At 41.1% G+C, this 121896-nt stretch overlaps 3 protein-coding genes, 1 non-coding gene and 1 pseudogene across 10 annotated transcripts; 2 read left to right on the top strand and 3 right to left on the bottom strand.

The window, feature by feature from the left end:
- Nucleotides 1-5495: 5495 nt before the first annotated feature.
- ZBTB14 (zinc finger and BTB domain containing 14) lies at nucleotides 5496-76696 on the top strand. 6 transcript variants are annotated; one of them, XR_008557590.1, is made up of 5 exons: nucleotides 6823-7249; nucleotides 8116-8197; nucleotides 43411-43462; nucleotides 43816-43901; nucleotides 76638-76696. XR_008557590.1 is itself a non-coding variant. In XM_054723659.1 (4 exons), exons 3-4 carry the CDS (start codon nucleotides 8195-8197, stop codon nucleotides 10734-10736), a joined length of 1350 nt encoding a protein of 449 aa, XP_054579634.1. In that variant the 5' UTR covers nucleotides 5498-5562; nucleotides 7220-7249; nucleotides 8116-8194; the 3' UTR covers nucleotides 10737-13919. The 6 variants fall into 6 exon arrangements, 4 of the variants coding, with proteins under 4 accessions (XP_054579634.1, XP_054579633.1, XP_054579635.1 ...); XR_008557591.1 differs by lacking the exons at nucleotides 6823-7249; nucleotides 8116-8197 and adding an exon at nucleotides 5496-5562; XM_054723659.1 differs by lacking the exons at nucleotides 43411-43462; nucleotides 43816-43901; nucleotides 76638-76696 and adding exons at nucleotides 5498-5562; nucleotides 9390-13919 and having other exon boundaries at nucleotides 7220-7249.
- On the top strand, nucleotides 5505-77495 carry AKAIN1 (A-kinase anchor inhibitor 1). Of its 2 annotated transcripts, XM_054723663.1 has the most exons (4): nucleotides 5505-5562; nucleotides 19477-19609; nucleotides 43411-43462; nucleotides 76638-77495. In XM_054723663.1, exons 2-4 carry the CDS (start codon nucleotides 19505-19507, stop codon nucleotides 76829-76831), a joined length of 351 nt encoding a protein of 116 aa, XP_054579638.1. In that variant the 5' UTR covers nucleotides 5505-5562; nucleotides 19477-19504; the 3' UTR covers nucleotides 76832-77495. The 2 variants fall into 2 exon arrangements, with proteins under 2 accessions (XP_054579638.1, XP_027995044.2); XM_028139243.2 differs by lacking the exons at nucleotides 5505-5562; nucleotides 19477-19609; nucleotides 43411-43462 and adding an exon at nucleotides 46208-46224.
- Nucleotides 8264-8421, bottom strand: LOC129151036 (small nucleolar RNA SNORA23). Its single transcript, XR_008557845.1, has one exon. It is a non-coding gene; the product is annotated as a small nucleolar RNA SNORA23 (small nucleolar RNA).
- LOC103304612 (protein LDOC1-like) lies at nucleotides 35205-36967 on the bottom strand (annotated as a pseudogene).
- On the bottom strand, nucleotides 42455-42938 carry LOC103302894 (cyclin-G1-like). The gene is given in 2 exon segments (XM_054723662.1): nucleotides 42455-42751; nucleotides 42753-42938. Coding segments are annotated over 2 exon segments (483 nt in total).
- Nucleotides 77496-121896: the final 44401 nt, after the last annotated feature.

Here is a 121896-nt window from a genome sequence, read left to right as displayed (position 1 = left end):
TTTTTTTTGAACACTGCTCTAGTCCTGGCTTATAGTATCCTCTGCAGAGGTCAGACTAACATATTAGTCAATATATACCTTCCTGGGATGGGAAATTTGAAATGTAGAGCTCCCTTAGATAAGAAATGTGAACATACCTAACTGCTCTACTTTTTAAATGAATTTATTTTTTACTTGCACATTTGAGTATTCATTTAAATTATTCTAAACACTATTTTTCAAACAATAAAATTTTATAAATAACTTTTTCAAAATAAATATAGTATGGGCATACCTTGGAGATATTGTGGGTTCAGTTCTAGACCACCACAAAAAAGAAAGTGTAGCAATAAAGTGGGTCATAGGGTAAATGGTCTTGCCTTCAATTTGTAAAGGGAAAAAAAAAGCAACATCTATGAAGTGCAATAAGGCAAAGTGCAATAGCTGAGGTATGCCAATATAGAATTTTCCAAAAAGATCTGTTTAGAAATATAAACAGTTTTATTACAATATTGAAGACATATAACGAGAAGCTGATGACATAATTTGTCTGATCATTTCTTTTTCTAGTTACTTAAGTGGTTTAAATATTAGCTCTGAAAAGATCTATGTGTCTTTATGAATTTCTTGGAACTCTTGTTGAATTGTTTCTCTTTTAGCTGGAGATTGAGACTATAACTTCTATTAATAACTGATAAGACAAGTTCAGGAAAATTTATGTTCCCTAATCATAAAGATAGTCATGTAATACTTAGGGTCATCTGTTACTTTTATTATTCAACAGTTTAAATATAGTAGCCCCTAATAAATTAACTGGCTGAAGTTCATGCTTTGCTTATTCATCCCCCCAAAAAACTGAAATATAGGTCCAATTTGCTGGCTAGTTATGCAGACAAATCTACTTGATTCTCAAACTAATTATGAGGAGAGAATGAATCTTATACTTACTTTGCCCTCATCTATAGACTCATTTTTAAAGCATGAATGAAGATAAGGAAGGGCTAATTTCTAAACAGAACTGTGGAATGACCGTGGAAAGATGGAGGATTTCTATAAAGATATCATCTGATGCAATAAAGAATTCTGCTGAGCTGTTCTTATCCATTTAATGTTGATCCCATCCTAGAGAACAAATGTCACCCAAGATCCCATCCTGCAGAAAAATGTCACCTTCTTAGGCCAGTATTTAAGCATTGGAGTCTGAAGAAGGAAGACAATCTCTGACTATACATCAGAAATTGTGTTAATATCTTAAAGGTATCATTTTTTTAAAAATTTATTTCTTTTATTGTCTAAAGTTTTACATATGTCTCCTTTTCCCCCAATTGACCCTCCCGCCCCCCCCCCCCCCCCCCCCCCCGCAACCATTCCCACCCCGGGCAAGCCCCCATGGACCCAGTGTCTGTGTCCATTGGTTATGCTAATATTCATGCATACAAGTCCTTTGGTTGCTCTCTAACGCCATCCCTTCCCCCCCCCCCACTTACCATTTGTCTCTGGATCTATTCTTGTTCATCAAATTATGTTGATCATTATATCCCACATATGAGTGAGATCATATGATATTTATCTTTCTCCAACTGGCTTATTTCACTTAGTATAATGCTCTCCAGTTCCATCCATGCTGTTGCAAATGGTAAAAGTTCCTTCTTTTTTATAGCAGCGCAGTATTCCATTGTGTAGACGTACCACAGTTTTTTAATCCACTCCTGCTGATGGGCTCTTAGGCTGTTTCCAAATCTTAGCTATTGTAAATTGTGCTGCTATGAACATAGGGGTGCATATATCCTTTCTGATTGGTGTTTCTGGTTTCTTGGGATATAGTCCTAGAAGTGGGATCACTGGGTCAAATGGGAGTTCAATTTTTAACCTTAAAGGTATCATTTTATGTATATCTCTCAACACCTTAAATGTCCCAGAAAGGTCCCCTCACCTTCTTGCTGTAAGGCAGTGGTTCTCAACAACGGCTGTACCTTAAAATCACCTGGGGAGCTAGCTGTTGTATCTGCTGATAACTTGGGCCACACCCCAAAGCAATTAATCAGGATCTCTGCGGGTGGGACTCCAGGGCCAGCATCGTTAAAGCTCCCCGGGTGATTACTACGTAGAGCCAAGGTTGACAGGGACTCCTCTCAGGGGTCTACTGGAATCCTGGCCCTCCCAGGAGAACATTACTCCCTGTACCCCTCTCCAGTGTGACTGCTTTTACTCTTTCTGGGAGTGGAGCAAGTGTCCTCCTCCCCTTTCAAAACCTTCCCTCTCCTTTCTCTACAAAATTCCCTAGCTGTGACTCTCAGGTCATTTTACTGTATAACTTATGTTCCACCCCCTCTGTCTCCCCACCTCTGTCACTCCCCCTTATTCTTTGAAGATTACAATTCCAGGAATCCCTTAAACCATGCTAAAATTTGTCCAAAAATGTATAAAATCATTGTTAGAGTGTGTTGGGCATTTCATTTTCAAAAAACAGAAACATAGTATCACAGTAGAAAACAAAAACTCTTACACTGTCATGTCCCATCTAGGTTGATGCTGACTGGCACTGGGGAGGTGTCTTCTTGATATGCCTTTCTTCTACCGTCTTTGCTGTTTCTTCCACACAAAGGGATGCTTCTGCCCAGGACCTTTGTGTTTGCTGTTCTTTTGCCCCTAGAGCAGTGGTCAAACTCATTAGTCAACAGAGCCACAGTTTGCCGACCACTGCCCTAGAGGGCTTCTCTCATCACGATCTTCCCCTGACGGGCCCCATAGCCTCCTTCAGGTCTTTGTTTAAATGCTACCTTCTCAAATGGCTCTATTTCAAACTGCGCAGCCATATTTCCAGTCTTCCTATTTTCTTCCCCTGCTATATTTTTCTCCATTGCACTTATCACTTGACATAATATATATTTAAATTATGTATTTGCTTCTTGTCTGCCTCCCAGGTGAGACTATTTGTATGTTTATTCACTGCTGTACCCACAGTGCCTATATGCCTGGGACAAAATGAATACTCAGAACTATGTATGGAGTTAATCAACCCTATGAGGTAGGTACTATTTTTATCCAGTTATGCAGATTGTTTTAATGTTTCCCTTAGACCTCTCTGTGGTATTAACTTGTAGGCTGTCACTTACCTGTCAGACAATATTTATTTATGGCTAAAGGATGCTGCCCAGTGCTGGGTTAACGCTGGTGACCCGGCAAGGTGCCAGCTGGAGGTCAAGCCCTTTCTTTGTGGTTCCTCACCCCTCTCTCCTCCTTCCTGTGGAGTCGCCCCTTTAATTTAGACTCATCCCCATGATCCTCCTGAAGCAAGACTTGTCCAGGAAGACCTTATGTTTCATGAGCATAAAACACATGAGAAGGAGGTTAATAGATGCAAAACCAAGATGTCAGGAACCTGTCACTTGAGAAATGCGTTCTAGTGCTTGAGAACTCTTCTGAACTGTTTTAATTTAATCAGATTAATCAAATCCCGGGGAGACTTCACCTAGCTATATGCAATAAGGCTGTTTACATAATAGGCAGATAATAAAGATATGCAGGAAGAGTATATAAACCTGTGCAATTATGCGGTATGGGAGAAGGGGGAGCAGCAGCAGGCAGTGAACCATAACTAAGTGCTAGTCATGTCCATACACTGCTAAATGCAATGACAGTTTTATTGCTTGATAACATAACACTATGATAAGTTATCCCACTATATGAACACAAAATATAGCCAGGATTGAAATAAATAGGTTCAGAGGGAACACGACCACAAAGGTACCAACTATGAACATAAATTTTGTCTGTTCTGCTCCTACCACTTAAATCAACCATCTATGCAGGGTGAGCAGGTCATTTAACACCACCCAGCTAATGTTTGAACTAAGCACTTACAGGAGCATTATTTTATTTAATCCGCACAACTGCCCTTATCTTCACCTCAGAGAATACGAAGCTGAGGTTTAGAGAAGTTAAACAAATGTACCCAATATTTGAAGTGCATATGTCTGTTCTATCATTCAATACACCTACTAACCTCCGTGAATATCAAAGAAAATGTGTATAAAAACACCTTGTGGAACATTGAAACTTGTCAGTTAATATTACAAAATCAGCTGAGGCCAAATAGAATTTCTTTAGAATTTAATACAGCAATCATAATATCATTTCGTAAATGTTTACAACGTTTCTGTAACAAGCCTTATCTCGTATTCTTCACGCAAGCCCTGGGGGAAGGTCCTACTCTAATTTTTACATGTTAAATCACACGTGTTTTTCTGAAACGCTGTTAAAATGACTGTGATAAAGCAGCATAAGCTAAGGAGATGCTTCCAGTATTTAGGTGAGCAGAAAACGCGGGAGCCGGGGGCACTTCCCAGGTCTCAATGCCGGGCACAGCCCAGCCACCACCTTGGGGGGGTGGGGGCGGGGGCTAGGGAGGACACATGGTTTCAACAGCAATGGAGCCTTTACTTCGCTGAACTTGGATATAGGAATAGCGCTGCGTTCTTAGAGCCCTCCGAGGGAGCTGCAAATGCAATGCAGTCCAGGCTCAGCACTGCTAGTTGCGCTAGGGCCTCCAGCACCATGGATTTTGCCTTGAGTGTCCGGATAGTTGCTGGAAGGTGGGCGCGGGCTTGGCTGGATACAGAGCTTTAGGGGTGATCGCTTTCTCCCGGGTGACTGCGATAGACCCTTACAACCAATATGAAAGGTCATATTTTTCATTTGTTCTGCAAACGTTTATTGAGCGCCTGCCTACCATTTCCCGATATATACAGAACGCAGTAGCGACGACAGCCAGGACGCAACGCCCGGGCGCGCGCGCCTCGGTGTCTGCCCGTGTGCGCGGAGGGCTAGGGTGCCCTGGGCGTTCGCCCCCTAGCCGAGGGCGAAGCCCGGAGCCGCAGCGCCGGCCTGCGCGCGCCCGAGGGCTGCACTGCCCCACGCACGAGCACACACACACGCACGGGAACGCCGGGTTCCCGCGTCCCCGGCGCTGTCCTGGCGCTGGGAGCCGGCGGGAGCTCGTGTCGGAGCGGAAGGCGGGAGCTCCAGGCGGGGCGGGTGCCCGGGAGCCGCGCTCGTGCATACGCTCCTCTGCTCCCGAAGCCCCGCCCCTGTCCCGCCCTCCCCTTCTCCCGCGCGCGGGCTCCGCGCGCCCCAAGTCGCGCGCGTGCGCGCGCGTGCGCAGGCCAGGGCCCTCCGGGGCGGCCCCGTAGACTCCAACGAAAGCGTCGCAAGGTCCCGGATTAACCCTTTCCGGGCTCGCCAATTTAGAGGCCCGGTCTGGTTCCGTGCCTGCGCAAGCCGGCGGCGCGCCTTCCCCCTAGCCCGCACCGCGCATGCACGGGAAGGGGGGGGTGCCGGTGGGGGTTTTCAAGGCCGGCTAGACATTCTGTGCTCGTGCTGGAGGAGGGCTGCTACCATCAGGGACGTGCACGGTTCCCCCCCACCCCGCCCTCTCCCCAAACTCTAAAAAAAAAAAAAAAAAAATCCAAAACACACTGCCACCCACCGTGCCCCCGCGCCCCGCGTCCATCCCGTCCCCGGCCTGCGTGCAGCGAGCGTGGGGAGCCCACGGCGAGTGTCTGTGGCTGTGCCAGGCTGCAGGTAAGCGCGGGCCGGGGGTGCGGAAGGGGCCCGGACCATCCGCGAGGCGGGCACGGGGGCGGCGGGCGGCTGGCGGGGCGGCCCGGAAGCGCGCTCTCGCCGTGCTCTGGGGCACCAGCCAGCTCCAGGATGTGCGGGCGGCCGGCGGCGGCGCGGTGCGAGCGGGGACGGGCGTGGGCCGGGGCTGGACCAGGCGTTCTGGGGGCTGCGCAGGCGGCGAGCTAGCTGGGACAGCAGCCGGGCGGCCCCGCGCGCGCGCGCTCGCCGAGCCTGGCGGCGGAGTTCATGGCCGTCCTCGCTCGCACCTCCGCAGTGCTCCGCGGTGAGGGCGGAGACGGCCCGAGCCCGGCGCCGAGTGCGGCCCGCCGGGCGCCGCCCCTCTGAGCCGGGGACCCCGCCGCACCTCCCCCCGCTGCCTGCGGAGGGGGCCGGGACCCTCGCGCTCGCACTCCCGGGTGCGCCCGCCGAGCTCGGGAAGCCGGCCGCGCGCCGCCCCCGCCCCCGGCCGCGGGAGGGCGGGGGAGGGCCCGGCGCGAGCCGGCCGGGGAGTGCGCGGGGCGCGAGCTCGGGGCTCGCGGGCGGTACGGGGCGCGGCGCGGCGCGGGGCTGCGGAGACCGGCCACACGCCCGCTCCCGCTCGCCGCTGCCGGGACCGCCGCGGGCTCTGCCTCCCGCGCTCGGAGCCCAGGCCTGCAGCCCGCGCGGGAAGCCCGAGGATGAAAGGGAAGGTGGCCTCTTCACCTCCCGGCTCCCAGGCCAGAGCTTTTGTTGGCGAAGGAATACGAACGGCCTTGTCCAGCCCCCCACCTCCCAGACAGCAAGAAATGAGAGCGTGGCTTGGAGAAACTCGGAAGGCTCCTCGATGGCTCTTGTGCTCTGTTCTCTTTCTCCCCTTCTCGAAGTTGCGAGCTTTGGACAGGGAAGTCGGGCCGCCGCCATTGTCGCGGCTGTTCAGGGGTAGGGCTGCCGCTACTTATGTAAGTTTGGCTTTGCTAGAGCTCCCGCTCCCTGTCCTGTAAGGGCCCTCGGCGCGCCAACGATTTGGAGAATCTTCATAAAAGGGCAGCTTTGTTATGGAGGTGCAGTTAGGGCTACAGGTCTCACCGCCTACACCTACTGGCAATGGGTATCTTCCAGTTTGACTCACCTGAACTTAGCCATTGGAACATCTCAATGGAAAAAAGTGGCCCAGAGAGAGAGAGAGAGAAGGCCAAATAACAGACTAGCCAAAAAAAAAAAAAAAAAGAAAAGGGAGTGGGGGGCGGGCATCAGCACACTGATGTGTATGGCCACTCCTCTCCCTACCTAGCCCATGCCTTTTATCCCACAAGCCAGAGGATAAAGGTAGTGGCAGCAGTAAGAAGTGTGACCTGGTAGGAGTTTGGCCTGGCCACTTTCTTTTGGGGGTGACTACAGACCAGGTTCCATTTAAGGAACAAAGTCAGAAGCATCCCTAGAACTAATTTTGCCCAACCCTCACCCTGGTTGCTGTGTTTGCTTTTGGGAACTTTTTGATAGTTTGCAGGATTTGGGTCTCTTGGTTTGTGTCTTGCACCACAGTTTTTGGGTCAGATTATTGCAGCCCAGTCCCTTGGTCTTACCACATTAAAGTCTGAGTGATCACTGTTCGGTAGAAGAAACTTTTTGTATTTTTCAGGACATTGGTCTGCAGGATGGAGTCCCTCTGGTAAGACTTAAAAGTAAAAAGCTAGACTTCTGCCCTACCTGGTTTGGCTTAGTGAATAGAGCATCGGCCTGCGGACTGAAAGGTCCCGGGTTCGATTCCAGTCAAGGCACATGTCCAGGTTGCAGGCTCAATCCCTAGTAGGAGGTAGCCAATCAAAGATTCTCTCTCATCATTGATGTTTCTCTCTCTCTCTCTCTCTCTCTCTCTCTCTCTCTCTCTCTCTCTGAAATCAATAAAAATATATTTTAAAATAAAAAGCTGGAATTCTTTGAGCTTCTCTGTAGGGATACAGGTGAAAACACCTGGATTTCTCAAATGCAGGCTTAAAGACCAGTGTAGCTTAAATGATGTGTGCTACATTGTACAAAACGTGCAAAGAAGAAACCAGCAACTGTTCCCTTTCCTCCAATGTTAACTGTTGGGTATATAAGCTTCTATAACTTTCTCTGTATTTATAAATGCATATATATACATATACACTATATGAGCCTAGAGAAAAATGTGGAGGGCCACATACCTAGCAGGAAATGGTGGGGGGAAGGGGCACTTTCTGGCTTTTTCTGATATCTGTGTAGCTATCAACATCTATAAATGGTCTTTGTGAGGAGAAATTCTTTAGTGGCTTTCCAACGCATACTCTGCGCACAGCCCCTCCGTGCTGCAGCCCTTACCTGTTCTGCTTCAAGTCTGCTCAGAGCCGGACCTGATGCTGCCAGCCACCCTCCTCTCTGTTCCCAACCTGAAAATGGGTACATGTGCAAGTGGCAGGACAAGAAAGGAAAGTTTATTTTTTAAAAATATTCTTATTTAGAATTTGGGGTAGAGGAAGATTCTATCTTATTCTTGTGTGTCCTTTTCTCTTGTAGGACTGGCACGCCCCTGATCAGTTATTCTGATCTGAAGAATTTAGTGTTTCAAGCATTAAGACAATAGCCTGAGTTGTTCATGGTAACTATAACTTTGGATATTAAATCTTGAATATATGGTTTGGTATTTGCTTTAAGAAATATATACACGTGTGTGTGTGTGTGTGTGTGTGTGTGTGTGTGTGTATAACACACACACACACACATATATACACATAAGAAATATATACACGTGTGTGTGTGTGTGTGTATAACACACACACACACACACACACACACATATAAACTATGTGTTCGCACTTCTCTTTCTCCCCCATTTATACTTGCTGAATGAAAGGCAAACAATATTTTTAAAAGAAAACATAGAATACGTTATAAAAAGGTCATTTTCTATGACATTATGACAGATGTCTTTTGTGCCAGTTTTAAATTCCTTTTGCTTGTAAAATACTTGCAGCACTTGTCAAGTACATCCATCTTGATGACGTTTTTGCCTGGATGGCAGATAGATTGGCATCGAGAGGGAATGAAACTGCTCATTTTGAGGGTCATATTAAACCTTAACCCTCATTCAGAAGTGGCCCAAAACTAGTGTGGAAAAGCTAGAAGACAACACCAAATGGAATATTTTGGCAATGATATCCCTTTCTAGTTCTGCTACAGTGACTTGTCAGTTCTGTCTAGGAAGTAGAACATTGAACACTCTTAGTTATTTTACTGAATCTCTCTGAAATTAGACTATACACAACATACATGACTGATGGATGCTTGCCTCAGAACTGTTTTTCAAACCTTGAAACTGAGTTATTTATCTTTATTAACTCTACTTGTCAGGAAGCACAGGTTTTGGAGCTAGATTGCCTGTATTTAAGTCCCAGCTCTCCACTAAATAACTACAATATTGGGCAGGTTCCCAACATCATCTCTGAAATGGAGATAGTAATACCTATCTCATAGGTTTATTTGATCTTTACATTTGCGAAGAGATGGAAAGCACATAGAACAGTACTTGGCATGTATTATGTGCTCAGTAAAAGTTGGCTATCATTATAACTAGGCAAATACTTAGTAAACTGAAGATAAATAGAAATAACAATTTGGAAATCCCTAAGTTGGGATGTCTTTTCCTACTCATACTCTTGAACCACTCTTAAAGACTTTCTGAAATTGTTAGGTACCAAAAATTGATTAGAAAATGAAAATCTACCTGTATTTTCTGTGTGGAAAAATGTCGTTCATAATTATCCAACTTTCTTTTTAAAAATTTTTTGTAGGAGTTTTTCATCAGTATGTCTGAAACCATTAAATATAATGACGATGATCATAAAACTCTGTTTCTGAAAACACTAAATGAACAGCGCCTGGAAGGGGAATTTTGTGATATTGCTATTGTGGTTGAAGATGTGAAATTCAGAGCACACAGATGTGTTCTTGCCGCCTGCAGCACCTACTTTAAAAAGCTTTTTAAGAAGCTTGAGGTTGATAGCTCTTCAGTAATAGAAATAGATTTCCTTCGTTCTGATATATTTGAAGAGGTCCTGAACTACATGTACACAGCGAAGATTTCTGTGAAAAAAGAAGATGTTAACTTAATGATGTCATCAGGTCAGATTCTTGGTATCCGATTTTTGGATAAACTCTGTTCTCAGAAGCGTGATGTATCTAGTCCTGATGAAAATAATGGTCAGTCAAAAACTAAATATTGCCTCAAAATAAATCGCCCCATTGGAGATGCTGCTGACACTCAGGATGATGATGTGGAGGAAATTGGAGATCAAGATGACAGTCCATCTGATGACACTGTAGAAGGCACACCCCCCAGTCAGGAGGATGGCAAGTCGCCTACAACTACACTCAGGGTTCAGGAAGCGATCTTAAAAGAACTGGGGAGTGAGGAAGTTCGAAAAGTAAATTGCTACGGCCAGGAAGTAGAATCCATGGAGGCCTCGGAATCAAAAGACTTGGGGTCTCAGACCCCTCAAGCCTTAACATTTAATGATGGAATGAGCGAAGTGAAGGATGAACAGACACCAGGCTGGACAACCGCTGCCAGTGACATGAAGTTTGAGTATTTACTTTATGGCCACCATCGGGAGCAGATTGCCTGTCAGGCATGTGGTAAGACATTTTCTGACGAAGGCAGATTAAGGAAGCATGAAAAACTCCACACAGCAGACAGGCCATTTGTTTGCGAAATGTGTACAAAAGGTTTTACCACACAGGCCCACCTGAAAGAACACCTAAAAATCCACACAGGATATAAGCCCTACAGTTGTGAGGTGTGTGGAAAATCATTTATTCGTGCCCCAGACCTAAAGAAGCATGAGAGAGTTCACAGTAATGAAAGGCCGTTTGCATGCCATATGTGTGACAAAGCCTTCAAACACAAGTCCCACCTCAAAGATCATGAACGAAGACACAGAGGGGAAAAGCCTTTTGTGTGTGGCTCATGCACCAAGGCATTTGCCAAGGCGTCTGATCTGAAAAGGCACGAGAACAATATGCACAGTGAAAGGAAGCAGGTTACCCCCAGTGCCATCCAAAGCGAGACAGAACAGTTGCAGGCGGCAGCAATGGCCGCCGAAGCGGAGCAGCAGTTGGAAACAATAGCCTGTAGCTAGAGGTGATGGGACACGAACACTTTGCCTGAGCCGTGGAGACTGAGATTGCATTGTTTGTAATAAATGAACACCAGTCACTGTATTATTATTATTTTTTTTTTGAAAACTTATGGAACATTGTACTCACTGGACTTAAGGCAGTGCCTGGTTAGGTATTTTTAAAATTTTTAAAGGAAATAACGTCCCTTGATTCTGACCAAACAGTTTCACTGTCCTGTCTGGTGTCTAGTATTAATGTTGCCAGTAAGTCTTGCCCCTTCTCTCTTTTTATGGTTTTAAGTTGAGGACTCCTGTGTCCAGTTCAGAAGTGAGAGACTTCTGTCCCAATTTTTAATATCTCTCTGCACTTGCACTGGTGAACGCACTGCACAGAGTGATAATTGAGTAAATTGATTTCCTAATCACAATTATATGTGACTTTCGGTCAAAACAGCATTTTTAATGCAGAAAATACTGGTGGGTGGTTGACCAAGAACACTGCGCAAACATGAAAACGAGGCCTGGAAATGTAGAATGGTCTTAGGTTTGTATTGATTTATTAATTTTCTATCACTGTTTTTTTTCACAGTTTTTGTGGACAAATAATGAATGGTTGCTTTGCTGAAGTGTTTCTTCATCCATTTTGATTGACCATACCTAACCCAAAAGATGTGGTTACAAGTCCCCAAGGCTGAACAAATCCATAGGGATATTGGTGATCTGGTGGCTGAGTTCCTTCATTCCTCTTATTTGGGGCATTACTACTCTGAAATTAAGTGGGGTTAGTGGAGTGGACCAGTGCTGAGAGGATTAGAAAGCAGTGACTAGGAATCTGGCTCTCAGAGACAAGGTTTTCATATATGCAATAATTCCAAGATTTCCTAGATCAAAATACATTTTAGTTGATTTTGAAATTATGACAAGAACAGGTATGCGTCCTCAGATACATTTGTGTAACAGACTGTTATCAAACTTTTGGGTTCTCTGTAGCACATGATTTATCCATAAAGGAGATGCAATATCGTGACTTAAATTAATACATTTAAAATCTTTAAAATGTGTAAATAGTATAGAAGTGTTGGTCTTACGTATTTCAAGGAAAGTAGACAGTTGCACTTTTTTTTTTTGCACATTGAATAAAATAACTTCTATCAGCAAGAAACATCAGTCTGTTGTTAACCAATATTAAAGAGTGTCAGACCAAATGTTTATGTTTTTGAAGTATATTTCATCACTGGCTACAGTTTTAAGTAGAGTTGATTGCCTTTTCATAGCTGTAAGAATTTAAATGCTGTTCCAATTTTGGTGTATGAAAAATTTTTAAACCATTTATTTAGGAATATATTGAAATACCAATAATAGTTTGAATTATGTTCTATAATAAAGCATTAGTCAATTATTTTAGAATGTACAATTTTAGAAAAATGTTGACTTTTAAAATTTATTTTTGGTTGCTAGGTGTTTTTTTTTAAGAGACATTAAAATAATTGTATTTCATAGCTTGTTGCATTAACACCTATAATTACTACTGTGGGAGAAATTTTATTTTTTAAATGGTGTATATGTTACGCCCAAGATTGTAGGATGAAGATGCTACCTTTTAAGAAACATATTTATTGGTAAAATGTTTAATTTAGTTTAAAATTAATTTAATTTCTTAACAGTTGTTTTTTCCATCTTAAAGTAGTGCTGTCACTGTTTATATGCTATTAGTGGAAGGGAAATTGATTGACATTCCTACGCTGTTTTAACCAAAGCAAAAGAAAAATAATTTCACATCTGGTTGATAGCTACTTCAACAAACCATTTTTGGGTCTTCACTTTAGAATATATAAGAAAATATACTTCTATCATTTCTGTTTTCATAGTAATCTTTCACACATCTGGGTTTCTACCAAAGTACATTTTCTACTATCTTCATCATGGTTTTTCAGAGTTGCAAGTTATGTGGTTAATCCTCATTGAAATCACATAATCATAGTGGTACCCAAAAAAAGAAAGCTTAATTTTCAGCCCTTTATTTGTATTATGTAAATATTTATCATTTGTCCTATTTTGCATGAGAAATATATTTGTGTTGCAATTTCTACCGCTGGTACTGGGTTTATATGTGGTTAGGGTGCTTGTCTGCTTGGTGGCAGCAAAGTCATGACATGGCAGCTTTCCTGTCTCCTGGTCATTGAGACTGCCTCTCTCCTCACCCAGCTGGCTTTAGTAGCCTCCTGGATGGTGAAACCATAATGTTAGACAGTTCAAGGGTAACTCTAATCACAGGGGTTTAATTTTGAAATGTCCTTACACTGAATCTATCATGTGAGGGGAAGGAAATTCTAAGCTATCTTTTCCATTATTTAAAAGTCACTTTTTTCTGTTTGAACAAAGAAAATATCTACAAATTTAATTTTACCTTTTATGCCAACTTGCATTGTATTGGCAATGGTTGAGGAAGATAATTTTAGGAAGTCCAAACTTTAGGTCATTTATCTACCAATTAACTTGATCACAAATTTAAAATTGTTAGACATTATAGAGGTCGCCATCAACTGAGCCTGATACTAATAAATTCTTCCTATTTCGTTGAGGGGGGAAAAAGATGGAGATGAAAGGGAATGATGCAAATTTACGTAGTTTTGATTTAATGGATTATGTTATGTAAGGTTATCTGTAACTCAGTCATTGGAAATCCGGAATACATTTTCCAGAGTAATGCTGTTAGTGGTGATTAGTTCCTAGAACAGCTGTAAAAGCCTGTGTACCTGTAACAGAAGTAATGTAAGGGTTATAGTCTTGAGTTCTGAGTCGTAGGAGTTAATGAGCTGAGGCTTCCAGGAAAGAGGTTACAAGCAACTGTCCCTTTCCTCTGCCATTTATTTACCTGTAATATCTACCTTTCCCCATTAGCCAAGCCCACCACCTTCCCACACTCCACAATGTATGAGAGACTAGTAAAACATCAGATTGGAGGCAAGGTAACCATTAACAACCACCACAGTGAGAGATGAGGACCTAAATTTATTCTGATGCTTCCTTCTAATACTTAACTGAAATCAATGAGCACATTCAGTGATGGGGAGCTCCCTACTTCCCTGATGTCCCACGCTCCCAGCTTTAACTGTTCCTTATTCCTTAAATTTTGTCTCCATTTTTGGATGTCCCCTTGTAACTGAACTTCCTTCCCCTTGGATCTATTCAAAATAAACTTAATCCTGCAACTACTTGACAACACTTGCTTTGGACTTGACTAGCACAGTTTGTTCCCTTTCCCAGTCTTGTCTTAAGCAATATTTTTAAACTAGGGGCCCAGTGCACAAATTCGTGCACCTTGAAAGGAACTGTGGGCCACGAGGCTACGGTGGGCACAGGGGTGGGTCTCAGCCCATCCTCTGCACCCCCGCCTGGCCCCTCCAGCCGCGGCCCCTGGTTCCCTGCCTGCCAGCAGCCCCGCTCCCACCGCTGCTGCTCCCATGTGCTGACAGCACCAGCCCCGCTCGCACCCGCTGATGGTGTGGAACGATTGGGGCCGGTGCCAGCAGCAGTGCGAGCAGCAGCTGTTACCCCAATCACCCCTCAGGAGTAGGGGGCAGTGGAGAAGCCCTCAGGGGCAATCAGGGCCGTAGCCACCACTCACACCCGCTGATGGCGCTGAGCAATTGGGGCCAGCACCAGCAGTGGGTGCGAGTGCCCAGCGGGACTGTGGCACGTGGGAGCAAAGAATTTTCAGTAACCACCAGTGGCTCACCCCGATGACCGACCGGTTCCCCGCCTTGGTCAGGCACTCCTACTCACCTGCTTCAGGTGCGCCCCCTGGTGGTCAGTGCACGTCATAGCTACCGGTTGTTCGGTTGTTCTTCAGTTCGGTCTATTTGCATATTAGGGTTTTATATAGATAGATAATTTGCCCATCGCCTGTTATCCATAATTTCTTAAAGGTCACCATACTGATCTTAATGTCCCTGAATGTAATTTTGTTGGATTATGATATTTCAGCAGTTATGTGATTTCATGATCTCCAAGAAATATTCCCAATTACCAGCACTCATGTAGATATTTTCAGTATAATTAGGGGGATGTGTAGGTTAGTGAAAAGACTTATGTAGTCAAATTTGAGTTGGATCCTGGCACTGTTTATTAGTTAATGTCTAAATTTAGACAAATTCTTTACTTCCCTGAGCCTTAGTTTTATGTCTAGAATACTGATTGGGATTTCTACCTCTTGGTCTGCTGTGAAGATTAAATGTGATAACCAGTACAAAATGTTTATCCCAGCACCCAGTGCTTTTTAGGTGCACCATAAACGTTTCCTTCTTAAAGAGCATTCTCTATACAGAAACAGAAGCCAAACTGAAGTTCTCTTGACTTTGACATGTCTGTTTTACAAAGTGACTTTTTTTTTTTTTTTAATTCTCACCCAAGTATATGTTTTCATTGATTTTTAGAGAGACAGAAACATTAATCGGTTGTCTCCCATATGTGCTGTGACCTGGAATTGAACCTGCAACCTAAGTTTGTGCCCTGACCGGGAATTGAACCTGAAACCTTTTGGTGTATAGGATGACGCTTCAGCTAACTGAGCCACCTGGCCAGGGCTCAAGTGGCGTTTTTCAGCGTATACTGAGAAAATATATTTGTTAAACATTACCATTTCCATTTGTTAACATTACCATTCTCATTTTTTCCTCATTGGTATTGAATTGAGAAAGGGGAGTATAATATGAGAGTATCTTTAAAAGAATAGACTCTGGCATCAAGAAAGAACATGGATGCAAAGAAAATTAGACAAGTAAGAAATAACATGGCCCTAGCCAGTTTGGCTCAGTGGATAGAGCATTGGCCTGTGGGCTGAAGGGTCCTGGGTTTGATTGTGGTCAAGGGCACATACCCGGGTTGTGGTCTCAATCCCCAGTAGAAGGTGTGCAGGAAGCAGCCAATCAATGATTCTCATCGGTAATGTTTCTATCTCTCCCTTTCCCTTCCTCTCTGAAATCAATAATATATAATAACATGGTCTTCCAGCAGCTTTGGACAAGGTACCCTATATTAACAGCTTAGAAGGTTTTTTTTGGGGGGGGGCAGATACTTAATGAGCAATATAGGGTATGTTCGGCAGCAGCTGTGAAATGAGAATTGTGAGTGAGCAGGTATTCCCTAACAGCCTCAAACCTAGCATTTGTTGAATATTTACTAAGTATCAGGCACTATTTATACTATTTCTATGTACATTTTGTGACACCTCTGAGGCACACCTTATTACTGATGAAAACCAAGATTCAGAGAAGTTAAAAATCCTGCCAATGTCAAGTTGTTATCCGAGCCAGGAGAGAACAGGTAGATCTTCCTCCAGAGCCTGTGTCCTTAGTTACCATGTCATAATGCCCTCAAACAGGGAAAGGAGCAACTGTGGCCTTGGACACATCCGTACCAACTTCAGTCCACTTAAGGAGGAGGGAGAGCAGCTGCAGGAGAGAAAGGCATTTATGCAAACAATTGCCCCTAAGCTTATATCATTCATTAGTTTCAATATTTTGATTTCTCCAAGACATTTCTCATGCAAGGAACCAAATACTAAACTAACACTGTTTTACCTTCCTTTGCGTCTAGAGGCTCCCCCAAATAATATAGAAAACTGTAGATAAAGTGCCATGGAGGATTGCACAATAACAGCTACGGGTTGGTTTTCTTCACATGTTCCATTATTCAGTGAGCCAGGGGAACCCCAGCAGAGCAAAGACCATCTAGTTTGGTGTCAAAGTTAACTCTGTTTGTAAAAATAGTTATGTGTTAGGAGATCTCCCCCACCTCTCTGAAAAATGCTAGAAAACTTGAATTAAGGTTCTACCTCTACTTCTTTCAAGCTGACACCACTTTGGGATAGTTGCATAATTTTTCTTAATTTCTTCAGCTAAAATGCAAATGGTGATTCCCTGTCCAGTTTACCCCACTCTTGCTTATTATTTCAAAAGATAAACTCATTTCTTGCATAAGTAATAGGAAATTTGGCTTTAAAATGGTTTTTAGGATCAGATATAATTGATTTAAAATATTACCTCAAACAAGACGGAAAAGGTTAGAAGGTAAACAGGTGGGGAACTTAAATTTACACTTTATTCTTGTGCTCACGGGTGTATGTATGAGTGCTATTTCTAAACCCTGGAATGCTTTAGCCATTCTGTGGTATTCTGCAGTTTCCCAGCAATCTTTCAGCAAATATGAAATGGGAGCCCAGAGTGTGGGTCCATGCACTGAAGGGTCTTGGGTTCAATTCCTGGTCAAGGGCAGGTATCTGAGTTGTAGGTGAAATCCTTTGCCAGGGACATGTGAGAGGCAACCAATTAATATGTCTCACATCAATGTTTCTCCCTCTTTTCCTTTTCCCTTCCCTCCCTTCCACTCTCTGGAAATCAATGAGAAAAATATCCTTGGGTGAGGATTAAAAATATATATATATGAAATTGGAAATAGTAACCGGATTGGAAGGCTACTGGATCAGTTGGCCTTGACCGGTATAAACAAGATTATACAGGGTGGAGCAAAAGTAGGTTTACAGTGGAAAATAATACTATAATTAATAAACTTTTTCACGTACTCACAACTATAAACCTACTTTTACCCCACCCTGTATTTAATAATCTATAATAAATGTGGCATGGAAAAAAGGAATGAATTCATTTTAGGGGCTATATAATTAATTATGATCCCAAACTTCTGTGAATTATGAGATCACTGGAATTTTCTCATTTTTTAAGTTTTATTGAGAAATAATTGACATACGTCACTGTAGAAGTTAAAGTGTACAGCACGATGATTTGATTTACCTCTCTATATATAAAAGCCCAGTGACAAGAACGACCAGAATGACCAATGGCTATGACCTGCACTGTGGCAGCCAACCAGCCTGATCTGGGCCCCAGTCGGCTCCCCGCAGCTGGTCCAGTCCCCTATTGGCCCCTAACACCCTGATTGGGGGTGGGGCCAGCTGACCAACCACCTGCGGCCTCTCCCTTGCCGGCTCAGCTCGATGGGCCCCCATCAGGGAGGACCAGCCAGACCCCACCTGGCACGAATTCGTGCACTGGGCCTCTAGTATATTGTGAAATGCTTGCCATTACTTAACATTCATCATCTCATATAGATACAATAAAAAAGGAAAAATAATTCTTGTACTGAGAACTGTTAGGAACACCTATCTTAACAACTTTCCTATATGTTATACAGCAGTGCTAACTAGTCATTATGTCATATATCCCTAGTTTACTTATTGTATAACTAAATTTGTATCTTTTGACCACCTTCCTCCAAGTTTCCCTCCTCTCACCTTGCCTCTGGTAACCACAAATCTGATCCCTTTTTCTAATGTAGCTTTTAAAAGTTAGATTCCACATATTAGTGAGATTATACAGTATTTGTCTTTCTCTGACTTATTTCACTAATCATAATGCCTCCATATTGTCACAAATGGTAGGATTTCCTAATTTTTATGGCTGAATGATATTCCATTGCATATATAGGGATACCGCAGAGATATAATGGATTTGGGTCCTGATTACTGCAATAAAGCTATTACCAGAAAGGGGACCTGCCCTTGGTGGGTCTGCCTAGGGCCAGCCCACAGTGTGTGGGTTCTTGACTTTGTGCAGGAAAGATTTCACAACATGAGTCCAGGTGAATTTTAGAACATTTACTAAAGCTAGTGACACAAGAAAGGGCTGGGGAAATGAGTCTAGGCTGCTCTGCTTTGGCTCCCTAAGAAATCAGAGAAAAAGGGCCTTGGGGACAAGTTCAGGGGGTTTGTGTAGGACGAACTGCTGCTGCCCATTGCTGCCCTGGTTGCAAGCCTCATGGGGTCCCTTAGAGTTTAGGCAATGCATGACTATGGAGGATGAAGGGGTGGAGAGGTATAGTGTGCTCCTGGGACAGAGCACTCTGGGACCTTCAATTTGAGGGGTTTTAAAGGCTGGGCATTTTAGGGGAGGATCTCAATAGAATGTTCATCAGCTTTATGCTGATGTACCAAAATGGGAATTATTCTCTTCATCTTTTCTTGGTTGTGGTTGGCAAATAGCACTAATCGGATCTTTGCTATCTTCTCCCTGAGTTGTGTGAATTAAGCTATTTACCCTCCAGTTGGGGAGAGTTGTAAACCATTTACTTTTAAGTGTCCCTGGTTTAGGATTTACTAGGTGGCTGAGATTGCTTGGCATCTTGATTTTCTAGATGGCTGCAAACTGCTGTTTAACTATATGGTCTCAGTTTCCCAATTCCCTTTGTCCTGGCTTACTGGCCTGCCTCACTAATGATCAGCGATTAGCATCTTTTCATGTATCTGTTGACTATTTGTATATTTTTGGGAAAATGTCTATTTAGGTCCTTTGCCTATTTTTTAATTGGCAAATTATTTGCTTTAAATGAGGGTCTTGTACTACATGGTCTTTAAGTTTAATTCAAGATTCAAGTCTATTGTTTTATAATTATTTAATTAGTTCAGCTAATATGCTCCAGATATTTTTTAATGTAATTGCTTTAAATTCGCTTGCCTCTAACTCCATTTGGGCACCAAAGGTGATCACAAGATCCAAGTTCTTTAATATTTATGAGAGGTAGTAGGAGAGAGGGGTTTGGAAGCCGGTGACCACCTCTCACATTTGTTTCACTTTTAAAAATGAATGGAATGTGCCTACATCCATCCAAACTATCACAGCTCCTAGCAAAATAATTTAAACCACACTTGAAGTAATGCAACTAAAGCTTTCCTGCTTATTTTAAGGACTTTCTCCAACTTTGGAGACACAGCTATGAAAACCGTACCCCAAACAGTGTTCCTGGCTCCCTGCGGTCTTTTCTTGATTCACTGTCTTGCTGTGGTGGAGGAGCACATCCTCAGTCTGAGGAGTGAACAGGTGAACCTTTTGAGATCCAGTTTATCTTCTTACTTATTGATGGTAGGGATTGCTTTCTAGATCAGAAAATAAACTGTGAGGAAGTGGGTGATTTGGTGTTTCTGCACAGCTAGCTAGAGCTTCCTAGCAAACTTTCTGTGGCACCTTGGAAACCATAGCCGGAGATCCGCCAAAGAGATTTAGAGCCTTATCTCCTAATGTGTTTACATTTCAAAAGGGGAAGAGCTACAGAGCCTAGAGCCAGTCATTTACATTCTAAAGGATTGTTAATGACTAGGGAGCAAAAGTTCCAGGGCTTCTCAGGAGGGGGAAGGGGCAGACCTCCAATGTGCAGGGTGACATATGGCTGTCATGCCCCCTGTAGGGCACTGGGATCAGGGAAACTGGTGCAGTTTTTGCTCTAAGTAATAAACAACTTTGATTTCTGCTACAGAACTCTCAGCTCTGCTTTCAGGGTAAAGAATGTGAATAAATATAGATGTTAAAAACATAACCTATCTTTAAACTTTTGAAAATATCTTGAGAAGCCTAAAGCTATTCTGATTTCTGATCCTTTATGTATGTCCTATATATTTTCCTCTCTTTAAAAAAGTTTGAAGAATCTTTTCTTCATGCCCATATGGATATTTCCCAATGTGGATCATTGTACTGGAAACTGGTGGGTGGGTCCTTTCAATCTAGAAACTATGTTCTTCAGTTTGGGGAAGTTTTCTTGAATTATTTCATTTATGATTTCCTCGTGTTTATTTTCTCATTCTCCTGTTTTCCTAGACAAATGCTCTAAATTTGTTGTTACTCCTTTTCCCCCCCATCTCTTTGTCTTCTGAGAGATTCCCTTAACTTGAGATTTAAAAGAAAATTTCTTAATTTGAAATAATTTTAGTTTTATGGAAATGTTGCAAAATGAGTACAGAGAGTTTACATATACACTGAGTAAACTTACCCTAATGTTAGCATCTTATATAACCATAATACAATTATCAAAACTAAGAAATTAACATTGGAACAATTCTATTAACTGAACTACAGACTTAGTTTTTAATTTCACCAGTTTTTACCCCCACTAATGTCCTTTTTCTGTTAAATTCAATCCAGGATATCACATTACAATTATTTGTTATATCTCCTTAATTTCCTCCAACTTGTGATGTAATGCTTATTCTTTTCATATCTCTTATGAGCTTGACACTTTTGGACAGCACCAGTGTGTTATTTTTGATCAATGGGTCTCAATTGAAGTTTGGTAATTTCTTATGATTACATTGAGGTTGTGATTTTTGGCAGAAAAAAAACACTGAAATGATATATCTTTCTCTGTGAATCATATCAGGGGGTTCCTGATGTTGCTATGTCTTTTTTAAATGTTTTTATTGATCATTTTAGTAGGGATAGAAATATCAATGAGAAACATAATTGATCTGCTGCCTCCGGCATGTCCCCTACTAGGGATTGAGCCAGAAACTCAGGCATGTGCCCTGACCGGAAATTGAACCAGTGACCTCTTGGTTCCTGGGTTGACAGTCAACCTCTGAGCCACACTGGCTGGGCTGTTGCTATGTCTTATTATTGGTGATGTTTACTTTGATCGTTTGAGCAATCTAATTTTTGCAATGTTTCTTAATTATAAAGTTACTATTTTTCCTTTTTAATTAACATCTTGGAGGTAGTACTTTGAGAATATATAAACATTCTGTAGATCCTCAAACTTTCAGTCATTGATTTTAGCATCCAACTTTAGTTAAAATTGCCTACAACAGTTATTACTATGGTGTTCTAATAGAGATTTTTCTGTTATCCTCATTCTTTCTAGATGTGTTAATTGAAATTCTTTTATAAGAAAAAGATGGCCCTTCTCCCCCAATTATTTGTTTAATTATTTGTATCAGAACCCATGAATATTTATTTTATTCTGAGATATAAGCCAATGCTATCATTATTTAGTTACTCAAATTGTTCCAGCTTCGTGATACCCTAATTGTAATTTCTAAGAGCTTTTTTTGTTTATTTTTTGAATGCCTTCCACCTGTTTTTATTTTTTTTCCCTTGCATCCTGTTTTTGTTTTATGGTGGCAAATCTGAAGATGGTAATGATAGTTTATTTTTTGATGTTCTCCCTGCATCAATAATCTGTTTTCTTAAAGTTGCTTTTTTCTGTTTGTTTATTTGCTGTGGTCTCTCTCTTTAAAAAAAAAAAAAAAATTGATTTCAGAATGAGAGAGAGAGAAATATCAATATGTCCTTCCACTTATATATGCATTCATTGGTTGATTCTTGTATGTGCCCTGACTGGGGATTGAACCCACAACCTTGACATATTGGAATGATGCTCCTACCAGGCAGGGCACCATGGTCTCTCTCTTTGTGTTAGACTTTCCTCAGATCACAGGCTATATCTCTTTTCTTCTCATTTCCAAAAGCCGATTATAAAAGCTGATGGGAATCCCTGAGCCCATTGGAGGGGCTTCAGTCTTTGGTGATCTGACTGAGATGTTTGTTAGTGATTACCTAAAGTCAGCATCTTTAGATCATTCCTTTTGATATCGTCAGGCATAACAAAAAATATTTTCTAATCTCCTGTTTAGGGGAGAAGGTATAGCTGATAGTATTCTAGGAATTGAAAAGAGAAGAAGGTTGAACAATATCATCATTTAATATGTATGCACTCCCTTTAGTTTCCTTGTTTTCTAAATCCTTGCCTTCATCTACCTGCCATTCTTAACACCTGATTTTTAAAATTTTATTACTTTAAAAAATATTTATTGTTGACAGTATTACAGATGTCCCCCATTTTCCCCCCTTTGCTACCCTCCCCACAACCCCTACCTCACCCAGGCCTTCAACACTATTGTCTGTGTCCATGAGTTATGCATATATGCTCTTTGGTTAATCTCTTCCTGTCCCCACACCCCCATCCTCATCATAGATCTGTAAGTCTGTTCTATGCATCCATGCCTCTGGACCTATTTTGTTCATCAGTTTATTTGTTTATTAGATTCCACATATAAGTGAGATCATGTGATATTTGTCTTTCTTTATTGTGCTTATTTCACTAAGCATAATAATCTCCAGTTCCATCCATGGTTTTGAAAGGTTAAGACCTCCTTCTTTTTACAGCTGCATAGTATTCCATTGTGTAAATGTACCACAGCTTTTTAATGTGCTCATTTACTGATGGACACTTGGGCTATTTCTAGATCTTAGCTATTTTAAATAATGCTGCTATGAACATGGGGGTGCATATATTATTTCTGATTGTTGTTTCTGAATTCTTAGGATATATTCCTAGAAGTGGTATCACTGGGTCAAATGGCAGTTCCATTTTTAATTTTTTGAAGAAACTCCATACTGTTTCCATAGTGGCTGCATCAATTTACAATCCCAACAGTTTACAGGTTCCCTTTTCTCCACATCCTCACCAACACTTATTCTTTGTTGTCTTTTTTATAATAGCCATCCTGACAGGCGTGTGTTGAAATCTTACTGTGGTTTTGATTTTTGTTTCCCTGATGATTACTGATGTCAAGCATCTTTTCATGTCTTTTGGCTATCTGTTTGTCTTCTTGGGAGAAATGCTATTTAGGTCCTCTGTCCATTTATAATTGAATTATTTGTTTTTTATATTGAATTGTATGAGTTCTTTATATATTTTGTATAGTAACCTCTTATCTGATATATTAGTTATAAATATCTTTTCCCATTCAATAGGTTGCCTTTTCCTTTTGGTGATGGTTTTCTTCATGGTGTAAGTGCATTTTAGAAACTGCCAACTTGTTTTCTATAATGGTTGTGCCACTTTAAATTCCCACCAGCATTGTATGAGGATTCTAATTGTTTCTTTTATGTGCTTTTAGCTGTGTATTTTCCTTCCTTGGTAAAGCATCTGTACAGATCTGTTGCTCAGTTTTTTAACTAAGTTGTCTTACTATTTCGTTTTGAGAGTTCTTTATGTATGCCAGATACAAGTTCTTTGTCGTGCCATTTCTCTTCTCTCATTCTAGGACTCCAATCACACATATATTAATTTGCTTGATGTTTCACAGATCCTCTTATTTTCAGTCTTTTTTCCCTTTGGTTTCCTTTTGTGTAGTTCCTATTACTCTGTCCTTCTCAAGTTCACTAATCTATAGTGCCAAATTTGTCAGTAACTTCATCCAGTGCAATGTTCATCTCAGATATTGTCATTTTCAGCTCTAGAAATTTGATTTTTGTTGTTATCACTCTTTTGTTTCCTTATATGCTCACTAGAGGCCCGGTGCACAAAATCCGTGCATGGGGGGCAGGGTGTCCCTCAGCCCAGCCTGCGCCCTATCCAATCTGGGACCCCTTGAGGGATGTCCAACCACCCATTTAGACCCGATCCCACTGGTGAGATCAGGCCTACACGGGCCATAGGACATCCCTCTCACAATCCAGGATTGCTGGCTCCCAAACGCTCGCCTGCCTCTGCCTGATTGCCCCTAACCACTTCTGCCTGCCAGCCTGATCACCCCCTAACCACTCCCCTGCCAGCCTGATCAACGCCTAACTGCTCCCAGGCCGACCTGATTGCCCCTACCTGCCCTCCCCTGCTGTCCTGGTCACCCCTAACTGCCCTCCCCTGCTGGCCTGGTCACCCCTAACTGCCCTCCCCTGCTGGCCTGGTCACCCCTAACTGTCCTCCCCTGCTGGCCCAGGCACCCCTAACTGCCCTCCCCTGCAGGTCTGGTCCTCCCCCAACTGTCCTCTCCTGCAGGCCTGGCCCCCCGCAACTACCCTCCCCTGCTGCCCTGGTCCCCCCCAACTGCCCTCCTCTGCTGGCCCAGTCACCCCTAACTGCCCTCCCTGCTGGCCTGATTGCCCACAACTGTCCTCCCCTGCAGGCTTGGACCACCAACTGCCTTCCCCTGCAGGCCTGGTCACCCCTAACTGCCCTCCCATGCATGCCTGGTCCCCCCCAACTGACCTCCCCTGTAGGCCTGGGTCCCCCCCTAACTGTCCTCCCTTGCTGGCCTGGTCTCCCCCAACTGCCTTCCTCAGCTGGCCTGGTCACCCCCAACTGCCCTCCTCTGCTGGTCTGGTCAACCCTAACTGCCCACAACTGCCCTCCCCTGCAGACCATCTTGTGTCCACATGGGGGCAGCCATCTTGTGTCTTGGAGTGACGGTCACTTTGCATATTACTCTTTTATTAGGATTCTTTCCTCTACCTTCTGGAACATATGGAGAATATTTAAAATAGTTGTTTTAAATGCCCTTGTTTGCTAATTCTATCATCTGTGTCATTTCTAGGTTTCCCTTTATATTTCTGTTTGCTAAAAGTCATATTTCCTGCTTCTTGGTATGCCTAGTAGCTTTTTTTCTTTTTAAAATCAGATTGTAAATTTTATCTTGTTGGATGATTGACTTTTGTATTTCTTAATCGGTTTTGGGCTTTGTTCTGGGATGCAGGTGATTTAGTTGAAAACAGTTTGATGCTCTAGGCTTGATTTAAAGCTTTGTTAGGTGGGTCCAGAGCATCCTTATTCTAAGGCTAATGTGGCCCCTTTAGGAGGCAACTCCTGTGGATTCTCCTAGATGCCCCAAGCAGTAGGAGTTCTTTCTACTCCGGCTACTTGAAATACAAACTACCCTTAGCACCCTGTGAGATCTGAGAGCTGTTCTGCTTGCTTCTTTTTGGTGGTTTTCCCCTACCTTCCATAGTTTCCTCATTCACACGTGTGGATCAATACTCAGCTAAGCACCCGAGGGGATCCTTCTGCAGATGTCCAGAGCTTGCTTTCTGTGCAGCTCTCGCCTTTGTTACTCTGCCCTGTGAATTCCAAATGCCTTGGCTTCCTTTAACCTCAGAGGGATAGCCATGCTCTGTTTAGGTTCTACGTCTCTGCTCTGCCATGGGAAACTAGGCTCCTGGATATTTAGTACTGTGGGTTATAATCCAACTAGTGTCCTGGTGCACAGATTTGTGCACATTGAAAGTAAATTAATTAGAAGAAATATTTTAATACTAGTGGCCCGGTGCACAAAATTCATGCACAGGGGTGGGGGGTGTCCCTCAGCCTGGCCTGCACCCTCTCCAATCTGGGACCCCTCAGGGATAGAGCCTAAACTGGCAGTCGGACATCCCTCTTACAATCCAGGACTGCTGGCTCCTAATCGCTCACCTGCCTGCCTGCCTGATTGCCCCTAACCACTCTGCCTGCCAGCCTGCTTGCCCCCAACTGCCCTCCCGCCAGCCTTCTCGCCCCCAACTGCCCCCCCTGCCAGCTGATCACCTCCAACTGCCCTCCCCTCCTGGCCTGATTGCCCCTAACCGCCTCTGCCTCGGCCCAACCACCATGGCTTTGTCCGGAAGGATGTCCAGAAGGTCTTCCAGAAGGTCTCCCAGTCTAATTAGATTATTACCCTTTTATTAGTATAGATATAGATACTGAACTATTTGAGCTTTTTTTCTCACCCTCAAGTTGTTACAGCTTTAATCATTGCAGGCTTTTTCAGGACAGGTCCAATGTCCCTTTGACAGGCCCCATCTTTTAGTTTTTTTGAGCACTTCTTACTTTCTGGTACTACAAGATGCTCCAGGGTCATCTTTATATTCTCTGCTCTGCCCTATAATTATCCATTCTCCAAGGATCCCTGGTTCCTTTTATTGAAGAATAGTATAAGACACCAAGATCTGGGCACTGATTTATAAAAGCCAATTTATAGAGTTACTGGAGCCTAGATAAAAACTCACAATAATTTCCTGATGCTTTACATACTTTAAGATGCAATGTTAATATGCATTAGAATATTTTAAATAACATTATGGAAATATAAATATTTTAAAATGAGAAGATTGTGCAATTGCAGATGGGTGCACTTAATTATAATTTAATTCAACAATAAGGAGGCTTCCCAAATTCTTGTTACCAATTTTAATCAGTCATGTATTAGTATATGAACAGAGTTGAATTTACATTACAAAATAGACTTTTAAATTAATTGATAATTGAACATTAACAGATTGTATGTAATTTAAAGTAATAAAATTTCTAAATTTTAGTTACATTAAATGAGAGTAATTACAGAAATTATAAAGCAAAGAATGATTCATTTGAAGCAAAAAGATTAACTCCTATACTCCTAAATAATGTGTTTCAAAATTGTTCCACATTTTTCACTTCTCATAATCTTGTTACTGATCTATATTCTTTGATGCTGTTAATGATCTCAAGCCCCATTGTACTATTGTTAGTTAATAATAATTGATTCCACGGTCAAGATGACTTCTAACCTCACACTAGTTGACTACCCTGAGTGCCATAGTTCCTGATGTAGAAAGCATATCAGGAAAACCCAAGCAGAGAGTGATGGGTCATTTGCTCATGTTGTCCAGAGCCTGTTTCAATGGATCTGTGTTTAAATATGTTTACCCCCACCCAACTTCTTTTAACTCAGCCTCACCAAATCTCAAATAATGTTTATGGTCCTACTAAGTTCCTTCATTTCAAGGAAGCATAGCCAATGATTTCAGCACATCATCTTTTTAATACTTCATAGTCATTATAATTAATACTAGTGGCCCGGTGCATGAAATTCATGCACATTAAAAGGGAATTAATTAGAGGAAATATTTTAATATTGCTATTTGCCCTTTCTCTATAATAGAAGTGTCAGAGATGAAAGAAAATTAGTAAAATGTATATGAAAATCTCCCTCCTGTCAGAGTCTGGGGCACACCACGGGACCTAGAGTCAAGCCCCCACCCACCACCCGCATGCACTTTAAAAACACAGGAGACCTAGACCTGGCCGGCCCCACCCCCATTGGGTGAGACCCAGACCTGGCTGGCCCCACCCCCATCAAGCCCCGCTGGGTGGGGGGCACAGCCTCAGGTCCCCCGTCAGGCCCTGCCAGGTAGGGGGCGTGGCCTGAGGTCCCCCACCTGGCCAGGCACCATGAAGCCTCAGGTCCCTGCTGTTCGGTTGTTATGTTACAGCATCCCAGCCAATTTGCATATCCCTCTATTATTAGTATAGATTTTCTCTCTGAATCTTAACTTTAACCTAATGTAGTACTTTATATCTTCTTTTATTACACTTAGTTCCTTGGTTATTATTTGTTTTCCTAACAAGTGAAGTTAGTTAAGGTCTATAATTTATAAAATTGTCCTTTTTATCAACCCCAGCTCATAGGCTTATTATAGGTAATGGAATATACACTGAGTGGCCAGATTATTATGACCTCTGAACACATAATAATCTGGCCACTCAGTGTATATCCTATATAATAAAAGGCTAATATGCAAATTGTCCCCTCGACCAGAAGTGTGACCAGCAGGCAGGCTGGCCAACTGCCCACATCCCCTCCCCCTGGCCAGGCCCACCGGACCCCACCCATGCACAAATTCATGCACCGGGCCACTGAGTGGCCAGATTATTATGCGTTCAGAGATCATAATAATCTGGCCACTCAGTGAATGTTGAGTAGTATTCAAATATAGGGCTACTTATGGTTTAAAAGATACGTAGCTCACAGATTTTGGCAAATATAAACATTAAATTCAATATTTGAGTTAGGAATCATGGTTCTGATTACTCCAATCTTTCCATGTTCTTTTATTAATTGATTTTTTTTTTCTAGAGACAGAGAGGAAGGGAATAAGGGAGTAATAGAGAGAGAAAAAAAAATCCATGAGAGAAACATTGATCAGGAGATTGATTACCTCTCATAAGTGCTTGGAACAGGGATCAAACCCTAAACCTAGGAATATGCCTCGACCAGGAATCAAACCCAAAACCTTTCTGGTGCGTGGGATGGCACTTCAACCAAGCCAGAGTCCCATGTTCTTTTCCCTACAGCATTACTTACTTTCTAAAATTAAATACTAATTTAAAAAATTTGTTTACCTGGTTTTAGTTTACAAGGGCTGACATAACAAAGTACCACAAACTGGCTGACTTAAAAGAACAGAAATATTGCTCTGGCCAGTGGCTCAGTTGGTTAAATCCTCTCTTGCACCAAGAGGTTGTGGTTCGATTCCTGGTTGGGGCAAATGCCTGGGGAGAGCATGTGGAAGGCAGCCTATCAAAGTCTTGCTTCACATCGATGTTTGTCTCTCCCTCTTCTTTTCTTTTTCTCTCTCTTTCTCTCTCTCTCTCTCTCTCAAAAAAAAAATCAATTAAAAACCCCTTAATAATTAAAAAAACACACAGATATATATATTCTCCTGCAGCTTTGGTAGCCTAAGGTCTGAAATTAAGGTGTCAGTAAGGCCATGCACCTCTGAGGTTCTAGGGAAGAATCTGTTCCATGCCCTCTTCTAACTTCTGGTGGTTGCCAGCAGTTCTTAGCATCCTTTGGCTTGCAGCTGCATCACTCTCTGCCTGTGTTGTCACATGCCTTTCTTCCCTGTGTGTCTCCGTTTCTCTTATAAAGACACCAGTCAGTCATATTGTATTTAAGACACACCCTAACCCAGAATGACCTCATATTAATTTAACTATTTAAATCTGCAAAGATCCTGTTTCTATATAAGGTCACATTCTGAGTTTCAGGACGGACATGAATTTTGGGGAGAGACATTATTCAACTGAGTACAGCCCCATTTCTGTTATTACCCACCCCCCCCCCCCCACCACCACCCTTTTGCTTTTCTCCTATCTTCCAGGACTTGAATCAGTTACAAGATAAGCAATGAGCTGGTTGTATTTTACTTGCTTTTGATGACCTTTTACAAATCATTCCTTGGTATGTTTTTCTCAGCATTCATGAACTATAAGAGGATGAATAACTCATGAAGATACATTATTTATTTTAAACATGATCATTAGTCAAGCTTCATATATTTTCTTGGACATTTTGCTTGTCTTCTTTAATTATCCTGTTCTTTTTGAGCTTGCCTGAACTTCAAAGGTCAGTCAATGCATTTTTCATAACTTTGTTGTTTCATTTTTAATAAGCCATTCAAAAATGGAAAATATCTCTATCAACTTATTCTTTTCTACTTTTACAACTGGGGATTGTGAGATTGTGTGGCTTTATTTTTTTGATGCAGATTTTTAAAAAATATATTTTACTGATTTTTATAGAAAGGAAGGGAGAGGAATAGAGGGTTAGAAACATCAATGAGAGAGAAACATTGATCAGCTGCCTCTTGCACGCCCCGCATTGGGGATCGACCCTGTAACCAAGGTACATGCCCTTGGCTGGAATCAAACCTGGGATCCTTCAGTCCGTGAGCTGACGCTCTATCCACTGAGCCAAAACAGATGCAGATATTTATGGTTACCTGACAATGGCTTCAAACAATGAAATCCAGTGAGAAAGAAATATGAGATGTACACAATATTATATCATAATAATGGCAATGCTATTCTTGCATCAAAGCAAAACATAAACAATTGGAAGTGCTTCTTACTAGTATCCCCATTGTTGTAGGCAAAAACAGGCTTCCAGTCTCTTTAGGTAAAGCAAATGACTTACTTGGGGAAATTAAGCAAAAAGAACCACAACTAGTGTGGACAATGGTCTGCAGGGGAGTAAGTACAGATTCAGTTAGGAATCTATTGGCATAATGCCACACCACAGAGTAACAGTAAGCACCAGAGCACCAGCACCTCACATGTCTCTTAAGGGCTCTCATACTATTTATGAGGGCTCCATCCTCATGTCTTAATTACCTTCCCAAAGCCCAGCACATTGGGATTTAGGATTTCAATAAGAATTTCAGAGCGACACAAACATTTAGTCCATAACACCCTCCAAGGCTGAGACTAGGAGAATTCCTCTGTGCTACCAAAGACACAATTCCTGTTGCCATATAGCAGTTCTGCATTATAATGGCCTGTTTGTCTTTCCAGTTGTAAGCTACTTGAGAGTCAGGGTTGTCTTGTTTATAACTATGTCCTTAGTATACAGCATATTACATGATATACAATTGTCTGATGGCTAATACAATAATCACTGTATGTTACAGGGGCCCTTGCTGCCTCTTTTCAGAATTTACTAATGGTTTGGAAAACATAAAGCAACTTTATCAATTTTGTAGGTGCTATAAAATAGGATAAAATCAAAATTCAAGAATTCAAAGATTCAAAAAAAGATTTCAACAGGCTATCAGAACAGGGTGAAACAAAAAGGTAAAGCTCTAGATAGCCCAGCTGGGTGTGGCTCAGCGGTTGAGCCTCAATCCAGGAACCAGGAGGTCACTGGTTTGATTCCCAGTCAGGGCACATGCCTGGGTTGCGGGCTCAATCCCCAGTGTGGGGCATGCAGGAGGCAGACAATCAATGATTCTCCCTCATCATTGATGTTTCTATCTCTCTTTCTACCTTCCTCTCTGAAATCAATTAAAAAAATGTATTAAAAAAATAAAGCTCTAGAGAGAAATTTAAAGTTCTACTTTTAGGTTCATTTGTGTAGTAGTTCTCAAAGTGTGGTCCTGATCAATGTAGGGGAAATATAATTAAAAAATAAAAATTTTTTATTAACCTGAAAAAACTTCTCCATAAAGATAGATGAAAGAAAACAGTTTTATTATGGAATAAACACTAAACCACAAAGTGATGTAGAACACAGGAAAGGCACAAGAGAGCAAATTCAGAAAGAAATCTCACCTATTTAACCAAGCCATGAAACCCATTATATCCATGTTCTCAAGATAAATAATTCTCAAGAAGGACTAATTGCCTTCATATAAAGGAAAAATAAATTTCTCATATCTGTATGACGAAAGGCATGTTTGCAACTTGGAGCCGGGTACCTGCTGAAGTTAGGCTTCTGTACTCCCAGGAAACCAGAGATAGGGGTGCTATTTTCCTTGATGATTACATTTCAAAGTGATGGCTCCAAATCCCATTTCAAAGAGAAATTCTTGAACTGTAAATGAGGCAAGAGGCTTATTTTGCCTTTTAAGAGGGTTGCATACATTTCAAAAGGCAGAGAAAGAGCCTATAATGACAACTTCTTTAAAGTAAGTGCTCTCTTTCTGTTCTTTGCACAAGGGAGAATTAAATATTTTTCTAATTTCTAATCTTTTTACTCTTACACCAAGAGTATCAGTATCACCTAGGAACTTTAGTCATAAATGCAAATCCTCAGATCCCAACCCTAAATGTGGTAGATCAAAAACTCTGGAAGTGAGGCGTGGCAAATTGTGTTATGGGTTTTTTTTTTTTTTTTTTTTTTTAATCCTCACTCTAGGATATGTTTCTTGATTTTAGAGGGAGAGAAACATCAATGTAAGAGAGAAATATGAATCGGTTGCCTCTGGTATGTGCCCCAACTGGGGATCAAACCTGCAATGGAGATATGTGCTCTGACAGGGAATTGAACCTGCAACCTTGTTGGTATATGGAATAATGCTCCAACTGAGCAACCTGACTAGGGCAATCTGTTGTTTTTTTGTTTTGTTTTTTAATAAATTTTCTTCTTGCTTTTTTCTTCAGAAATCTTTTTAAAATATATTTTATTGATTTTTTTTTTACACAGAGGAAGGGAGAGGGATAGAGAGTTAGAAACATCGATGAGAAACATCGATCAGCTGCCTCCTGCACACTCCTTACTGGGTATGTGCCAGCAACCAAGGTACATGCCCTTGACCGGAATCGAACCTGGGACCCTTGAGTCCGCAGGCCGATGTTCTACCCACTGAGCCAAACCAGTTAGGGCTGCAATCTGTTTTTTAATAAGCCCCTCAGGTGATGCTGATGCTCCCTAAAGCTAGAGAATCACTGTAGAGAACTGCTGGCAGCAGGCCACTTAAAAGGATCTGGGGAAGATGAAGGATTTTACTTGAATTAATAGTTATCTGCAGGTTTCGTTATGTAGGTAGCTACCTGCTTTGTTAGGACATTGCCTTCAATTAACTGGCAAGAAATTAAGATGTCCAAAATAAAGATATTTGATATATCTTAGTTTAGCCAAGGCAAATTTTAACAAGTTGCATCACAGAGGGAAATAAAAACAAAAGCATTGTAACAAATTATGCTTATCTGGTTCTACAGTTGCATTCCCTAATTTTAAATATATGAAGAGTTGCCTTTCTAGCAAATCACAAATGCCCAAATCAGGTAAAGCCATACAAAGTCAAGAGGAACGAGAAAATTGTGCATTTTTTTTTCCACATGAACCCTTTAAGTTCACCTGCCTCTCTACTGGGAATAATATATCCTTTATTAGTGCCTCTCAATTTTGCACTTAAATTGGAATCACTTGAGGATAAAAAGATACTCTCAGGGGAGACTCTGATAGCAGCGAGTGAGGAAGGAACAGTGGATTCTTTGGGTACATCCATTCACACAAGCAATCCAGGCACCGAGCCCTGATCTTTCTTGGCACAGGTCACAGCATGTCACGGACCTCAAATAGAAGAGCTTCAGAAACCCAGTTGAAATTCTAGGCACCAACACTGCGATGGGTCATTTGGAGCAGTTTGGAACATCCTCATTTAAGGAATCTGCTTTGAGAAAACAGTTCTTTGTACCTCATATTTGACCCACTATTGAAAGACAGCTCTCGAATAAATTGGTTTCTGTGGCCATTGGGACAAACAGCATTCGTGATGCCAAGTCTTCTTGAGGAAGTCTACCTAAAGCAAGGCTGGTGGTGTTTGATTTCTTAGGAGCTCTGGATATTCCCGTGACTGACTTTCCTCTATGTACTCTGTCCATTGGTCCCATCATGGATGTACTGCAGGTTGGCCAGAAGAACCTGGACATGATGATTAAAGCCATGCAAATGAAAATCCTGGAATTGAAAAGCAAGTATGAGGAGCTCCACCTGAAATACCTAGAGATGAGAAAAATTATAGATTTTCAGGGACTGTACCCCAGGTGATGGAGGAGGCTCAGAAACAAAAGGAGATTGCCAAAGCTGAAATATAGGTCTGAAAGAAAAAGGTCAACTTATTACAGATGTGAACTCACTGAACACATCTTTCTCTGGCCTTTTCAAGGGATATGAGAAGCAGAAAGAGGTGATTAAAGGCTATTCCAAGAATATAGAATCACTGAATTATGAATTCAAACGGAAGGCCAAAGATGCCAAGAATTATAGGCCCACACAGAAGAGAAACTCAATCTAGCAGATGTGGAAATTGCCCAAGTCCATAGGAAAGTTCTAGTGGCCTGTGGCCATCTAGGTGATCCTAACAAAGGGCCAGATGAGGAACCATTCCCTGGAGATCATTCAGCAGAAGACTAAAGACAACAACAAACTAATCATAACCTGTTATGACCTGATTTCACATGTGGAAAATCTGAACCTGGAAGTCATTGACCAGTGACCCTTCTCTCCTGGCTACTATCTGTGTAACTGTCTGTGAGCAAGCCTCCTGTACTTTCTTGTCTTATTTCCCCGCCCCCCTCCGCCCCCCCCGCCCACACCTTTTGGTGGAGATCTAAGTGATCCTCAACAATAAGAGATAGCTACAGAAAATTAAGTGATATTTTGACTTTACAGTTACATTTTTGATGCTCTATTTGACTTATTAAATGTTGATACTTATCTTTCATTAGAAAAATTTTGTATGCTATCAAATATGTGCTCTTGTGAGGTTTACTGGGGGAAAAAAAGTTTTTTTGGTGCTATGTCCTGTAACTTTTTTTTTTTTTTAATACTCACCCAAGGAGTGAGGATATTTTTTTCCACTGATTTTTAGAGAGAGTGGAGAGAGGGCAGATAAGGGGAGACAGACACATTGATTGGTTGCCCCCCACAGGAGCCCTGACTGGGGCAGAGATCAGACCTGCAACCCAGGCGTGTGCCTTTACTGAGAATGAAAATAGAACCAGCAATCCTCCTGTAAGCAGGCCAACGCTCCAACCACTGAGCACGCAGGCCAGGACTGTACATTTTTGTTACTATGGGAAAACATTGCTTTGAAATTAACAGTCAATACACCCAAAATTCAGTTTATTAGTACCTCATATACTACACACACACACACACACACACACACACACACACACACACTGAGTGGCCAGATTATTATGATCTCTGAACGCATAATAATCTGGCCACTCAGTGTATCTGTATCTCAAATGGGTACCAAAAGTATTCTAGACTTTTGCTGGAGATCAACCACCTATTTTCCCTGAGCTTTCTATCAGCCAGTGCAAAGGGGAAAACTGATCAGGTGCACGGTTTATAGTATCTTTGATATCAAATAAATGAGGTACTCAAGAGAAGTACACGGAGTGGCCAGATTATTATGCGTTCAGAGATCATAATAATCTGGCCACTCAGTGTATATATATATATATGAGGTCTCCTTATGAATTCTAGTATGCTAACCAGCAATGGTAAAATAATTGCTATAATGTCATTAGTCACATCTTGCAAAAATATAATTAGAGGTTTTTGCTATGGTCCTTGGGTATATAAATTGTCCACGAAGGTGGCAGTGATGAGTTTTTCTGAATATAAAGATGTCTAACCAAAAATTCAAGAAGACATTTCAGTGAAACTACATTCATTACCAGAATAACAAAATCTAAGGGCTTTCAAGGAAAGGCAGTTATGGATTTTTCTCCTTCGGGGTTTAAAGAACCCCGTTGTTTAAAAGGAAGGTTCAGATCCTCCTTTTTCCTTCCTTTCTTTGGCCTCATAAGAGAATCACAGAATTCTGAAACAAATGATCAAGTAACGCCTTTAATTACAGAAGAAAAACTGAGGCCAAAAAGCAAAGTAATTTACAAGAAATGAGGGAGCTAAATTATTTAATAAAAAGGAATGAAGCTAAGTGCATACAGTTCAAAGAATGTACCATTCCCATTTTTATTTTTTTTACTGTTATATGCATTTTTAAAAACAACATCTTTGCCTGATTTGGCAGCAAACATAAACTGTTCAGGTGGGCTTTTCCTCTGTAAGCTGCATGTGTTTCTGCTATGGGGCAAAGTAAAAAAAGGCCATTGAAAAATCAAATATGCCATTCTTTATACACAAAAGCATTATTTTACCAGATATCAGAATATGCACTTCCAATTTTTTCTCAGAACATAATTGTTTCTGAGGACATATATTTTGTCTTGGTGTTACCAAGTACAGTACTAGGCATATAGTAATGTAAAATGTACTTAAACTTTAAAAGTACTTTTTCCGTGTAGTGTCCAGTGCCTGGTTTTCTCTAAAAGGCACTATCTTTGAGACTCTTGTGTTTTCAGAACAGAAATGTGAAAGTATGTGAAAAATTGGTTCATCGGGTAGAATGTCAAAATTTGGCTGCCAGGCCCTAGCTGGTTTGGCTCAGTGGCTAAGAGCATGGGCCTGTGGACTGAAGGGTCCCGGGTTCGATTCTGGTCTAGGACACATGCCCTCTTTGCGGGCTCGATCCCCAGCGTGGGACCTACAGGAGGCAACCGATGGATGAGTCCCTCTCATCATTGATGTTTCCATCTCTCCCTTACTCTCTGAAATCCATAAAAATATATTTTTACAAATTGGCTGCCAGGAACAGTAATCATGGAAGCTATCTCTGGGCCTGAGCGACCCACATCAGTGTCCACGGGGGTTGGGGGTTGTGTCAAACTCGGGCACTTTCTAGGTTGGCCCTGACTTTGAAAGGCGGTCACAACAGTCTTCAGAGTTGGCAGGGCCGTGATCCGGGCTGGCCCATTAACTTCTAACAGTTTCTCAGCAAGTGGCTGTGCTGCTGGGCAGAGTGCGAAGTAGAGCGGGTGGCAAGCACAGGCAGCAGCCCTGTCTAGCAAGGCTGGGGCCCTGCGGCGGGACTGGAGAGTTCCTGATGAATCAAAGCCAGGCAGGGCCGGTGGTGTTCTACCCATTCCTGCCAGAGGCCCGCTTCAGTGCGTCCACGAAGCCCTCCTCCTGAGCTAGGACGGAGGTCTCCCTCTGGATGCAGGGGACTACCCACTCCTCGGCCGCCCCGGACAGGCGGCGGATTAAAAGTGCCACCTTTAGGGTGTCGCTGGAGAATCTGGCCTCGAAGAATCTCATGTTAAGAAACCGCTTGGATCAAAATCTAGGGAAGCGGGGCGGAGTCGCCTTCCAACCTTTCGGGGAAAAGCCGCGGGTGCGAGCCGGCGGACGCACCTGGGCAGCAGGTGGGCCTTCTCGCAAAGCCTCCGCCGCACCTGCTCCACGAGCTCGGGGTTCTCCCTGCGCAGGGCATGGTTCTGGGTCAGGAGGTCCTGCACCAGGACCGCCGGCGCGTCCATCACGCCGCCGCGCGCCCTGCTCCCCTCGGGCTCCGTCCCTCCCGCGGCGGCGACGGAAGCGCGTGTGGGATCGGGAGCTGGTGCCGGCGGCGGCGCTGTCTCCGCAGACCAGGCCGGGCCTAGGTCCGAGCACCGGCGGGCAGCGTCGCCGGGACTACTGGCCGGAGAAGCAACAGCCAGCAGGCCGGAAGCGGGCGGAGGAATCCGACTTCGTGGCAGCGCTCACGGACTTCCGGCGCCTGCGCGGGGCGGGGCGGGGCCTCCTGCTGCCTCCGGCGCGGGGCGGGCCCGCAGGTGCTTAAAGGGAAAGCAGCGCTTCCCTGGGAGGTTGGGGTTCACTCCGCTCCTCTCCGCGGTCCGGGTAGGCCAGCTGTTTGTGTTCCATATTCCTGACCCTTCACACATTATGCCCAAGCCCTCACAGCTACGAGGAGGCAGTTCCAACGAAGTGCTCCAGAATAGACGGTTCCGTGGGCTTCCAGCCGGACAGCTTGCTGGGTGCCTTACAGAGTCTTAGCTACACCTCCTGTCCGCCCCCTCCCCTTCCCGGCCCTCCTCCAAAGCCCTTGTTTTTGTTTGTTTCCTGAAGACAAAAGTCAGCTCATAGAGTAGATACACTTACTGGGGCTACAACGTCAGTGGGACAGTGGGAGAATGCTTCTTGAGTGCCAGGTCTTTGAAGAGAAACTTAAAATTTTAGGTGGTGGGCAGTTTGTAGATAGGAAAGGACCGTGTCTACATTAATGCCATTTATGTTTATACTAATGAAGGGAACAGATAACATCTGGTTCAATTCAGCCACCATGTACAGAGACTGCATTGAGTCTGTAGATCACTTTGGATAGTCACCTTAACAATATTATGTCTTCAGATCCAGAACGAGGGGTAGCATTCCATTTATGTGGGTCTTTAATTACTTTCAGCAATGTTTTGTAGTTTTCAGTGTACTGTGTGCTTGCTTAAACTTATTCCTAAGTATTTTATGGTTTAGGATACTTTTAAAAAAAATTATTTTTGGCTTGTTGATTGCTGGTATATAGAAATACAATTGATTCCTATACCCTCTAACTTTGCTAAATTGATTAGATATAATATTTTTTTTGTGTGTGTATTCTTTGGAGTTTTCTATATATGAGATCATGTCATCTGCAAGTACACATAGCTTTGCTTTTTTTTTTTAATTGTTGACACTATTACAGATACCCAACATTTTCCCCCACTTTGTCCACCTCCACCTAGTCCCCGCCCACCCCATTACCCTGGCCTTCACTACACTGTTGTCTGTGTCCATAGGCTGTGCATATATGTTCTTTGGCTAATCTCTTCAACTTCCTTTATCCAGTACCCGCCCCCCCCCCAACCTCCCCTCTGAGATCTGTCAGTCTGTTACATGTGTCCATGCCTCTGATTCTATTTTGTTCATCAGTTTATTTTGTTCATTAGATTCTGCATATAAGTGAGATCATATGGTATTTGTCTTCTTCTGACTGGCTTATTTTGCTTAGCATAATAATCTCCAGGTCCATCCATGCTGTCACAAAGGGTAAGAGTTCCTTCTTTTTTATAGCCATGTACTGTAGTATTCCATTGTGTCAATGACCACAGCTTTTATATCCAATCATCTACTGATGGGTACTTGGACTGTTTCCAAATCTTGGCTATAGTACTAGTAAATGCTGCTGCTATGAGCATAGGGGTGCATATATTCTTTCTGATTGGTGTTTCAATATTTTTAGGATATATTCCAAGAAGTGGGATTTCTGGATAAAAAGGCAGTTCCTACAAAAAATGAAGCTAGAAATCAACCACAATAAAAATCTCAAAGACATTCAAACACACACGGAGGCTAAATAGCATGTTAGTAAACAATAAATGGGTTACCAATGAGATCAAGGAAGTAATAAAAAACTTCCTAGAAACAAATGAAAACAAACACACAACAAGCCAAAATCTATGGGACCCAATGAAAGCAGTCCTGAGAGGGAAGTTCAAGAAGCAAGAAAAATCTCAAGTAAGCAATCTAACCCTATACCTAAAAGAACTAGAAGAAGAACAACAGGAAAAGCCCAGAGTAAGTAGAAGGAAGGAAATAATAAAGCTCAGAACAGAAATAAATAACATAGAAATTTAAAAATAATACAAAAATCAATGAAACCAAGAGCTAGTTCTTTGAAAAGATAAACAAGGTTGATGACCCTTTAACTAGACTCAATAAGAAACAAAGAGAGAGGACCCAAATAAATAACATCCGAAATAAAAGAGAAGTAATGATTGACATCACAGAAATACAAAGGATTGTAAGAAAATATTAAAAACAACTATATGCCAAAAAATTGCACAACATGGATGTAACTGACAAATTCCTAGAAACATACAACCTTCCAAAACTGAATCAGAAAATATGAATAGACTGAGAACAACTAATGACATGTAAGCACTAGTAAAAAAAAAACTTCCAGCAAGCAAAAGTCCTGGATTGGATACTTCACAGGTGAGTTTTACCAAACATTCAAAGAAGAACTAACACCTATTCAAAAAATTCAAGACGAGGGAAGACTTCCAGCTCTTTTTATGAGGCCAACATTTTCCTATTTCTAAAACCAGATAAAGACACTACAAAGAAAGAATATTACAAGCCAATATCCCTAATGTACATAGATACTAAAACCCTCAACAAAATATTAGCAAATCAGATCCAGCAATACATTTAAAAGAGCATACACCATGATCAAGTGGGATTTATTCCAGGTTGCAAGGTTGGGACAATATTTGCAAATCAGTAAATGTGATATATCACATAAACAAAATCAATGATAAAAATCACATGATCATCTCAATAGATGCAGAAAAAGCACTCAGTAAAATCCAGCACCCCCATTTATGATAAAATTCTTAGCAAAGTGGGAATAGAGGGATCATACCTCAACATAAAAAAGGCTACCAGTATATATGAAAAACCTATGCCAACATCAGACTCAATGAGCAAAAACTAAAAGTGTTTCCCTTCAGATCAGGAACACAACAAGGAAGTCCTCTTTCACCACTCTTATTCAACATAGTACAGGAAGTTCTAGCCATAGTGATCAGACAAGAAGAAGAAATAAAAGGCAAGCCATTTGTAAAGGAGGAAATAAAACTCATTATTTGCAGATGACATGATATTGTCCATAGAAAACCCTAAAGACTTCCACCAAGAAACTACTAGATCTGCCGAAACCGGTTTGGCTCAGTGGATAGAGCGTCGGTCTGCGGACTGAAAGGTCCCAGGTTCGATTCTGGTCAAGGGCATGTACATTGGCTGCGGGCACATCCCTGGTAGGGTGTGTGCAGGAGGCAGCTGGTCGATGATTCTCTCTCATTGATGTTTCTAGCTCTCTATCCCTCTCCCTTCCTCTCTGTAAAAAATCAATTAAAAAATATATTAAAAAAAAAAGAAGAAACTACTAGATCTAATAATGAATTCTACAAAGTAGCAGGATACACAATCAATATCCAAAAATCAGTGGCATTTTTATACACCAATAATGATCAGAGAAGGTAACTAAGAAAACAATCCCATTTACTATTGCAACAATAACAAAAGAGTAAGGTACCTAGGAATAAATTTAACCCAAAAGGTAAAAGATCTGTATTTGGAAAACTATAGGACATTGAAGAAAAATTGAGTCAGATACAAATAAGTGGAAGCATATATTGTGTTCATGGATTGGAAAAATTAACATAATTAAAATATCCATACTACCCAAAGCAATCTATAGATTCAAAACAATTCTTATTAAAACACCAATGGCTTATTTCACAGATCTGGAATAAATATTCCAAAAATTTATATAAAATCCCCAAAGACCCTGAATAGCCTCAGCAATTTTGAGAAAGAAGAACAAAGTTGCAAGGAATCACAATACTGGCTAACAAACTGTAACACAAGGCCATTATAATCAAAGCAGCTTGGTATTGGCATAAGAACAGGAATATAGATAATTGGAACAGAACAAAGACCCCAGAAATTAAACCACATCTTTAGGGTTAATATTTAACAAAGGAGGCAAGAGCATAGAATGGAATAAAGACAGTCTATTCAATAAATGGTGGGAAAATTGGCCCTAGCTGGTTTGGCTCGGTGGATAGAGCATTGACCTGCAGACTGAAGGGTCCCAGGTTCAATTCCGGCCAAGGGCACATGCCCGGGTTGTGGGCTCAATCCCTAGTGGGGGGCGTGCAGGAGGCAGCCAATCAATGATTCTCTCTCATCATTGATGTTTTGATCTCCCTCTCCCTTCCTCTCTGAAATCAATAAAAATATATTTTAAAAAATCAATAGTGGGAAAATTGGACAGGTCCTTGCAAAAAAATGAAACGACACCACCAATTCACCACACACAAGAATACACTCAAAATGGATAAAGGACTTTATGTTGTGAAACCATAAAAATCCTAGAAGAAAACAGGCAGTAAAATCTCAGACATCTGTTGTAATATTTTTGCCGGTATATTTCCTAGAGCAAGGAAAACAAAGGAAAAATAAACAAATGGAACTACATCAAACTAAAAAGCTTCTACACAGAAAAAACAAACAAACCATCAACAAAATGAAGAGAGAACCCACTGTATGGGAGAACATATTCGTCAGTGATATATCTGATAAGAGGTTAATATTCAGAAATTTTAAGGAATTTATAAAAGTCAACACCAAAAAACCCAAATAATAAATTAAAAAATGGGCAAAGGACCTGAAGAGGACATATTGATGGCCAATATATATGAAAAAAATGCTCAATGGCACTAATCATCAGAGAGATACAAATTAAAATCACAATGAGATATCGCCACACACCTCCCAGAATGGCTACCATTAATAAATCAACAAACAACAGGTGCACTTTTGCTTTATATAAAATTTAAATGTAATTCCCATGTAACAATAAAGTCCACATCTTTGTATAATCTGAAACTTGTATTATGAAGCCATTTTCACTGCTTAAAATAGTGAGCCATATTATGTCTTCAAAATGCATATGTGGCCCTGGCTGGGTGGCTCGGGTAGTTGGAGTGTCCTCCTGTGCACCAAAAGGTCTCAAGTTTGATTCCCAGTCAGGGCACATGCCTAGGTTGCAGCTTTGATCCCGGTCAGGGCGCATACAGGAGGCACTGATCGATGTTTCTCTCTCATATTGAGGTTTCTCTCTCTCTTTCTCTGAAATCAATAAAAACATATCCTTGGGCGAAGATTTAAAAAAAAAAAGTGCATTTGTGAAATGTTGGTTTTGATATAAACCTCATAATTTAAAATTTAAATTTTTAAAAATTTATTTTTATTGTTGAGAGTATTATAGATGCCCTCCATTTCCACCCCCTGCCCCCTACACCCAGTTCCTGTCTCATAAAATTTAAATTAAGTACGTTACCATTTTTAATACCAACTAAATATGGTGACCCAATATAGAATATTGGATCAACGTTAGAAATAAAGATTCACAGTTTATCTCCTCAGACTTGTCATTAACATTTCACATTATGGTCTTGGTTTTGTTTGTATGCCTCAGATGAATTCAAATTTAAACATAATTCCACTATAGCATAATGTTAATTAGGCAGTTTCCCCGAATCTAAGAACATCAATGCTAATCTAGTTGTGATGCAATACATACTTCAGGATTGTGGAGAATGGCTTCAAGAGAAGTGTTTTTGTTCCTGTAATAATACAATTAAGGAACAGTTTCAGAAATTGTTGGAAGGTGGGTTATTCTGTAGTAACCACATTTCAGTTGCCATGCAGTTAGCCCAGAAACAATCCATTTCAACTTCTGAACAGTTGGTTTAGAACACTTGTTTGATGAATATTCAGTTAAACAATTGGATACGAGCTCTTGCCAGGTCAAATCTCTACCACGTATCTTGGAATGTTTCTGAAGACATTCCACACCTTCTGTTAACTCTACACACCTCTGAGCTTGGATCACCAATGCAATGATAGACAATACAAACAGAGAACGCTTAGCTTAAAAAAAAAAAAATGATCCTGCAGTGGCATGCCTTACACTGAGCTTCTAATCTTTCAAAATTAAGGCTATTCCTTTTTTTCCATTGTAAGTTCTCTTGAATGAGTGAATAGATGTGCAGACATTGGAAGGCGGAAGTAGCTTTGCCTTTCCAACACACCTTCTGAAACACAATCTTTTCCATTCTCATCAGACATTTGATAATTTTAGAATAGTAGTTGAAGATATTAAAAGAGATGGTCTAAACAGAAGCTGGCATTTATGAGAACTAATTGAACGTTGTTTTTTATTTGACTCAAAATTCTTTTAGAAAACAAATTAAATCAGGAATATTTCAAAACAGCTACTTCTTTAGGCAAGCAAATGAATAACCATACCTCTATCTGTGAGGAGTTAATCAGAATATATTTGCAATTGCTAAATGCAATTATGACAAAGGACAGTGTGCCTATCAAATAAATGGTTGTTTTTGTTGTCCAGGATCTACCCTTCATCACTTGCTCGCTCTCATTGGGGGATCATTTACAGTGACTCAAACTGTGAGTCAGGAAGTAAGAGTCTCCCTGGTGTCACACTAAAAAGACTTGTGAGACTCATAAGCTACAGGGGCTTGATGAATGGGATTGAAATAGCACTTTAAAATGGATATATTTTTCTTGCAGATATCCTTGGGAGACAGAATGGGCTTTATTTTGACATGGAACCCATTCCAAGGTAATATTGTTGAATATAAAATTTACTGATATAATAACTGTAAATTAAAAAATCATTAATGTGCCTTGATTTTATTGGGAGTAAAATTAATTGCTCTTATTAAAATATAAATAAGCAAAAGCTGAATTAGGAGGATATTGTCCTTTGGCTGAGTAGCAGTAGTGTGTTGGAGCAAATGAAGAGGTGATGGGAGGAAGTGATGACGGAAGGTCAGAGAAGAAGTGAGGATGGGCCTTACAGAGAGTTTTCTCTTCTGTCCTTGACCTGTTGAACTGGTTTTTACTAGTTCATATTACCTCCTATTTCCATAGTAGGCTAATCAAAGGCATTTTTTTCCTTCTACTACTATCTAGGCCTCTGTCTAGCTTGGAAGTCTATGGGAATCCATCTGGATTCCTTCCTTATAAACAGAAAGATGCACTCTGAGGTTGAAGGAGATGTAAGTAATTTATTTCTTTTTAAATGCTGATACATCTAATACCTTGCTACTCAAAATATAGTCTGTGAACAAGCAGCAATTGCAGCATGGGCATCACCTGGGAACTGGTTAGAAATGCAGAATCTCAGGCCCCACCCTGCTCTACTGAACCATAATCTGCATTTTAACAAGATCTCCAGTGGGAGTCACATGCACATTCATGTGTGAGAAGTATTGCTTTACCATATTCTTATAGGGTGTCATCTATTCCCAGGGTATCAGTAATTTCCTGGAATGAGTTTAATTGAGGTTGTGCTCTCTCTTAATTAATCCATTATTACATTTAATCCCAACAACAAACCTTGGAGAAACATTCATCCTTATATTGCAGGTGAGTAACTTAAGAACATACAACTAGTACATGGTGAAGATGTTATACTTGAGTGTGACTGGTTTCCAAGTATTTTTTCTTTTCCTACATTCTATTGCTTTTTCTTGAGCTTAATCATGAATGATTGTTTATACATTAGAAAAATAAAGCTCATTATGAAATACATTGTAAAGGAGAGCCCTATTGAGTGTGTTAAAAGAAGGAGGTCTTTCATTCATTCAAAGATTATTTCAAATAGTGTTTCACACTTATGGTGATAAAGCAAATAAGACAGAGTGAAGCATCATTGGTCCCTGGCTTTTGGTGTAACTTGGGAAAATGAGCAGACTGCATCTTGTTATGCCCACACTTCATCTGTCCATCAATTGATTTGCATCTTGTTGCTGCTGAGGCAGGTCCCATCTGTTCAAGGCTGTGTTGAGCCAGGTGCTAAGAGCAGTACTGATTATGTTATGTTGAGGCTGTTCATATGCCTCCAGGCAAACTGTGGTTCAAGAGCTGTAAAACTATTTGCCATTTCAATCTATCAGATGGCTTGGAACAAAACCAGTTCCAATAAGGCTATTTGAATGCTGTATATTTTCCAAAAGAACGTTGAACTGATGGCCACCAATCAAATTATTAAGAAACACTGTATTTTCAGAATAACTATATTTTCCAGGGAGAAGTGCAAGTGAAGAAACCCTATAAAACACTGGAGATGACTCTGATCACCCCTTGTTCTTGTAAAACTCCATTCAACTTCGAAGATAGAGGATTAAACCTAAAGCAACTGACATCTGCTTTGAGGCTGGAGGGTCCTGTATCACTTTTAGCACCGAGGTTATAACCCAGATGTACTTGTTTCAAGCTGGGTAACATCTAGTTTGGCTGATGTGTAACAGCATTTCTTGGGGGAACTAGATAGTGCTTTAAAATGAGCAAGGATTAGAAGCGTGAAATGAGTGCGGCGTTTTGTCCCAGTATCTTAGAGTAGAACTGAGTGTATACATGGGGGGCATAGTTTTCAGTTGGGTAAAGCTAGGGGAAGCAGTAATGCTTCTTGATGGGTTTCAGGGCTGTTTTCACACTTGAAAGGGATTCTTGACTCATCCTTCCGTAGGGTGTGTGAGGTTGTCTGTGGAGGAGACCAGCCTCACCGAGGTCTCTTTCCAATTCCTGGTGGGGTTTCTCTAAAGTGATGACCTTGAGGGTCTCTAAGCCTAGGAGCTTTTAGAGCCAGATCCGCTGCCTGGGAGCAGGGCCTGATAGCGACGCCCTTCTCATGCCTTCATAGTCACCCTGTCCTTCCCTCCTGCTGGCTTTATAGTAGCACAAGACTGGGACTCTGGGCCCAAGACTGATTAACTTGGAGGTCTCACCCCTCTGTTCAGAGCCAGCCCAACTCGAAGAACTCAGTCAGCCGCCTCGAGAGTAAAGCTTTTTGCGTTAAAAAAAAAAAAAAAAGAAAAGAAAAAAAGAAAGAAAGAAAAAGAAAGGACAAACCCATTCAAAATGTCAGTCCTATATCCACCGGGGCTAGTGACAGCAGGTAATTGGAAGCAATTAGCTGTCCCCCTGCCGGGAAGCCGGGCAATTACCTTTTTCTCTCTTCCTCTTCGGTCCTTCTCCCGTAGAAGCTGTAGAAGTGCTTTGCTCTCTAAACAGCTACGTATGCTGAGCTGGCACAGGAATGAGGGATGGACTGAGTGGGGATTCCGTCTCCTCCTCCCGCCGCGGCTGTGGCCGCCGGCGGAGCAGTGCATTGTGGAGGCTGAGCGCGCCGCAGCGGCTGGAGCTGCAGCCCGGGATCGCGCGGCGGGGAGCTGTCCGAGGTGCTGACCGCCCCGGCCCGCAGCCGGTCCGCGCCCTGCACGCGCAGCTGCACCGGACCCCTCCAAGTCCTGGCCTTCCTGTCTGTCTCTCTTCACCTAGGGGCGTAACGGCTGGAGGAAATCATGGTGTTCGCTCCAGGTACACCCGCACCTTGCTTTTTCACTTGGTGTCCAGGCGGGGAGTGGGGAAGCGAAGGGAGAGAGTAGGGAGGGAAGGCCTTTACCTTAATGCCCATCTGTGCGTTTGGGAGTTACAGTCTGTGAGAGAGGGGCGAGAGAGTGCCCCTGTGTGGAGTCTTCGTCCCTCTCCCCAGTCCTGCTCCATTTATCCTCTAACTATCTCCAGCCATCGTCCCGTCGCTGTTCTTCCTGCTTAGCTCCTCCACATCCCATGCGAGCTCAGGCACCTGGAGAACTGGCACCTTCGCCAGCGGCACAGGCGCCTGCGTGGGCAGGAGGGTGGAGACGGGGGGCAAAGAGTAGTAGTGGGCTTTGGGCTACTTCGGTGGGAATCTCCTTCACTGAACTTCCCGCTCTACAGAAGCGCCAAGTGACCCGGTTCCTCCTGACCTCCCGAGGAGAGAAGTGGGTGAAGCACAGGGGAGCGGGACGCAGGGCAGAAGAGCGACGCTCCTTAAGGAATTAGCCCTGAAACTCTGGCCGGCTGAAGGCTGCAGCACAGAGGCTGCTATTGCGGCGTCGCTGGCCGTTGCAGTGTCTTTTGGAAGCTGGCGGTGGAAGACTTGGGTCTCTTTGCTGCTATCTGTGGCTACAAGTTGGGGAAGTCAGATTTGTCTGCTTTGGGCTGCCTTACCAGCATGTGCGTGTGTGTATGAAGTCGTGGATGTGTGTTTCAGATGAGGTCAGGAGGAGTTAGGGAAAGCTGGGAAAGCTTGGCCCTTGTTAACATACCAAGCCCTCTCTATGGGGTAGATAAAAAGTCTTCCCCCCCCCCCCCCACCTTCTTAAATTCCAGCCTCCATTTCATCAAAGACTGCTGTGGGAAAGGGGGGAGTAGGGGAAAGAGTAGAGGGGCCTGGAACTCTTTAACTGTGTCATAGTTTAATTTGAAAGGTTGGTTTGCATTTGCTGTGGCCATGGACCTCAGAGATCTGGGGAGGAAAGGTATTTTTAAAAGGGAAGAATTGAGTCTGGACTTCAAATATTCCTTAGGAAAACTGAGCAGAGAAAGTTGCAATCCCTCCCCCACAAATTAGGATGTTAGCTGGGAAGGCAGGGATGAGTTTCTGTCAGTTTTGATACCACATCTGTGACTCAGAAGAATGAATAACTTAGAGAAAGGCCCATGAGCGTCTCCCCCCATGTCCCCCCCCCCCCCCAAAAAAAAAAAAAAATAAAGTGAAGAAAGTGTTCTGCATAGTGAAGGACATTCAATCAACCTGGGTTCTGTGAAGCTGGAAAACAACAGCTCTTTGATGAATATGCAAATTACTTAACATTCATAAAGCACTTTCATGCCCTTAACTCATTTGATCTTTATATTGCCCTTTGAAGTAAACAGTATCATCCCTATTTTACTGCCCCCAGGGAGGCTGATTCCAGATAGTTTTGCCAGCCTCAGCTGGCGTTTTCTGACCTCAGATTCCTATACCTCAAAGCCTATCTTCCTGAAAAAATGTCTCATCAGATCCAGGGATAGCTGCTTTTTGGTTCAAGGTCAGATGTAGCCAAGGGGAAGTATCCTTCCATTTCCAAGGTGGGGGATGGGTTGGTGTTGTCCAGAGTTAGGGTTATTGGATGATGCTAACTCGGCATTTTCTAAAAGCATGTGGGTGAAAGATTGTGTAATGAGCAGTGGGAAATTTCTGGAGTTGATTGATTTGGCTTAAAAGTGCCCACTATTTGGATAGGGCTTTACTTTTCCATTTTTCTTCTAAGTTTTGTATTAGTTTTTTTTCCCCCCATGGAAAAAGTATAAGTTATTCATAACTGTCAGAGATGGCATAAATTGACCTGGATAAGATATGTGAAACACTTTTTGAGTAATTACTTCATTATTGAGTTTCTCTTGAAAAATCATAAGCATTTGGGGGCAATAGGAAAAGGATGATACAAATGTCAACTTATTTTCTCATCTACTGATCATATGTCTTCTAACTCATCTAGTGATACTGTTCTGAAAGAAAATCAGAACAATGAATTGTTTTTGAACTCTGCCAGCTTTTCAGCATTACAACCTCTATATCTGGGGATCCAGTTGTTTTGTACTAGTCAAGGAAAATGCCCCCACCTCTTTCTCCAAGTCAGCCTAATGTCCAGGAAGGGAATATGTAGTGCTCACTCCAAAAGGCATAAAATGTGTTTGATAACCCAAGCTGAATAAAACAATAAATTAACAATGAGCTGTTTATAAAATTGAGTCAGTGGATACTGTGCACTTCAAAACCCAGTGTAGCTTTTTGAATTTTAGCACAGGGGAATAAGAACCTTGAGGTCTAGTTCTGGTCTTGCCTCATGGATTGTTTATCCTTTGAATGGTTCTGCTGCCTTTTTGCTTACATTAAAGGCAAAAATAAAAAGTGACAGAGATTCATGGAGCAAGTTTCAGTCCAGAAGTACAATGGGATGAGGACGGAATGGAATAGGACTTTATATAACTCTAGCTAGAATTTACTCTTATCATATGGTATGACATATTCTTACATTCTCTTGTTTAGGTTAGTTTACACATTGTAAGCTATAGGGCTTAAGTTGGGCAGAGTCTTTGGGTGGTTTCTCAGTTTGCACAAGGCAGACAATTCAGTTCTACACTTTCCCCCCTTCTTATACCATTCATAGACTTTGTAATTTTGGAGGGTTTTAATTTTGTGCACACCAATTTTTAAAAACCTTGATGGTGAAGGGTCATGAATGCTAATCATTTAAGGATTCAGTTACTGGGAGCCTATCACTCATTTCTTCTTTCCTGTAAAGGAATTATACAAAATTAATATGAGTTAAATGAGGAATAAAGTATAAATATATTAATTTCTCTATAAGTATGATATATTCCTAAATACCGATTAAAGAAACTAAGCTCGGGCACATGGCTGAGGCAAAAAGATCCCTTTTCCTAAGTCTCTTTTCTACTTCCTTTCCTAAGTCTCTTTTTCTAAGTCTTTTTTTCTACTCCTCCTTCATCCCCTCAGCCCCAATCCCAAGATGAAATCTTTCTTTCTGGAGCAATATGAGAAGATTTAGAAACATACCAACATAGCTAAAGGAAAGCAGACGACACAACCAATATGGAAAAATATTTTGGCTCTGTGCATAACACTAAATTGACCCATGTTACTTAGTCTGTGGCTGTACAAAAGCTTTCATTTGGGATAAACAAAAAGTTCTGGGAGAAGATGTCTGGACTTCCCATTCTGTGCTGTTGGTTTTGTGGGGAATTCATGGGGAATAAAATGGTATAATTGTAAGGAATTAGAAAGCCAGTATCTTGACTTGTAAGATTAAAACAATAGTTCTAGAGAGTGCTATAAAAATATTTAAGAAAATCTTATTTATTATAAGTTATAGTATTATTCATTTATTTATTTATTTATTTATTTATTTATTTATTTATTTATCTTTGCATCCTCACCCGAGGATATTTTTGCATTGATTTTTAGAGACAGTGGAAGAGAGAAGGAAAGACAGAGAGAAATATCAATGTGAGAGAAACACATCTCTTGGTTGCCTCCTGCATGTGTCCTGACAAGGGCCCTGGGCCAGGGAGGAGCCTACAACCTAATCTTTTGAGAAACCTCAATACTGTTTTTAGAATATGGTCTATCTTGGTGAATCTTCCATGTGCACTAAAAAGAGTACGTATTTTGTTCTTTTTGTAAAAAGTTGAGTGCTATTTAAATGTCATTTTGATACATTTGGCTGATAGTGTTGTTCATTTCTTCTATGTCCTAACTCATATTCAGCCTACTTGGTCTACTGATTGCTAAAAAACGGGTACTGAGGTATGGTTAATGTTAATGAATCAGCCCAACTGAGGTATATGCCCTTGACCATAATTCAACCTGGGACCCTTTGGTCTGCAGACCGACACTCTATCCATTGAGCCAAACTAGCTAGGGCAGCTTTTATTTATTTATGTAAACCAATTCTTGAAAAATCAATCAGTAAATTATATAGCAGATTGTCTTAACCCTAAGGTTTACAGTTTTCCTGCCCAATAAGTTCTCTTCTATTGACATAGATTTTTTTACTTTTATTAATTTATTATTTAAAAATTATATACAGTTAAATTGACTCTTTTGGTGTACAGTTCTATGAATTTTAACATATGGATACTACTATTTATTCCCCCTTTGCCCTCTTCTACCTCCTCCACCCCCTTTCCTTCTGGCAATCACCATACTGTTGCCTGCGTCTGTTATTTTTTTCTTAATCCCTTCACTTTTTCACCCAGTGCCCCAACCCCTCTACCCTCTGACAGCTGTCCGTCTATTCTTTGTATCTATGAGTCTGTTTCTATTTTGTTTGATAGCTTATTTTGTTAATTAGATTCGACATATAAGTGATATCATATGGTATTTGTCTTTATCTGAACACTTATTTCATTTAGCAAAATACTCTCCAGGACCATCCATGCTGTTGCAAAAGGTTAGATTTCCTTCTTTTGTACAGCTGAGTAGTATTCCATTGTGTAAATGTACCACAGCCTTTTTAGCTACTCATCTACTGATGGGCACTTGGGCTGCTTCCAAATCTTGGCCATTATAAATAACACGGCAATGAACATAGGGGTGCATATATTCTTTAGAATTAGTGTTTCAGGTTTCTTCTGATACATTCCTACAAGTGGGATCACGGGGCCAAAAGGCAGTTTCATTTTTAACTTTTTGAAGAAACCCCATACTGTTTTCCATAATGGCTACACCAGTCCGCGTTCTTACCAACAGTGCTGGAGGGGTCCCTTTTCCCCACATCCTGCCAACACTTGTTTGTTGATTTATGGATGATAGCTATCCTGACAGGCATGAGGTTTTAATTTGCATTTCTCTCATGATTAGTGATGCTGAGCATATTTTTATATGTCTGTTGGCCATCTGTATGTCCTCTTCAGAGAAGTGTCTATTCAGGTCCTTTGCCCATTATTTAATTGTGTTTTATTTATTTATTTATTTTTTATTTATTTATTTATTTTAGTGTTGAGTTGTGTTAAGTTCTTTATAAATTTTGGAAATTGATCCCTGATCTGATCTATCATTGGAAAATATGTTCTTCCATTCAGTGGGTTGTCTTTTCATTTTGTTGATGATTTCCTTTGCTATGCAAAAAGCTTTTTACTTTGGTATAGTCCCATTTATTTATTTTTTGTTTTGTTTCCCTTGCCTGAGGAGATAAATTCTGAAAAAAAATTTGCTACAAGAAATGTCTGAGATTTTACTGCCTATAATTTCTTCTAGGATTTTTATGCTTTCATGACTTACATTTAAGTCTTTAATCCCCTCTGGCAATTACCAGTCTGCTGGCTGTGTCTAAGAGTCTATTTTAGCTTTGTTTGTTTATTTTCTTCTTTAGATTACACATATAAGTGAGACCCTATGATATTTGTCCCTCTCTGTCTGACTTATTTCACTTAGCATAATGCCCTCTAGGTCTATCCATGCTGTTGCAAATAGAAATATTTCATTCTTTTTTATGGCTGAGTAATATTCCATTATATATATATATATACCATAGGTTTGTCTTTTTTATCTGCTTGTCTTTTGATGAGCACTTGGTTGCTTCCATATTTTGGCTATTGTAAATAATGCTGCAATAAACATAGGGATACACATAATCTTTTGAATTAGTGTTTTGAATTCCTTCAGATAAATCCCAGAAGTGGAATTGCTGGGTCTTAAGGCAGGTCCATTTTTAATCTTTTGAGAAACCTCAATACTGTTTTTAGAATATGGTCTATCTTGGTGAATCTTCCATGTGCACTAAAAAGAGTATGTATTCTGTTCTTTTTTTAAAAAGTTGAATGCTATTTATTTTTCTATTTTTATTTTTTAAAATATATTTTATTGATTTTTACAGAGAGGAAGGGAGAGAGAGATAGAGAGTTAGAAACATCGATGAGAAACATCGATCAGCTGCCTCCTGCACACCTCCTACTGGGGATGTGCCCGCAACCAAGGTACATGCCCTTGACCAGAATCGAACCTGGGACCCTTCAGTCCACAGGCCGACGCTGTATCCACTAAGCCAAACCAGTTAGGGCTTGAGTGCTGTTTAAACGTCATTTTGATACATTTGGCTGATAGCGTTGTTCATTTCTTCTATATCCTAACTCATATTCAGCCTACTTGGTCTACTGATTGCTAAAAGACAGGTACTGAAGCCTCTAGCAAAAATCGTAGCTTTTCCCTTTTGGCTTATTATTTATTTATTTATTTATTTATGTTAATTCTCACCTGAGGACATTTTTTCATTGATTTTTAGGGAGAGTGGAAAATAAAGGGAAAGACAGAGAGAAACATCGATGTTGACTGGTTGCCTTCTACACAAGCCCCAACCAGTGTTGTCTAGTGTTCCTAAGTGCGAGAAGGTTGTGATGTGCCTTATGGAGGAAATTGTTAAGTAAGCTCCATTCAGGCATGAGTTATAGTGCTGTCAGCTTTATGGTTAATGTTAATGAATCAACAACATATATTAAATAAAGAAACAGAAAACCACATAAAACAAGGTTATGTACTTTTCAGTTGACAAAAATGTTGTGACCAGAGGTTTGCAGGAAGTTAAACTTGAATTTTCATTTTTATAGGTGATAAAAGTAAAGCTCAGAATGCCTGACAATTTTATAACCAAGATTTGACATTAGATCCACTTATTTTCTACACACAACATAGTTTTTAAATAAAAGAAAGCATCAAATGATTTACAAACTAGAATTATAGACAAAGAAAAGATAAAATTTATCTCATTTGGAGGAAACCTGTGTATTAATACCTCCTCTTCCAAGTTAGACTATATAAGGGGTTCTTTCAACCATACAGAAATGGGCTCTGTCCTTTTACAGTTTCTGGATCCTTCATCTTCTCCAGGCTGTTGCTCTTAGTGATGGAAAGGGAAAGAATAGACAGTTAGGATTGCCAAAGTTGACCAGGAGAATAAAAAGATCTAACAAATTTACACAGTGCTTTATACTTCTTAAAGCATTTATATGAACTAGGTGCCATATATAAGATATTTTTTGAGTTGAGAATAAATGGCATTGGACTAAGTATAATCTTCCCTCTATACAACTGATGAAAATATTTCAGTTATTCCATAGCAATTCAAATATTAGGCAAACTTGGTTGCTGTAGAAGTATGGGTTTGGGGACAGATAGGCCTGGGATCAAACAGCTCGCCTTTGCCATATCTATAATTATTGGAGTTGGATAATCATCTAGTCTAGTGATTTGCTCATGTAGAAAAGGAAGGTCGTAATAACTATTTTATAGAGTGGTAATGAAGATAAAGATGAAGTATCTGGTCCACAGTAGGCTAAATGGTAGCTATTAATGATGTTACTATTTTAAAAGGGAACAACCAATAATGTGATTTTAATGTACATATGCGCATATATCAGTGGTCGGCAAACTCATTAGTCAACAGAGCCAAATATCAACAGTACAACAATTGAAATTTCTTTTGAGAGCCAAATTTTTTAAACTTAAACTTCTTCTAACGCCACTTCTTCAAAAGAGACTCACCCAGGCTGTGGTATTTTGTAGAAGAGCCACACTCAAGGGGCCAAAGAGCCGCATGTGGCTCGCGAGCCGCAGTTTGCCGACCACTGGCATATATGATTTCAAGATTGGGCCATCCATCTTGGGAGTTATACAGTTGATTCTTTCTGTGGAAGAAGACTGACTTACTGGTTCACTCCAGGGGTGGGCAAAAGTAAGTTTATAGTTGTTCATATGAAAAATAACACAAAGTTAATAAATAGTAATATAAGAATAAACTCTGCTTTGCTACCTCACAACTATAAACCTATTTTTGCCCACCCTTGTATGTTACCTACGTGGAGGTTATGAAATTTTAAAGCAAAATGCTGTGGCAAGCTGAATTTATGATAAAGCAGATGTCTGAGTCCATCCTGCGATGAATAAGTTATGAATCATGGAAAGTTGCTGTTTAAAGGCTAGCAGCTGCATGCTTGAAAGCAGATGGGCATCTCGCTGATCTGAATAATTCTGATCTTGTCTAAATTTAAAAGCTGAATGATTTTCTGGTGAGGGTATAATTCATTATGTTTTTAATACTTAATTTTTAGTTAGGGTAAATTTGAATTTTGGGATTTGAGATATTGTTTCACAATCTCTATACCTTTTATTTTTTCTTGGAGACATAAGTCCGAATTTTGTGACTTATGTCATAGCCACACACACATCCTCAGATACTATTCTTGGAACATTATCTTTGGTCCTCCGTGAACCTTCTCAGGAAGAAAGCTTTTTTCTTCTTATAAAGAAACAACCACATAGTTACTAACTAGAGATTAGGAGAGGGGTTCAGTTTTTCTTCAAAAGTTTTCCTCACTTGCTATGTGATTTTGAATTAGTTAATTGGCTTCCGTGCCTCTTTCCCAGTCATTTTCTAGTCATCCTCAGCATCCTAGAGGTTCATTATCATAGTTCTCAGTTACAGAGATTTACTGGACAGAGGAGATAAATGTAAAAAAAGGCAAAGGAGCTACATTTGTAGAAGACCTACTGCGTGTGAGGTATGGTGATTACCTGAGTGAAAGGGAATGGGGGGAAGTAATAAAAGGTAAAGGGGGTCAAATATATGGTGATGGAAGGATATTTGGCTTTGGATAATAAATATGCAATGCAATGTACAGATGATTATAGAATTGTATACTTGAAACCTACATAATTTTATTAACCAATGTCACCCCAATCAATTTAATAAAAATTATCTCTATTACCTTTAAATGACAATAAAATGCCCTCAGAACCATATTAAAGACCTGAAAGGAGACTCTCTAAGCCTTAGAGTCTAAGGGGAGCAGTATTTGATCTAGGCCTGAATCTGGCTCCTGAAGTTTATCTTCTGCTTGATTATTTCCCTTTAATGACCATGGCCGCCACCAGGACAGGACAAGGAATGCTATGCTCCCTTTAAGGAATTGCCTGGAGCATAGGTAGTTGTGTCTTTCCCTGTTTCTCTAAGTATAGGGAAGGTGGATGTTTATTAAATACTAAGGGAGAACTCAACAGAAATTAGCATAAAATAATTAAAAATGTCAAGATTTTGATGTGATCATAGATTTTTTTTAAAACTTCTTGGTCCCTTTCTCTCCTCATTCCATTTGTATCTGTGTCATAGCTCAGGGGTTCTCAGTGCTGGCTAAATATTAAAATCACCTGGGAAGCTTCTAAAATATATCATTGCTCCGGGTCCAACCCAGGCTGGTAAAATAAGAATCTCTAGTGGTGTGCCCTAAGCATGAGTGTTTGTTAAAAGCTCTCCAGGTGGTTGATTGTGCATTTGGGCTGAGAACCACTGATCTAATTTCAAAGGGCAAGCACAGTAGGCAGGTAGCATCCTTGTTTCCTTGTACTTGGGGTGGCAAGGAATGGCATGCTGCACGCATCTTCCTACAGTGTATGTTCCATCGTCCCATTGAACTTCACTTACAAAACTCAAGTTGAAAGATACAATTATTAAGAATTTCAAGATGGCAACAGCAGAACAAAACAAAACAAAACAAAACAGAAAACCCCCCAAATCCAAAAAACAAAAAACCAAGCACAGGGTCCTTCTGAATGTGGGGCTGCGTGTGACTGCACCAGGCGCATGCCCATGAAGCCGGTCCTGGTTACTGACATCTAGTCGCTAGAAACTAGGGATGCTGCTAAGCATCCCGCAGTACCCAGCACAGACCCCCACCTCAAAGGCACTGCTGCAAAGGGTGGTCTTCTGTCTCCGAAGAGCATCTGAGGCCTGTACACAAGGCTGGTTCTCTCCTTTTCTGAAGAATTGTTCTCATGGTGGGGCCTGCTCTGTTCCACAATGTCATGGTCACTCCACCCGAGACAGCCGCTTTCCGCTCTTTGAGGCATTTTTACTCTGCTGTGGTCAGGCCCCTCAGTGCTTCATCTGAGTGGGCAGTTTTGCTTACTGCTCTTTGCTGTCAGTTTGCTGATGAGGCCAGACAAGGTTTCCAAGGTGGATCTTGACCTCATCTGCATGAGGGTCTCTGTAGGCACTGTCCCTTGAAAGGGAATCATGGCACTGCCTCTCCCACAGGCCAGGGCATTAGGACAGGTATCCCTCAAGAGCTTGGACCTTCTTATGCAATGGTTCCCGAAGTTGTGCTAGCCAGGCTGGATTATCTCCAACACCAGAGTCCCCACCACTATTGCAACGTTCCTATGAGTCTGAAAGTTAAAAAAGAAAATATCTGTGGGAGAAAATCTGGCCTGGCAGCCAGGAAACCTAGGGCAGAGAGCGAAGAGCAGGTGTAGAATGAGTGCAGGGGGAGAGCTCTGGGCATCTGCTCAGAGCATCTTTCTTGGATTTTGGTCTTCATGTGCCAGGAGGAGTGCTGAGGGTGGGTGAGCAAAGATCTCAGTGCAGAATTAACCCACCAACCCCCTTTCCTGGCTGGAATTCCATTTCTGGGTTTCTAACCATGCACAGCAGATGGTGGTGGTGGGGGGGTGAGGATCCTACCAGAAAAGAACCAGGCAGGACAGGTGCTCTCATAACACTTGCTGTCGCTGTTTACCACCATCACTGTGGTCAAGTGTTCAATGATCACCAACCTCACTATGGTTCTCTACTCCTAGAGTTCAGGAAGATTCTTTGAAACTTGTCTCTGAATTCCCAGTATGTATAGCAGAGCTTGGTTCATGTTAATTGAATATTCATTAGGCAAACATTATGCACCAAACCTGGACTAGTGCTAAACCAGTGTGACCCCTGTCCTCAGTGGGTTTAGTATGATTAGGTACAAAAGCCAGAAAAACAGCACCTGCCAGTTGTCTTGACTATGTTTTCTCTTCAAACAAACAAACAAAAAAACAACAACCATGTAATTTTATTCCAACTAGAATATAACAGAAGTCAACCCCTCCTTTCTGATTTGGCTCACAGTAGAGTCGCCAGCTGCTCTGTTGGGCTTTCATGTTGCTGATGGCTGTTCTTCTTTTTGGACATGGGGAATATGTTGTTCTTTTGAATCAATGATTTGGAAAACAAAATATATAAAGACATTGGGAAAGCTATAAAATATAATACAATAAACACAAAAATCCCTACAATGTCACAAATTTGTTATTTAAATTTTTTTGTTTAATTCTACAAAAGGCTTCCAGCAATTGTGTCCATTTAGTCCTGAGAAAATGCACATATATTATGTACTGTGTTATGGTCAGTAAAAGCAAGCTCTCTCCTTGGAAAGGATCTGAGCATTATCATGATTGGTAATAATTAGAATGGTTAATTAAGCTCTTTATTTTGCACATAATAATGTCAATTTGCAGGATTGTAATGATCAAATAATTTTAACCAGTTGTGAATTGAAACATTTCTCTTGCATTATAACTCAATGTTTAAATAATATATATTTTTTTGCCAAATCACTTATCTTGCTTTAAAATAGCTAATTATGCTGTAAACTTTAAAGCAGAAAGTGTGTAATTTAGATGCCACCCTCATTTTCTCCCTTCATAACTCTTTTTCCATTGGCAGGACTCTGATCTTTGTAGTCTTAATATGTTCCTCAGAGGGAGTTTTATAGACACGGTATAAATGAATTGAGTCAGGCTCCCTAGAAATTGCTTCTCCCAGCAGTACAATTTCAATTTCTTATATTCTTGGGAAATATAAATAGAAGAGGCTAAGAAGAACTCTTTTCTGATGTAAGGTTTTGTTTTTCCTAAAATGTTATCAATCATCTTAGCCTTTAGTAGCATGATTTCTTTTAAAAAATATTTTTTATTGATTTCAGAGAGGAAGGGAGAGGGAGATAGACAGAAACATCAATGATGAGAGAGAATCATCAATAGGCAGCCTCCAGCACACCCTGACGGGGAATCAAACTACAACCTCCTGGTTCATAGGTCGATGCTCAACCACTGAGCCATGCCAGCTGGGTGGTAGCATGATTTCTTGGGGAAAATACATATAATGATATACCAATTATATAAACTACACAACATATTAAATAATTTAGTTAGGTAAGATGCACTATGAAATATCACAAGGAAAAAAAATCACAAGGAATAAGCAGGGCTGTGAATCAAGGACTAATAATTCTATCAATTACTTATTAAATGGAGTATAGCATCGTGTCCAAGGGCTCACTTTCTGGAGTTAGACTGCTGGGTTCCAATTCTGCTTCCACGCTGTGTGACCTTGGGCAATTTACATAGTCTCCCTTTGCTCAGTTTCCCCATGGGTAAAATGAGGATAAAACACTACTAACCTTGTTCTGATTACCTAAAACTACGTAACAAACCACCACAAAACTTAGTGGCTTATATTTTGTCGTGATTCTTCAATTTGAGGTGGGTCTGCTTGGCAAGGTTAGCTTGTCTCTGTTCCACTTGGCATCATTGGGGAATTACTTGAATGCTGGGGGCTGAAATAATCTGAAGGCCCATGTACTTTCATACCTGATGGTTGATTCTTGGTGTTAGATAAGATCTCCACTGGGTGCTGTCAGTTGGAACACCTATATGTAGCCTCTGCTTGTGGCTTGGGTCTCCTTACAGCATGGTGGCTGGGTTCGGAGATGACTATCCTAAGGGAGAAAAAGCCAGTGGAATCTGTATGCCTAACCTTGGAAGTCATGTCACACCCCCTTGACCATATTCTGTTAATGAGGCAGTCACAAATGCTCACACAACTCCAAGGGGAAGGGACATAGATTCCATCTCTTGATGAGTGATGCAAGGTTTTGAGGACATGGGATAAGAACAAATACAAGTTTCTACTTAATATGGTTTTCATGATGATTAAATGAGTCATTTCATACATAAAATGTTTAAATATGAGAGTGCTGTTATTATGATTGAACATGTAAAATATGCTAGGGGACTGTACGGATTCTTTGATTAGCAGACTCAGAATTCTAGAGTTGCCAGTTCAACCTCTAGTTTAAACATAAGGCAATAGAAGCCGAGAGGTTAACTTGCTCAGCCATCCAGCAGAAGAACTGGGGTGATGCAGCCACAATTGTGATGTCACTTAAGGTCAGACTCTGAAGTATGGAAACTTACAGAGTGGGCAAGCAGGGAAATAGACCTCTAAATAGTTAATTAGGTTGAGTAATGAATGCTCTGTCTCTAGAGATCCTTGGAACCTTATTTGACTATAGACCTGATTATAAAAGAAATGGGTCTTTTCTCTAACTTGTAACATGTTTGTGTTCAGGTGTAAAGTTGTGTTTTTTGCCTTTGTAATTAAATGTAATTAGTTTGAATTCTGCCCAAATTTCTAGTACCTCATATTTACCACATAATGCATAATAAGCACTATTTTTGTTAAAAATTAGAATATTTTTAAATATCCCAAATGTGTGAATTAGTAATACAGAATGTGTGCCAGTTTTCTATACAAGTATAATTGTGCTCATGTAAAATTTCAAATGGTTACAGTTAATAGAATTCTGGGCCAGTACAGGACCGAGAAGCTGAGGTGAAAAGTGACTATAATTGCTGAGCATTGCCTGTAATGATATATGGTCAATTCAGCAGGTTTTCATGAGAGTATATTCACTTCTTTCCTAGAGAATTATGTATGTAGTTTGTTATAAAACTTTATATTTTTGCCATCCCTCTATAAATTTCACCTAAACCACCTGTGATGATTAATTCTGTGTCAACTTCACCAGGCAATGCTGACTCAATTTTGGTTAAACACTAGTATAGATGTTGCTGGGAAAGTATTTTTTTTTTTAGGTGTGATTAACATTTAAATCAGTACACTTTGAATATAGCAAGTAATGCTCCATAATATGAGCGGGACTCATCTAATCAGTAGAAGGCCTTAAAAGAAAAGACGGAGGTTCCCTGATGAAAAAGGAATTCTTCTTCTAGTCTGCCTTTGGACTCAATGCTGCAACATAACTCTTCCCTAGGTTTCTAGCCTGCTGCCTGCACTGCAGATTTCTGACTTCCCAGCTCCCACAATCATGTGAGCTATTTCCTTAAAATTGGCAAAAACATTTCTGGCTCTTAGAAACAGTCACAAGGAAGGAGTCCATGTTCTGTTTTATGAGGATGTGATGACTGAATCTATTGCAGACATTTTGTGGACGTGAGGGAGAGAATAGCCATCATTTTTTTTATTATTATTATTGGCTTACTTTTGCCTGGGGAGAAAGGCATCCTATCTTTTTTTTTTTTTGTATTCTGGATGAGGATAATTTTTATCCTGAAAAAGGAGGATGAATACATATTACTGTTGCCTTTGAACATTCTGCCTGAGTTGAATCCTGCTTCTTACATCTGCTCCACAATACAGCAGATTCTGATCCCAGAGTCTCTCTGTTCTCTTAGGCTGACTGAGTTCCACTTTCTTGGAAGTCCTCTTCTAGTACATTCCAGGCTGTGGCTTTTTCTATTTCCTATGTCTACTCAATCCTATGTGATTTTTTTCTTCCAGAAATTTGTAGATATCTCTCTTCATTGGTTCCCTTTGTCCCATTTTTTTTTTTTCTTGTCATGGCTGTGGGTTTATTTCTTTTTGTATATCTATACATTGGAAGGTACACAGGTTAATGGTTGTGCTTAGTTGATCATTATGACTATTTCTTTTATAAAGTGGTCATTATAATGAACTCATGTTTATATTGGGGTTATTATCAATTTGAAAGACATCTACACTAATAAAAGAGAAAGATGCAACTTGACTGTACATTTGCGATGCCCACCAGCCAATCAGGAGTGAGTATGCAAATTAACCCAACAAAGATGGTGGGTTAATTTGCATACACAGGCTCCGCTCTAGGCCTCTGAGCAGCGTGGGAAGGCAGAAAGGTGGCTCTGGGCCGGAGCAAAGGTGGTGCTGGCAGCCAGGGGAAGGAAGGCCCAGTCATGCATGAATCTTTGTGCATCAGGCATCTAGTATCTACATATTAAGATAACCCTTTTTCAAATATATAGCAAATATTTTTCCTAGTTAATTGCCTTTTAAAAATTATTTGTGTTTTACTTGATGTACTGAAGATTTTATTATAGTGTAGTAAATTTTATCATCTTCTTTGTGGACTTTTGTGATAATTGGTGCTATTTGATGGACTTTTTCTCCCCAAGATCAGATATATATTCCCTATATATTTTTCATTCTCCCTTCCTCCCTTTCTTCCTTTTTTTCTTTCTTTTTGGACTCAAATGTGCTGAATTTAACTAATAACATTTCTCAGTTCATGGTACGCTATCATCACTGGTCCATGCAGAGTCCTTGTTTGTTATTTTATTAATTTTGTTCTTTCATCCTTCAGCCTCAGTGCCACCTTTCTCCCCAGCCATATACATTTATTTTAGTGTATCTAGTACATGTTCTTTATTTTGAAAAACATTCACCATTTTTTTCTCCATTTGGAGTTAGAGATTAAAAAATTTTAAAAGACATCTAATTTTCTCAGTACATTTTAAACTATCATTTGAGCTATCATCTTTATCAAATGTGAGGTACCAGCCTTTCTAACCTGTTCCATTTGTCCATCTGTCTGTTTTTCTGTGGTAGGGTCATACTACCTTAATTGTTATATAATTTTAAAAACATTTTACTATGCAGGAACGAAAATCATATGTAATGTTCTTTCTGTATCATTTAATTCGTTTCCTTTTAAAATATGATAGCCAAAGGGGGCATTTTAAATTATTAGCACATCTATGGATGTTAGCAGAGCCAATTGCTAGTCTCTGTCTCCCAAGCCAATCATGTGCAGTGTTTTGCAGATGGTGAAAAACATTATGGAAGATGTGTCTTTAGGAGCACAAGCATCTTCAAAGGAAACAGATGCTCACATGTTTTTGTGAACTCTGGTTTAGAATTACTCAAGATGCCTACTGTGATTAATTCTTGCAACCTTAAGTTGTGCTTTGTCAACTTGAGAGAAAACAATTTCAAATGTCATTCTGAGAATTGATGAAATAGGAGCCAAGAATGAAATCAGGTTCTCACCCTCTTTCTATCCATGTTAAACAGTTGATCTGGAATTGATTTTTATCAACAATGTTTGCCTTTTTTGTGTCTTTATCTTGGGATATAGTTTGAATATGGTTCTTATTTGATGAAATATGTAGAAATATTGTGCTGGTCCTGAGAATCAGATTTTGGGACACAAAATGGTGCCTTGTTCCATGAAGCAGCACTGAACAGGGGATCCAAATGTATTGCTATAAGATGTGAGCATTTTAAGTCCTACCAATAATCAGTACTACAAGAATGAATTCGCGGGGGGTTTACACATAGACGAACACATGACACTTAGGTAATTTATATTTAGTTCAGGGAATCTTCTCACTGGATGCCTATAATCTTTCTGGGTATTATCTATGTTTTAATTTGCTAAAATCAGATAGTTTAAAAGCTATGAAAATAATAGCTTATCACAATAATGATAAGCACTTTGTAGAACATGAATATTAGAGGAATTTTTCTTTTTAGAAAAGAAAGCTTGAAGCCAGACAGGTCAAGTGATTTTTCAAAGTTACTTAGTAGGTTAGGGTGAAGCTGGCTGCAAGTGCAGTGTGTGTCTGCCATCTGGGAACTGCAAAATGCTTTCTATGAGGACGCCTGGCAAAGGCCGCATGGAGCACTGTGTGGTGAAGGTTCCTGAGGGTTGGTAGCCAACCTCACAAGTCTCAGGAAGGGCTGGCAGTGCTGGCCTTAGAGAGAGGAGTGGTGAGACATGAGGCCTCTGTCTGTTCTTCTTGTGTCACACCTCGCTCACTTAGAGAGACCAGTTTGCATCTATTCTTATCTTTGGAGGGTTCCACTTAGTGTAGGTAGAGCTCCCTTTAACCCAATTTAGGGACAGCATGAAGGTAGCACAAGTGCACAGATCAGAACACTTAGCATTCCAAGTGTCTTCAAAAAGTCTCATTTCTGCTTTATTTGAAAACTGGGTGTGAGCCCAGAGTGCTGTTATTCTCACACTGACTTTAGGGGTTTAAGTTCATTACAATTACAGAGAGGAGACAGAGCTCATGAAGTGGAGTGCTTTGTCCTGGCTGCTGTTATTTTTTGCACCTTCCTTTCTCATCATTTCCTACCACCCTTGGAGTGTCGACAGGTATCTGCCAAGCAGGCCGTGGTGTCTCCTGTTATGAGCTGAGTGTGAGATAAAACCAGCAGCTGATGGCCCATTTTATCTGCCTTTACAGGCACCAGTTAAAGCCTCAGATGACATCTCCCTTGATAAGCAGAACACACTGGTTGAAACATTTAAATAGAATGTTTTGATGTTTTGCTGGGTTCATCTTTCTTTTCTAATGGGCACTTGTACTGACTCATATTTCCTCGTTAGTTTTCATGCTCTACAACCTATCTGGCTGGCAGGTTGGAGTAAACAAGAGAGACACCAGTTGTATACAACCAGAAATGAAAAGATGAATTGAAAATTGTTCAACGAACAGGCTAGAAAGGTGAAAATTGACTCAAAAATGTTGTTATCTTTAGACATAATGGAATAAAAATTAGTGATTTTTACTCCAACTCTTTAATATCTATCCAAAAGACCAGTGATATAGCAATTTACCTTACCCATCACTACTAGGAATGCATATTGTACCAAGTTGTATGTTATACATGTTATACATGGGTGATATAAATGTTATGAGCTGTCCTTTGTATAAAGGATGACACTAATGTACTATGTATTATTTGGAAGGCAGGTGCTGTAAATGTTTTCAAATGTTGTGGTGAAGTTTTGTTATGCTACTTACCTTCAAACACCCCTTTCCCTATGGCCATTGGAGATACACTGAAGAAAGCTTACATGGCTGAGAGATACTATCTGTGTTCCTGGCAGGAATGGGGCCTTCTGGCTCATCATATTATATGACCTTGACCTTCTCATCTCTGTATGAAACAGTTGAGTTTATTGGATTGGAGATAATAAAGTTGAAGTTAGATACACACTTCTTACTTGCTTTTCTCAGAACTTCCCCCCGCCTGTTAATAAAAAAATTCATTTGAAAAAATAAATACAAAATTGTCATATGTCTGCAATCCACTGGTGGCTCTAAATTATGTTAACCCTACTTCAAATCACAAGCAGTGGATTGCTTATTCCTCTACTTCCCTGAATTCTAGTCTGTTAAAGCAAATGAACTTTGTAATAATAGTGGGCACAATAGAGCATATTTTTTCATCCTTTATCATCTTGCTATGAATTAATTTATTGCTTTCCCTGGGGTTACATGATTTTATATCAAATTATTTTCATGTGCATTTTAAATACAAACATGAGCTGCGTTTTATTTTCACTGTCCTTCTTTTTCACCTTGTTTAGATTTTCTGCGCACAAAGAATATTTTCCAAATACAGGCACAATATTTGCCTATGATGTATTTTCAAATGTGTGATGATGAATTTCAGCCCCCCCAGTTTTCTAAAAATGGATAATTGTTGTATTATTGAATTTTTAAAGTAAGCTGCCTAGTACATTATGTGACTCGCATAAGTATACCAGATGGATCATATTGTTCAGTCTTCTGAACACACATACTGATAACATTATCTGCCAGCATTTCTTTTTCATCATTGCAAATGTTCTACCTGTTAATGCCTCGTGAGATTTAGAAGTGTACCTTCTAATTTCTTACTTCCTGGAATTCACACCTATTAACTGCAATCAAGTATTGAAAAAAATAGCTTGAAGGCTGCCAAGAAGACAGCACGACTTTAACATACAGAAAATTAAAAGCATTTATAAGAGAGGAAATTTTTCCACAGGTAAGAACTTCTAATTTCCATTTCCCCTCAACAAAAGGTTGTTTCTTACATTGTCCACAAACCTGAGTCCTTCGACAGATTTAACTATATAATGAAAGAGGAAAACCCTGGAAATGATACTAGTCTCCATAACCCTGGTTTGAGACCTGGAGAGGGGGTAGATGAAGTAACAGCCAGAATTTAAAGTTAATGGTTAAAACCTTAATGGCTGATTAGTGTTTCCCAGAGTACAGTGCAGATTTGGCAATTAGCTAATTCAGTAAATGGAGAAGGCGCACCTTGCACTTTGTGGCTTGAATCATTTGCTTGCTTGTCCCATTAATTAAATAAATTGTGAAATGGTCACTTAGCCACTGAATTCCCTCATGCTCTGTGGGTATAGACTGAAGGTGAATTTTAAATAAGAGGGTGGCCCATCTGAAACATGCATCAGAATTATCTGCAGTCACGGCTAAATATGTACATTCCAGAGCCACTATGGATCATTGTCATTGTCACTATGGATCCTTGGTGGTTCTTATGATGCCAGATGTTGAGAACCACAAACCAACCAGATGCTCAATGACCTCCTGCCTGAGCTCTGTCATGAAGATCCCACCTTTCCTGTAATAGATCATCCTCTTTATCACTTTTCCCCTTGTTCTCTACTCTCACCACCTGTGCTGTGACAGATGAGCCCTTCCCTCTTTACACCCAAGAAGTTAGTAGTGCTGCTGTTAGGTCTTTCTAAAGAGAAATGTATGTGAAATGAGAATTTTGAATTCATGGAATTATATATATACTAGAGGCCTGGTGCACAAAATTCGTGCAAGGTGGGGGGCCCTCAGCCCGGCCTGCACCCTCTCCAATCCAGGACCCCTTGGGGGATGTCTGACTGCCAGTTTAGGCCCGATCCACAAGAGGCAGTCAGATATCCCTCTCACAATCCGGGACCGCTGGCTCCTAACCGCTCACCTGCCTGCCTGCCTGATCACCCCTAACCACTCTGCCTGCCTGATCACCCCTAACCACCTCTTCCTTGGCCCCCACCACCATGTCTTTGTCCGGAAGGACATCCGGAAGATGTCTGATCTATCCGGTCTAATTAGCATATTACCCTTTTATTAGTATAGATGTATATATCAGAGTCAACTCTTCATAGCATTTGAATATTTCTTATAAATTTTTATCCTCATATTTATCCTATAAGATATACCTTGGAAGGATTTACTATTGTGATTTGACAGATGAGTTAAAGTAGGCTAGGGGGTTAAGAGGCTCATGGAACCATATTATATCCTGTGCCTTCTGTGAACGTCGTGAAAACCAGGAAATGTGAATTATCTCAGCACCCCTAATGCCTAGCACATTGCCTGGACATAGTTGATGCTCAATAAACATTTGAATGACTCCATGTATCATGTATCTTCTCTGGCAGGCCAAGGGCAAGGGCAGAGAGAGCACCCAGAGCAGGGGGCTGCCTAGATTGCTGTGAATCCTGATCCCCTGGAGATGAAACCCACCTGTCACTCTAGAGACTATATCAATGTAAACTTTTGCATCTTAAACTGCTTGTAATGTGTCTTGTATAACTAATTTATATTTATTATAGCTTGCTTGCTAGAAACCTTTAAAGGCACGATTACCCTGTTAATTAGATGCATGCAATTTAATTTTAATTTGCATCCTCAGAGATACTGTTTCTCTTTTCCTCCCTGCCTCCATCTCTCCTTCCCTCCCTTATTTCTTTTTCCACATATGACTCTTAGAGCAAATGCACAGTACACTTGCTGTGCTCTGACTTGGAGTTTTGATGCTGGCAGCCAAAGCTCTAAGACACAGGTTGGGTTGAGACAGGTGAAATTACTCTCCTGTCACAGAGCTGTAACAGATACTTCTAAAGTCTGGGTTTATTTTCCTTCAGTTTCTTTTCCCTTCTGAAATAGCACAGAAAGAAACTCCCATAAAACATCTGATCGTGTTCTTCACTTCCTTTTCTATTTCCAGCCACCTGTTCTCTTTTTCTAATTAACCCCAACACAGCAAAGGGAGCCAAGATCCTCATGGTTATATAAAAAAGGTATCATAACAGAAAAGCCTTATATACTAGAATTTTGCCCGAGGAAACTCATGGTTGAAGAAGGAGTTTTGTATTTTGTGCAATTTGTAGATGAAGCAACGAGGACTTGTCATCTCATTCCTCTGCTTTAAAATAACTGATCGAATATGTTTTCCTGTGTGTTCGGAGGGAAATCCAAGGCTTGTACAGGTGAACTCGAAAGGCCCAGAGGTTCACACGCAGAGCCTCTGGGACAGGGGCCTTCTCAGCCCCCGAGAGTTTATAAACGCCTGGGGAGTGTGTTCATGGCAAACGGTTGGCCAATGGAACAAACCACTGGGGGACGTCACTGGACCTAAGTGAAGGGGTTGTTTTCACACCACCTTGTTCTGAAAAGTATTTGAAACCTAAGGGAGAGAGCTAAGAACTGACCACCAGAGGGACTGGCAGGGACGCAAAAGGAGAGAATGGAGAAAACCAGGAAGGTGGGAAGTGAGAGATAGTAACTTAGCGTAAATTTAAAAACTGGTAATTGGCCTAGTTATGTGGCCTAGAAATTGGAGCAGCCTTTCTGATATTCTCGCCAAGGAAGGCTTTGAACCATCGGATGACATATTGGATTTCCATTGAAGAACATTACTCGGGCTGCTGTCAGGGCAGCAAGTGGAAGGACAAATAGAAGATGTAATAACAAGACAGTGATTTGATATGAAAGATCAGTTAGGAAGCAAGTGAGGGCATTCGTTTACCTATTTCCCATTTTGGGCAGAGAAAGAAATCATCTCTGGGCTCTGTCACTAGCTGCCAGCTCCTCGACTTCCGGAAGACCAGGCAGCAGCAGGAGGGGGTCCTGGGAAGGACTCCTGAGCATACAGTTGTACCCCAGCTCTGGACTTACCGAGTAGGACCCCACGGGAGTGACTCCCTGCAATATTTGAGCCTTTTGAAAAATTGAGAGGACTGATTCTTTATCTTCTCTGCTAAACTTTTAAAGCCTTAAAATATTTTTTCATACTTAAAACTGTGAGAAATCTTAGGCATTATATCCTTCCTGAAGGTGACAGTTTGATTTGGCTATCTTGTGCAAACCCGTCATACTGAGGCATTTAATAAATGCTTCATGGGTGACTAGGAGTAGGGGGTAGAATTTGAGGATAGCTGGTGGAAAACTTCTTGCTCCATAGCGCACCTGGCTGCTACCTGCGTTCCATCATTAGGAATTAGTTTAAAACATCTACCTGGTTTTCATTGCTTCTGCATCTGCAGTCTGGTGTGGGAGCCATGGAGCTGTTGTAAGGGTCAGGGACGCCGGGTTCCACCCCACTGTGGTGGTTGGAATATGCCGCCTTCTCTAACTCCTGCAATTTTCAAATGTATGTGGAGGCTGTCGTGATGAATACCATTCAGATTTATCTGAAAGCATCACTGAATTCATAGCCTCTTTTTGTCATTGTGTCATGAGGGGATAGGCGAAATATTTTGACATTACAAAGGAGTCGTTTTCAAAAGGTGGGGAGCTGCTCTTCAAGGAGAGTAGAAAAGGTTTTACTTTATGTCAGAGCATAATCTCCTCCTGAGAGGCTTGCTATGTACTCACATCCTCCAGGGATGATGGCTTCGCTTTGAGACACAGAGTAGTTAAGATGTAGACGTGTACTCTCTGCTGACTTGTCGCAGCTGGGATTTGATTCCGTCTTCAGCCGAAAGATGATGATGGTGAAGGCTGTGCTCTTCGTTGTAGGGAGGACAGTGTGAGAGGATTTTTTAAGCATTTATTTAAAATCACTCAAAAAGCTAATATTAATTCCTCCCTCCTTTCCTCTCCATAGTGGGTGGGAAGGGAGAGCATGTGGCTAGTTTTGCCCAGGAGCTCAGAATATTTTGTGAAATATTTAAGAGATATTAAATATTTCGGTCAAGCAATTTTCATCTGAATCGAGACAGGAAACCTCTGGACTATATTCCCAGCTGCCCCTGAGCTCTTGGGAGGACATAGCTGTAAAGGCCTGCGTGAGGTTTTATGGTCAGATAGTAAGTAGCATGGTGAGCTAGTTGTGCTAAGTGTGTTTGATAAGATAAAACCACACCTTTGTCTCATGGAGATTTCAAGGATTTCCCCTATAGTAACACACGTATTTACACACTGACGCAGCCACACATTCACACACACACACACACATGCACACACACACACACACACACACTACCCATCCCAGGAATCAGGGCAGCCCGCTTTCTGCCAAAGGACGTCCTGTCCCTGAGTCTGTGGCAACCCTGGGAATGGCCACCAAGGGGCAGCAGAGGCTGCAGAACTGGGCAGTGGGCAGCCTGGGTGGTGGTGGACTGGCGCAGAGCCTCTGCGGGGAGGTCCCGTCGGGGGTAAAGGTCTGGCTCCGAGAGTGGGAAGAGTGTGTCATCCTCAGGGTTCCAGGATTGTTCTGTGTTCTATTCAGGTCTCGTATGGCCACTTTAATACACAGGCTCACACGGTGCCTACGTTTTCTGTCGCTTAAATACCTGACTTCCGATTTCCAGACTCCTTTCTGGCATATCCCTGGGGCAGTAGTGCAGGAGCCCACAGTTAGGGGCAGCCAGGTTTGTTTGGTGGTTTTGGGAGGGGAGGGTGGACACTGGGTGACACGGCCACTCTGAAGAAGTGAGCAGTTAGAGAAGGTGAGAAGGCGGGCAATGGCCTCATCCCCATCCCACCCCCTGTTTGATATGAAAAACAGGCATTTTATCAGCCCTGTGTAAATGTCATGCACACTCCAGTTTCAGAACAAATTCTTGGTTTCCCTTTTCTCTGATTGCCATTCCTAAACCCTTCTTCAGGGTAATTCTGAAGCTGCTACTAACAGCAAGAAACTAGGAACTGGGAGGAGTTAGGTTTCCTGAGTGTTTCTGGATGAAAGGGGAAAAACCTGCAGCTAAATTTTACAGAAACCTGTGAGGTCGTCAAACCATCCTTTTGGGCCTCTCTGAACTCGTAACCCAATCTTGATTGAGTTGTTATCAGAGTGTTCAGAAAAGAAACACTTAAAACATTTCTAAGATAGGATTTCTCCTGCCTCAATTTCCTCAAATGAAAAGCCTTTTAACTGTGTGTGTGTGTGTGTGTGTGTGTGTGTGTGTGTGTGTGTGTGTGTGTGTGGTGTTTCCATGACAACACACACTTAGTTTAATGTAGCCTGATTTATCAAATTTTTCTCAGTGGCTGTTGCATGATTTTCTCCTGTGTTTGATTGCTTGTAGCAATCGGCTATGCCATGTAATCTGTGTGTGTAGTAGGATATGCCATCTAGGTTTGTGTAAGTCACTCCACAATGTTTGCACAAGGACAAAATTACCTGATGATGCTTTTCTCAGACCACATTCCCATCATTAAGTGGTGCACGACTGCACTACGGCTTTATACCTGGTATTGAAAGCTGCTAAATTAAGTCCTTCCTATTTGTTGTGGTTTTTTTTTTTTTTTTTCAAAATTACCTCTGTTCTTCTTGGCCACAATACTCAAATTTGACTTCTAGATTATAATTGTCTTTTCCTTTTCACGTTTTATTGAGACTCAGAGACTGTGACTCTCTGTTGCTGGGAAGTCACCTAACTTGAGCTTGCTCAGTGACACAGCAGGGCAGGCAGGATGGCTTTATTAGCTATCGGTGTAGATGAATGAGATCTAACATCTGGTCCTTCATGAAAAATTCCTGTAGTTACAGAGCTGGAAAATTGACTATCATTCCATTAATTAAGGGACCAGAATTAGTTCTTGTTCTCTGCGTTCCATAGGCTAGTCATTGATGAATGATAACGTGTCTTTAGAGTCTCAAGCAATCAGCGGGGAAGATAAAAATATGCTCCGTGGTCACCATCAGCAGCACCATGTGTTGGAGAGTGTGGGCAGGCAGTGGTGGTGGAGCCCTAATAGGCACTTGCATATTTAGTGGCCCAATGGGGAGAGACAGTGCATGTGACAAACCTCTGCCACATTCTCTGTGATCGAGGGGAAATCACTAACCGGATTCTGCCTCACAGTGGGAACGCTAACCTTTTCTAAAACCCACCTCACTGGAATGTAACAGGGTTAATGTAATAGAGGCAAGTGGCACTTAGATTCTTAGGGGAAAAACAATGTAAATTTTTATCAGGAGGATCTTCCTATGGTCGATAGAAGCACAATTTTAATGATATAAATAAGGAATTAAGACCAATTATTAACCACATTGAGGTTGTGTTCCTCAGGCCCTTTCCACTGGGCTGGTGAGGATGGCACCTGGAACAGCAGGCTGGGAAGGGCGGGGAGAGGGCCTGGAGCTCAGGGGAGTCTGTGGAAGGCTGGCCTCATGGGTGGGCTGCGTGTCACCAGGGGTGCCCGCGTGTGTGTGGTGTTGGGAGGGGGAAGGAGGGTAATGATTTCAGGTGGAAAGACACAGAAGGCAAATTTAGTTACTTCACAATCTTGACTTCAATGCATTTATATTGGGCATTTAGAGTTTAAAGCTAATTACATCAATTCATCATCTTTTGTGAAATACCAAAATGATCTTGTAAATGCTAATTAGGCTGGAGGACATTTGCATCATTTAAAACCAGGCAATTGGCCTAGATTTATTAATTTCAAATAAATGTAGTTCATGTAAGTAAATGGCAAAACGCAGGATTTTGTGGCTGGCTCTGCCTTCTGTCAGCTGTAATGCACTTTTGCACACTGTACTTATAATAAGGGTCCCCACCAGGGCGTTCTCAAATACCCTTTCCTTTAAAATGAATGCCAGAGGAGCACCAGTCGGTTCTCACAGTGGACAAAGTCAATCCTGACAATGTGTGGTCTGCCCACAGTGCCTTCCCAAGACAGGGGCCGGGTGGTTTCCTCCTCCTAAGTAGCTGTGCTCTTACCTCTTGATCCAGCCTCTCAGGCCCCAGCTGACGGGCCCACACTGAGCCACAGGCATTTTAGTCTGTGGCTAGCCTCCCATGTGGCTAGATGTGACCACCACATGACTCAGTTTCCCCCAGTAGCAAATGAGCAGAGTGATGCTTGCAACTTCTACGACAATTCTTTAGAAGGAAATTGCTTGCTCTCTGTTTTCTCTTTGGCTCCCTTCCAGCCCCAAACGGCATATTAGTTAACCAGCTCTACTCACACAGCTGAGGCCAGGAGAGTAGGAAATGGCCGAGCAGGAAGATGGAAGGGAGTCGAGCCCTTAGATAACCTGGTGGAGCACAGCCACCTACACACTGGGGCACCTCTGAGCTGTTACGCAGGGAGCAATAAATATCTCTCCCTTGAGTGAGCTGCTCTAGTTCTGTTTCTTTGTTATAACAGCCTAATCCGTATCCCAACCAATACACAATGGTGGATACCAAGTGCTCAGGAACTACGATAAGTGCTGAACAGTTGTTATGTCACTTAATTCTCTAGCAACCATCATAGTAGGTACTACTTGCCCTTCTTACTGATGTGCAAACAGGCTTAGAGAGCAAGGTGACTTGCTCAAGATCACATGGCTATAAGTGACAGAAAGAACTTGAACTCTTGCTCAGCCAGTGTTGCTCAGTTGTTGAGTATTGACCTATCAACCAGGAGGTCATGGTTCAATTCCCGGTCAGGGTACATGCCCGGGTTGTGGGCTCAATCTCCAGTGTGGGGCATGCAGGAGGCAGTCAATCAATGATTCTCTCTCATCATTGATGTTTCTATCTCTCTGTCCCTTCCTCTCTAAAGTCAATACACACACACACACACACACACACACTAGAGGCCGGTGCACGAAATTCATGCACGGGGGTGTGTGTGTGTCCCTCAGCCCAGACTGCACCCTCTCCAATCTGGGATCCCTCTCACAATCCAGGACTGCTGGCTCCCAACTGCTCACCTTCCTGCCTTCCTGATTGCCTCTAACCACTTCTGCCTGCCAGCCTGATCACCCCCTAACCACTCCCCTGCCAGCCTGATTGATGCCTAATTGCTCCCCTGCCAGCCTGTTTTCCCCTAACTGCTGTCCCCTGCAGGCCTGGTCACCCCTAACTGCCATTCCCTGAAGGCCTGGTCACCCCTAACTGCTCTCCACTGCAGGCCTGGGTTCCCCCCCCCCAACTGCCCTTCCCTGCAGGCCCTGTCACCCCTAACTTCCCTCCTCTGCCAGCCTGGTCCCCCCCAACTGCTCTCCACTGCAGGCCTGGGTCCCCCCCATCTGCCCTTCCCTGCATGCCCAGTCACCCCCAACTTCCTTCCTCTGCCGGCCTGGTCCCTCCCAACTGCCCTCCCCTGCTGGCCATCTTGTGGTGGCCATCTTGTGTCCACATGGGGGCAGGATCTTTGACCACATGGGGGCAGCAATCTTGTGTGTTGGAATGATGGTCAATCTGCATATTACTCTTTTATTAGCTAGGATAGAGGCCTGGTGCACGGGTGGGAGCCAGCTGGTTTGCCCTGGAGGGTGTCCTGGATCAGGGTGGGGGTTCCCTTGGGGCATGGGGCGGCCTGGGCAAGGGGCCTATGGTGGTTTGCATGCCGGCCACACCCCTGGCGACCCAAGCGGAGGCCCTGGTATCTGGGGTTTATTTATCTTCTACAATTGAAACTTTGTAGCCTGGAGCGGAGCCAAGTCTTCTGCTTGCTCCATGGCAGCAGCCATTTCTGTTGGAATTTATGTATTTTCTATAATTGAAACTTTGTAGCCTTAAGCGGAGGCCTGGGCAGGCCAGGGTGTGTGGAAAGCTTGGCTTCCTCCATTGCTGGGGGCAACCCTAGCCTCCTGCTCTTTCCATCTCCGTGGCTGCCGCCATTTCTGTTTGGATTTGTTTACCTTCTATAATTGAAACTTTGTAGCCTTGAGTGGAGGCCTAGGCCGGCAAGGGCAGGTGGAAAGCTTGGCTTCCTCCATTGCCTGGGAAACCCCAGCCTCCCTCCTGCTCTCTGTGGCTGTAGCCATGTTGGTTGGGTTTATTTGCATATTTGCTCCTGATTGGCTGGTGGGCGTGGCTTATGGGTGTAGCAGAGTGATGGTTAATTTGCATATTACTCTTTTATTAGATAAGATATATATATATATATATAAATATATGTGTGTGTGTGTGTGTGTGTATACACATACACACACACACACACACATATCCTATATAATAAAACCCTAATATGCAAATCGACTGAACAGCAGAACGACCCATCGCTATAACATGCACTGACCACCAGGGGGCAGACCCTCAACGCAGGAGCTGGCCCCTTGTGGTCAGTGTGACCCCACAGGGGTAGCGCCGCTCAGCCAGAAGCCGGGCTCACGGCTGGCTAGCGCAGCCTCCATGGTGGGCATCTCTCCCGTTTTTGCAGCAGCGCAAAGGACCCTCAGGGGAGCAGGCCTAAGCTGGCAGGCAGACATCCCCTGAGGGGTCCTGGACTGCGAGAGGGCACAGGATGGGCTGAGGGACCCCCTACCCCCCGCCAGTGCATGAATGTCATGCACCGGGCCTCTAGTATATATATATATAATAACTTGAACTCAACTCTGAAGTGCTTTAAAATGCACATTCTTAATTGCTGAGCCCTCATGTCTCTTAATATTACTGTTCATTCTTTTTCTACAGAGAATATTTAAAGAATTCTTCTCTGCTGCTTTTACAGTTTTAATCTGTTATATTTCATAGCTCTGGACTCCTTTGCTAGGTTTGGTGTAGATTGCTGATTTTGTCCTGTTTTTTTTTTTTTTGGAAGGGGGTGGAGAATGAGTATTGTTTTCTAGTTTTGGATAGACTCATCTTGCCTTGTTTATTAGCCTGTAAATCCCTCAGGAGATGGTGCTAGTGATACAAATGCTGAATAAATGACAATTATACCTCTAAAGGGATAAGCGCTGTCTGGTCTTCTAGAATGACTCAATATTCTCTTATGCGATGTTTTTCTTATGGGTGCATAAATCCTGTTGTTCATGAATCAATCCTGGCAAAAACCACCCTTTGCCAATTTAAAATACATTTGCATGGTAGCAGAGTATTTAAATACAGGGAACATCTGAAAAGATGAATTTGAACAAGGAATGATGCCCATTTTATTTGTCACTATAAATATAAACAGGTGGGCCTTAAAATTTTCACGATTGCACTTTAGTCAAATGTTAGCTTCGTGATCATTCTGCTATATATGAATTAGTAATAAGTTTGATGCATAGTAAAATAAAATCCAAAATAACACTGCCTTAAATTATATATATATATATATATATATATATATATATATATATATATATATTCTAATATAAAAGAGGCCTAGAGGTGAGCAGTTAAGGACTAATATGGTCTTAATATGGTCATTAGAATCTTAGGGCCCTTCTAACTTTTTCCTTCCAAATCCATGAAAATGGCTTCCATTCTAAAGGTTCCCTCATGGTCAGCCAGAGCCCCTGTAAAGACAACCATGGTCTGAGCTGCAGGCAGCAGGAAGGGAGAGGGTAAAGGGCCTTTACCTGCCTCTTCCCTTTTAAAGACCTTTTACAGAATTTTCACTAAGCAAACTCCCACCCATTGGTTAGAACTTCCCTGTACCTAGTTATATAGCTGGCCAAATAAAATTAAGGTTTTGACTTGTTTTTAACTAAGGAAGAAGGGGAGGAGTCAATGTTGGGTATATTGCCTTGCCTTTCTAATTAGAAAATTCCCACCATTCTAAGTCAGGGGTTGACAACCTGGCCCCTGGGCCAAATCTGCAGCGTAGTTTTTTACTTTTTCTTGTAAATAAAGAGTTACTGGAACAAAGCCATATGCATTCACTGTTGTATTGTCTATAGCTGATCTCATGATACAAGAGCAGAGTTGAATGGTTTTTACAGAGGTGCTATGGCCAACAGCCCCAAACATTCCCTATCTGGTCCTCTATAGAAAAAGTTTGCCCACCCCTGTTCTAGATCATGGAGAACAGATTCTGATGAATGAATAGCTTCATTCTTTGGGCTGCTATTACAGGAGCAGGGTTGTGTTTAATATGAATTCAGTCACAAGCTATTTTTCAGCCCCAGTGAGCTCATATCTATTAGGCATATTTTTGGGTGTTAGCAACATAAAACCTGACTAGTGGCGGACTAAACAAAAAGGGATTTATTTATCTCACATATAAACACATCCAAAAGTACATGGTCCAGGGCTGGTGCAGATGCTCAATGATGCCTTCAAAACTGGCTCCTTTTGTCTCCCAACGATGCCCAGAATGTTGGCTTTCCCTTCCATGCTTATTGTCAGATGGTTGCAGCACCGACAAGCATTGTGTCCAGTGGAGGTGCCGAAGGCCAAAGGGGCTATGAGCCTCTCGCTTTCCAAAAACTCTCCCAGAGAGTTTCCTTGGCCAAGACTATGTCTCATTACCCCACTAGTAGCAGAGGATTCTGGGATGGTGAGAATATAAATTGGGCGCATTGCTGGGGCAAACAAATGCAGATTCTATTGGAAAGGGAGAAAGGGAGGCAAGAGTGGTATGTGCTACAGAGAGCTCCTCACAGTTAACGGGGCCACCTCGTATGTTCTTATAGTCTCCCCTTCCCTTTCACCCTTTCTACCTGCCCCTTCCCGTCACAGTTCCTGAAATTGATTTTGTTGTTTCACCTCCCTTCCATATTTTTGTCTAGGTGAGAAACCTGGAAACGAGCCTGAAGAGGTGAGGCTGCAGAATGCCAGCAAACAGATTGTACAGAATGCCATCCTGCAGGCCGTGCGACAAGTCTCCCAGGAGAGTCGGCAGAGGGAAGAGAGGGACGGTGACAACCGGGGCAGCTTCCAGCTGGGCGTGGGGCAGTTAACCAAGAAGCATGAAAAGAAGTAACATGGTGTATTTGGCTCTTGTCATATGCTTGTCTTTCAGCCTTTCTCTTAGTATAGGATGCGTCGCCAAAATGTTGCCAGTAAAGCAAACCAAAAGTGCCATTGGCACCTAGCGGCAGAATGAATTCATACTAGCCCTGGCTGAGAAGCACTGTTTTGAAAAAGTGCATTAGATGATTCTGTTTATGTTAATGCAGTGCCTCTGAAACATTGTGGGGCCAAACTCGACATTGTATTGCAGAAGTAGTTTTGCAGCACAATTTATTTTTAAAAACATAATCCTGTCTATTGATTTCTGCCTTTTATGCATTCTTTCTGTGAATTTAACCAATAGTCCTTTTTTTGCTGTAATATTGAGTAATTTCTGTTCATTATAGTTTTAAAAGACTTGCTGGAAAGGGGAAAGATTGGAGTTTCAATCTTCAATATGGAACTGAAGGTCAAATTGAGCAAAGGCAAATTCTAAGACTGAGTCCCTCAGGATCTTATGAAGATATATATATATATATTTTTATATATATATAAAATAAAAGGAGCAGGTAAACTTTTTAAGATCTCAGTCTTTTGGTTTCAGTTGTTTGAGAGATGGTGTTTTCTCTCTGTGCAGAAATCCTTTGGAAATATTATGGATTTCTTTTCATTTCAAAATTAAAACAAGACAATTACATCTGTATGCATAAGTTGTCATTGACTCAGTTCTTTAGTAGCCCCATGAATAGCAACTAGAATTGTAGATTTCATCCTGGAGATACACTAGGGTCTGACTCCGGGGTGCAGTGCTCTTGAAAGGACCTCTGGGGCCTATAAATGCGGCATTGCCATTTGGCTATGCATTTGCACTAGTACCTTACTAATAAGAACATCCCTTTCCCATCCATAAATTAGAATCATTTTCTTGAGATAATGAAAATCATACATATCAGGAATGAATAACACGTGTGCATATGAATAAAGCTCTCTATTGCAACAGTATGACTGCTGCTTCATCCCCATGTGGATAATTCAGATCTTCCTGGAGTTTTAGAATCCTATTTCCTGGGAAAGAGGAAGAATTTCACCTGTGTTAAAAACCTTTTGGTTTCAGAGTATCAATGGCTATATTTGATAGTGGGTTTTTTTTAAAAGCCAAGTATTTACATATGAAATATGACTGATATGAAGATATATTTATAAAATTCCAATGTAACGTTTTCCAAAATGGATACTATTGATAGTGTACATGAATGACAGCAATCCCTTAGAAGCTCTGCTAGACTGTCTCACACAATGCACACCTGTAATAAATTCACAGGAGAATGGCTGTGGGAGAAAGCAGAGGGGTTACAATTTAAATATGGTTTATTCATAAACTTTTTTCAACAGAACTCATGACAATCAAATAATGAGTTTAAGTTGAGCTGAAGGCATATCATTGATGTGATAGAATTGCTGTGTAGATAGTAGGAATGAAGGTATTAAGGACAATTATTTAGGAGTATTCATAAATAAAGTATAAACCCAATGCTTGTAGTTTGCAAGTAATCTGGCACTATGTCTACTAAGCCTTCTGGATATAACCAGCCTTGGATCTTGCTGTCATATGGCGGAAACACATAAACACGCTATATTTCCTTTCTGGTGTATCTTTGCTAATATATTGGGGATCTTTGGAAACATATGATTAACCTCTGTATCTAAATGTTACTTGTAAATAAAATACACCCAACTTTCAAATATGTTGTCATTTTCAACCAAAGTTTCCTATGTCCTACTGTTATGGCTCATTCTGCACATGGGTCTTACATTCATATGGTACCAGGAAGTGTCCCAACACTGTTTTCCAAGTTCCTAAATATCATGACCTGGAAAAGTGCTTCTGCAGTGGGCCTTCACTGTAACTGTCTGAGGAGAGTGGGGGGACGATGCTTCCTGGGGGCTTGAACAGAAAAGGACATTTGCTAAGAAGTGGCCTTTTGATCTCGGAAAGTAAAGATAAGCGTATCTGCAAAGTTGAGTGTCTTTCATGGTCTTTCTGAGATGGAAAGTCTACAGCAAGAAACAGAGATATGGGTAAGTTCCTCAAAGAAGAAAGTTAAGCAACCCCTGGACTCCAGAGGTAGGTTCCATATTGGCAGAATCTTAAGGAGCTCAGTCATAAAAAAATAAATACATGTGTTAAAGTTTTACTTGTATTTCAGTATAAAGTTACTGGATTCTGAAGGGGCCGGCAGAATGTCACTTGACATAGGATTAAGGTGGGCTTCCCCTGATTATTATCATAAACCAGCATGCAGCCTTTGCTTTTAAGAATTAGAGGTAACACTTAATTAATGTTCTTTATCTTCCTGATGTACATGGTAAAGCACCTATGGCCTCTGCTGTGTGTTGCTGTTCACTTTTCACTTTCCATGCAGCTGGGGTAGAACTGAAGAAAGAAATCTTTTCTGTTACTTTGCTTTTTTGTAATCATGTGAACAGTATTGTAAATATATAGAAAGCAACTTACTGCTTTCTGGGCTTCAGTTGTGGTTTTTTTTTTTTTAAAGCTACTCAATCTTCCCTTATGGTGGGATTTCAGGTTACAAGTGAATCAATCAACCATTTAAAAAAAATCACTGACTATATGTCATTCAGGGTATTTTGAACATTTTAGGTCTCTATGCAGAAACAACACAACAAGGAAGGAATTTTTAATTTATCCACTGTAATAGCTATTCTAGTAATATACAGTAGAGAATGAAATCTGAAAAATTTGGTAACTAGTTTTGCCATTATGTTACCCAAGCAGTAAAGAATAAATACTTGAGTACATGATTCAGTTCATGTAAGGAGAAAGTGGAAGCTACTATAACCTCTCTCTCGAGGGTGAAAATGTTTTCTGAAATATATTACTACTAGAGGCCCAGTGCATGAAATTTGTACAAGGGGCTCAGCCCTTGCAGCCCCAGCTTCATCCTGAAGGTCGTCCAGAAGGACATCGGAAGGACGTCCAGAAGGTTGTTCAGCTGTCCAGTCTAATTAGCATATTACACTTTTATTATTATAGATACATGACCTAATTTGTCTCATGGCTACCATCTCACAATAGTGCAGCAGATCTTATTCTCTTGTTGCAGATGAAGTCACATTGAGTCAGAGAGAGAATAAGTATAGGGCGTGACAAAAGGAGGTTTACAGTTCGTATGAAAAATAATGTCATAATTAATGAATAATAATACAAGAATAAACTGTTTCATATACTCACAACTGTAAACCAACTGTTGTCCCACCCTGTAGGTCCTAGGTGGTGAGAAGTGAGTACTGTTGGACACAAGAAGCCATGAATCACTGATCTTGAAGTTTGTGAGTATATGAATTATCAGGGGAGTTTAAGATTATAAACTATAGGAATATCTATATTTAGATGGAAGAATAAAAATGCCTTACAGAATATCTTTGTGTGTAAGAGAGGTAACAAAAGCATTGAAGAGCCTCCCCCCGCCATAATTATCAATAGAAAAGGCTCAACCCATTTCCTAAAAAAAGTGAGTGCAAAGGGAAAACAGGAAACTCCAGAGGAAATGAAATGGGAGGTCACCACAGAGCAGGCAGCCACTTCTCTTTCTTCTCCTCAGAAGCCACGGAGGTAAGTCCACAGAATCCTGATAAAGTTGTCGAGAGAGATGAATGAGAAGGTGACTTTATCATTTGTCTTCTGGCTACAGTGTAATGGAAATGGCTTTTGGGAAGAAATAGGTGAAATAGGAAAGAAATTTCTCTCAGAAGTAATAGGCTCATCTTACAGAAATAAGAAAAGAAAATCAAGAGAGTGAAAGGAAAGAAAGTGCATATTAAAAAAAAAATCCCCTCATCATATTCTAGGAAAATGGATACCAAATGCTCAACAGCAATATTTCCAAAATGAAAGAAAAAATTTTAAAACTTCTAGGCTGAGAGTGAGTCATTTACAAAGGTGAAACTTCAGGCCGACATCAGACTACTTCATGGCAACATTCAACACTGTAACATAGGAAAGAAAAGGCTGCAAAGTAGCTCTGAAGGAAGGAAAGTGTGAAGTAAGGGTATTATTTCCAGCCAAGATGTCACTCAAGAATAAAGGCAAGCATTAAAAAATATTTCTTAAGGGTTAGTAGTACTTAACAGACTTCCTTGAAAAAACTGCTTGACCACTTAAATATAAATAAAAATAAAGAATGTATGAATGTGGGAGCTCCAATAAAATGACTGGTGAGGAACAGTGCCTTCACTTAAATATAAAGTGAATATTACATAAGTGTGAAAACTAGGCTAAAGTAAAAAATGTAAATGGTTATATTTTGACAATATGAAAACACAACTAACAAAAATCAGGAGGTGGGGTAAAGGAAGTAACATGCAAATGATTTCATCTGTTAGAGGAAAGAGAATGTTGGTATGCTTGAAGTTGTCCCAGAGACTCCTAACAGTATCTTCATATTTTTGGATTCTTTTTGCTCTTCTGATTGGGTGTTTTTTGCTTCCTCATGTTACAGATAGTTCAAATTCTCAGAATCCTCTACTCTATTGTTTTGTGTTTTTTTTTCTTTTGTTTTCTTTTTTTAAAATATATTTCATTGATTTTTTACAGAGAGGAAGGGAGAGGGATAGAGAGCCAGAAATATCGATGAGAGAGAAACATCGACCAGCTGCCTCCTGCACCCCCCCCCACTGGGGACGCACCCGCAACCAATGTACATGCCCCTGACCGGAATCGAACTCGGGACCCCTCAGTCCGCAGGCCGACGCTCTATCCACTGAGCCAAACCGGTTTCGGCCCTCTACTCTATTATTGAATCCCTATATATTATTCTTTATTTAAGTCAGTGTATGCTTAATTTCTGACTGGTCCTTTTCCATTTTTTTTGGAGGTTTCTAGAAGATTCTTGAGTAACCTTATAACTGTGATTTTGAACTCTATATCCAGTAGTTTGCTTTCTTCCATGTCTTTCATTTGTGACATGTTTCTTTGTCTCTGCATTTTGGCCGCTTCCCTGTGTTTGTTTCTATGTATTGGGTAGAGCTGCTATGTCTCCTTGAGTTGACAGAGTGGCCTTGTATAGTAGGTGTTCTACAGGGTCCAGTGACTCAGCCTCCCCAGTCACCTGAGCTCGGCAGTCTAGGTGCACCCCTTTGTGGGCTGTGATTCCAGTCTTGGTGTAGTTGAGACTTGATTGCTGTTGGTGTCACTGGGAGGAATTGACCTTCAGGCTAATTGGCTGTGAGGACCAGCTGTGACTATAGTGGGAGAGCTTCTGTGCAGGAGACACCCCTATGGAGCAGGACTTGCTTCAGTGGGGCTTTGGTGCTCACTGAGTCTGCCCCTTGAATGTGTTGCTTATGTATGTGTAGAGTTGTAATCTGGTATGGTCTGACACTGACCACTGGGCACACTGGCTCTTGGGTGTCCAGGGAGGTGCAAAGTCAGCCACTGCCTGGGGCCACCGAGCAGGAGCTACAGAGAGATCTGCAGATTCATCCTCCTTGTATGGAGTTTGGAGGTGCCTTGATGAGGCCCTGCTATGAAGCAAGGCAGGCTGGTGCCGGTATTGATAGGTTTGGGACCCCCTGACCCAGCTGCAGCTTGTTGAAATTTTAGCCTGAGCAAGGACAAGCCATTCATATGCAAACACTGCTGCACACAGCTTGAGTGGGGTTGTAAATTGGATGAGGCGGGGTCTTAGGGAATCACCAGGGTGGAGCAAACAGAAATGGCTGCCAGTCAGCCCTGCGACCGGGAGGTCCCAGCACAGGAACAATGATCTCTGTCTGGGAGAAAGCTGTCCCCAAATTCCTGCCCCGATGCCAGACAATCCAGTTTCTCCTCATATGTGTCTGTGTCCCCCAGAGCTTTGCCGGGCACTGGAGCTCAGAGGAAGCGGGAGCTTATAAATTCAGTTCGTGGTGCTGGCCTTTTAAGAGGAACAGCTGGGTCTCTAGCAGCCTCTGTGTCACTGAGCCCCAATCCGCACTGATTTTCACAGTCCATAGTTCTTACTGCCCATAGGGACTTCTTTCCCCAGCTCTGGGACCCTGGGCTGGGGGTCTGGTGTGGGGCTGGGGCCCCTTGCTCCTCCGGGCGGCCTCTGCAGAAATGATCTCCCTCCAGATTAAAAAAAGCGGCCCATGTGGGTGCCCGACTGGCCCGTTCCAGGCCTCTGCACCTCCTACCAGTCTCAGTGTACTTTCTTCTTTACTTTCCTATTTGTAGGACTTCCATTCAGCCAGCTTTCAGGCAGTTCTGGATGATGGTTGTTCTGTATTTTAGTTGTAATTTTGATGTGGTTGTGGGAGGCGGCGAGTACAGGCATTTGCCTATGCTGCCATCTTCCGGAGCTTTCTTTTAAAAAGCTTCTTTCTTTTTAAAAAATAATTCTTTATTGTTGAAAGTATTACATGTACTCCCTTTTTCCCCCCATTGACACCCTCCAGCCTGCCCCCACCCCCGCCCCAGGCCTTCACCCCTATTGTCTGTGTCCATGGGTTCTGCATATATGCATACAAAGTCTTTGGTTGATTACCTCCTCCCCAGCCTTCCCTCCAAGGTTCCGCACTCTGTTCCATACGTCCATGTCTCTGGATCTGCTGTTCATCAGTTTATTTTGTTACTTAGATTCAGTTTTTTCTTGTGTTAAATTCAAAATAAATTAAGTGGCATATATATATATAATCTCTATAAAATTTTTATGTATAATCCCATATGCCATGAAGGACCACTACTCACTTATTATTCTGATAAAGCTGGCACCACACAAAGTCCCCTGGTGATCTCCCATTGAGAAAGTGATTCCTTTGATCATTGGGCTTAGGCCCAGCCTGATGAGTCCCAGGTGTGCACACCCCTTCCTGCCTCTCACTTCACCATCTCCCCACCTGTGCTTCCTTCCCTAAGGTGAGCTCCCAAATGAACTATTTTGACTCAAATGTTTGTCCCAGGATCTACTTCTCAGCCAACCAAACCGAAGACAGTAGTATTGCGGTTGTTTCTTACAGCATTCCAAGGTTACTAACGCGCTTTGTTACAGGAAAACTGGACCGGCCTTTCTGCAGGCAGTCGGCCCCAGCCAGACCCTGAGCAGTAGCCGCGTCTTTTAAAAATCCCCAGAGTAACAGACCGTGAGTTGCTTAAAATTCAGATGTGTTGCGCGTATTAATTTTATTACGGATATGTTGGTTGGTTTGAGATTGATTTATCTCAGTTCTGTTGTCTAAGTTGGCTGATTTATAACCACTGGATGCGCACGATTATCAAATAAGCAGGCACCAGCGGCTGCTCCGTTATCAGAAAGTGGTTGAGAAACGACTGCCGGGTCAGACAATTTATGAATCTAAATAATTGCTATTTAGCAAACAGGAAACAAGTTTTAAGCCAAATAATTTTAGCAGTACTTTTTTTGCTGAAATTAAATGTTTTTGGCAAGTCTTGGGAAGTCATTTAAAATTTATTTATAGTTTTGCTTATATGTCACAACTGAAGGTCGCCCTTTGAAAACTGGGGAAATAAATTCATGAAGGGCTATGATTTGCTTCTAGTTTCTAAAAAGTTCAAAGTTAATGGGAAAGGCAGTGTTTTGGAGTCAAAAGAGCACTACTTTGTCAGCCAGGTGAGCTAAGTTCCAGCTCCAGGTGTGATTGTGGAAAAACTCCTGGTGCAGGCCCTTCACGTCTGTCACAAAATGGAATGCTGTGTTTCATTTTTGGGTTATTTGTTTAACATCTGTTTCTACAGCTAAACTGCAAGCTTATGAAAGCAGGTCGTGTGTCTGTCTTGTTTGACCTGTAAACTAGTAGGTTCTCAGCAAAGTGCAAGCGCCCAGTCATTACTTGTTGAACAAACGAACCAATTACCTGCATGACATGAACAAGCGTCTTTGTTTTTCTGAGCCTTGGTTCCTCATCTGTAAAACAGAAGTTGGCCAAGGTGGTCACTAAGCTTCTTTCTGATTCTAAAATTAGATGATTCTGTGTGCTCTGTATTTTTATTGAGGTTCCACAGAAGTGTACAGCTTGATGAATTTTTATGTATGTATGTAGCCAAGTAAGTGCCACCAGACCGATATAGTATATTTCCTTATGCCCCTGCCAGTTGATACCTCCCCCAAACTAATCACTATTCTGACCTTTATAATCATATATTTGTTTTGCTTATTTTTGAACTACATATAGTTGGAAACATGCAGTGCAGTCTTTTTTGGTCTTTTTGCCCTCAGCTTGTTGGTGAGATTTACTCATGTTGGTGCAAATAGTGAGAACTTGTTCGTTTATTTGCTATGTATTATATTGTATAAATATGTCAATACTTACTTATCATTTGGGCTAGAGTTTCCCCTCAATTTGGCTAATACAAATAAAGCTGTTATACCTATTCTTGCTTTTAGGTAGGTATAAGCCATTTCCCTTGGGTAAATACCCAGGAGTGGAATTGCTGGGTCACAGTATATACATATTTTAAATTACTGGATTCTGCCAAGGAGGTTTCCAATGTGGTAGTTCTGACTCATCCTTCTACTAGTAATATATGAGGATTCCGGTGGTGTCGTATGTTTGAGGCAGACCCTAGCCTTCTAAAGGGATGTTGTTTCCTAAGCATTGAGAAATTATGGGAAGTTTCACTCTGTCTTTCAAATTCCTTGGTTCTCCCACCTTGTACGTGTAGTACCAGAATTCAGCAAGAGTCCTTGTGGGGGAAACCTGTCTTAATTTTGGGTACTTCAAGTTTCTATTCTATGTAGCTGCCAGAATCCTTGCTGATTTCATTTTCCTTCAGTCCTCACCCCAAATTAGCCAAGACCCCCTCTCCTCTCTCTTATAAGAAAACAGTTGATGATAGACAGCTCACCCTGGACAGACTTCCCCTAGTCTGGAATTCCAGTTAACTTAGTTCCCGTTGCAACCATGTCACTTTGCTGTATGTAAAGTGTGTTTTTTTGTAACTTATCTCCTCTTTTTTGTATGTGTGTTTTAAATTTATTTTTTATTAAAGTATAATGATATACAATATTATATTAGTTTCAGGTGTACAACATAGTGATTTGGTATTTATATTCCTTATGGTGTGATTACCACAAAAAGTTTAGTGACCATTTGTTACCATACAAAGTTATTATGCTAATATTGACCAAGTTCCCTTTGCTGTATATTCCTGTGACTTTAAAAAAAAATATAACTGGAGGGTTGCTCTTTTATTCCCATTCATCTTTTTTACCCATTCCTGTCCCTCTGGTAACCATCAGTTTGTTCTCTGTATCTATGAGTTTGTTTCTGTTTTATTTTTAAATTCCACATATAAGTGAAATTATATAGTATTTGTCTTATTTTACTTAGATCCATTCATGTTGTTGTAAATGACAAGATTTTATTCCTTTTTTATTGCTGAATAATATTCCATTTGTGTGTGTGTGTGTACATATATACACACATCCTATATAATAATAGACAAATATGCAAATTGACCATACCTCCGACACACCCACAAGCCACGCCCACAAGCCACGCCCACCATCCAATCAGAGCGAGCATGCAAATTAACCCAAACCAAGATGGCTACAGCCACAGAGAGCAAGGTTTCCTAGGTAACAGAGGAAGCCAAGCTTTCTGCCAGCCGTTGCAGGCCTAAGCCTCCACTCAAGCTACAAAGTTTCAATTATAGAAGGTAAACAAGTTCAAACAAATGGCGGCAGAATGGAGCTTGAGAGAGCAGGCCAGGGTTGCCGCTGGCAACAGGGGAAGCAAAGCTTTCCACACACCCTGGCCGGGCCCACCCGTTTAAGGCAACAAAGTTTCAATTATAACCCCAACACAAATGGCTTCGGGCCTCGGAGGGAGCCCCAGGCTTGGCTCTGCTCCAGGCTACAAAGTTTCAATTGTAGGAGGAAAATAAATTCCAGATACCAGGGCCTCCGCTTGCGTTGCCAGGGCGCGTGGCCGGCCTGCAAACCACCACAGGCCCCTCGCTCAGGCCACCCCACGCCCCAAGGGTACCCCACCCTGATCAGGGACACCCTTCAGGGAAAACCAGCTGGCCCCCACCCCTGTACCAGGCCTCTATCCTATCTAATAAAAGAGTACTATGCAGATTGATCATCACTGCAACACACAATATAGCTGCCCCCCTGTGGTCAAAGATCCTGCCCCCATGTGGACACAGGATCGCCACCACAAGATGGCCAGCAGGAGAGGGCAGTTGGGAGGCACCTGGCCTGCAAGGGAGGGCAGTTGAGAGGGACCAAGCCTGCAAGGGAGGGCAGTTGGAGGTGATCAACCCTGCAGGAGAGGGCAGTTAGGGGTGACCAGGCCAGCAGAGGAGGGAAGTTGAGGGCAAACAGGCTGGCAGCAGAGTGCTTAGGGGGTGATCAGGCTGGCAGGCAGAAGCAGTTAGGGGCAATCAGGAAGGCAGGCAAGCAAGCAGCTGGGAGCCAGCAGTCCTGGATTGTGAGAGGCAGGCAGAAGCGGTTAGGGGCAATCAGGAAGGCAGGCAGGCAAGCAGTTGGGAGCCAGCAGTCCTGGATTGTGAGAGGGATGTCCGACTGCCCGTTTAGGCCCGATCCCAGGGATCGGGCCTAAACGGGCAGTCGGACATCCCTTGAGGGGTCCCAGATTGGAGAGGGTACAGGCTGGGCTGAGAGGGTACAGGCTGGGGTACAACCTCCCTCCGTGCACGAATTTCGTGCACTGGGCCTCTAGTACATACATAAAACCATATCTTCTTTATCCGTTCATCTATCAATGAAACCTAGGTCGCTTCCACATCTTGGCTATTGTAAATAATGCTGCAATGGACATGGGTGTGTGCATATGCATATATCTTTGTGAATTCGTGTTTTTGTGTTCTTTGGATAAATATGCAGAAGTGGAATTGACGGGTTGTATGGTAGTTCTATTTTTAATTTTGAGGGTCCTCCCTACTGTTTTCCATAGTGTCTGCACCAGTTTACAATCCAACCAACAATGAGTGCATGAGGGTTCCCTTTTCTCTATATCCTCACCAATACTTGTTACTTGTTGACATTTTGATAATAGCTATTCTGGCAGGTGTGATGTGATATCTCATTGTGGTTTTGATTTGTATTTCCTTGATGACTAGTGATGTTGAGCATCTTTTCGTATGTTTGTTGGAAATCTGTATGTCTTCTTTGGAGAAATGTCTGTTCAGGTCCTCTGCCCTTTTTTAATTGGATTCTTTTCCTTTCTTTTTTTAAAATTGGGTTGTTTCCAGTCTTTTTTCTAGTTGCTGCACTGGGAGAATTTGGGTTATATCCTTCTGAGATGTAGAAATCCTCTGATTCTATAAATTATTAAACCAGAGATGTTGGTACTGGTGATCATACCAATTATAGATCACATTTATGATATTGGTATAAAATATAAGAACAAAACTTGAGTAGCTACTTACTTAGCTGATGTGCTTTCTGATACGAAGTGGTTTGCAGTGAGGAAATTTTGATAGGATTATAGTTACTTAAAATCGTGCTTAAGGTACATAATAAAGGAATCCTGTGCTATTAGCTGACAACTCTTTTCATCTCGTTATTTTTGTCCAACTTTCTGCAAATCGCCCTGCACTTCTCGATAAAATTCTCCTCTCTACATCCTCCAAGCTTCTGCCTCATTACCATTTCTTAACAATTTTGAATCTGACTTTGAAAGGAGAAGAGGTGAGAAAGAGAAGGAAAAAGACAGAAGGCTAAAATGAGTCAGGAAAGCAGTAAGTTTTATGCTCAGTGTGCAAATATGCATGTATGTGTATGTCCACCTGAACACACATGTATGTTTGTATATGTTAGGATGTATTAGTATCCTAAGTCCAAACATGTACATTCAAAATGAAATTAGTTATTTTTTTGTCTTGGTTCTATTTTATAACAACAATTCACATAAATATTAAACAGAAATGATTTGCATAAAAGTAGGTACTTGTACTTTCACTCTTTTTCAGACATTGAGCTCTGTGGCATCAGGACAATTAAATTTGGACCTAAGACATAGGACCTCCTGATTTCCTGAAAACTTGCCAAACTTCCAAAGAGAATTTATTTCATTTGAATTGAGAGGTAAACTCAGAGTTCTACTATTATTTTAGAAAAACAAAACAAAACAAAACATAACAAAAACCCCACATAGCAAATATATTTTCCATTCTGTTTGTAAAATTGTTTTCCTTATGGGGTAGCCTAATATCCTAATTTGTCTCAACTTATTTTTATTAAATTAAAAGTTTATTGAAAATTAGGGTTAATGTTGAAATAATATACTTATTGAACTGTTATAAACCACTGCTACTATTTGTTCAAAACTAATTAGATTTGTGGCCTTAAGCAAATGAGTTTATTTTTCTGATGCTTGTTTTCATTATTCCTGAGAAAGATGTTTATTATACCAGTTCCACTTGTTATTAGTCATGTTGGTATATGATTGGTGTCCAAGTGTTGGTGACGTTAAATTCAGTCCTGTGTGGTCCCAAGAACAAAATGAATGGAAAGCTCTTGAAGCAAGTACATCCTTAATACTTGCTAGACATCAGTGCCAAGACCACTAACCTGGTGAAACAGGCCGGATAAACATTTTTACCTAGACCAGTAGGAGGCCTAAATATCCTGCTGTACACCTGCCTTTTTTTTTTCTTAAGCCCTCCTTCATTCTTTCTTGGCTTTCATGGAAGGGGTAAACCTTGGCAAGGTCTTTTCATATCGCGTACATGGAAAGGTGAGAACCATCAAAAGGTTGGTCCATGCAGAAAAGAATTCCAAGTAAATAAAATATTTCTCCAATACAAATCTAATTATACTATCCATAAATGCTACACCCAGTCTCTTAAAAACTATATCCCAAGGTTAATGATTGAGTTATATATCTAGGAGGTTTCCTTTTGTCCTTGACCCACAAGAATTCTTTGGAGCTGGAGTGAAAGGAAATGCCTCGCGCTCCCTCTAGAGGGAAAAGTGTGCTATTAACTTACTTCAGAGGATGAGTTCAGAACATGTGTGAATGAAGATGCTTAGTTAGAAAAGCCCAAAGTATTACAGATTCATTTAGTTGAGAAACTATGATACTAGGCACTGTGTGAAAATCCTAATAGGCAAGATGGTTTTAAAGTGTAGGAAAAGGGAGGTAAAATATTATTTATGCAAATGCATATAATATAAAGTAGAAATGAACAGATTTATGAAGATAGGTATAAAACAATGAAGGAAGGCAGGAATGATTCCATGGATGAAATAATATTTCAGTGGAAATCTTCATGAACCAGAGACATGGGAGAAAAGGTAAGAAAATTTATTGTTTAAATAAGCTTTGTAAATTACTATATATTTTTTTAATTTCAAAAATACATTTTTCTTTTATTTTCTTTTATTTTTAAATATTTTTTATTGTTTAAAGTATTACATATATTAGTACATATATCTCCTTTTTTCCCCCATTGTCAAAAATACATTTTTCATATACCAAAAACACTTTGTAAATTATAGCCTTCCTTTGCCTGTTCAGCTTCACCTTCCGCCACTTTCTATCTAACACTTTATGCTCTAGATGTCCTAAAATACTTGTAGTTTCTCTGATTTCACACTTCTGTGTCTGTGATCATGCATTCTCTTTGCCTAGAACACTTCCTCTTGTTTTATCTTGGAATCTTTTGTTTACTCTTAAGAATCAGCTCAAACATCTTATTTTCCTGAAACTTTTTCTTATACCTCTGCTCTTTCATTCCTTCAACCAATGAGATTGGTCTAAACACATTCTTCCTTGCGCCCACAGCTTCCTGGCTGTCTTAGTATCTACCACGTATTTTTGCAGCTGTCACTGACATGGCCCCTGCTAGTTTATAAAGCCTTCTAGGAGAGGGGGCACATCTTCATTCTTATATTCCCATGATGTAGCACAGCGCCTGGAATAGGGTTTGTTCTCAGTAAATGTGGAGCTGAGTTGTACTTTTCGACTTTCTGGTGTGTCTTCTGAGCTGTGCTGTATTTTAGGGATGGGGCACAGGTGCAGGGAGATCCTGCTGTCCGGCCTTTGTTAATTTTGCACATGTGATGTAATAAGTGAGGGGATATGATTGCCTCTAATTATAACGTTCTTTGGAAGCTACTCAGAGGTATATGAGGACTAAGATTTTACATTATCTTGTGACAGAAATTACTTATGTCAAAGGAGTATTCAATGAATTGGAGAACTCTCAGTCAAAATGCCAATGTTTATGTCTGTGGTAAAGAAAAGAACCACTTTTATGTATTTCGGTTGAGAGTGACTTGACTCCAGTTCTTTAGCAGCCACATAGAGAGGGTTAAGGAGATCCTCAGCTCTGACAGTTATTCTACTTTTTTGTATAATTTCCATAATGTCAGCCTTTTCTGTACTGCTCATACCTATACCCATCTATTCCACTATCATAAATATCGCCCCTCAGTGTACTGAAAACATTACCAAACCAAAGAGGAGAATATGGCCTCTGAACAGAAAGCGAAATTGCTCAGGAGAGAGAGTCTCAATTGTGATTTATAATTAGACCCCCTCAGAATAGAAACCAAACAACAGCTGAATTAAAACGAGTATGTTGGATCCTTCAGAAAAACTATATCTGCATATCCAAGAACTAAAAACTACTTATGATTTCCATAGAATATTTTCCCAAGCTTTTGGATATCCCTTGAATTTTTTTCTCTATCTAATTGAGAACTTAAGACAGTGGTTTAAATTAGTTATTCTTTAAACTGAAGTGGCATGATGAAAATTCTGCTACCAAGAAATCAGTCTGAAGAGATGAATGGAGGTTTTGGAAAACAGAGGTATGAATGCTATTAGAAAAGTATTAATAAGCTTAATTTTTCTGATGTCTTATTATTATTTTAAACTACTTAGGCTCACCTAGATATATTCCATCTCCCCATCATGGGGTTCTTCTCTTGCTTCTAATTTACCCCTTAGTCTTCAGCTTTTTGGTCTTTTAATCTAATTGCTCATGTGACTTATAATAATTATAATGAAATAGCTACAGAATCCACCAGAGCAGTGACCATGACTCCTTTGTCTGGCACAGAGTGGGTACTCAATATATATTTTGTGGATGAATAAACAAATTAATTAATAGAACCTTTAGTAAATTGATGAATTAGTATTTATTATATACTGAAATCCATGGTTGATTTCTGACATGCATGAAACCATTAAATCCTTATCCTTCTGTAAAGCATGTGTCATAATATGCCCATTTTTCAGTGTGGGAAGTTGAGATGTAGGGAGGTAACACAACTTGCCAAAGCCATCCTAAATAAATGGTGAGATCAGGGTCTAAAGAAAAGCGCCTTGCTGTTTGCCAGTTGTGACCACAGCCTATTGTGGAGCCTCGTGGTGGAGCGGGGAGCACCATGGGGTAGTCAGAAAACAGGGTCCTAAATCTTCCCTCCGCTGTCCTCACTTGTAAATGTGGAGGGTGACAACCCCCTTCCTGTCTTTTTTGCCAGAATACTGTCAGGATTAGATTTAGGCCAATGTGATTATGAAATACCTGGCAAAGAATGTAATTTTGAAATGCCAGGTAAACGAAGAAGCGGGTGTTGGCAGTTTACTCAGGGTAAACGCCTTCTCTCAGAGCTGACTGAGCTGAGGAACCCGAGGGCTGCGCATATCCCTGGAAGTCTTGGTCAGAGTCAAGGGCCCAGGAGTAGGGTGTGGGAAGAAGAGAATCCTTTGTTTTTTAAGTAGAGAAATTGGTATATGCAGAACTGAATACTGAACTTGTATAGATTATAAATGTTAATTTGCCTTAGAAGGCCTTGATCAATACTATTAAAGTGTTTTGTTAATAATACTTAAAATGCATATTAGTAATTTTAAATGTGATTAGAGGATGTTTTAAGGTGCAGAATGATCCTGTCTGTTAAAGCTTATTCCTTTTGTGCTGTATCTGGAACATATCTCAGGGTTCCTTTCAAATGTGGGATAAAGTTAAAAGGTTTCTCTCATCTAATTAAGGATGCAGGATTACCTAACTGAATTATAAGGAGCTGATTTCTCTCCACCCCCTACCCCTTATCCTTCTGCTTCTTTTATAATCGAATTAACATGCAATTTAATTGGAATGAATTATAGCCCATCAGGAGATATACTTTAATAGTTCCTGGAACAAAAACTAAGAGGAAAATAAGCTTAACTGAATCTCAATTGGCCTTAAAGTTTAGTCTGAAATTGGGCTTTGAATCACTTTAACTTAATACATAAGTACCAGAGTTCAAAACTATGATGTATTTTGCTTTTAATTGTTTTTGTGTTATTTGGTAAATATTTTGCACATTTTTAAACTATGAGATTTACTTGTAACAATAGTGACTATATTGACTTTAATGGTTTGTAATTAACCATGGTATGGTCAAAAAATACTGAAATTGAAGGAAACTTTCAAAATAGTATTTCTCAGAGTTCTGCAGAAACCTAGTCTGTAAGATACTCTGAGAACCAAAGAAACGAAACCAACTACCCCCGCCCCCAACCTCTGTATAATCAAGTTGAGAAACACTGCACACTATAGCTCATGCTCAGAAACTGACAACGCACACAGACTTATTAAAGACTGAGAAGCTCTACAAGGAAACCTATTGACCTTTGTTTAACTGTTTCTGTAGTGTATTTCACCATGGACCCTTTCCAGCCAAACAGCTATTAGTGACTTGTAGGAAACATACTTTGGATGATTTAGTCCCAGATCGAGTGACTTATCCACAGCCACACAAACTCAAGGATTTTGATTCCCAATCAATTATAGCTAGCTGATATTCTTACCAAAAAGAAAAGAAAATGTGGTTGTTATGGCCTATTTTTAGGAAACACATGCTTGCTAATTAGTGATTGCTTTTTAAAAAGTGTTTACAAGCCATCTCTTTAATAAACTGTTCTAAAATATTGCTGGTTATTGATATCAAGTTCATCAATCTGTAATGACTATTTTTTGAAACTTGAAACATTTGCCAGTTTTAATCCTGATAGCTTTTTCATTTGTTTTGGTTTCTTAGAGATTGTTGATACCATGGTTCTGTAAACATATATTCAAGTTTCATGATACGAGTCTTCTGGTTTAGATACTTAAAGTCTTTGAAAGCAACAGCTATTCTGGTACAATTACCTTTTATATCTTGGTTTCTTGAACTTTCCTTCCCCTTTAACCTTTGTTTTGCTTTTTCTAATACTTTTCCTTCTTAAAGAAAAAATTGCATGTTAGATTTATTTCTGCTTATTACCAATTCTGTAAAACAGCATTATGGTGTCAAATTTAATCTAATATATAATACTTATATATTGGCTTTTGATGCTTTAGATACAAATTGAATAATTAAATATTTTTGCTCATGATAGGCCATAATTTGAATTTAACCATGTAGCATTTCTAGACTTTATTCTGAAAAATTAGTTTATACATTTAGATTAATTTCTGATTCTTTTAACATGCCAGTGTCCTCACTCCCAAATAAAAAGGAGAATTAATAAGATGCTGAATATTACCTGGGTTAGAAACAGAAAATATCCCTTGTATAAATGGTGGTAGGTTCATACCTGGGATACCTGTGAATTCTTAACACAGAGCTTCTCTAAAGACACCAGAGCTGAGAGCATCCACAGAGGGGCCAGCCTGCAGTGACATTTATTAGTGAGAAGCCTTAGAGCCTGAAGCCTGGAGGGAATACAGTTCAAAGCCAGCAGCTTAGGGTAGATTCATGATGTATAACAAGTCCAAGAATGTTGCCCCTGAGTAGTGGAACTGTCACTGTGCTAATTATTGATTGATGATCACCCATCAAGAAAACTTTCCTTTCAGGAAATTTAGAAGCTTGTTATCCTGGAGGGTTCTGTTCTGTGTGAAATGATGACTCATGTAAGTGAAGGAGACTGGTACACCTGAGAAAGGAGCAGGTGGAAAAATGGGGAGGTCAGAGGTGTGGGATATAGACCCAAGTTTCAACCAGGAATCGTTTGTGACCTTCTTAGTAGGAGACATGACCCAAGGCACAGCATCAGCTCTAGGTATAGCCACATAACAGTGAATAACATTTATTTCCCAAGCTTCTGCTAATCCAGCACCACCAAGTTAAATATTATCATTATCCTCATTGTACAATGTTGAAAGCTAAGGCTTAACAAGTTAAGAAATTGGTTGAAGACCCTAGAAAGTGTCAGGGCTGGCATCTAGGTCTGAGTCTGTTGCCTCCAGATTCCAGAACCTTAGCCAGGTGCTGGCTGTACTGTCAACACATAAAAGTGGCCAGGTGAGCAGTTGACCGTGGCTGCCCAGCATTTCTAAGCAGAAGGAGTACAGCAGTGGAAACATTTGACAAAATAGCACTCTGCCACTGTGTTCTGCACTGTAAGGCATGGTGCTGAGCCCTAGGGCTATAATGAGTTAAACATAATACTTACTTTAGGGAGGTCTCAGTCTAACGCCGGAGGCACCTACCTTCAATGCGTATGGACAGGAATGGGGGGATGTTAAAGCACTTGATTTTCATGCCTTCTAATGAGCATGCCTTTCTCAGAGCCCACATCTTCCTACTGTGATATGATTCACCCATTTTCAATATGCTCCTAACCCCTAAGATGTGAGTTGGCAACTTAGAGCCAGAATTTACTGCAAAGAGGAGAGAAGGGGAATGTTAAAATAGATCCAGTTGCAGTGAGATGATGAATATATGAGTAGGAAATAATGTGACATTTTATACATTTGGTATTTGTATTTTTTCTTACCCAATTTTATGTTGTCATTAATGCTGGTGACTTGAACAGCTCTACCTACCACTTCCTGTTAATGTTTCTAAGATGAAAGGAGCCAAAGAGGGTCCATTCTAACGAACCTTTGACAGAGGATGTGAAGCAAGTGAAGAAATGTCTGGTGACTAAAACTTGAGAACTGACTCACTTCTCCTGCTCAACACTAGGTGTCACTTTAGCTGTTGGAAAGCAGTATTAGGCCATCTTCAGAAACGGAAATTCTTCAGCATAGACATTTAGGCTTAATTTCTGCCTAATCTCTTCAGTGATGATTATTTATATTCTTTCTACTATTTTTTTCTCCTCTATGACTACACTGTAACAGCACCACTCGGCTGGTTTCACCAGATAAGTACCTTTCTGTCCTGTTTTTGCCTACTTTGTCTTTAAAAAGAAAACCTCTGAAATATTAATTTTTGTTTCCTCTAGCCTTGTTATTTAAAACTAAGAAACAAAGAAAAAACTCCCTACAAAACCCAAAACCCCAAAATAAACAAATGGAAACTAACCAATTAACCAACCAAAGAAACCAAAAAACCTGAACTGAAAGTACTATAGTATCTTAAGTTTGATAAGTCTCTATTCAGTTGTAACACCCAGCATAAATAAATAAAACATTCTTTTAGTTTCCTATTAAATAATTAACATGAAATTTCAAAAATCATGCTTATGAATTATTTTGATGATTTGTGGGGCAGGGTTGAATCCAAGTTCAATTGCTTTGCCTTTATTTGTTAAGTACTGCCCTCCCTGTCACGGTGTGTGTTTGTATCTATGGAGAAGAGAGCTTTCTTCAGGGACACAATAAGAAGGCACATGCTACATTAAACCCCTGTTGATTGCTACAAGTGATTGATTTCTTGGGCTATCAGATGATTAGAATGATGGTGTTGAGTCTCCTTTACAAAAAGGCTGTCGATATAAAATGTAAGAAACATCCAAATCTGTGGGGAATTTGTATGAGTTTATTTGAGCCAAACTGACAACTATTGCCAGAAAGCAAAATCTCAATGGATTGAGAAAATGCCCTGGAGAAAAGCAATCTGACAGTTTATTTCATACATTGAAATCAAAGAAGATGTAAGGAGGATTACATGAAATTCATTGGTGGCAGATTAAGGAGGTGGGAGAAAGCAAAACTTGGAAAATCTCTGAGATTGGATAAAAGTAAAATGAAGAAACACATACTTCTTTTACATTGGTGGGTATAGGACAGTTAGCAAGTAGCATAGCACATAGAGATGGTATTTGGGGAACCAGGTAATAAAGCGGGGTGCTGTGGTCCTGTGCTCTGGTGTCAGTGTTTGTGCCTTTGAGGGGTCTGGAAAACAAGATAACAATGAGGGTTTCTGTGGTCTCTGTTTTGGTGTGATAGGTTGTCCCCTGAGGTGTCTAGAAAAAGGGGATTACTCTGACATTTCAAGGGTCTATTATTGTAGATTCAAGAAGACAATAGGTGGCTTACTTAAGGTAAAGATTGACCTTTGTCAAGGAAGCTAATGGCCTCAGGGTGATTACCCATGATGATTAGTTAGGAATTTTCATGTTCAGATCATCCTGTGGGGTTATTTTCAGTTTCTGAGATTGTAAGGCCCACTATGCAGGCCTCCCTTGAGCTTGTCAGGATTAGTACGTGGCCAGATCATTGGTAGCTGACCTATATTGGTTAGGTTTAAGTTTGACATTGATGGGTGTACTAATTTCCCAACCAGCTTGCTTGCCTCTCTTGTTGGGACTGCCAGATTAAATCCAATTGCTCAGGGAAATGAGTGTCTTTGTGCTTAAGTTTTATTCTATTCTACTTCAACTTATTTCCTGAGGATAAAGTCCTATGAATGGAATTACCAGGTCAAAAGTTATGCACAGTTTTAAAGATCTTAACACATATTACCAAATTGATTTTGAAACAGATCAACTGAATCTTAATGGAGACGAGCTGTAAATTTGTTCTCCCATGATAGTTTTTTAATTTAGTTATAGTTTACTCAAGACATGACCATTTTAGAGATGTTTGAAGTATTTTCCTCTTTCGTTGCAGATTTATGGGATAATCTTTCTTTCAGAGAAAATGAGATTTCTTCTTTTGCAACTTACCTTATTATATTCAACTAATGGCCCGGTGCATGGATTCATGCACATTGAAAGGAAATTAATTAGAAGGTGGCTGGTGGGATGGGACTGGGCCAGACGGGCACGGCACGCTCTGGAGCCAACCTCCTGTGGTCCCTCCCTCGCTGGCCACACCTGGGGTGGTGCCAGGGCTTGAAGGGCATCTGCAGTCCCTGCAGCTTGGCAGTAAACCAGATTCGGGGCTGACAGTGCCCCAGCAACAACATAACCCATGGCCAAAGGTGGAATCGTGCGGTCCTGTAAGGAATTGGGCTCCCTCCTCTGTGGTTCCAGGGTGTCACCAGAGAACCGCCACTGCCAAGTCACCACAGCTTGGCAGCTCCTGCATTGAGCGTTTGCCCCCTGGTGGTCAGTGTGTGTCATACCTACCAGCTGGTCTGCCAGTTGCTTAGCCTTTTATATATATAGATGTGATTGTGTGCAATAAATTACAAGGCTTTAGTAGATCAACTTCCTAGTTCCCTTATTACTTTGGGATTTGTGTGATATGGACCTGCTGACTTTATGGTTATATCATATTTTCCAAACATTCTTGTAGACTTTTCTTTTTTTTGTAAGTTTTTTTTCCAGCCTTGTCTCCCATGAGTTAGAAAGCAGACTAGAAATATTAGTAAGAGGACAGATCTTTAAATTAATTTAGTCTGTTTTCTTTCCTTATTTGATTTGTAGATGTTGAGATGCAGACATTGTTTTTGGCTCTCTGATAATCCTTCTGGATAAGCTCTGGGGTTGACATCTGTGATACTTGATACATCCTACCTTTTTAAAGAACTGGGAACTACGATGCATTATACTCTGTGAATTATATACTGGGGCTCTCTCACTTGTAGTCAATATTATATGACTGTCCCCTGTCTGATTGGGAAAATTTGGTTTATTCCTTTGATGTATATGAGCCAATTGTAAAAGATATACTAACAGAATGCTATATACTAGAAGAAAGAAAAATATGCAGTAGACTAGTTAGAATACTTTAATAGTCATTAAAATCTAACCAGAATTTTAGACTTGACTATATAATTATCTTAAAATAAGCTATTAATATCTAATTAATAAAAGATTACATATTTTTAATAAAATTTGGTAAGTGAAAAAAGTACAAAAAAGATGCAGTAGTCAGAAATGTTTTGTTATTAGATGGCAGAAACCCATCCAAACTAATGTGGATACAAGGTGAAATGTATTGATCACATAAATAGGTTCTAGCCATTCACCATATCCTTCCCACCCTCGTTCATTTTAGACCCTTGACACACATTGTCATTTTCAGTCCCGGCATGTAGTAGTTGCATCTCCTGGCTATTTTGTGGTTAGGTGGAGCCACATGACATGTTTTGGCCATTGAAATATGGGTGGAAGTTGTAGAGATCACATCTGGTCTAAGAAAGTAGAAATCCCTGCGCAATCCTGCAATCTCTCCTCTTGAGTGGAGAAAACAAAGTCCTTCTATAGAGAGAACAAAATCACAAAAGTGGTGTAGTCTTTGCCAGCTGAATATTTTACATGTGTGAGAAATATACCTTTCTTAGTCAAATCTCTGAGATTTAGAGGGTGCTGTTCATCACAGCTTAGTTTGTTCTATCCTAAGTGAATTCACTCACCTTGGTGTTATCACCTGGACTGAGAACTGCCCTTGGTCCTAAAGGGAAATCAACTCCAAAGCTAATGTTTAGAAATTTACTAGTTCAGGAGCTCAGGGAGCATTTTATTTTGTTACAAAATGTTTTTATTGATATCAGAGAAGAAGGGAGAGGGAGTGAGGGATAGAAAACATCAATGATGAGAAAATCATTGATCAGCTTCCTCCAGCATACCCCCTACTGGAGATGGAGTCTGCAACCTGGGCTTGTGCCCTGGCCGGGTTGTGCCCTGGCTGGGAATCGAACCGTGACCTTCATAGGTCGACACCCAACCAGAGCCATGCTGGCTGGGCTCAGGGAGTCTTTTAGTAGACCCAAAGGATTTTTCAGGTTCTAGAGCAGCTTGGGAAACCCTTCCTGGTAAGATTCTACAATTTTGAAGCCCATGAGGAAGGAAAAGAAGTCTAGAAATACTGGTTTCTTCAGGTAAGTTCCAAATGTGGTGAGGAAAGGAGCTTGCAGAAGGATGAGTGTCTGAACACACTATTTCACCGGATGGCATATGCAAATGGGAGCTGGTGGTAGCCGGCTGTCTTTGACAACAGGTCCCGGGCACACTTAGTGGCAAACAGGGATAGTGTCACCAGTAAGCATGCCCTGGTCTCCATCTCCCCAACATCAATCTTCCTTGTCTCTGAAAGACCAAGGGTCTAATTTTAGGGAAGAAAAACCAAAAAGTTCTGCATTGTTGCAAGACTTTAAGCCTAAAAACACATAAGGTAACTGAATCCAGACATAATGATTGGGAAGCATCAATCCGATTCCTTTAGCTTTCACCTCATATTGTGACACTTCATATTATGTTTATCATTTAATAGGCACCTAGGACATGAGCAAATGAAGAAAAATATTTAGGTTAAACTGATCCACATTTCCTAGATGTGTCTAGAACTCTTTGCCGTGATTAGGCCGTAAGTTTATTCAGGGACCTCTACATCTTTTTCATTATTGTGTTTACCTAGCCTTTGACAAAATGACTGGCATGTTATTGGTGCAGTTTAAAGAACCGAATGCATTTATGTAATTCTTGCTGGATACCTGCCACAGGAGGATCCAAAATGTCATCTGTTTCTCAAAGATTTATGGCCCACAGATGTTCATGCTGTTTTCAGCAAGGGCACAAACTTCCTGTGGCATGAAATCTTGGGCATTCCTCTGTAACTCCTACCCAGAGAACGCCAGGGGAAGCAATGTTCCAGAAATAGGATGTGGAAGTCACTTGCTCCCCCTTCCCAACCATTGGCATTCCACCTATTTTAGTAGGTAGGTAGTCTGGGTGATATTTTTGCTCTGGACTTAGTAATGGACCATCTGCTGATACGGGTTTGTACTTTGGTGATGTTCAAGGGCAGGAGGGGGTTTAAGTGTTGAGGTAAGAAAGGTGTATGGTAAGGGCATGGGAAGATAAAGGAAAGATTGAAGGATGGAAGAAAAGAGGGAAAGAAAAAAAGAGAGGGATCTTGCACATTGTAAATGTAGGTTTTAGCTTGTGTGTATATGTCAGTAGCAATGTGGTTGAATGATATTGTGAAACATTTCTAGAATTTTTATCTGAGTTTTAATTACCTAATTTGGGTGGGGGTTGGAGAAGACTTAAAGTAATAATGACTCCAAAATATACTCTTTACTGAAGCTGTTATTGCTTTGATAGGTAAAATGGTTTGCAAATAAAAATCGTCATTCTTTAGCGCAGACTTGAAAGCGTAAGTATGCTCTGGTTTGTGAAACTGCGCTCAATTAATCGCAGAAAACCGGCTGAGTCATCACTTAGAAAAAAAGACTCTTCTTTTTGAGCCCTGAATGGTTGTTTGTGCTTAAGCCCAAGAAGATTTTAGAGTTAGGTTTTAAAGCAAGAAACCAATTCTCAGGAGTTGGATTTCTGGATGCAAATAGGAAAGATAATTTTTACTTGAGTCTTTCTTTATTAATAACCTGCAAGACAGCAAACCTCATTACAGCCTGGTCAGTGTGCTACTAGCCCAGGTGTAGCTGCTGTAGATATTGATGCTTTGAATAGTAAGCACATGGGATTATCTGATGTGTAAAACACAGTGCTTAAACTTGTAATCTACTGCAGCAGCTATCTCCCTCCAAATGTTTCAATTGATTTTGGTTTAGTAACAAAACTATATGAAAGCTGTGTTTTATGGGTTTACAACACACAACACACAACACAGGAAAGCTCATGCAGGATTCCACACTTCCTGCAGAGTCACTTTGGGGATTTCTGAGAGTCCCCAGATGATGTCCTAGTCTTCACCCACAGGGCTGGTCAGCTACCACAGGGAGACTGACCCCCGGTGACGCACTGTTGGCACCAGGCATTACTGCTTCTCCCGGGCATCGTGGCTGCCATCTATTTCAGTGGGTTTTTTGTAGTATCCAGCTTCCTCCTGAATCTAGCTTGCCAAGGACTGAAATGTGGGATCTATTTGTATAGATACCAGGTTTTAAATGAGCTCCCCAGTGCTGAATCCTAGACCTCAATCCTCATTTCTGTCATTTTGGGCCACAGGCATATCCCCCAGGCTCATACCAAAACTACATTCTTGGAGCCCAACCAATCAGTGAATGAACTGCTCTCTTATGTTCTGTAAGGCAAGTCCTCTACTGATGCTCCTAATTCTTCCCGGCCAGGTCAGTTCTATGGAAGGCTTTTTTTCTTAATGTCTTAGTTTTATGCAATTATATACTTTTAACCTCCTTCTAGTCATATTCCTTTTTATTGAATTAATCCCTGTGTTGGTCAGGGTTCTCTAGAGAGAGAGAGAGAGAGAGTCCATAGGAGGAGGGAGAGAAGAGGGAGAAAGGGAGAGGAAGCGGAAACGGGAGAGGGAGGGAGATATTTATTTTTGATGAATTGGCTCATGTGATTGTGGAAGCCAGCAAGCCAGAAATCTGTAGGCCAAAGCACTCTTTTGCCATTTCTCTGCTCAAAAACGTCAGTGACTTGTCATGGCCTGTGGAATAAAGTCTAAATTTCTTAATGAATTTCTCTGAAAACCTGGGAAACTGAGCCTCATTTTACGTCTCCTACTTTCTCTTTTGCCACCCTTTCGCTTGAGCCCTGCTCGACCACCAGACTATCCCACTCCCTCTCCTCTTTCCCAAATCTGCTTAGAAAACCTGACCCCGCTAGGAAGCGTTCCCAGAGAATTCGTGCGCATAGTTCTCTTCTCTAAACCCACGTGGTTATTGCTAAGTTGCTGGTGAACGTTTTTATTTACCACATTTGCTTTTCTTGCACTTGCCTCACTTATTAGGTATTGAATCACTTCCTCATTTCAGCACCTCTTTCTCCATGTCTCTATTGTCTTCCCGTCTATGAGCCCTTTGTCCTTACCCAGCCCGGACCCTACAATTAATCATCTAAACAGTTTCACCAATACTCTAATCCTTTAAATATCACCCCCCCCAACCTTCCTAATACAATTTAAACTCCGAATTTACCTTCTTTTTTACACCCTGCATCCAGACAGCTGAGCACTATCGAAGAGAAGTCTGCGACCATGCAGATTGGTTCAGCTATGTATGCAAGCCCTCAAATGCAGCAGGGAACTTCAGTACCTTTTAATTTTTATTATTTTTCAAATTGAATTTATTGGGGTGACATTGGTTTGTAAGACCATACAGGTTTCAAGTGTACAACTAAATATAACATCATCTGCACACTGCAACCTGCACCCATCACCCCAAGTAATGTCTCTTTCTGTCCCCATTTCCTCCCTTTGCCCACCTCCACTCACCTCCCAACCCCCCAAAGTTGTCTTTGGTCATCTTCCTCTCTCATCTCTAGCAGCTACCCTTCCATGCTTGTATCATTCTTAAGAACCCTTATCTACTCCAAGCCCACCCTCTCACATGAGCTCCCATCCAACTTATTAGAAAACATGGCAACCATCAGGCATGACCTTCTTTGATCCTCTCTTCCTTTTCCAGTTCAATATATACAAGTATACATTCACCAATCAGTGCCTGCTTTCCTCTAGTCTTGGAGGATTTGGTGTCTCCATTCTGACTAACTGCTTCACCAGGATATGAGATCCAATCACAAGTATCATTCCAGAATCTTGATTTGTCAATTATTCCTTCTTTGTCTTCTCTCTCCTTCTCTTCTGGTTTCTTCTTTGTAGACTATAAGAATGCCCAAGATTTTCACAGGTCCCACAATGACCAGTACTTTTCTAGGACACTTTAATAACTGAAGATAGTTATCGCTGACTGTCCCTCCCTCAATCTACTTCTTTGACATGACAAAATGGGTTTTATATCTGGCTAATGAGAGTGTGCAAGAAGACCACTAGGGGATTGCCTTAGGGCAGACCAGCACCAGGAGAGGTGGTTCTTGGGAGAAATAAAATTGTTTCTCTGTCCTTTTTTCTTATTTCCCCTTCAGCATTTCTTTAGACAGAGATAAATTCTGGACCTCTGATCAATAAGAGATTTACACTCCCCGAGGAAATATTCTACCTTCCTTCCCCACCCCGTTATACAGGAGGTAGAGTGGCAAACATTGAGGGTCTAGGGATCTACTTGCTGGCCTTGTGGGTTTCTGCCAAGCTCTGTGATCTCTAAAAGCCTATGAGCCCTCCCCCCGCATTGTCTGGGACCCTAAGACTCTGGACTGCTACGGAAACCTGTAGGAAGCAGCACCTCACAATAAAAGCAAGGTCAGATGGGCTGCATGAATGATTAATTAACTCTTGTCCTTCCTTCTGTCAACATAGTTCTTTATGCTTTATGCATTTTCACTGCTGAGTTGGGATCCTGTCAGCTGTGACCTGAACAGAAGGGGCTGAATGGCCATCTCCATAAACAACTTCTGGTCTTCTAAACTGTGGCCAGTAATTCTTTCTCAGATTGGGATTGAAAATTTCAACATTGTCTCTTCATTAGCAGAGCATTTTTCTTCTCACTCAATCCAAATGTTTGTAAATGTGGTGCTGAATGTTCTATTTATTTTGGGACAGAGGCCAAAGTGAATTGCTTCTCCATCAGTTATGCTAAGCAGTGTGTAATGGGGTAAATTGATAAAAAAAAAAAAAAGCCACAGCTGGTGATGTGATTCCATTTTCAGAACATGACATACCCTTTGGACCAAAGGACTGCCTTCTTTGGAAGCCAGGCATGCAAACAAGTCCCCATGCATGCTCATTAGCATGGGTGATATTGCCAGACCTGCCAAGGTTCTGACTAGCAGTGGGCTGGCCCTGGAGCTGGCAGAGTCCTCTTAGACAACCCTGCGCATCCACAGTGTGGACCCTCTTGGAACAATTAAAGCTGCTTGAGTTGGCCTTGCTGCAAACACATTTGCACAGAATGTGAATGAAAGACAATGCTTTCCTCACAAATCTACCCACTGTTCACCGGGAGAAAAACACAGGGCAAGACTGGGAAATGCAGGCTCAGTTTCTGTGAGCAGAACACTGAGTCACCACTGTGATGTTCAGGGAAATGGAGCAGAAGATGGGCCAGGGCACTGCCTCCAGCCAGAAGCTAGCTACATGGCAGCCGGGAGCACCGCAAGCTGTCTGAGGGACCGGGCCTGGAGAGAGGCAATATTTAAAGGAACCTACTTAACAAACAAACAAATAAACAAACACACTTTATTTTTTACAGCACTTTTAGGTTCATAGAAAATTTGAGAGGAAGGTACATAGATTTCCCATGTACCCCCCTTTTCCACACATGTATAGGCTCACAGAGTGGTGCATTTGTCACAATTGATGAACTTACATTGACACATTAGAATCACCCCATATCTTTTTTAAAATACTTTTTTATTTTTCAACTACAGTTGACACACAATCCTATATAACAGTGGTTCTCAACCTTTCTAATGCCGTGACCCTTTAATACAGTTCCTCATGTTGTGGTGACCCCCAACCATAAAATTATTTTCGTTGCTACTTCATAACTGTAATTTTGCTACTGTTATGAATTGTAATGTAAATATCTGTGACCCACAGGTTGATAACCGCTGCTGTAGAGCCTAAGACCATCGGAAAACACAGATATTTACATTACGATTCATTAACAGTAGCAAAATTATAGTTATGAAGTAGCAACGAAAATAATTTTATGGTTGGGGGTCACCACAAAATGAGGAACTGTATTAAAGTGTTGTGGCATGAGAAAGGTTGAGAACCACTGCTATATAATAAAGGCCAATATGCAAATTGACTGAACAGCAGAACGACCAGTCGCTATGATGTACACTCACCACCAGGGGGAAGATGCTCAACACAGGAGCTGCCCATGGTGGTCAGTGTGCTCCCACAGGGGGAGCGCCGCTCAGCCAGCAGCTGGGCTCACAGCTGGCAAGTGCAGTGGCAGTGGTGGGAGCCTCTCCCGCCTCTACAGCAGCACTAAGGATGTTCGACTGCCAGGGAGTGGGCCTAAGCCATCAGTCAGACATCCCCTGAGGGCTCCCGGACTGCAAGAGGGCGCAGGCTGGGCTGAGGGACCACCCCCCCTCCAAATGCACAAATTTCGTGCACCAGGCCTCGAAAGTTTCAGGTGTACAACATAGGGATTAGACATTTATATAACTGAGTGTCACCCCAATAAGTCTAGTACCCATCTGACACCATACATACTTATTACAGTACTAGAGGCCTGATGCACAAAATTTGTGCAAGAGTAGGCCTTTGCAGCCACGGCAGCTGCCTTGATCCCTCCCTTGCAGCTGTGGTGGCAGCCTCGATCCTGCGGCTGCAGCCCCGGCTTCATCCAGAAGGTTGTCTGGAAGGTCAAGTTGCATATTACACTTTCATTATTATAGATTATTGACTACAGTCTCTATCCTATACTTTATATCCTCATAACTTCCAATTTGCACACCCTAACCCCTTCCCCTTTTTGACTTATCCCCAACTCTCCTCCCATTTGACAACCATCAAAATGCTCTCTGTATCTATGAGTTTGTTTCTGTTTTATTTGTTCATTTATTTTGTTTTTTAGATTTCACATGTAAGTGAAATTATATGGCATTTATCTTTTTCTGTCTGACTTATTTCACTCAGTGTAATACCTTTTTGGTTCATTCATGTTGTCACAAATACAAGATTTCATTCTTTTTTATGGCTAAGCAATATTCCATTGTATATACATACAACCTCTTCTTTATCTATTAGTCTACTGGTGGACACTTAGGTTGTTTCCATATCTTGACTATTATAAATAATGCTTCAATAAACATAGGGATGCATATGTCTTTTGATTTATTGTTTTGGGTTTCTTCAGATAAATACCCAGAAGTGGAATTGCTGAGCCCTCTTTTTTTAAAATCTCTTGTTATAGCCTTAATAGATTCTTAAATAATTCTTTAGTGGTTTGGATTTCTTTAGATCTGAGATGGGAGAAGTAGGACTAATTTTTTTCCTCCTACTTTATTTTTGATGAATTATTCTGCCTTTAAAAAAATTACAACTAGCCTTTACTGAAGCACCCATGGCAGGTCCTAGTCTTGCTGTTCCCTTGAACTCTCACATAACTTAAAGGCCCCGAGACTTCATGGGTCACATCTAGAATGCTTACCACTCCTTTATGTGTATTAGTTTTAGATGGTCATTGATCTCTCTTTCTCTCTTTTTTTTTTTAAGAGAGAAAGGGAGAGATAGAAACATCGAGGAGAGAGAAACATCATATTGATCAGCTGCCTCCTGTATGACCACCCTCACCAGGGATCAAGCCCACAACCTGGGCATGTGCCCCGACTGGGAATCGAACTGGTGACTTCCTGGTGCACGGGTTGACGTTCAACCAATCTGCCACATTGCCAGGCTAGTTTTGAGTTTTCAAATGTGAGCTCTCCAAGGACAGAGACCCTTTCTCAGTGCTGAGCTCATGTGTTGCTCTACCGAAGTTTATTTGGGAGGATAAACATTGGAGGCATCCAAACCCTGGGATACTTCTGAAAGAATTTTGTTATTATGATCATTCATTTTGCAATCACACTGTTGCAATTATGGAAGGACAGTCTGCTGTAGAGCCTGACAATAATGTAAGATACCAGGCTGTGGAAATGGGGTGGAGGGATGCCCCAATGGCCCAAGTTACATGATCCAGACTGTGTGATGGAGTTTGTAACAGACACATGAAAAATGACTCTGTCAGAAGTAGTTTGATATTATGAAAATCTCATAAATTACATGAAACACAGGTCATTTGCTCCAGAGCAAGAGCTATTTCAGGTGCACAGACAAGCACAGTTTGGAGAGGAAGATGTCGCTAGAATAAGCAGGGGACACTGATGGATCTTTTCAGGAATCACTTCTGACAGCGAGTGACTTTTCCCACACTTTTACCCACAGGCCAGTAAAGGTTCCCAGAAAAACACAATTTTCATTACATATTTTACAGTTTTCTTTATGGAAATGAATATGTGATGCTAATTTTGATTTCTTTTTATATTACATATATTTATTGTGTTTACTATTAAATGTCTGGAATATTATATTACTTTTGTTCATTTGTAGGTAAGACTAAGTATTTTTAACTGATATTGAATTTATTATAAGTACTCAGTACATTCTTCAATTGATTTGTACGAAACAAAAGACTTTGTGAAACTTACTTCTTACTACACTTTATATCCCCCCCCCTTTTTTTTTGCACCATTGTCTCATGGGCTAAAGTCTTTTTTAAATTATTGTGTTACTTTCAAGTTAAGGTTTCTAAATTTCAGAAATATCATTAACCTGGAAGCAGTCAGTTCCCTAGCATTACAAATAAACTCTCTACTATAATTCTGTGTTTATAAACAAATAAAAAATTTATCTGAAAAATCATGGTGACTTGTCACCATCTTTTTTTTTTTATTATGTTTTACACTATTAATTTAATTAGCTAAACTTAAACTAGAAATTTAGAGTTTGTTCTTGACACATTCTTCTCAACTTCATGTCCATTTGCGGAGAGCTGCCAATTTGAATTCCTAAATACCAATCACGTCTTTCCACCTTTCTTCTGTGAACTGAGGAGCATATAGCTTCCTGGATGTTATTCATATACTAACTGTAGCCTCTAACCTCCATGTGAGTGGGTCTTAGGTTTGCTCATAAGTTTGTTCTTAATCCCCAGCAGAGTGCCAGATAAGTACTAGATGTTCAATGAACAAAATCACTATGTAGTTTGAATTATCAGGAATTCTGAATTAGTAGTGAAGTTCAATTAAGTATTACAAAAATTTTATAATGTGCCTGATTACCTATAGATTCAATGTGCTCTCTTTGGTTATGATTGCCATAACCGAATTAATGTGTTGGCTTGAAATAACTATAATGTCACAGTGTGGGTATATGATATTTTCTCCAAAAAAGGAGACCAGAAGAGTGTGACGGTATCTATTTTGAAAACCAGACAATGAGGTAATGACATAACAACCATGCTATATTTTATCCAGGAGAATAGGTAATAATAAAGTAAACACAGATGTATTAAGGGCCATGAAAATATAACCTGTAGGTCAGGTCAAGCCAAGGACAGGATCAAAGAGGTCTGTGGAGGACATGGAAATCTGCCATCTCATTTGCCTTCTGCTCTTCTCAATCTGTGGAGGGATTTTTTTTTTTTTTTTTAGCTTGGGGAGAATTTTTAAAAGCACTTTCCTAGTGAAAAATAAACACAAAAACTATTCTAGCGTGAGATGTGTATATTTGGGGTCCAAATGGGAGCTGTTAAAAATAATGGGCTGCTATCATTTGTATTTCTAATGACCATTTCTTCTTTAAATAGCTCCCCTATAAATTTTATCTCTGTGTGTGTGTATGTGTGTTATGCTCTTTCTTCCTTGGGCTCCCTCACTGAAATGAAATTTGAGATTGTGAAATGACACTTTGCTCCAAGGCTCCTTATAGGTGGAGTAAGATTTTCTCTGTTTCATAATCCATCTTGTACCATTACATGTATGTTCCTTCTCTTCAGTGTGTGGTCACTTGACATTTTGCAGTGAGAGACAATGTCTGTAAGGTTTATTTCCCTTCTAATTACAGGAACTCTGCACTTCAGAGCCTACCTTCATAGTGAGAATTTTTATGCGCATTCATCTTGGGCCCAATGCCTCCTGAGTCACTGTGCGTGAGCAGTGCGTGTGAACTTCAACAAGAATCCGGTGGGCGGGCACCGCGGGGGCCCAGCCCCCGGCACGCTCAGTGCTCCAGGCTGACGTACAAGGGCGAGGGTCCCTGAAATCCTTAGTTATGATCTGGAAATTGCCCAGATCTAGAGGTTTTAGGGTCTAGAATTAATTGGAAACATAGAAAGAATAAATCTGGCATTTGAGTAAAAGAAATGACGTCTATGTTCAAAAACAGTTTTATAGTGGATAGAAAGTCTTAGATCTTTTGTGACAGAGGTTTGAGAATCTAGGTCAAGTAAAAAGTGTTTTCATGGCTTTGTCTGCATAAAGTTAGAAATTATAAGCCAACCATTTTTATTAGCAAAGTCGTATGTTCCCGAAAGGCCCATTCATGGATATCAAAAAAGATGCTCCAACCAACTGCAAAGCCGGACTAAGGCCTCTAAAGTTCCAAAGCACTAAGAATATTTCTACACTTAACCCGACACACGTAAATCAAGACGAAATCAATTTTACGTGGTAAAATAAGTGCAGAGAAATCAAAGTTCTGACTTTTTTCCTCAGAACGACTATTTTCAAGTGTTCTCCTTTTAAGTTGAAAGATCAAATCATTTAAAAATAATTGCGAATGGGATGGGGAGGCTGTACTGCTTTGCCCCAAGCTTAATGCAGTCTGCATTCTGTAAAATTGTGTGATAAGCAGAATGCCTCCAGGAGATATTTATTTTTATAATAGGCACCTGGGCAAAATAGGTCCCTTGAGAACAATGCCAAAATGAAGTACAATGCTGTCACCTGGCGACCACATTTTGAAATTGCAAAAACATCAACCTTTAGGATTCCTGCCTTCTACTTCCTATACCCCCTAAGTTAGGTGACATCATCGGGTTTTAGAGCTAGAGCAACATTAGAACAAATCACATGCAGTTTCTCCAGGTTACAGATGGAAAATCAGACTTTAAGTTTTAAGTGACACAGCTAGAAGGTGGCCCTGGGTATATGCCTAGTTAGTGGTGCATTTATGGAAAAGTAGGCACTTGACCAGACGCGCTGGGTTTAAATGGCAGCTCTGCAGTTGACTAGCTGTCAGCTTTTGGGCATACTGTCAAACCTGGCTGAACCTCCGTTTCTTCACATGTAAAATGTGAAGTCTGTTCGAGTATACCTCATGGGGTTATTGGGAAGATGGAATGACATATGTAATTTGCCTGCTACATAATATATGCAGTTTGCAGACATGATTGAGACATGCCCAGCAGAGGACTAAATGTTGTCAGAGTAAATGTGATAATGGACTCAGGAGTGCCTTGAAAATTTACAGAACTGTATAAATATAGAATGGTTTAATGGATGATCAGCTGAAATCAAATGTTGTAGAATAAAAAAATAACTATGTTGATATCAGGACCAGTGAGCAGGAATTCTTCTCAGGATCATGTCATGGAATCAAAGAATGAAGCCTCAGACCAGAAGAGTTCAAACAAGGCAGGAGTTTATTGCGAGCAAACATGAGCTCCCCCCGCTCAGGGAGGGGACCCAAATGGATTGCACGGGAAACATTCTGCTCTTCCCCTTATATCTGCTAAAGTCCCACTCTGTATCTGTGCTGCTCCCTGATTGGTTCCTGGCCTTTTTGCAACATTTTATTTTGCACTTGCGAGAAAAACATCCTTGTTCCGAAACACCCCGTTTATCTGCGATCCACCCTGTTTTTCTGCAAAACATTTTGTGGTTTCAGCTAGCTCCGTGATTCCTCCTTCTTCCACCCCTTTCCCTGTCTACCTAATTCTGCGATAACTCCTTTCAATGTTATATTAATCCAGGAGAAGAAGTAATAATAAAGTAGACACAGATATACTAAGGACCATGAAAATATAACCTGTAGGTCAGGTCAAGCCAAGGACAGGATCAAAGAGGTCTGTGGAGGACATGGAAACTTGAGATCTCATTTGCCTCCTCTCTTCTCAATGCTATGCAGGGATTTTTTAAAAATTTTTTTATTTTTATTTTATTTTTTAGCTTGAGGAGACTTTATAAATCCAAAGGGCAGGCATCTTTCTTTCCTAGTGAAGAATAACACCCCCCAATTTTTCTAGTGTGAGATGTGTGTATTTGGGGTCCAAATGGAACTGTTAAAAATAATGGGCTCTATCATTTGCATGCAGAAAAAGTACTTGATAAAATTTAACACCTTTTCATCATAAAAACATTCAACAAACTAGGAATATAAGGAAACCACCTCAACATAATGAAGGGCACATCTGAAAAGCCCACAGCTGACATCATAGGCATTGGTGAAAGACTGAAAGCTTTTCCTCTAAAATCAGAAACAAGGTAAGGTTACGCATTCTCACTGCTTCTATTCAACAAGTACTGAAAGCCCTAGCCTGAGCAATTAAGCATCAAAATTAGGAAGAAAGAAGTAAAATTATCTCTGTTTACATATGGCATGATCTATATGTATCAAACCCTAAAGAATACATTTAGAAAAGTGTTAAAACTAATAGACAAGTTCTACGAAGGTGCAGGATACAAAATTAACACGCAAAAACCAATTGTGTTTTTATACACTGGCAATGAACGGTCTAAAAAGGAAATTGAGAAAACAATCCCATTTATGATAACAACAAAAATAAATAGAAATAAGCTTAACCAAGGAGGCAAAAGACTTGTACACTGAAAAACGACAAAACATCGCTGAAAGAAATTAAAGAAGACCCAAGTAAATGGAACGCCATCTTATGCTTATGGATTGCCTGATATTGTTAACGTGTTCATACTACCCAGAGCTATTTACAGATTCAATGCAAAATTCCCATGGCAGTTTTTTTCAGAAATAGAAAAGTAATTGTAAAATTCATACAAAATCTCAAGGGATAACCAAAGTAATCTTGAAAAATAATAAAATTGGAGGCCTTATACTTCCTGATTTCAAAACATATTACAAAGCTATAGTGATTACAAGAAAACAACAAAAAAATATAAACCAGTGACACACCATAGAGAGTCTAGAAATAAACCTTGTGTATATGGTCAAGTGATTTTTGACAAGGGTTTCAAGACCACACGGTAGGAAAGAAGTAATCTCTTCAACAAATGAGGTTGGGAAAAGTTTATATCCACATGCAAAAGAATGAAGTCAGACCCTTCCCTTCTACCAGATTTTAAAAAATGACTACAAATGTAAAGACCTGAACATCAGATCCTAAAACTGTAAAACTCCTAGAAGAAAACGAGAGGAGAACCTTCATGACCGAGGATTTGGCAATGGGTTCTTGGTCGTGACACTAAGAGCACAGAAAACAAAAGCAAAAATAGATTAATGGGACTACATCAAATGGAAAACTTTCTGTGCTTCAGAGGAAGTAATCAACAGGGTGAAAAATCAACCCATGGAAAGGGAGAGGATATTCGAAAACCATATGTTTCAAAGGAGTTAATATCCTGAATATATAAAAGAACTCCTAAGACCTCAATGACAAAAAACCCAAATAACCTAATTAATACATGGGCAAAGGATTTGAACAGACATTTCTCCAAAAGAGATATAGAATGTAGGTGGATTCGAGAAACTGGAGCATGCAAGGGTTGACTCCTGTAAAACCTCCAGAAGGAATGTAGCCCTGCTGAAACCTTGATCTCCAAACTTCTTATCTCCAGAACTGTAGGATAATACATTTGTGTTGCTTTAAGCCTGCAAGTGTGTGGTAATTTGTTATAGCAGCAATAAGAAACTAATAGTCTCTATAATGGTCTTTCAGGTTTTTAAAAATCTTTGCTTTCCTCAAATTCATCTTCCCCATGATTAATTTTATAAAACACAATAAGATCATATGACTCAATGGCCTTATGGTGAATTGAACCATTCACCATTAACCTTCTGACAAATACTGCCAGAATCAGCTAAGTGATTGCTGTATGACCTTCATATCTGCATTGGCTTATAAATGACTTTACATCAAGGGAACTGATCCACAGGAGGGTAACAAAGTTCCTTTCACATAGTAGAAACACATGCACATATACACACATATACATGTATACATATATACATATATATATACACACATATATCTAGTGCATGTATGTGTATGTGTATATGCACACACACATATATATAGTCATTCAATATATATATTCAGTCTCTCTATCAGCTATCTATCTATATAGATAAATATATATTATATATACAGGGTGTTCCCCCCAAATGTATACACACTTTAATAGCTGATAGCTCAATTTTGAAAATGAAATGTATTTTAATAAACACCTCCTTTATAATTATTCTAAGTATGTATATACATTTTTTGGATACACTATATATAATCTAATAGTCAATTATCTAATCTAATATATAATAGTCTAATCTAATATATAATCTAATAGTCACTGAATAACTATCCCTTAGCTTATGGAATCTAATAGAGGTAACAGGACTTCTCTATGGAGGAAGCGAAGGAGAAAAATGAATTACTTTTTGTTGCCAGAGGACTACCTGCTCACCATCCTCGTAGCCTTAGCTTTAGAAAGGAGAGAATGGGATTAACCATACATAAGTTAAGAATATTTTCAGAATTAGGTGAAAAGGAGAAATCTTTTTACTCAGGAAGAGGATATGTTTTTTGATTTTGTCACATATTGGGCTTACTCTTTGGGAAGTTATTTTAGAAAGAAATTTTATGAAAGTCAACATCCATTTGAACCCCTTCGTAAGTAGTCTTTATGGCAGGAGAAAATAATCTGCTTGAAGTAAATATTCTCCTGAAAAGAAGCAAAGCTTGTTTAACTCCCTAAATCTCCCAGGGAGAAGGTACATGAAAACAGCCATTAGGAAAACCGCGTAAAACGAAGAGTACTGAGTTTCTTTTCCCAGAGGTCCTGAAATCCCTTGAAAGGCCACTGAGGTAAACAGCGCATGTACAGCGAGTCCTTAGCCGACAGCCTGTGATGTCAGTAAGGGTGCCTGACTTTTGAAACCACAGCTTTTAACTGATGAGACTTCTGCAATAGGCATAAGAAATCCTGAGCACTTTTAGAGCTGCTGCCTCCTTACTTTACTGAAAATATCCAACCTATGAGTTCATCTCCAGGCTCTGCAGTACAGTTTCTATTGAAGAGACCCAGTCTTCCCTTTCTTCTCTTTTTCTCCTCCTCCCATCTCCTTTTTCTTATTCAGGAAAAGTAACTGAATCCATAAAGAAACTCCTTTGTCCTTCCATGATGAAACCAATGAGCGTTTTCCATTGTAACCTCCGCCATATCCAGTGCAGGACATATGAAATCAATGACCTCATCTTTCTGATCACAAGCACGAACTCCCCACTTCTCTTTTAAGTCATGATTGGGCAGTCACAAACTTTTCTGGAACCGTACTTAGGGCACTTCTATCGTGCACCCAAGTGAGTCAGTCAGTCACGGCTGGAGGCCTAGAGACTAATAATGGCCCTACTGCTTCTAGATGGGAAGGGGCCAAGGGGCCGGGTGGGAACTATTGCCAGCACTGGGCAAGCTGCACCAGGGGAGAAGGGCCACACCCTGCCAGAGCAAGAGGAGGCAGGGGAGGGGAGAGAGCAGATGTCGCTGACACCTTCACTCCTTGTTATGGGCTGAAGTGCCCCTCCCCACCTCCCCCACCGAATTTATATGTTTAAGTCCTAACCCCAGCACCTCAAAATGTGACTGAGTTTGGAGACAGAACCTTTAAAGTGGTAATTAAGTTAAAATGAGGTCATGCAGGTGAACCCTAATCCAGTACGCCCGGTGGCTTTATAAGAAGAGGAGGTTAGGACAACAGAGACACAGAGGCAAGACCATGTGAGGACACAGGGAGAGGTGGCCATCTGCAGGCCAAGGAGAGAAGGCCCAGAGGGAACCAGCCCTACCAACACGCTGATCTTGGACTTGGAGCCTCCAGATGATAAGAAATGAAGTTTCTGTTGTCTAAGCCACCTACTCTGTGGTACCTTGTCACAGCTGTCCTAGCCGACCAATGAGACCTTTGTCCCCCACTCAAGGGCACAACCCAACAGGCAGTGAGAGAGCAGGGAGCCTGGAGGATCCTGTCTGCATAGCTGACTCTCCTGGCCACAGAGTGGGAAGAGATGTGATGTGGGTGGGAGGAGAGAAGGGCAGGGAGGCAAGCAGAGAACTATCAGGATGAGGGCAGGTGCAGGAAATATAGCTGAAGGACACAAGAGAACGTTGCCTATGGAACGTATGTTCACATGGAAAATGAGAATGTGCCTTGTTTAAAAAAAAGTTTAGGGGATGATTCATGCTCTTATTTAGTGGAAATATATCTAGAGATTGCAAGATTAAAACTATTAAGGTGTTGAATCTAAAAATAGCCTTTTGGGATCTAATCTATTGGTAGGCAAAGAGTTCTGGTATTCAACTTGAAATTGAGATATGTCTCTTCCAGTTAATTATAGGTCCATGGTTGGACAGCTAGGCTTGAAATTCTCTAGAGCATTTATTTCATTTATTAAGTGCTTATGGAAAAGCGTGGTGCTGAGCGCTCCTCAGGATGGAGGGTTTTATGTAGGATGTTTATGAGACTTCTACCACAGTGCCTCCTCCAGGAACAGTACTTGAACAGATTCAGAACTCCTATTTGACTGGAACAATCAGTAAAGGTATTGTGGTTCATTTAAGTTACCTTGTGTTCCAGGAAAGGAACAAAGTCTTTCGTCTTTAGGTGAGTTCAGCCCTGGTGTAGTTACTATCTATGTCCACAAGATGGCAGGCACGATCAGGAAGAGCCTGAAGGAGCCACCACTGAGGATCAGTCTCCACCAACTGGTGAGGTCTCCAGAGTTTCTAGAGGTTAGTGGGTTGGGAGACTGGGTTTCCACAAGAGCTCTTCCTGTGAGATGGTGGTAGGATCAGACAGTGAAGTAGTTGGGAGGCAGTCATGGGGAGGGGAGGAAGGAGATAATGAAATTTAAGCAAAATGTCGGGAGGTATATAGATGTGTAGAGTTGAGGTAAGGAAGATAAACCACAGGGATAGGAGGAAGGTCCGGGGGCCAGAACACCATGTGCAAAAGGGAAAGGCTGTGGAATACACCAGAATAATGTTTGACCAAATATCTGGGCGACACGGCTCAGCTAAATCGACACAAAATTAATCATCAGAGAAATAATGTCGAAACATTGATGTTATTGTCACTATGACTTTTAATCTGTCTGACTCTATCAGAAGAAGGTTATAATCTCTGACAGCCACTGTGAGATTAGGCATTAGCAGAACACTTTACATCAACTCTGGGGGCTTTTCTCAATAGAACAGTAATGCTAGGAATACATTTGCTTCATTGAAGTGATGGGCTAATTAGCATAATAAATGGAGAAATAGGCTTCCCTTGCTACCCTAGGTCATGTGGCTTAGTTACATTTTTGTGAATACTCCTTACCCCTTGCATTGACTGGATGCAAGGATATAGTGAGGCTTCATCCGAGTGTCTCTCCTATATGGGCCTGAGTCAGATGCTGGGAGGAATCAGGTGGCCTGATGCTGAGGGGGATGGCAGCAGCGCGTTTTCTGTAGAGTATGTGGCTCCTGCCTCGAGTGAACCTGTATGGCCGGATCACCTAAAGCCATACCCATTGAGCTTACAAAACCTGTTACTGCTTACAAATGTTTGTTCGGTAAGCCTTGGGATGTGTGCTCTGAGGTTGGCTTTCATTATAACCTAGTAGCAAAGCTGTAGGGAAGGGGCTGACCCTCACCCACCTCTAACCCTTGGGGGAAGTTGTGTTTATTAAACCTGCCTAAGATAGATTCGCTCAAGGTGGGCCTTATTTATCATCACCCGAAGGAATAATAAACTGTACACCTCAGAACAAGCTGGTGACATGTCATCAGTAATCCCCTGAGCAAAGCCCCCTTGCGCATGTCTAAAGATGATACTGATCACTCAAAGGGATGTTAGGAGTGTGAGCAGTCTTTTGACATCCATTGCTGTTTTACCCGAGAAAGATGGAGAGGATGTTGTGTAGTGTTCTCTTTATGGGAGCTGATGGGGGAAACATTTTTTTTGGTGTTCATTTCAAGAATAATAATTGCTTCTAGACAGCTGGTTTATTTGCACTGCATGACTGCTGCGAGTCACATACCCGACCCTCCCTGCACTTTCTGCTGGCCACTAGAAAAGCCCACATTGATGGAACATGTCTAGAAAGTACACAGAAACTCTGGAAATATGTTTAATTTATACTTCTCTCCTAGCTTTATCTTATAATTAAGGTCCCAGTTTTCCTTTTCCTGATTTCTTCATAGATACAGGGTGGGCAAAAGTAGGTTTACAGTTGTGAGTACACAAAACACAGTTTGTTCTTGTATTATTATTTATTAACTAGAGACCCAGTGTACGAAATTCATGCATGGGGGGTGTGTATGTCCTTCAGCCCAGCCTGCACCCTCTCCAATCTGGGACCCCTTGAGGGATGTCCAACTGCCCGTTTAGGCCCGATCCTGGTGGACATTCCTCACACAATCCAGGACAACTGCTGGCTCCCAACTGCTCACCAGCCTGCCTGCCTAATTGCCCCTAACTGCTTCTGCCTGCCAGCCTGATCACCCCATAACCACTCCCATGACAGCCTGATCGATGCCTAACTGTTCCCCTGCCAGCCCGATTGCCCCTGTCTGCCCTCCCTTGCCAGCCTGGTCACCCCCAACTGCCTTTCCCTGCAGGCCTGGTTGTCCCTAACTGTCCTCCCCTGCAGGCCTGGTCACCCCTAACTGCCCTCCCCTGCCGGCCTGGTCACCCCTTACTGTCCTCCCCTGCAGGCCTGGTCACCCCCAACTGCCCTCCCCTGCAGGCTTTGTCCCTCCCAACTGCCCTCCCCTGCAGGCCTGGTCACCCCCAACTGCCCTCCCCTGCAGGCCTAGTCCCCCCAAACTGCCCTCCCCTGTAGGCCTGGTTGCTCCCAACTGCCCTCCCCTCCCTGCAGGCCTGGGTCCCCCACAACTGCCCTCCCCTGCTGGCCCAGTCACCCCTAACTGCCCTCCCCTGCTGGCCTGGTTGCCCCTAACTACTCTCCCCTGCTGGTCTGGTCACCCCCAACTGCCTTCCTCTGCAGGCCTGATTGCCCCCAACTGCCCTCCCTTTCAGGCCTGGTCCCACCCAACTGCCCTTCCCTGCTGGCCATCTTGTGGCGGCCATCTTTGACCACATGGGGGTGGCCATCTTGTGTTGGAGTGATGGTCAATTTGCATATTACCTCTTTATTATATAGGATTATTGTACTATTTCCCATACAAACAACTGTAAACCTATACTCACATCTCTCTCTCTCTCTCTCTCTCTCTCTCTCTCTCTCTCTCTCTATATATATATAAAATTATCCTATATAATAAAAAGCTAATATGCTAATCAACAGAACAGTGGAACGACTGGTCACTATGATGCGTACTGACCACCAGGGGGCAGATGCTCAATGCAGGAGCTACCCCCTGGTGGTCAATGTGCTTTCACAGGGGGAGCACCGCTCAGCCAAAAGCTGGGCTCACAGCTGGCGAACGCAGTGGCAGGAGCCTCTCCCGCCTCTGTCAGTCGGACATCCCCCGAGGGCTCTGGGACTGTGAGAGGGTGCAGGTCGGGCTGAGGGAACCCCCCTTCCCCGTGCACGAATTTCGTGCACCAGGCCTCTAGTATATATATATGATATGCAGTTACTATTTTTTATAGATCTATATGTATATTGCATGCATTTATATAAGTAAATAAATCATTTCTCATATAATTTGGGAGTCTGAACAAGCATAACACATATTTCAAATATTATTTCTTTAACAATCACTTTTTTCTGTCTGGGACTCTAATGACACAAAAGTTATAAATTTTGATATTGTATTAATAATAGTGAAGTTGTGTTCATTTTTTCTTGAATAATTTCCCACTCCATTCTTCTGGCTGAAGAATTTCTATTGATTTTTTTAAGTTCAGTGATTCTTTTGTCATCTCCTTTCTGCTATTGAGCCCATTTAACAAAGTTTGCATTTCAAGTACTGCATTTTTTCAGTTTTAAATTTTCCATTGGGTTCTTTATTTGTAGCTTCTATTTTTCAATGGGAATATCTCTCATTTACAGTAGATTACTTCATGGAACATAGTTATGATAGGGGGAAGGGCATGCAACAAGAAAGGACCACAGTTGTTTAATGATTATTCTCCTTACTTACTATAGATGAGAGGTTTTCTTACACACCCTGGGAAGCTGGAGGATGTATTGTAAGGAGAAAAATGGGACTGTGAAATGATAAGAGATGCCACTAAGCACGAATAGGTCCATTTCTCAGAAGAGAAAATACATTTTGAGAACAAACCAAGGACAGGACACACTTTGATTAGGTTGCTGTGCCTGGACCCTGACCCACTCTGAGCATTTGCCTCAGGAATGCTGACTGTTCTATTAACCTCATAGAAAATTAACTACCTTGTTATCAGACTTCAAGACCCTGGAAGGAGACACACGACCCTACAGCCGCTTATCCTACCTCCCTTCCCCCTTGCACGTAGCCTTTCTTAATTATCCCTATGTAATCAGCCAGCTAGCAGGGGAGGTTAGAGTAGAATTTACAGGATGACCTGCTGCTCTCTCCATACTGCCAGCATTATTGGAATAAACACTCATATAGGATTCAACCTTGTCTCTGCTTAATTTGGCTCAAGCAGTGAAAGGTGGCCCGGACCCGTTTCACGTCTGGTTTCAGTTAAATAGCTGCTTCAGCGCCTTACCTGATCACGCTAACATCTGGGCTATTTAGGATTGCCCCCTCAGGTAACTGTCTTGTGTGAATTGGTCATGTGTCTTCGGGCTGCCCACACTGCTGCCTTGCAGTTTAGTGTACTTGGAGTCACCCTTGACACAATGGCAAGACAAAAGCAATTTCCTTGCACTCTTTGGACCATAGGATCTCCTTTTCCTTGTTCTCCGACCAGAAGATGGGCTAAAAGGTTTGCTGCTGCCTCTGCCTGGGGCCGCCCTTTGTTCAAAGCAGAGAGGAGAGACAGGGATAATCTCACCCACATCGGGGTTGCTTCTTCAAGTTTTGACTTCCTTCTTCAAGTTTCCTCTACTCTTATGTTTTAGCGTTTTCTATTTTGTCTAGAAGTTTTAGTTGTAATCAATGGGTGTATTGGACTTACTCCACATTGCTGGCACCCAACGTCCCCAGTAGAATGTGAATGTTGTTCATTGTTAGTATGGGAATCCTATTAATATCTTGATTGTTAGGACCATGAAGTTTTTTTTTACATAAAGAAATTATCAGTAAAACAGAGACAAATTTGAGAATGAGTTAAATCTTCACCTGCATGTTTGCAACAGGAACCATCCATCATAGAACTGATACCCAGCCGAAAAGATACACTGGATCTAAAGACAAAACTACAAAGGTACAATGAGCCTGCTCATTGTTCTCTTCGTTGAAAAACACAATAGTTCTTTGTGGTACAAGTCAGCAATAGATTTATTTTTCCCTAGGAAGCAGGAAACTGACAGGAAACGATCCTGAATTCTCTTGAATTTCAAAGAATAGGTTAATGGCAGAAATATTGGTAAACAAACAAACAAACAAACAAGCCAACCCAAAAGATTCCTGCTTATCATGATTTATCTTGAAATCCAGTGTTTTCGGTATATGCCATTGACACTGTATAGCTGTAATGGTGGACGTGGTTAAGAGCTAGAGGCAACTTTTTTTTCCTTCTTCTGTGAATAAAGGAATTGAAGAACTTCGGCAGGAAGAGAAAATATTTTCCAGAATGTTTTACACAAACTCATTTTAGAATTTTGTATGTTGTAAAAACAGTGCTAGGCGATGGGAGAATAACAGTTAGGGATAATATGTGAGGAAACATTTATTGAGATGTTACTGTGTTCCAAGAACTATTCTAAGCACTGTACATGCTCACAGTAATTCTCATTGTGTGGATGAGAAAACAGCCGCAAGGACATCGTGATTTATCCAAGTTCTCATAGCGGGTGAGCATCAGACCTGGAATCTGAAAGCAGGACGTCTGATGGCAGAGCCTGTGCTTTAACTGATCTCCTTTGTTCATTCAGGTGTAAATATTGCCACATAAACATAAAGTCAAAGCCAGTGTGGTATAATGGTAGCTAGGAATCAAGACATAGATTTTAGGCTTGGCTCGGTGACTAATGAAGTATGCACGCTTGAAGAAGTCATGCGATTGTTTTGGTCTTCAGTTTTCTTATTTGGATGCTCTCTAAGATCCCTTCTGACTAGACGAAAGTATAGAAAACATCAGGTCTTGAGAGGGATAATGAGTTTAAACATGAAAAGAATTCATTTGTCCAACACTTAGTATGTATTATACACTTTTTTGAGAAAGGAGGATACAGAGTGAACAAAAGATAAAATTGCCAGTATCATGGAGCTTTCATTTAAGTAGAGAGGACAATATAGAAATATACAATAAATACATCATATAATGTTAGG

This window comes from Eptesicus fuscus, chromosome 12 (genome assembly GCF_027574615.1).
Source record: "Eptesicus fuscus isolate TK198812 chromosome 12, DD_ASM_mEF_20220401, whole genome shotgun sequence".
NCBI lineage: Eukaryota > Metazoa > Chordata > Mammalia > Chiroptera > Vespertilionidae > Eptesicus > Eptesicus fuscus.
Note: the sequence above shows the minus strand (reverse complement) of the source record. Positions and strands in the feature narration are given on the sequence as shown.

Excerpts from the sequence above, each read along its gene's own strand:
- AKAIN1 (XM_054723663.1), top strand. The coding sequence starts at position 19,505 with ATGAAAACCGTACCCCAAACAGTGTTCCTGGCTCCCTGCGGTCTTTTC. Across the intron at positions 19,610-43,410 it reads TCAGTCTGAGGAGTGAACAG|ATATCCTTGGGAGACAGAAT; the intron begins GTGAACCTTTTG and ends TTTTTCTTGCAG. Across the intron at positions 43,463-76,637 it reads GACATGGAACCCATTCCAAG|GTGAGAAACCTGGAAACGAG; the intron begins GTAATATTGTTG and ends ATTTTTGTCTAG.